Source organism: Chelonia mydas, chromosome 4 (genome assembly GCF_015237465.2).
Source record: "Chelonia mydas isolate rCheMyd1 chromosome 4, rCheMyd1.pri.v2, whole genome shotgun sequence".
Taxonomy (NCBI): Eukaryota; Metazoa; Chordata; order Testudines; family Cheloniidae; genus Chelonia; species Chelonia mydas.
In genome coordinates, this window is record NC_057852.1 from 84136692 (window position 1) to 84280870 (window position 144179).

A 144179-nucleotide genomic window follows, 5' to 3' on the forward strand; every position below is an offset into this window, starting at 1 on the left:
TAGGGGTCATTGCAGTAAAAACCCAAGAAGTGGTGGGTTAATTCAATGCTGTTGATCTGTAGAATATTCTCTTAAGGGAAGAAATACCTTCTGCCTCTTGGCTTAAATCTTTTAAAACTGAGCAGAGACCTTGAGCAGATATTGTCAGGAATAATCCTGCACCAACAGAATAGATTATATAATCCTCAGGAAATTCTGCGCCACTGCGCGTCCACATAATTAATGAGCTGTGCATACTTTTATTTTGCACAGAAAAAAGCTTCTGCTGGAATGTTGCTGCAGATCTGCCTTCTGCCCACCAGAGGGCACTGTGGTGCTAGAAGAGAGCAGCAGCCCCCAGTAGACAATAACTTCTTCAGTTCATCTTTTGCCCACCAGAGGGAACTGTGGCACTAGAACACAGCAGCTAGAACACAGCAGCCACTCCCAGCCAGCTACAGAAGAGAAAGAGCCTGCCTTCTTCACAGTGCCTCCCAGACAGACAGTGTGGGGCTCCTGGGGGATCAGACAGGGGCTCATAAGGGCTAGTAGGGAAGGACAGACTGGGGTAGGGGCTGAATGGGAGTGGAGGGGCAGGGCCATATGGGCAGAGGGGGAGGCAGGTGCAGAGCTCCAGGGGTAAGGGGGTTGGACTGAGTGGGGCATAGAGACACATGGGGATGGAGGAGGGGGTGCAGGGACACACAGGGATAGCGGAGTAGCTGAGTGGGAGCACAGAAACACATGGGATGGGGGAGAGGGTGAAGGCCCATATGGGGATGGGGGAGTGGGTGTCTGAATGAGAGTGGAGGGACACATGTGGACAAGGGATGCTAGGACACATGGGGGTGTATGGATATGTGGGGGTGCAGGGGCAGATATGCCTGACTGAATGGGAGAGACTAGGGGTCAGCCAGGGTCTGCATGGGGGAAGCTCCCTAACAGTCCCTCCCTGCCTCCCCAAAAAGCCTGTTCCATACTCCTCCCCCCCCTTGCCCATACCCAACAACCCTCCAAGTTTACACCAGGCTCCTTCCCAGCAATTATTTCCCTCTCCCTCAGCTCCCTCCATTATCCCTGACTCCCCCAAGCCTTTGCATCTGAGGGGTGCAGGAAATATGGTTCCATATTGTAGTTTAAATGTATTACTCACTATTAATATGCCTATTAAGGAATCTATTTGTCAACAAAAACTTTGTGAATCTTTTTTGTTGTCTGTATTTTGAAATAAAATGACCACAAATAATTGAAACTGGTGTGATTATATTATGTTATTTTGACAAATAAAATATGAAGAATTTTGCAGAATTTGAAAATATATAAATTTAATTTTTTGGTGCAGAATTCCCTGAGGAGTAATTATAAAATCCTCTCATCTCGAATTGCTATGATCACATGAAAGTCTAATGTGAAGTAATCAGAGATATTACATCTCATTTATATATTAAACTTCCTTAAAAACTTCTAAAATCATGTAAGATTATTTCAAAATGTTAAATTCACATAAAAATGAGTGGAAGGTAGTGCTTGAGATTAGAAACCAAGCAAGCTTGGTCTGCTACTAGGAACTTTTCAATAGAATGCTTCTCACCTCTGCTCTGCATCAGTAAGCAAAAACAATGAGCTAAAGCTGCCTGACACAGCTAACAGTATTTGTTAAACAAGTGATAAAGCATAACTCCAGCTCACTGCAAGAAATTTTATGTAGACTGATTCCTAGCAGCCACATCAAAAGCCTACAAGCTTGTGAAAGGAAGGTAGCCAGGTTTTTCTTGCCTGCAGCCATATCTCATTGGTAAGAAATCTGGAGAAGATGACTGAATGGAGACCCTGGTAAGAACCTTTCAAGTCTAAAGTAAAGGAACTGCACTGATCCCTTCTGATTTCTCCTTGCTGTGTGAACTTATGCAGAAACATGCAGATTTGGACTTTTATAATTCCCAGTACAATTAATATTATACTCAGGCTGCATTGAAAAAAATTGCCTTTGTATGACAATAAACTAATCTAATGCATCCGATGAAGTGAGCTATAGCTCACAAAAGCTTATGCTCAAATAAATTGGTTAGTCTCTAACAAGTACAAGTACTCCTTTTCTTTTTGCAAATACAGACTAACACGGCTGTTACTCTGAAACCTAATCTATTTTCCAGGCACTGTATAGTTAAACTTTATCCGATTTACAAAACCTTTACTATTTCCTCTTTTAAAACCACTGCAAGATTGAAAACTAACTTAATTATTTTTTTCTGTATGAGAACCTAACATTCACTGATGTATGTCTGCTAAAGATTTTTCTCTTTCACTGGACAGTTAGTGGAGGGTTTTTTTAATACTTCCCCACAGGTTCCAATCATAGCACTTTCTGTTGAATTACAGGACCCACTGAGGTCACTCTGTTTCTGTCTGGAGATTTACAGAACTTTCTAAATATAAACTAGTGTATCGGTACCTGTCAGATACACTTCAGTGTTTGCAGCACTGGAAAAGTAAAAGAGCAGAGGCATCTCCAGATATCCTCTGTTTGATACATAACTTGGGAAATCAGCTTTTCAGAACTGCTACTTTTGGGTTTGGAGGAAAGGAGTAGTAGGGGGATTCCATGGATTTCCATATCCATTTGGGTAGATACATCATTGATGTCACAGGACTTTCTGTGGCTGTGACTTCAATGTACTGAGGCTTTGGCAGCGACAGAAACGAAGAGATCATTTTCATGGTCTGCCCACTTGTTAAGAGTTTATTTACTGTCCTATGCACTCATTTCAGTAATGACTACATTCTGACTTCTCTAGTCACATGGTTCAAACAAAAACAACAAACAGTCCAAAAACAAGTTTAAAAAACATCACATGCTTATTGTTGCTAGCGTAAGCGGGGGAATAGTCCCACTATTGTGGGGAACTTTCCTGGCTTCTGCACTACCCCGGTGAAGTAGGCTGGTAAAAGGATCAGAGTCCTCGCTCCCACTTCCTTTACCCAGTGGCCTCCCTGCCCTTGTGGACTCCCCTTCCACTCTCCTGTCTGGCAAAGTCCTCGTAACCCCAACAAGACTGGGCCCAGGATTCCTGGGGGGCTCGACCCCCAACCTTACTGTGGTCACGTAGGACAGGGGCTAGGGTGTCCCCACTCCAGGGTACTCTCTCTGCACTTGGCACTTCTCTGACCCACTGATCATAACATACAATTTAAAGGAAATGCAAGTTATTTAATCAACAATTAATTTAAAAAAAGAGTAAGGAAAAATGGGAAAGGTTAAAGGAAACACAACACATGTCTCTGGAATGTCAGGGAAGTTCAGTCTGTTCCTTGTAAGTCCCAGGCCGCCTTCTCAGGCCCTGGCTGTGCTGCAGGGATGGTGTGGACTGGACACTCGCTCTGGTGGTGGCCACATTCTCAGGCTCTAGGTGGCAGGGCCCTTCTTCCCAGTGTCACCCCCCGCCCTGTCAGGGTTACCAATCCCCCTCTGAGTCTGGCCTGCAGAGCCCCCTGGCTGAGGCGTCTCCCTGTGCTGGGCCCACTGCCCACGGTCCCCCCTCGCTCTCCCCAGCTGCTCACGACACCCGGCCCCGGACTGCTCCAACCCCAGCCCCCACTCTGCCTCAGCATGGCTGCTGCTCTGCCTCCAGCTCCCTGGGCTGCTTCTCTGGCCCCTCTGGCTCTGCTCGCTGCAGCTCTGCTCCCAGGACAGGTCTGCTCTGCAGGCTGCTTCTGTGACTCTGCTCCCAGCACTGACCTGCTTCTGGCCCCTCTGGCTCTGGTTGCTGCAGCTCTGCTCCCAGAGCAAGTCTGCTCTCTCTGGGCTGGGCCTCTCGCTTTGGGGTGCAGCTCTGCTCCCAGGACAGAGTCTGCTCTCTCTGGACTGCTTTTCTGGTCCCTCTGGATCTGGCCCAGCTCTGCTCCCCAGCTCAGCTTGGGCCCCCTGCTCTGTCCTTAGCTCGGCCCCACTCTGTCTGACCCAGACAATTCCAGCTCACACAAAGGACAGGACCTCCCTGGCCTACTGACTCCCCGATTAGCCTGCCTGCCCTGTCATTCAGGCTGACCTGGAGCATTGGCCTCTCCCCCTTGCTCCTAGGGACTGGCAGTCTCAGGGTCCTGATTCCCCATTGAGCCTTCCCCCTTTTACTACTGGGAGCTAGCAACTAAAACACCCCCACTGAATGTTAGTAAGGGGCAACAGTCCCCTTATACTAGGGAAGTCATCATCTTGGTAGTAAACATTAGATATATTTGTGTCACAGTGCTTCTGCTTTTAGAGATACAGCCATAAGGATTTAGGATGAGTAAAAAATAAAGAAAAGCAATAAAAATTACAGAAACAAATAAAACAAAGTACAAGAAGGGGAAACATGTTCAGTAAGCTATGCAAAGACCATTTAAATGTACGCTCATTAAAGACTTAAAGAATTCTAACTAGCATTTGCACCCGTAGCTTCCTATCAGGATAGGAGTAACTTCCTCTCATGTCAACATTATATTCTTTTCCTATTACAGAAAATCATAGCTGTAGTAGTGCAATGATGCTGGGTCTGATAACTGTATTTACTTGATTTTATGTTCTGCTGCAATCTAAATGTAGCTGTACTTCATTGGCTGGGACACAGGACTCAGGACCCATGGATTCGGTTTCCAGTTCTGCCAGTGACTCATACTGTGACCTTGCATAAGTCACGTCTGCGTGCCTCAGCTTTCCTCATCTTTAAAATGTGGGGCCTGACACTCCATATTTGTAAAGAGCTTTGAAAGCAATGGATAGTAATGTATAGTATAATGCTCAGTGGAATTAGTGTTTTATGTATCTTCTAAAAGTTAAACCCAATATAAACAACCTTTTAAAATATCAATTGTGCAACTGTGGCTTGTTACTCTATGCAACACCATATTCTATTAAAAAACTGAAAACATCTTTGCACATCTGAGTGCAACTTATCTTTAATATGAACCAATGGGGGGGGGGGGCACGCACTGGTGACATCTGAAAGCAGGTAGGCAAAACTTACCCATAAAAAGTATTCTTCCAGCCAATTTACAGTTGCACGTAGCCAGCAGAGTCAATCTGACTCTATAGCAGGAGACTTCATGGTCACGTACCCTGTTAAAATAAAAAGCATTCTCTCAACCATGAGCAAAAGCCAAATTGTTTTACTGGAGGTTTTAGGAAATATAGCATTTGTATTCAAGGCTGTAATGGTTCAGACTCACCCCATAGTGCCTCCTGCTGGTATTTGGGAATTAGCTCTTTTCCAGCCTGGAGCACCTTCTGCAGGCCGGTGATCTGCTCAGCTCTGGCCCCCGTGTCCCTCACAGACCCCAGTGCCCCTTTCTCTGGGGTTCTGCTCCCTGGCCATACCCCCATACTCTGCCTCTGGGTCTCCCCTTCCTGGGGAACACCCAACCCATTATCCCCACCTTGCCTCAGTCTGGGCTACTGCCAGTCATCACCAAGCCCCCACTCTCTGGGGCAGACTGCAGTGTAAATGCCACTCATCATAGACAAGGGGGTTTGGACCTGCTGCCTTCCAGTACCTCTATGGGCCTTGGACCAGGCCTTACAGCTTGGGGAGTTGCCAGCCTGGAGCGCCCCTGCTCAGCCTGCTCCTTCCCAAGCACTGCACCACCCCACAGTACCCTGTCAGGCAGACAGGCAAGCCCTGCTCTCTCCCAGCCTAGAGAGAAATTCCTTGGGCCTCTGGCTCACAGCCTTTTTATACAGGCCAGCTGGGGCCTGATTGGGGCGTGCCCCAGCTGCAGCTGCTTCCCCAGTCAGCCATCCCCAGCCACAGCCCTCTCCAGGGCCACTTTTAACCCTTCTATTTTAGGAGCGGGGTAACTACCCCGCTACAAAGGCACTCACATTTCTGCAGCCTTGGAGCGTTTCTTCACCTGAAGCATATGAGTAATTTTTATTGGCATTGAATAATATGTATATTAAACATAAGGCACAAACAAAATAGTCAAGCAGACTTCAACTCTTACTTTTTAAAAAATTGAGACGTGTTCCAGGGCTGTTGGCTGGTTGGCTGCCTGGCTGGTTTTTAGAGTGAAATTTATAAGTATTGCTGCACTAAATGAAGCCTGAATAGGACTCCTCCAGGGCTAGGACAATATACAACATGAATAGTGAGTGACAGAATCGGGCCCAATAACAGCAATACTTAGCACATATGCAACCCATCTTCTATTGCTCTCAACGCTCTTTAAAAACATCATTAAGTTCTTTAAAAACACCATTTTACAGCTGGGAAAGCTGAGGCATAGAGAGGTAAAAGGTCAACTGAGTCAGTGGCAGAATCAGGAAAACCCATGTGTGCCGAGTCTTGTCTCCCAGCTGCCATTACATTACAATATAAGTAACAGAACGTAAAGTCAATAAAATACAAGTACCAGACTCTGCAATGTTGCATGGATACAAGTATGACTTTCAGTAATAGAAAAGAATTGTCATATAACAACCTTTGACAGAGTACTAATGATTTATTTCTCGATTAAAGATTTACTCGGTCTAGTGCTTTGAGCCCATGGCTGAGAATCAAGAATCTCCTGAGTTCTAAACTAATTGGAAGGCAAGTGACTGAGAAGTCAGTAGACCTGGTTTCTATACATTCTATTCATGGCGGTGCCCTTTAGACACAGCCCTGCATTGAGAGTGATGCAGTCATATCACCCCCAGGTGGTGCTCTGGAAGACTCCTCCCTTGGGCAACCCCTGAGCTGCAAACACAGTCTGGCCCTTCGTTTTTCTGTGCCTGAGTTCACTCATCTATAAACTATGACTAATACTTAACAATATCCAGTTTTGAAGAGCATTTTGGGTCTATGAACAAGAAATACAATGTGAGAGATAAATATTATTTGTAATCCCAAGCATTGACTCGCTCTTTGCCTTTGAGAGCAAGTTAAAACCTTTATGTCTGAGTTTCCCTCTGTATATAATTGGGGTGACACTTGCCTATTTCACAGGGCTGTTTTAAGGATAATGGGGCTGGATCTGCAGTACTCATTCCCATGAGTGGTCCCACTGACTTCAGCAGGACTACTGGAATGAACTTGAAGGGCTTGAAGATTGTGACTAATGGGCCAAATTTTGCTTTCCACTGCACTGCTGTGATCCTGGAGTATCTATACTGAAGTCAATAGAGTTACATGCACTGTAACTGAGCAGCATTTGACCCAATATTTGCAAAGCATCTGAAACACAAAAAAAGGCTAGGTGGGGGCTAAAATTTAACACTGTGTTCCACGTGAACCAAACTAAATATTGATTTAAGAAGGCACAACGCTTTTCAAGTCAGTGGAGTTACATCTTGTGTGCTCGTAGTAAATTTGGCTACAGCATATCAGATATATACCTCTGCATATAACTTGTGCTGGTAAATAAACCATTCAAATATTCAAGTTCTAATTCTTTATTTAAAACTCATTTCAGAATTTTTAAATGATCTCCAGCTTTGGTGAGCTACAGAAGGCCTGATAGTGATCTAACAATGGTTTAAAGTCAGGAATCATCCCTCTGAAGTCAGTGGAGTTTGTATAAAAACAGTGCAAGTCAGAGCGGAATCAGGGCCATAGAATTTTTGCTTTTGTTGAGACATATGACATCCTATCTGTGCTATTGTAGTCTAGCAACAGCTTAAGCATCATGCAGTGACATCACTTCCTCAGATTTATAGGTCTATTCAACCCTAAGCACAATCCTCGATTGAGCATTTGAGTGAGAAATCATAGTTTAGTGAAATAAAACTATAATGTATGCTCTGAGCCATCTTGTTGCTGAGAAATTGTAAATCACAATACTTAGGAGAAAAATGAATTCTTTAGCAGATGGTAATTTTTTCCTATAAGGCATGCCAATAAACTTGAGATTTTGAGAGTCTGTGCCTAAAAGTGAAAGGAGGTAAACCTCTTCATCAGTTCCTGCATCATAACAGGAAATATACATGTATAGCCAGCTTTGTATTGGTACACATTTATTTTTTATTTTCCCCAGCTGGACCAACACCTTTAATGCCGTAGTGTATGCACATCTATTACTTCAGGAGTGGGCTCCTCCAGCTTCCTAAGTTGCCTCCTTACAACCTTTAATAAATAGAGCCCCAGGGGCACACTAATTCCAACCAGAAGTCATGTCTGCGATTATTGCAATCACGAAACTTATTCTTGGATTCATTTTTTCATTAGCTAGGAGAATGGATCAACATCACCTTGGAGGCTTGAGTTAGAGATTTGTAATTTAAAATCAACATAGGGAACCGTTTGGATGACTGAAGACCCTGTGCAGAAGGCCCTGGAAAGTAAAGCTGTTAAGAATATGGGAGTTCTGTAATACTGGTACCATATAATGTTGTGTTTACTTGCATGTATTTAACCTTTATGCCTCAGCTACTTCTAAGAATGACTTAGGTATTCATGCAAAATAGACTTCGCTATTGACAAACAGTTTTTTCAAAAAATAATTTCTTATACTGTCAGATAAAAAAACTAGAAAGACAACCTGAAAGGACTATCCAGCAGCCCCCAAGAATATTAAGTTCCAGTTACAAAGCTACTAAAGTCAGTGAAAGCCATATGTTTTCCACATAGCGCCAGCAACTCCCTATCTCTTTTTTGTTCCCTCGTTCCAGTGAATAAATGGACACTAAGGGGGTAGGAAAAATAAACAATCCTTCCATTGAAATCAGTGGGAGACGATGCATCTTTATATATAATATTTATTCCAAAATGTTTCAGAGTTAGATGAGAACCATCAAAATGAAAAAATAATAGCAGAGGAAGAGAAAAATTAAACACTGTAGGCAATGAGGAAAAGTCACTTTCAGATGTGATCTATCAGATGGAGAATGCATGAGGTGGGCCACACATCGTCAGAGCTTCATCTCAAACACAACTACGTCTTGGCGCTTGAGTCCTCAACAGGTAAACTTTTACCCTTTCTCAAGTACATTGTCTCAATGACCCAAAAACACTAACTCACCCTTAGGGTTAGTCACCCTTCAGCCAGGTGGTTACATGAATTATATATAATCAGTCTCAGCCTGAGATTTGTCATCTAAACAAGACTGCTCAACCCACCATACATATATCTAAAGATTCACTGCCTTTAACACCAAATTTAACAGTGGCCATTAAGTAAAAGTAACCGAGACCCTAAAAGAAATGTTTCCCCTAGAATGCTGGGTAAAATTCTTCAGTCCTTAAGAAAAAACACCCAGAGAAGTCAAGTAAAGTCCACAGAATTTGGCCAATTGTTTTTCACATGGGTTTTGTTCCCCAGAATGAAAGTATAAGGCAGTGTAACTTAGCCAGGCAGGATACCAATCTGGACAGAATTTAAGGATAAAAAAATACAAAATGCGGCCTTTGCTTGTGCAAAAACAACTTTGTGTATCCACAAACACCTGCACACAAAGCTTTTGAGCAACTAATTTTCATAGTTGCATAGGCAGGTATTACAGACTATCAATAGAGCATTTAGGTGTAAGGACCTGATCCAGAATCTTTCTGTTGACTTCAGTGGAATTTGGGTCAAGCCATTAATGCTCAGAAGTATACATGCAGGGGTCTGCATGCAACATTGTCCATGCACAGGAGCCAGGCTGAAGCCCCTTTGAAAATCTAGCCCTATAGGTCTACACTGCAGTAAAAGACCTGCGGCACAGCCACGGCCGGCCTGGATCAGCTGAGTAGGGCTTGCCGGGCTTGGACTCCGGGGCTACAGAATTGCAGGGTAGACATTCAGGCTAGGGAGGGAGCCTGGACTCTGAGACCCTGTGAAAGGAGTGGAATGTCTGAGTCTGGCCTCTAGCCTGGGCACAAACATCTATACACTGCAATTTTATAGCCCTGCAGCCCAAGCCTCATGAGCCTGAGTCAGCTGACCTGGGCTCTGAAACTCAGTGTCACAGGGTTTTTCTATCACAGTATAGCCATATAGTTATACTTCTCTCTTAGATCTGGTATTTCTACAAGAGAATTTTCTTGATTAGGGACACCAGACAAGGTCATTGGCACCATGCTGTACATAGACAGAGAAAGGTTTCAGAGTAGCAGCCGTGTTGGTCTGTATTCGCAAAAAGAAAAGGAGTACTTGTGGCACCTTAGAGACTAATAAATTTGTTAGTCTCTAAGGTGCTACAAGTACTCCTTTTCTTTTCATAGACAGAGAAAGGAAGTGATTAAAATTAGGATGCGATAAATTATTCACATTTTCCATTCTAATGGCAATCTTCATATTTTGCTGTTTCAGCTCTCATTACAATCTTTGACACAGGCATGAGGTGCTGGAATTTTAATACCTAATAAATTTTGTGAAATGTAATAGTTTGCTGCAGTGTTTGAGCTTTAGACAGTCTATGTATTTAGATTGGCTGGCCAGTCCCAAGCATTTCCCACAGCTCTGTTAGACTGCATAGGGAGAGAAAAGGAATGCCAGGCCAATCAAAACAATATAAAAAGGTTCAAATCTTACAACACGCTTCTGTAATTCGCAGAATATTGGAGACATTCCGATTCTGATCATTCATTCTTGTGACAAATGAGAGCAGCAAATGGTGAGACTTGCCCCAAGGCAATCATTAAAACATGAAGACATTCTTATAACAAGAAGAATTATGTGAGATCCATAAGTATGATTGAACCCAGACCCATTTTAGCAGACTGTGATCTTCCTTGAACACCATGGCTGAAATTCTGTGCCAATTTACAACTGGTCCAATCCCATTGTCTTCAACAAGGTTGTTTGAGGTATAAATCAATGCAGAACTTGGCCCTCTGATAACAACCTTCATATTAAAAGAAAAGAAAAGAAAACAGTAATTTTAACTGAGCACACCGCAGCTCTTCAGGTAGCATAAGATATGCAGAATAATCACCTTATTTCTTTTAACAGAATTGATCTTAAATCTCTGTACTTCTATTTACAGACACTAGATTAATTTTTAACGTCTACTTTTAATCCAGGCAAAGCCGTCCCTTTGAGTCTAAGAATGCCCACAGAGGTTTTTACTATTCACTGAATCTTCAGTTTTCTTGCTAAAAGATGGATGCTACATGCTTCCATGTAAAGCAGCAGCAGCCAAAAACTGCAAAAATGCTCATTTAAGAGGAAAAAATAAGTTTTGATGCAGTTTCTAGCTTTGCCAATTTCCTCCGCAGTCTCCAATAGCATGACATGTGAAGCATTTTCTTGATTTTACCACAGATCTTTCCTCACATAAGCTCTTATCATCTGTCACTCGAGAAAGATGCACAAGCACAGAGAGATAATGCAAATACTGAAATGCTGTCAGTTAAAATGTTAGTGAGTCCTCAGTCCATGATGATCAAAAAGCCTCTTTTATATTGAAACTTAAGTGGTAACGTTCTAACTGGGACAAGAACAATATTTTAAATCCTCACTTGAAAGATCAAATTAAATCCGCAGCAGTCAGTCTTGCTACTGCTGTGTCTATCACAGGCATTTTTTTATGAGAACTCTAGAAGGTCCAAAGCTACTTGGATGACTTGTCATCCCTCTGGGTTTTGTTTTGTGTGTTTTGGGGGGGGCAGTTGGGTTTTTTTGCAGAAATTCAGGGAGCTAGGACTAGCTGTTCTTATTCAGAAAACAGCCCCAGGACTTAAGGGTGAGCAGGAAAAAAAAAAGACCTCTTGATGTACACGTCAAGATTGTCCTTCAGACAATCAGATTTTGACAACAGGATTTCAAAACATGACAGTCTCAGGCTTGATTTGCTTTTCTTTTTAGCATGATAATGTAGCCACACACTATCTCACACCTTTTCAGTTATAACTGCCTGGCAGCATCACTATAAAGTTCAGGGTCTGTGGCAGTTTCCATTAAAAATTCTATTTTACAGGAGTTAAAACTCAAGTGTTTCGAATCTCATCAACCTAAAACTTATCCTACAAGTTGTCAGCCCAAACACAATATATATATTTTTTCCTTAAAATTTAATTTAAATCAGTTCACAGAAGCTAGAGAGGAGTACAAAATGTACTTTAGACAGCTTCGGGGGGAAGGGGGGGAGTGTGTTCCTCCAGCTAAACAAACCTTACTATTTATTTCACAGGCTCTTAGTTCATAATGTTGACCTTAATCTCCTTTTAAATATATTGGAGAAAACATGTGAAAATAGACAAAATACATTGCCCAACAGTTACTAAGCATTCACATAGACAATGCTTAAAACTGTGTGGTTTCAGATACATTTTATGAAACTTGTTGCATATGGGATGATACGCAGCTTTGATTTCAACAGAAATTGAAATTTTAACATGTTTTATGTAGTTTCAAGTCATGTAAAATATCAATTGAGTGATATAGCTAATCCGCAAAATTCCACTGATTCAAAGGGTGGGTTGCTAATATCATGGAAATATGTAGTTCTGTACCACACATTCTGTTTGGGATTTTCAAAACTGGAGGGCGGTGAACAAATCCCATTGAACTTCAGTGACATTGGGCACTTAACTCCCTTAGGCCCAGATTTTTAAAGGCATTTAGGTATTGCTGAGCTCAGTGTTGCAATGCCGAACTGTTTTAAGAGCCTAAATCTCATTTTCAAAAGATATTTAGGCACATGGAGCCTAAACCCATTCCTAGTTGATAGCAGTGTCCTTTACAAATTGCAGTCTATAGTCATGTTCAAAATAATATTGAGCTAGATTACATCCTCATGTGGAAAGACATCCTGGGAGAGGATAGAGAAAAGGAAAACTTCCAATAGATCATTAATCAGATTGGGGAAACTAAAAAGGACCCCAAAAATCTGCAGATCCCCTGAGATCCAAACAGTTCAAGAGAGGAAAAAACAGTTCAAGATAGTTGGCAGTTTTTCAAAGAGATTATTAAGGGCACAAGAGCAAACTATCCCACTGTGAAGGGAAAATAGGAAGTATGGCAAGAGACCACCCTGGCTTAACCAGGAGATCTTTAATGATTTGAAACTCAAACAAAAAAAAGTTCAACAAAAAGTGGAAACTAGGTCAAATTACAAAGGATGAATATAAAAAAATAACACATGTATGCAGGGACAAAATTAGAAAGGCCAAGGTACAAAATGAGATTAAACTAGCTAGATGCATCAAAGGTAACAAGAAAACATTCTACAAATACATTAGAAGCAAAAGGAAGACCAAGGACAGGATGATCCTTGACAATCCCTCCAGAACATCTCAGATACAGGCCCCTGGCAGGCAGCATACCTTCTGGGATGCAATGTCAGGCTGATAGATGGGTGCCCCTGTCCCCCTCAGAAGAGTCTTCAACTACCACTACCCTACATTTCCTGGGAGTGGTGGCTGCAATCCTCCCAGCCTTCAGGGATAGATGGCTTCTCCTCCACCACTTTTCCAGGTGATTCCTCATCACTCTTTGCCAGGGCAGCATAACTGTTCTTCATTACTACGGTGGATGGGTTGGGAGTAATGTAGCAATGAAAATATACACCTTAGTCCTTAATTCTCTGCAATGTGAGTAGCATGTGTGGTTTGGGGTATTAAATAATGGGGCAAGTTGAACTTGAAAATAGTGTTAGTCATCCTTACCTCTGAATTTCCTGGCTATTTTCCCCAAATGCAGAAACTGTCCCTTCTCCCTATAATGGGTTTAAGTCTGCATCAAAATTCCCCTAAACTTTGAAGAGTTCCAAAATCCAGACCAGATATAGATCTAATATTCATTTGTTTGGCCCTGTCACTAATTCCAACACAACTAGCACCACCAAATGGTCATTAAAATGTGCAGACTCATGATGAAAGCAGCCAAATTACCCACATCCCAGGGTGGAGGAGGCAGATAAACTTGTAAATATTTCACCAAAGTAGTGTTATGTACTATCAAAACACAAAGCCACATTGAGCATCCTAGCTGTAGTGAACTCTCTGAGAATGCTGTATTTAATACAAATTAATAGAAAATGAACAGAACACTTTATTCCTAATTATGAACAATAGTTAGCTAGGACATCCTGATTTCAGTGAAGCAGCACCACAGGAAATTACTATCTCTACTACACTGCTACTCTTGGAAGATTTTTCCAGAGGCCAAATGCAATGTCCTGGTCCGTAATTAGAGGAGGAAAGGAGACAAGAAAAGGGACTGGTCTGCTTGGGCTATTAAATCATTCCTTAGTGACTGAGCAGTATTAGGTAAGGTTCAAAGCATGGGGATCTCATTATGTCATTCATATTGAACAAATGTTCTGTGTGATTTATGTGAAGCAATGGTTGCCATAGACGGGAGACATGCATGACTGAAAGTAGTGCCCAGGGACTCCAGCTGAGGAAGGTTCACCAAAGAGAGGCTGTAGCAGTGCAAAGTGATGAGGGCCCTGTAGGCGGACAAAGTAGGCTTTAAAGTAAGCAATGCTGTCTGAGCCGGGGGATGCTCTGATTTTGGTAAGTGACTCTTAGTCAGAGCTGTCCCTTGGGTACGGCAAAGCGGGGCAACCGCCCCAGGCCCCGCGCTTTGGGGAAGAGCGCGCTTCGCACGGGCAAGCAGGCGGCGAACGGGGAGGTGAGCAGCAGGCAGGCGGGGGGGGCAAGGAGGAGCCCCCCTACTAGAACCTCCCATTCCCCACATCGCCTCCTCCCCGCCGGCGGGCCCCACCGATCCGTGCCTCCCGCTCCTTCTCAGCGCCTACCGCCTGCCACAGATGAGATGTTTCACGGCGTCAGGAGGCTCTGGGGAGGGAGGGGAGAGGAGCAAAGGCCATCGTGCTTGTGGGAGAGGACTGAACTGGGTGGGGAAGAGGCAGGGCAGGGATGGGAAGAGGTGGGGTGGGGCCTTGGGGAAGGGGTGGAGTGGGGGAGGGGTCTGGACGGAGCTGGGGGGTGTCGGGGATGGAGCACCCTCCAGCAGATTAAAAACTCAGCACCTATGTCCCAGGCCCCACACCCCCTTAGGGATGGCCCTGCTCTTAGTATCCACAAAAAGAGAAGCAGAGTACTTTGTAAATAACAAAGAAACTTCTTGAAATATTCCTTATAAATATCCTTTTATAATATTGATATTTCATCCTTAAATCATGGTGTTCTAGGAACCTAACGCAAAGCCCATTGACATTCAGTGAAAGACTCCCACTGACTTCAGTGGGAAGTGAATCAAGCCGCAGAGTATAGTGATGAGGAGGAGTGTGCTCTCTCTTGGTGCACACAGAGTCATGGCTGCTTCTCTTTTTTTCAGGCCAAGACACATTAAAGTAGGGAAAGATGCCCAGCCCCCTTTGAACTTATTCAGCACCTTTCAAGCAAGGGTCTCAATGTGTGATATAGGTAGGTGTTAATACCTCCACTGCAGATGGAGGTACATTAATATCCACCTCTTCAGTTTATCCTTCTGTAGCAGAGGTATTAATTGTGTACTTTAATTTGCATAGTTATCCAGTAAATCAGAAATATAACCCATGAGTAATGTCTCATTTCCTGTTCTAGTCACGAGATGATGCTGGCTCCCTTGTGGTATGTAATGACAAATATATTTACTGTACATTTTCTGAAAATATAGGGCAATATATCTTCCAAGGGAGGATTGCCTCATGATTAGCACCTCAGCAAAGGAATCTAAAGACCTGAATTCTGGTTCTGCCACTGACTGTGTGAGAGTGATCAAATTACATACGCTTCTGTTTCCCCAGCTATAAGATGGGGATAATGATTCCTACCTCACAGGGGCATTGTACTGCTTAAATTAGAATTGTAAAATGCTTTGAGATCCTTGGAGGAAAGGCACTAGAGATGTAAAGTATCATTTATTATTCTTTTAATGCTTATTATTACTGTGAAACAAAATAGATATCTGGGAACCATATGGAGCAAGGAGAGAGAGAGAGAGAGCGCTTTGAGATTCTGTTTGGTTCCAATTTTAGAAGTCTTGGGGAGAGTGGGGGGTTATATCTTCTATTTCTAAGGCTATGCTTACCGGAAAATAGCAAGGGGACAAAATAAATGGTTTGTAATTATTATGGAGAAGGGGAAGGATTTATCTCCTCCCGATCATTTATGTCCAAGCAAGGAGGGCTAATGCAAAGAAAGGTTTCAGAGTAACAGCCGTGTTAGTCTGTATTCGCAAAAAGAAAAGGAGTACTTGTGGCACCTTAGAGACTAACCAATTTATTTGAGCATAAGCTTTCATGAGCTACAGCTCACTTCATTGGATGCATCCGATGAAGTGAGCTGTAGCTCACGAAAGCTTATGCTCAAATAAATTGGTTAGTCTCTAAGGTGCCACAAGTACTCCTTTTCTTAATGCAAAGAAAAGAAGTGAAGGAAAAGCAAGATTCCATGGCTATTCAGTTTTGTCTGTGTAAGGAGTTTCCTCTGCTGGGAAAGTTGATTCTCCTTGTTTAATTGAAGCTACCTCTCTCAAGTCCCTAAAAAAACGGGACAGAGTTAACAAAACAACAATTTAAATTTAGTCAAATATTTCCTTGGGTTTCTAAGTCAAAAGGTTGCTGAAGTTTATTTCTCTCTCTTTCACTAAAGTGAATTTAGAGTTCAGACATGCTGGCTGGAATGGAAGAGTAATCAGTCACAAAGAACAAATAAATTTTGTGTCTGCCTCTGGTAGGAGGGAAAATAATTGAAAGCATGAGTGCTTATGTGGTTCCTGTAAAACTTCAAAAGTGTATATAATCGCCGAAAAGGGAATGCCATCTGTTTGTTGTTAGGGCCATGTCTTTTATTTTCCTGCTTACACTCCTCCTAAAATCTATGAGACGTTTTCAGCTCTTTTTGAAAATCAAGTAACTTTATTTTTCCCCTATATTCGAGTCAGTGAGGACAAGACTAAATTTCTTCCTCTCCCCCTAGCTGAATGTGTTTGTGGCTTTGTTAATCGTTCTTTTTGAACATACACACTCTCTAGAATGCTAGAGTGGTTTGAATGGTCATGATTTCACAGCTGAAGGACTGTGACATTAAGGAAAAAGAGTAGACCTCCCTCAGGTCTCAACAGTTGAATTGAAGGGATTATTAAAAGCAAAGCCGCTGCAATTACACAAACTGTTCCCTTGCCATAATGAAGGCAAGATGTAACAATGTGTTGGTGAGGAGGGCGTCTTTGAAGCAGCTGCAGTCCAGTCTGTATAATATCCCAATGGAGATACACTAGTAATGGAAGTGTGCCTTGTCTAACTTCAACTATTCAGCTCAGCAGGTGATTTACAAGGCGATAAAAGGTTCCAAGCTGCAAAAGGTACTTTAGGCTGTTAAAAAGCATTTTTTTATGATCATTTCTTCTGTACAATACATGTTGTTTCATTAATCAAATACTTATTCTATTAGAAACCCCAAATCTTTTAGCTGGTGGGACAACAAATTTTACAACCATGAAATGGCATTAAAAGCCACAAACGTCCCAGCTAAGCCTCTGTAATGATTCTAACACAACCTGAGTGTGGCTATCCACAGTAAGATGCAAGAATGGTATCTCTGTTTAGCTTCGCCTCTTGGTGAACTCTGACAACTGTATTCCAATGCCTATGGCTCCATTACGTTCCTTAAACCATAACGCACGCAGGGGGAAAAGACATTTCCCAAAGCACTGCAAAACAGTCTGTTTGCATGAAATCTGAATTCACAGGGTAAACAGCATGCAGAAAATATGGCTTCAATGAGTGGGGAAGGTCCAAATCCAGAAAAAGCAATGTTCACTCAGATTCAGGAAAAAAACATCAGCATTTATGTCTCCTGGAGACCCAACACAAAATAGATCACTCATAACTTTCCAATCAGCCCAGCTATGAGAGAAACCCATTCTACTAAACAAAGACTTAGTGTGAAGCAACAGATAATATCAACTCACACATTTATAAAAACGGTGGAAGTGTAAAAAAGGAATAGACCTTGTTTATTTGTACAGAGCCCACAGTGAACAACAGACACATAAAAAGTCAAGGTCCCTGCTTTGAAGAGCTCATTTAATATAAATAGACAACATTGCTAACAACAGACAAAAGAAAAATGATGAAAGTCAGCCCAACTGAGCAGTGCAGTAAAATATGTGACTTTTATGATTGGGGGGGTTATGTAAATTATGTGGGATTTTAATGAGACTATTCACATGATTAAAGATAAGCATGTGCATAAATGTTTTCAAGGTTAGGGCCTGCTTGTGAATCTGTTGAATGTGATTGATTGCTTTTTAAAAACAAACAAACAAACAAAAAACAATGTTGTTGGATTTTTTCCATAAATATATATTTATATGATTTCCAGGGCCTGCCAAATAAATTGATCTGGTTGCCTCAAATAAATTGGAGAAAGGTGTGAGAACATTAGGGTTGATACAGGATAAAACACACAATGGATGAGTAATATTAATTAGCTGTTTACCCATCACAAGTTTCTCGGGTATTTATAGAATTGTAGGTTATCTAAAGTACAAACTCAACATTCTATATGTCTTTTATTAATCAAAAATAAAAAGTAAACATAAATAAGTTACAGAAAGTAGAAGGTTGATGTTTATATCATAACTGTTGTAAAATTTAATGAATTTAACATGAGATATTAAAACCTTTCAAGTAATAATAAATCAAACTCAAATAAATCAAAATCTTACCAGAAAGTGGTAAACATATTACTTTTCTGCTGTTCTGTGGGGAGGTGATTTGGGTACCAATATGGAAATATGGACCTTTTATAGGTTCAAATGTTATGGGATTGTAAATGGCATTTCAACGAGGAGTAATTCTACAGTAATACAACTGTATGGCACTGCTTCAGATAACCTTTTAAAGATAATTGATTATTATTCTAACACAGTCCTCTCTCTATAAATCAGGGGGTTGATACTGTTTTACCTTTGAGATCTAGTATTACTCAACATTTTGGTTAACTTTCTTAATCTCTTTTCTCAGGGAAATTTGTGTCACAACAGGAAATAAGTAATCACACATGTAGCTTAGAATTTAAGAGGCTTAACATTTTACATTCTGGAAATGGTGGTAATTGGAGATCTTAAAAAAATAAAAATAAAATTGCAAGGGCTCCATAGCCTTTGCACTACTTTATTTAGGGCTTTATGCTTTCCTTTTTGCATTGCACATCTTGTGCCAATAGGACATGACAATACAGAAAGCCAGCAATAGGGAACATAGCCAGTATACGGAACTCCCACTGGTACCAATGGGAGTTGCACTTGGAGATTGTGGGCACTTATAGATTCATAGATTTTGTAGATTCCAAGGCCAGGTGGGACCATTGTGATCATCTAGTCTGATCTACTATATAACACAGGCCATAGAACTTCCCAAAAAAATCTCCTAGAGCATAGCTCTTAGCCAGAAATGTTGTAACGTTACCATAAATCTAAAAAATAAAGGCTGAGCCAGATTTTCAAAGATGTGAGCATCCCCAACTCCAGTTGAAGTCAGTAGGATCTGTAGATGTTCGGACCTCTGAAAATCTGGCCCTAAGTATGTATTTTCAAAGGTGCTGAACACTTGCAGCTCCAACTAACTTCTGTGGGTGATGTTGTTGCTCAGCACCTCTGACAATCAGGCCACTTATATTTAGGTGCCTAAATATGGACTCAAGGTAGGATCTTCATAAGGTGCCTAAGAGGGTAATTTTCAGCATTGCTGTAGCCACATTGGTCACAGGATATTAAAGACACAAGGTGGGTGAGGTAATACCTTTTACTGAACCAAATTCTGTTGGTGAAGGAGACAAACCTTCAAGCTTATACAGAGCTCTTCTTCAGGTCCTCTGTGTAACCTTGAAAGTTTGTCTCTCTCACCAACAGAAGTTGGTCCAATAAAATCTCAGTTAGGTTCCTTTAACAATCCCAGCTTTAGATTTCTAAGGCTTTGTCTACACTGGCAAGTGAAACACAAAACTTTTGCCATTCAGAGGTGTTAAAAAAAAACACACACACACACACAGAGAGCCTGGAAGACAAAAGTTTTGCCAATGACAAACGCTGGTGTGAACAGTGCTTTGTTGGCATGAGCACTCTCCTGCTAACAAAGCTAACGCCGCTCGTTGGGGGGGGAAGTTTTTTGTCGGCGGGAGAGCGCTCTCCTGCCAACCAACAGCAGCTACACTGCGTGCCTTGGCTGTAGTGGCACAGCCCTGTCGCTAAAAGCTGTGTAGTGTAGACATAACCTAAATGTTGATCAAAATGTTTCAAATAGCATTCCTGTGACCCACCCAGGTTATTTTGGACAGAGTGTACTAGGTGGGGTATTCTCAGAACAATTATCTTAAATTATATGACAAGATTTCTTCTTTTCTTTATTTTTTTGTTCTTTTGCTCACCTTAGAACTCCTTTATAATAAAAACTTCCTTGTGAAGTTGTCTGTCTTGTTCCCCTCAGCCTATTATCATGAGAGGAGGCAGAGGCAAAAATTAGTATGTCCCCAGCCCTCTAGCCTTTACTCTCTGTGCCTTTGCCTTCACAGGGAGCAGCTGTAATTAGCTGGAAGGAGACAACTGTTTTTGTTCACGTTTTACTTCGGCATGAAACAGAGGAGATCATGCAAGGCAAATGTTTAGCAGGGTTAAAACAATCTTGTTTATCTACATTTCTCCAATTTGTTAATGACTGAACTAACATGTGAAAAAGCCTTCTATTTTTGCTGAGTCAGCTGTCTTTGCTTTCCCAGGAACACCTGGAGCCCCTAATTCCCAGACTTGTTTTTGCTCAGGCACACAAATTGAATTACAGGTACAGCTCAATCGATTAGTCACTCATCCTCACTCTCTGTTCCTCCGATTCTCCCACCTGTATACTGATTCTGTACTGCAGAGGAGTCATGTGACAAAGCTGAATTGGGTGAGCATTTTTGACACAAAAAGAAAAGGAGTACTTGTGGCACCTTAGAGACTAACCAATTTATTTGAGCATAAGCTTTTGTGAGCTACAGCTCACTTCATCGGATGCATACTGTGGAAAGTGTAGAAGATCTTTTTATACACACAAAGCATGAAAAAATACCTCCCCCCACCCCACTCTCCTGCTGGTAATAGCTTATCTAAAGTGATCACTCTCCTTACAATGTGTATGATTATCAAGTTGGGCCATTTCCAGCACAAATCCAGGTTTTCTCACACAACCCCCCCCCCCCCCCACACACACACACACAAACCCACTCTTCTGCTGGTAATAGCTTATCTAAAGTGACCACTCTCCTTATAATGTGCATGATAATCAAGGTGGGCCATTTTCAGCACAAATCCAGGGTTTAACAAGAACGTCTGGGGGGGGGGGGCAGGAAAAAACAAGGGGAAATAGGTTACCTTGCATAATGACCCAGCCACTCCCAATCTCTATTCAAGCCTAAGTTAATTGTATCCAATTTGCAAATGAATTCCAATTCAACAGTTTCTCGCTGGAGTCTGGATTTGAAGTTTTTTTGTTGTAATATCGCAACTTTCATGTCTGTAATCGCGTGACCAGAGAGATTGAAGTGTTCTCCGACTGGTTTATGAATGTTATAATTCTTGACATCTGATTTGAGTCCATTTATTCTTTTACGTAGAGACTGTCCAGTTTGACCAATGTACATGGCAGAGGGGCATTGCTGGCACATGATGGCATATATCACATTGGTGGATGTGCAGGTGAACGAGCCTCTGATAGTGTGGCTGATGTGATTAGGCCCTGTGATGGTGTCCCCTGAATAGATATGTGGGCACAGTTGGCAACGGGCTTTGTTGCAAGGATAGGTTCCTGGGTTAATGGTTCTGTTGTGTGGTATGTGGTTGCTGGTGAGTATTTGCATCAGGTTGGGGGGGCTGTCTGTAGGCAAGGACTGGCCTGTCTCCCAAGATTTGTGAGAGCGTTGGGTCATCCTTCAGGATAGGTTGTAGATCCTTAATAATGTGTTGGAGGGGTTTTAGTTGAGGGCTGAAGGTGACGGCTAGTGGCGTTCTGTTATTTTCTTTGTTAGGCCTGTCCTGTAGTAGGTGACTTCTGGGAACTCTTCTGGCTCTATCAATCTGTTTCTTCACTTCCACAGGTGGGTATTGTAGTTGTAAGAATGCTTGATAGAGATCTTGTAGGTGTTTGTCTCTGTCTGAGGGGTTTGCAGAGCTTGGCTGTAGACGATGGATCGTGTGGTGTAGTCAGGGTGAAAGCTGGAGGCATGTAGGTAGGAATAGCAGTCAGTAGGTTTCCGGTATAGGGTGGTGTTTATGTGACCATCGTTTATTAGCACTGTAGTGTCCAGGAAGTGGATCTCTTGTGTGGACTGGACCAGGCTGAGGTTGATGGTGGGATGGAAATTGTTGAAATCATGGTGGAATTCCTCAAGGGCTTCTTTTCCATGGGTCCAGATGATGAAGATGTCATCAATATAGCGCAAGTAGAGTAGGGGCGTTAGGGGACGAGAGCTGAGGAAGCGTTGTTCTAAGTCAGCCATAAAAATGTTGGCATACTGTGGAGCCATGTGGGTACCCATAGCAGTGCCACTGATCTGAAGGTATACATTGTCCCCAAATGTAAAATAGTTATGGGTAAGGACAAAGTCACAAAGTTCAGCCACCAAGTTAGCCGTGACATTATCGGGGATAGTGTTCTTGATGGCTTGTAGTCCATCTTTGTGTGGAATGTTGGTGTAGAGGGCTTCTACATCCATAGTGGCCAGGATGGTGTTATCAGGAAGATCACCGATGGATTTGTGCTGGAAATGGCCCAACTTGATTATCATACACATTGTAAGGAGAGTGATCACTTTAGAAAAGCTATTACCAGCAGGAGAGTGGGGTGGGGGGAGATATTTTTTCATGCTTTGTGTGTATAAAAGATCTTCTACACTTTTCACAGTATGCATCCGATGAAGTGAGCTGTAGCTCACGAAAGCTTATGCTCAAATAAATTGGTTAGTCTCTAAGGTGCCACAAGTACTCCTTTTCTTTTTGCGAATACAGACTAACACGGCTGTTACTCTGAAACCTTCATTTTTGACACAGCTCTTGTTCCAGTCCCTGAATATGACAACTTCTAAATGGATATGCAGAAAACTAATAAGTTAATTCAATTCAATTATTTTAAGACCAAAAGAATATGAAGGGGAAATGATAAATTCTGAGAGTTTCATACTTTTGACTTTTATTTGGCACCAGAAATAGAGATTTTATTGTGATCAGAAAAAGGAAGTGACCCCTTTTAAAAGGACAGGTAAAGTAGCAAAAGTAAAAAACAAAAATCATAACAGCATTAGGATCAAGTCAGGGCTGTGAGGGATATTCACAATCCATCTCAAATCCATTTATACTGAGCCTTGCATTCAAAGTTTGATACATTCATGACCCTCAGCCCAAATTGCAAAATTCAGCAAACGGGCTGAAGTTGTTTGCCCACCTGGGAAGCTGGCAGACTCCTTTCTCACCATCTGGGCCCTTCCATTACTATTCTTCAACTTGCACCAGCAGCCTCTTGAAGGTAACTTGTATGAGGAAAAAGAGGGTGCTCAAAATATTTGTATGATGTGGATGTTAACTCTACTTTATAGATGGGGAACAAACAGAGGCATAGCAAAGTTAAGTAACTTAGCTGAGGTCATATAGAAAGTCAGGAATAGAATTCAGGTTCCCCACTCTAATCACTCCTAGTGTATGCTGCCTCCATGTTCAAAAATAATTGATCTGAAAGAAGGAGAGAGAAAAATCCAGGAAAAAAGCAAGCAGAGTTATGAATTATGATTTAGTGGTTAAGTCAGTCCAGGAGAGAGAACTTGTCTCTTCTACCCTGATGGTACTTGGGATAAAATACAAGAGAATGCAGTGCCAGTCTCCTTGATAAATTGAGCACTAGAAAAGCCCTGAATGCAAAATTATCTAGCAGATGATAAATCTGCTATAATAAATAAAAAGGCAATAAAGCCAGAAAAAGTATTATCAGTGAAAAGTTAAACTTTCCTCCAAACTCTTTACACCTAAACTTTTCTTTTTTTTCCACTCTGGATCGCTAGGCATATGACTATTACGTAGTTATGTTTTTCAGTTCATAATCTGAGATTCTGTTATGCACAACATCTTTGCCAGGGAAGTGAAAGTCATTTGTTTACATATTAGAGTACGGGTGAGTTGCTTCTGAAAAATATCCTCAAGGAACTAACTGGCAGGCTGAATGTGCAGCTGATTTGGGGTCAGATGTTCTAAAGTTTAGCAGACTCTAAAATACAGATAGGCTGACCCAAGTCTGCACAAGACAATATCTGGGGGGTATCCACACATGCTCTCTCTCCAGTAAATAACTGGCTCACCAGCAAGGATTCCAGACTGCTGCCTTTTTTAAAAAAAAACAAAAAACAAAATCAAGCAAGAGGCCTATTTCAGCTAATTTGAATTGGCCAAAGCTGTGATCACATGCCTGAAAATACCACTTTCTGGGCTAGTACTGTGATGGATGGCTATACTTGGAAAGTATCATTGCTTCCACTTTAGTATCATCAGGAAATTTGCTAGAAGGTCATTGTAAGGAGGAACTATAGGATCTCTGTTCACGCACACTCCTCAAAGAATGGAAGCCAAGAATGAATGAGCTCAGACATGAGGAAAATGGATTGGAGATCATACACTGGAAGAACAACGCTACAGAAAACCATTAACGAATTATAGACTGCAAAACATAAGGCAGTCCCTGCTAAGAGATAGGACAGAGAGCTTTGGGGAAACACAAAAAGGTGTCACTTCCAAGAAGCAGTAATGAGCCAAGATACTACTAATATCAAATAAGAAGACTGCTATCAATCAGGCACTACCCTTTATAGAGCACAACTTTCTCAGTTGATTATACCACCACTCATCAGACATGCATCTACATGACAATAAATTATGTCAATTACCTTTTCAGCATTGGGGCAATGCAGAGCCGTAACATCTGGGGGACCTCTGAAAAGCCCAGTATCTCAGTGCAGTACAGTACCTCCCTCAGAACCATAATGCACAGGAGGAGTGTGTAGAACATACACTTCCTTTGAATTGTGCAGCAATCTCCTTTCCCTGTGCCTGGCCAGCCCTGCAGGGGTGAGAGAGATGATCTTTCCCACCTGCTCTCCATCCATGTTACAGTAGATCACACCACCAGGGATACAGAGAGCAGCCCCTACATTTCCCCAAGCAGCGTATCTGAGAGTCCTTAGCTCTTGTGTAGTGGGGTGGGAGGGAAGTACCCTTGTGGGAATCTGGGCCCATGTTGTTTTATTTATTGGGTATGCTTTTCCACACAATGCACATTTACAAGGTGGAATTCATTACCACAAGATTTCCTTGAAACTAAGAGCTTTGTAGGATTCAAAAAAGGATTAGACATTTATATGGATAGTAGGAACATCCAGAGTCACAATAGCATGAACTAAAAACAAAGTAACTAAAATAAAAACAAAAAACACATGAACCCTTATGCTTAGAACATAAACCAACCTCTAGAAATGGGGGGGAAAGAAGAAACTATCCTGATGAGCAGGTTATTCCATAACTGCCACTGCAGGGTTTCTGAACCTTCCTCTGAAGAAGTGGGTGCTGGCCACTATCAGAGACAGGATATTGGACTAGACAGACCATGGGTCTGATCCTGTATGGAGGTCTCTAGGTTTGTTTCTCTTCTTGCTTGTTCAAGTCTACACCTATGGATTGGATTTAGCTATTATTAATGGGAGAAACATGTTGTGACTGTCCACTCTGGGATTAGAGGTAGCCAGAAATTTTCTGGTGGAATACATTGCTGCCAGAAAGTGCCGATTTCTTTAAATCCAGATGTTCCACAAAGACAGTTTGTTTCAATCAGAGCTGGCAGAAAGCAGGCAGGTTTCCTGCCAGATTGCCCACTCAGCTCCTTGGCAGCCCACTGGGCAGGCTGATGAGGAGCCGAGAACCTGGAAACCCAAGCTCCCATGCTCCTAACTTCCCAGGCAGACTGCTCCAGAGTCAGGGAGCCCAGGGCTTTCCCTTTTATGGAAAAGTTTGAAATAGTTGGTTTTCATTCCAAATCAGAAGAAAGCTAAATTTCAAAATACTGAAATCCTTTGCAAAACAGAATTACTTTTCTCTGCATAGCTCTACTTGGGAAGCAAGAGCGGCTTTACTCAGAGAGAAGCAGCATGCAGGTGGAGTCCCATAGGGCACTCTAGGGTATAGGTTTTAGAGAAGACCCACCATGGCACTAAATTTTAAAGCAACATGATCAGCAATTCCAGCAAAGGGATTACAAATTTTCACTGAAATGGAGCAGGCTGGGTGCAAAGTAGATCTGAGGCAGAGAAGCAGACCTAGGCTTTGTGACCGGCATTCTCTGACAAAATTGCCAAATGCTTCAGGAAATAAGGAATATATATGGTATTCCTCTCAAGAATAGGCTCAATGATGGAGTGGGTATGGACTATCCAGCGGCCTCTTAAAAGAAATTTGCTGTTGGGGGGAGAACAGGCCACCCAGTTGTCTCACCCATCCCAACAAGTGGTTGAGTAGGTGGAATTTTTAACCAATTTTTTTAACTTTGGTCAAATAGGTCCATTTCAGGTATTGTACAAAGGTCCAATGAAGCTTTAGGCAGGGTCACATCCCTAGTAGCAAATTGCAGGAGCTCCCCACATGCTTCCATAGCACCCCTGTGTTCAGTAGTACTGTACCAGTTCAGAGCCGACCGATTCCTTTCATATGGTGTCTATCATATGTCAGTATGACATGCTGTCAAGGTTCCTTCCCCACTCTGAACTCTAGGGTACAGATGTGGGGACCTGCATGAAAACCTCCTAAGCTTACTTTTACCAGCTTAGGTTAAAACTTCCCCAAGGTACAAACTATTTTACCCTTGGACTTCCACTGCCACCACCAAACTTTATCTGAGTTCCTGAAAAAACGTAGTTTGGAAACGTCTTTCCCCCCAGAATCCTCCCAACCCTTGCACCCCACTTCCTGGGGAAGGTTTGGTAAAAATCCTCACCAATTTGCATAGGTGACCACAGACCCAAACCCTTGGATCTGAGAACAATGAAAAAGCATTCAGTTTCCTTACAAGAAAACTTTTAATAGAAGTAAAAAAGAATCACCTCTGTAAAATCAGGATGGTGAATACCTTACAGGGTAATTAGATTCAAAACATAGAGAATCCCTCTAGGCAAAACCTTAAGTTACAAAAAAAAGACACACAGACAGGAATAGTCATTCTATTCAGCACAGCTATTTTCTCAGCCAGTTAAAGAAATCATAATCTAACACATACCTAGATAGATTACTTACTAAGTTTTAAGACTCCATTCCTGTTCTGTCCCCGGCAAAAGCATCATACAGACAGACACAGACCCTTTGTTTTTCTCCCTTCTCCCAGCTTTTGAAAGTATCTCGTCTCCTCATTGGTCATTTTGGTCAGGTGCCAGCGAGGTTACCTTTAGCTTCTTAACCCTTTATAGGTGAGAGGATTTTTCTTCTGGCCAGGAGGGATTTTAAAGGGGTTTACCCTTCCCTTTATATTTATGACACATGCCCAAAGGGGAATAAAGTGTCAACAGCACTAAATAACTAGAGTGTATTCAGACCACCCATATTTAATGGTTGTTTGTTTGTTTTTCAACAGAGAATATTTGGGGTTTTAGCGTATTTCAGAACACTGGAAAAAACAATTTTCCAAGCACAGGAAATTACCACTGTATAAATAACAATCATATCAATATCACTTCCCCTGAAGTTTTTATCTTCATCCCTAAAGTGCACGTGCAGGTTTTATACTAAGTCTCACTTTAATGGACTTCCCCCCGCCCTCCACACAGATATTGAATGTTTTTCTAAAGAAAAGCAAACTTGGGGGGCGGGGAGAACAGACCAAACAAATAGAATTCTAGGAGTTTCATAATGAGTGTGTTGCTTAAATGATTAACCGGCCACTTTTGCCAATAGATCTCAGGCTTTTTTATTGAACTTACTACTTTATATTTGAAAAGGTTCGAAAAAAATGACTCTGCTTCCAGTCAAGCTGTTTTGATATAAGGGCCATAGTATTGATTAGTCTAAGAGAAAATAGCTTTGAATTTCTCCCTAAAAAATGGGGATAGAGTGAGGAAGGCAGAAGGCAAACACGGGATCATAGGAATTGCTACTCTGGGTCAGATTTAAGACCCATCTGATCCAGTATCCTGTCTCTGACAGTAGCCAGCATCACAAGCTTCAGAGGAAGGTGGAATAAATTGTGCAACAGGCAAATGAGGGGTAATCTGCCCTCTTTGAAGGTCTCGTCCCAACCCCCAATAGTTAGCATAGGTTTATGCCCTGAAACAGGAGATTTTACTCATGTTTACTCTTTTTCCTAACATTGACTTTTATAACTCTGGGAGTTCTATAATCCATATAAATGTCCAATCCCTCTGACAATCCTGATGGTTCTCTGAAAAGCCCATCGTTTTGTAGTTTCATCTAAAAAATAACCTTTTGTTTGTTTGTTTTCCCTTGAAACAGGAGTTATTGTTTTCACCACTTGAAGGCTTCTTTTACTGTCAAAATCAAAACATTTCACCCCAGGAAAATTTGTGAACATATTTTTCTCTTTCTTTGGGTGCAATTCTACCATTTTATGGCAAAAACCTGTGTTTGCTGACACAAATTCCTCTACTGCTCATGGGCACTGACTCTGTGCATGCTTCGCAGCTGGAGCACCCACAGGAAAAAAGTAGTGGATGCTCAGGACCGATCAGCTGTTTGGGGGGAGGGTGAAGAGCAGCCAGGGCCTCGGGGAAGAGGTTAGAACAGGGGAAGGAAAAAGTGGAGCGAGGGCGGGGTCTTGGGGGAAGGTCGGAGTGGGGGTGGGGTCTCGGGGCAGAGTGGAGGTGGAGCACACCTAGGGAAAAAATAAAAAGGTCAGCACCTATGCCACTGCTCACTCATTAAATTTTCAAACACGGACCTTCAAGCTTGGCCTCACACTCTTAGGAGGTACTCCCTGTAAACATCCAGAAAGCTACCTCATTATCCTCCTTCAAAGCTCTCCTCAACTCTCTCCTCTGCCATGATACATACAAAAAAGACTTGACAATGGTTAGGTTGTTGGTGTGCAGAGACCAGTTTATCACATTTAACAAAATTGTCTCATTGTTTCCTTGTACTCCCATATCTATCTATCCCCATCTGTTATCTCTTGTCTTAGATTGTAAGTTCCTTGGGGCAGGGACTGTCTTTTTCTTCAATGTTTGTACCGCACCTAGCACAGTGGGGGCCTGGTCCATGACTAGGGCTACTGGGTAATACAAATAATAAGTAATAAAATAATAATAAATGTGAAATTTTGCCCCAGAAGGAGTTTACAAATTCATATGGCAACAGATCATTTTCTCACCTCTGTTTGGGCTACATCTATCCGCATGTCAGCATGAAGCCCATTTGTTAAAGTGTAGTTCTTGTCTTTTGAAGAAAATGCCAGCAACAAGACCTTGAGTAAGATTCAGGACCCAGTCTGCTATGAAAACAAGTTATGAACACATCCCTCATGTACTGTGCAGCATGCGGTGCTAAGAGAGAAAAAAATCTCTACACGAATCAGCAATTATAGCAACACTTCAGAAAGGCTGTGAAAAGAATGCACATATATATGCCAAACAACTCGTAATCTGATGAGGTTCAAGTTATTTCCCAGCGACAAATTGAAGGCTAATAATATAGCACTGTATAATTTCACAGTCAGAATGAGCAATTGACTATATCCCGACAATGTTATGAGACACTTAGTCTAGTACCTGGAGGAAGCTTTAAGATAGTGAATCATGCTCTCATGTAGGAAACCTGAGGAGGGAGCTGTCAAACATCTCAGCATTTGCAGTCTTCTGCAAATGTTCAGTCAAATCAAATTCAACAGAAAGATGGCTCTGTGTCTTTCAAGAGGCATAGAAGTTGTCCAAAAGGATTTTGTTTTCTTTTGGGCAGTGCCATAGCAACACAACCTATGAACCCTGCAGTTGCAAGGGGGCCCCAGATCCAGTCCATAGTTTCAAGGTTATTTTGATTAATGTAGAGCAGACTAAATATAGTGCAATTGTGGGATATTTGGCATTTATATGGCCCATTGCACACTCAAAATCCTACTGCACATGTAAAGTCAAAAGAATGAGAGGATACACTGAACTGCTTAGACACACACACTGTGTTCCCTACTGAAATGGTACATTCCCTACCCATGACTGGTTGGCAAACCTCCCCTCTGCCCCCATACAAACTCTGTTCCTTAGAGATGATATATTCCCTGCTGGGGGTAAGCTTTCGCTTTTCTTCTTGATACTTGCAGGTATCTGTTACATGTTATGCTGCTGTTTAAAATTAGGTGCTCAATGCATATGAATGCCCTTTGATTGTAAAGACTAACAAACTCAATGAGGATTTTTATTTATGGGAGGGACTATAGTGCTCCAACGCCCCAGTCAAGATCACTAGAACAGGGAGGCCGATGGCCGCACAGCTTTGCCCCAGAGGGAGCCTAAAAAGTTGCCTTTCAATTTAGTATATGTTTTGCCTTTCAATTTAGTTGAATGTCCTCTTATCGTTGTATTATGATGAGAAAGAGTAAACAAGAGTGTGTGTGTGTGTGTGCACTCACGCGTGCACCCACGCATTACCTCACTCCCATTTTTGCCCTCTATCTAGCACTACATGTTTGCACAGCCAGGCCCTGTTGCACAAGATGTCAGGAGGTTTTAGAAAATTTACATCAGGTGCAGCAAAAAGGAAGGAAAAAAGAGAAAGAGAGGATTAAGAGACATAAAGGTGAACTTGAGAGGTTTTTGACTCCTGGCATGTCTTCAAATATGGAATCAGTCCAGGAAACTGATCAAGAAAAAAGCTTATAAGTGCATTAACAAAATAAGGATCAAGAAATGTTGTCTGACAGCTATGCCGCTATATAGCATCAAATGGTAGAGAAAAGCCACAACTGAGAAGACATTCAGCTAATGCTAGTATCCATTTTTAACGTCAAAGATCCTTCAACAGGGCCCAAATTCAGAGAAGACAAAACAAAAATAGCCATAGTGAAACGCGGACCATTGCAAGTTAAAGGTAAAAGTTTTCCGAGTCACAACAGAAGGAGGTTTTACAAAAGAAAACTGTAAGAAAATTGAAAAACAGAGAAAATATACAAGGACACTGGCTTATATATTCTGGAAAAGTGGATGCAGTGTTCAGTTTTTGTTGCAAATTATTTGGTGTTGGTAAGCTTAGTCTCATTAATTTTGGATTGCACATGTGATATCAGTAATGAGGAACAAATGTCTGTCATTTTTAGGTACATTAAGATCCAATAGATGGAAGTCAACGTTGAAGAGCACTTCAATCATTTCTGAATATGCAGGAAACTACCAGAAAGGACCTGTCAGATGAAATACTATAGGAGATATCCAGACATGTTAGGACATTTGATAATTGCAGGGGGCCATTTCTTAAATCCAGTGCTGAGTGACACAGAAAACTCCCCAAACTTGGTCAAAAACTCTTTTCAGTGTTCTTCAACAAATGTACACTACATTTGCTGCTTCAGCAAGTAGGTGGACAGTTTTGAAATCCTGTGAAAATAACATTAAAGCCTCTCTCCGACACAGATAAGAGAAAAAATGGAAAGTGTTAAAGCTCTGCAGTTTCAGACACAGAATATGCAATCAGCACTGTTGAAATTGAGAGAAATGACAAAAGATAGTGGGGTATATGCAGAAGCTGGATTGCTTGTGGATGAACACTCCTAATTTCAGAGTAGCGGCCGTGTTAGTCTGTATCCGCAAAAAGAAAAGGAGGACTTGTGGCACCTTAGAGACTAACAAATTTATTTGAGCATAAGCTTTCGTGAGCTACAGCTCACTTCATCGGATGCATGCAGTGGTAAATACAGTGGGGAGATTTTATATATACAGAGAACATGAAACAATGGGTGTTACCATACACACTGTAATGAGAGTGATCAGGTAAGGTGAGCTATTACCAGCGGGGGGAGGGGGGGGGAATAAAAACCTTTTATAGTGATAATCAAGGTGGGCCATTTCCAGCAGTTGACAAGAATGTGTGAAGAACAGTAAGGGAGGGGGGGAATAAACATGGGGAAATAGCTTTACTTTGTGTAATGACACATCCACTCCCAGTCTTTATTCAAGCCTAAATTAATTGTATCCAGTTTGCAAATTAATTCCAATTCAGCAGTCTCTCATTGGAGTCTGTTTTTGAAGTTTTTTTGTTGAAGAATTGCCACTTTTAGGTCTGTAATCGAGTGACCAGAGAGATTGAAGTGTTCTCTGACTTGTTTTTGAATGTTATAATTCTTGACGTCTGATTTGTGTCCATTTATTCTTTTACGTAGAGACTGTCCAGTTTGGCCAATGTACATTGCTGGCACATGATGGCATATATCACATTGGTAGATGTGCAGATGAACGAGCCTCTGATAGTGTGGCTCATGTGATTAGGCCAAAAGTTTTTTTTTCAGTCTCCTGCTGGTAATAGCTCATTACCTAATCACTCTTGTTACAGTGTGTATGGTAACACCCATTGTTTCATGTTCTCTGTATATACAAAATCTCCCCACTGTATTTTCCACTGCATGCATCCAATGAAGTGGGCGGCAGCTCACAAAAGCTTATGCTCAAATAAATTTGTTAGTCTCTAAGGTGCCACAAGTACTCCTTTTCTTTTTACTCCTAATTTCAGTTTATTGTCTCACTTGTGGTTGTGTACAGCTTCCTGTTTAAAATTAATTTTGTTAGCAAAAAATTGCAGAGCTCAATGCTTAGTCTTGATGTCAGCAAATTAATTGAAGTTACTCTGACAGAAATACTGAATTATTGTGAAAAAGGACTTGAAGAGACATTGTTAATTGCTAAACAGATAGCAGAAGACATATCACTGCCTGTGGAACTAGCTGAAACATGAGCCAGCAAAAAACAAACAAGTCATTTGCGCAATGCAGAAAAGAGATTTAAATTTGATTTCTTCAGGATTGCTATAGACACTGCTCTCATGAAGCTGTGAGAACATTTTTAATTATTGCAAGAGAACATGAATGTGTTTGCATTCCTGTGTAATGTAAAATTGGAAAAACTGATCAGTAACCTGGAATCAAATCTGATGGGTTGTGGTGGCAGTATTGTGGAAGTAGGCATGTACAACCTGGTACATGAACTCCAGAGTCTTTCTGGTGTTTTCCCAAAGCCTAAGGATGCATTAGACACTTCAATTAATTTCCAGGTGCGGTTTGTTCACGATGTATCCAAACACGTGTATTGCTCTACAAGTGTGTCTTACAGCTCCAATTTCTGTGGCACCTACAGAAAGAAGTTTCTCAAAGCTTAAGTTAATAAAAACTTATTTGAGGTCAGCCATGTCTCAAGAACATTTGGAAGGACTAACTATATTGTCCATAGAAAGTGACATTTGCAAGACACTATCCTTCAAGGATGTGATAGATTATGAAAGAATTTGTCAATAGAGCACTCCATTACTCAGCATAATCAAGGTAAGGAAAACATTCATTAAACTTTTTTCCCCGTAGTAATCCACTGACAAGAGTAAAATGCAACAGGGAATTTATTTGTTTAGCTTTGAAGGTATTTGCAGCCAATTACTAGTTGTGGATTTCTGTACGTCATTATCTGCACACTTTGATTAAACTGGTAATTGAATATTATGTTCACTCACTGGGGGCATCTAAACTTCTGTATACAACACTGTTTTTTGATAAAGAACTTGCACCTGCCAATAACTCACTGATCAACCCTTTTTTCATGTTAGCTTCCTGTATGACTCAGCCGGCTAGAGATGTACAGGAAAATGGCACCAAATCATGCCCTGACCAGTGCTAGAAGGGTCAACAGGAGCACTGCTGAGTAAGGCCACAGCAAGATGGGCTGGCAGGTTTCCATAGAGACAGGCAGTGATGAGCAAGAGGAATTTGCAGAACTAATTGGCACTTGCTGCAGACTGAAGCATATCACTACCTGGCTAGGGAGCTAGGTACACACCTGCCAATCATGCTTACCTGTGGATATGGTTCCTTAGCCAGGATCCTCATATGTACCTATGTTTCAAGTTTTGTGGAGTTAAGTGATTTGTTGGGATGGCTACAGGGAGAAACAGAAATGTTATTCAATTTGAAAATTTTAAAAATTAAAGGCTTTTAATCTCAAAAAAGTGCCTCAAAATTCTCTATATTTTTTTCAGAACTGACACTAATGATGAATGAGACTGAGCACTAGGCATTTAACAGCATGAGGTAATTTTGTTTTTGTAAAAGTCAGCCGCAGCTGCTAAGGAATCAGAATTCAAATAAAATAAAAGAAAGCAAAACAAAGGGAGCACAGTTGCTTTTTGATTCTGTAGAGGTGGAATATTTATTTGAGAGTCTGCAGGGCTGATTTGCTTGGCCTCCTTGATACTTGTTTTTCAGTAACATATTTTGGACTCTAGAATTTTTATTTTTTGAAATGGCAAACCTCTATCCAGAGTTTAATAATCATCTTCATACCAAATGTTCTCCCTGAGTATATTCACAGACTTAGGTGACATAGCCATAATAAGTGTCTAACACTTGAATGACACATTTACTTGTGAGGTTATTATTGTGCAACCTGTCACCCTGCATTCTCTGGATAGTAACCTAGCTATCTACAGTAGGCACAATCTTATTTAATGGATTGGTTCTCACAGCTCCCCTGTGAGGCAGAGAACTGCTATTACCACTATTTTACAGATGGGAAACTAAGGCATAAAGAGTCTCACTGATTTGCCCAAGGTTGCACAGGAAGTCTGTGGCAAGGCAGGGAATTGAATCTAGTCCTAAGCTAGTGCCCTAATCATGGCCCACCCTTTCTGTCTGTCCAAAAGATATAGTTTAGCTATAGTTTGAGTATAAACCACTTAATCAACCAGAAATTCCATAGGCGAATGTGGAGAAAAGATAATACCCAAACTAAATTGACTGTTTCATTGCATTGTTTCTCCCAGTAAATAATTAAAGTTCTTTTTCAAATAGGTACTTTTGGAAATGACATTATTGCCTGGCAGGTAAAGCAGGGAATCTATGGGTAGGAGCACATAAGAAATATTTCAGCTCCTGTCTAATATCATTATACTAAATTGCTAAAGAAATATATTGTTTTAGAATATTATCATCATTATCTGAACATGACACTGTTGTTTTTTCTTGTTGATTTTACAGTCTTTAAAGGTGAGCGGTGTTGCCATTTTAGAAGATAAGCACTCCTAAGTGCATAGAGCTATGCAAACTGGTTATCTCAAAGGGTCTAAGATGGAGCTGCATAGCAGAGTGAGTACACAGAGCTAGGTAGCAAGGAGCACTGAGACCAGGCTTTCCCAGCTGAAATGCTGACTAGTTCACAAGTGAGAATGGTTTCAGTTGTTTCATTATGGTCTATTGCGGATGCTTTGTGTCACACAATCAGACACTGTTGGCAGTTTATGCTTAAGAGATAAAAACTGCAGGGCCATTGTTGGTCACACTTAAAGAGAGCTGGTAAAGCTGTGCGGGGAAAACTTTCACAGCATATGCCAAGTACCATTGCTATTCATGGCCAAAGCCAGTGTCATTCGAAACTCACTTCCAGGAGCCGTAAATCCAGCCCCAACCCTTAATAAAGCAAAAAGATAATTACAGCACCCTGTAACATTTTGCAACATCAGTTCTTCAAGTGAAAATGTCAAATTTAGGAGTTGTCTTATGATTGCAATTTGGGGTTGCCAGCCATTACATTGATTTTCAAGAGTGAAATAATACAATAGCAAACCACAATTGCCTTTCTCACCTTCACATGGGGAAGCAACAACTTCCATGACTTCAGGAATTTCCAACCTTGTCCATCTCCATGGCAGTGCATTCTCCAGAGAGTTGTACACAGACAGAAAAAAAGGAGTACTTGTGGCACCTTAGAGACTAATCAATTTATTTGAGCATTAGCTTTCGTGAGCTACAGCTCACTTCATCGGATGCATACTGTGGAAAATACATAAGATGTTTTTATACACACAAACCATGAAAAAATGGGTGTTTATCACTACAAAAGGTTTTCTCTCCCCCCACCCCACTCTCCTGCTGGTAATAGCTTATGTAAAGTGATCACTCTCCTTACAATGTGTATGATAATCAAGGTGGGCCATTTCCAGCACAAATCCAGGTTTTCTCCCCACCCCTCCCCACACAAACCCACTCTCCTGTTGGTAATACCTTATGTAAAGTGATCACTCTCCTTACAGTGTGTATGATAATCAAGGTGGGCCGTTTCCAGCACAAATCCAGGGTTTAACAAGAACGTCTGAGGAATGTGGGGGGGGGGGAGGAAAAAACAAGGGGAAATAGGTTACCGTGCATAATGACTTAGCCACTCCCAGTCTCTATTCGAGCCTAAGTTAATTGTATCCAATTTGCAAATGAATTCCAATTCAGCAGTCTCCCGCTGGAGTCTGGTTTTGAAGTTTTTCTGTTGTAATATCGCAACTTTCATGTCTGTAATCGCGTGACCAGAGAGACTGAAGTGTTCTCCGACTGGTTTATTTTTTTTTATTTTATTTTTTATTTTTTTTATTTATTTTTGCGAATACAGACTAACACGGCTGTTACTCTGAAACAGACAGAAGAGAACCTTTCTAGTCCATTGCCTAGACGGAAAGACCACTGAATAGTCCATGCAAAGACCATTGTAGAAACCTTTAAGCAGGCCATGAAGGATTCCGGGTGCATTTTTGACCTCATCATATCATTGTCCCATTAAAACCAGGTGAGTTTGCCGCCCCTTATGAAGGATCATTCCTACAAAGTTTAGTTGTAATCGTTGCATACGCCTTGGAAGGAAATTATCAAAGTTAGGTTATTAGAGAAAACAAAGTGCTAGTCTACACTACAAAGGTTTTGCCAGTAAAGTTATACTGGTATAGTTGTAGCAACAGAGCCCCCAACAGAGACGCAACTTACACCAGCAAAAAAAGTTATTTTGCTGTGTAATTAAACCACCTCCCCAAACAACATAAGCTATATCAGCATACAGACTCTTTTTTTCAGTCAGAGCGGCATCTACACCATGGGTTTTACCAGCTTAGCTATGCCAGGTTGGTGAGAGGTTATTTCAGAACCGTGACTAACATAGCTATGCCCAGAAAACTTTGTAGTGTAGATCTGGTTCCAATCTCCTCTGACAAGGTAGCATCTCCACTTGCAGGAATGTGCTTGACTCAAGATAAGGTATGACAGATATGGCAATATCCTGCAATATCCTTGGGAGTCCTTACTGAATTAAGTTTAAATATCTTTGGGGTCCATTGCAATAAATGAATGGTATTAATGTGGGCAGGGATTATATGTAACCTCTCTGGGGGAGAGAGATGATGTAAGCCCTGGATGATTGAAGGAGTCTATTGAACAATGTGCCACACAAGAGTGGATTTTTCAGGACAATAGTATGGAGTGGATTTCCTGGGAAATACTGAAAGATAGAGGCTAATGCAAATTCCCCACCTGTGGTTATGCAAAAATCCTGCCTTGTGAAGCTATGCCTTGAGGAGCTGGTCTTTGTCCGCTGCCCAAAATTGTGACATAAAGTACTTCACTTTAAGCATCCTGTCAGAAACAACAATGCAGCATGTTATAGGGCTTCTAGAACACTCAACATAACTAAATTAAACTAACACTCCCTTGTAGTTATCCATATTTTTAAATTAAAAGTGTCATAAGCAGAAAAAAGATCAAAGCCCTTTAAGGCCTTTACAAACACATGTAAACAAAGTAACATGTTTATCCCTATTTTATCATGACTCTTGTTGCAACAGCCTAAAATATTAATACTGTTGATATATCAAACACCAAGGAGCCTATGGGCTTAGTGAATCCAGACATATGAGATATCAAAATGATTTCAGTTCCCTATGTGATTTTAGAAAGTCTTTAATTAAAGTCAGTATGACCATTTCAGGGTTACCGAAGGGGTACAGGGTGAATCGCTACTGCTTGCTTTTAGCGTGGGGGGAGACTTGTCTGTGCCCCCTGGGGGAAACCCACCCACAACTACCAATTGCTAGAAATACAGGAGCCCCATTCAGTGCTCCACAAGCCCCTCCCTTTCTCTCTGCAGGCTAGTTATTTGAACCCCCCTAGCCCTTCGGCTCCCTAAATGAGTCATTGGAGCAGAGCAGAAAGAACCCGTGGCTAAATCTATGGAGATACTTAGCCCCTAGAGTTCTGCTCTGGCTCAGAAGCAGACGTCCCTCTAACCTATCTGTACAATCCACTTCACTGAACTCGAGTGCCCAGTCTCTTGACTTCTGGACTCCTGCAATACACACAGATTCACTGTCTCCATGGAAGCAGTGCCCCCAGTTCAGTAGGCTCATTCTGAAGACGGTGATCACAGGGGAAAAGTGTCTGTCTGGACATGTCTGGGCAAGTCCCCAGGTATAGACTCATACCTTTGTACCCACATCTGTTGCTAACTTGGGGCACTGGGATCACAGTAAGATAATTAAAATAAGTCAACTGGTCTTTTCCACTGCCTTAATTGATATCACAAATAAGAATCCACTAGTGCAAATAAGAAAAGAGTTTACAAACAGCTGGTAGGTTTTAGCATTTCACTTAAAATAACTTCATATAAAACAAATTAATGAGTAATGTAGAAAGAGTCATAATAAATTAATATATCTAATTAGAGCCAACCTCAATGAGATTACATTAAAATCTCATTTTGTTCTATTAAAAATTCAATAAAACTGTGCCAATTAAATTAAGCAATCAGTAAGAGCATGTAGATTTACTTGAAGTTTCATCTATTCTATCTGGTTATTAGAAGTCATTTTTAACAGCCTGTTGACAATGCTCCTCTCCACAGTGCTGCAGTGAGTATCAGGTGTCAGCTTTCAAATCTACATGGACAAATCATCCTCGCATTGCCATTTAGCACATCTGCTTCTGCAGGTAATTGAGTTCTCATAGGAAGCACACTGCTTGTAACAGTGTGGGAGAGAACATTTTGTGGGGGGATAATTGAATTTCAAGATAAACTGAAATACAGCATAAAGCCATAAAAATGTAATTAGAAAGATACATGTGCTCTCAGCTTGTAGATTAACCCAACAGAACAAACTGATTCATATTTCTATTTTCATTTTATAGTCTGCTAGTAAAGGGGTGGTTCACATTCTGGAACTACTACTCTTAAGTGTCCTCCCTTCAGCAGTGTTTTCCCATGGAACATCACTGAAAATGGATCAGGGCACCTTTATGGCTCAGAGTCCACCTCACACTTTTCAGCTGTTCTTGCTCGTTATAAAACATCATTAGAATATGGTATCTGAGGTACAAGCATAAAATAACATGGCTTTAGACATCTTTTCTGTAGAATAGCGGAAACATGAAACTGTCATGGCAGTTGTCTCGTTGCTCTCGGTCAATATCTTTACATTATCTTGGGATCTATGACAACTGAGAACAGAATTTGGTTCAGGGTAAGTGACTGGTCTCCATCCAAGAGTCCTCCTCATGGCCTTCATTTATGATACTGAATGTCAGAGGCTGGTGGATCAGGTTACATTTAGAAGATGTCCTTCATGGGGTTGATTGTCAGGGGTGGCTTCTCTCTGCCCATTTGCTGGTGAAGTCTTCAGGTGGCAACTGGTGACCTGTCCTTCCTTCACTAATGAAGCACTTAGGTGCAAGTAGCATCTAATAATCATTCCACTAGGCACTGCTTGTGATTAGAGCAGGTCGAAAAAACTTTGAACCATTTCCCTTCAGAGAATGCAATTAGTTGAAGTTTCAACTCGATGTGAAATTATGCCCATTTTGCTAAATATTTGTTTAGGAGAAAAAACAGGAAAAAAGTTATGACAAAGTCAAAATGTTGCGTTTCAACATTTTCCAAATGAAACATTTCAATTTTTGTTTTGAAATGACTGTTTAGAATATTTTTATTTTGTATTATTGGCAATATAAATTTTAAAAGAGTCTGAACTGAAACAAGTCATTTGTTAAAATGAAGCATTTTGATTTTTTTCTGATTTTTCTCACTGCAACTTTCAAAATGTATATATTTTCCCCGAATCAGAACAAAGACAAATATTTAAATCTCAAAATCCTTTTTGAAATGGAATTTCCATCCTCCATACAACTCTACTTGTGATATGTATAGCTGTGGATTGAAGGGAGGCATTGTCATTGTGCTTTCTATGTACTGCTACTTTTAAATGTAAAGGAGACTCCCTGAAGAGGCAACTCTCAGTTTGTATTGGTGTTCAGATGTGGAATATTATACACTGAATCGCTGTGATCTCTGTCACACATGCTGTCGCATGGAGACTCCTTACTTCTCTGTTGTTTTCTTCAATCTGAAATCTATCCAGATATACAGGGTTTGGCTTTGTAGTATGGGAAAACATAAATTTTGAAATACTGTTCAGAAGTGTTAACAGCACGTTGGGACTTCCCTTCAACTTATGCAGTATGCCACATGATTCTTAAATCCCAGACCTCAGGAATCCCCTCCTTGCTTCCCTGCCCATGAGATTAAAAGCTCTCAAGAAAGCAAGAGAAATAGGACCTGTTTTATAAACATATATTTGAACAGCTTTTATAAACACAATATTTAACAAAGAAATAGGCATTCCAGGTCTATCTGAAGTTTCATCTATTTCATCTATGTCTATCTGCCATTTTAGTGCAGTGCATATACTACATGTTATTAATTTGGGGCCACTGGGCCAATCATATAAATCTATGTGAAATCGTTTTTTAGAAGGTGGATTTGTGATCCAGTATGCCATAGTGCCTCCTTTGGATCTTTTAAGCACATAATACCTCATAAACATATTGTAACAACCTGTAGCATAAAGCCACTGCTGCGGTAGCTGACATTCAAAACATTAATACCCCAGCTGGTTTACATTTTTAAAATGTATTAAAAGGGCTTTGTCTGCATTAGAGACTGAAAAAAAATCTCTCTTTTTTTAAAAAAAAAACATAAAGGTTGAATTATAGGAGCACAAAAATAAATTTGAAACTAGCAGAGATTAGTTTAATGGGGATTAGATCTGGATTCTTAAAACATGGAACCAAAGAGTTTCTTAGCTCAGACTCATCACTGAGATACTAGTAGAAAAAAATTTAATTAAAAAAAATATATACGCAGGAATTTATTAATAAAAGGTATTGAAAGGCTGACATTCACATGTTAGGGTACAGCTTAGACTAAATTTCTATGGTTATATTGCATAGAGATTTAAAATGCAAACTTGACAGCTCCTTGAGTCTAGAAAAAACTACACAATACCACACTAACGTTGAGAGCATTTGGGAAGGAGTAACCCAGGCATTGGGATAAATAGTTCCTCTCTCTCTTTTCTTGGCATTTTGGATTAATTTCTCTTTACATTCTCCTTGCTGTGACAAATTATATTAAGTTATATCACTTTAAGACAATCCCACCAAAAACCGTCTAGAGTAATTTAGGGTGTGCTGTGTAGATGAGGGCAGGATTCTAAATTGAAAACATTGGTATCCTTAAAATCAGTAGCCCAGTCCAGCATTTATGGGATTTTTCATGCTTTACATTAGTGGGGATTTTGATGCTCAAGGATGCAGGATCAGGCCCAAGTGAAGTAAATTTGGTTAAAAAAAAAAAGAAAGGGATGGTATCAAGTTTAGCATTCCATTTCAAGGACAAATACTAGTGTAATGTCACTACCATATCACATTGCAAAGAAGAGAGTAAACAATTAAAAACCTGTCAAATAAATTAAAAACTAATAATCATAAAAGGAAGCTGACACTTTGGTATGCTATTGCTTGGCCAACTGCTAGACACTGTTAAATTAGCCAAAACATTTTTTAAAACATAGATCTCACCTTAAAATGACCATGAGCTTCTTTGCTTTCCTAGGTGCAAGTGCTTTCCCCTGAGACCTACTCTTCATCATCATTTGTATTATCATTAAATGGATTTTACACACCATTGACATCTGGAGAGATAATGCAATGATCACAGGGATTCTGAACACTGTTTTGAAATATCATTTTTCAATACACGCAATATTTTAGACAATATTTAATCACTATTTTTTTCTGTTAGGGAAAAGATATTCTCTGTTTTTCATTCCTACCATCCTAAGGAAGTGAATTACTATGAGACTAAGGTAAGTCAAATACATATTTGTCCTTGATTTATACAAAGTGGTATATAGACAATCAATAATTTACACCATTTACTACATTATTTAGCTTATACCTTGCTCCCCATATTGTAGCTACAAATATGGTAACCCTGCTACAGCCTATTGCCTGATGGATCACCCATAGCAAGCTCATATCTTCATGACATTTAGAGGATTTAGAATACCACCTAGGAATACTGCATTAATTACCTGAGATATATGTGGAAAGATAGAAGAGTTTGGGTTCAATAAAAATCCTGACCCATGTAAGTGTAATTCAAAACATATATTGCCAGAACCACTTTCTGATCTGCAAAAGAAGAAGAAAAGGCTGAATAAACCGATCAACATAGCATGTGATTTTAGCATTCAATTATACTTTGAAAATCCAAATCTATCATGTACTCCTAAGTGTGATAAAACTTTGATTGTTCTAACAGATGCTGCTGATATTAGATTTGAGGTAGTGCTGTCTCACATAATGAAGGGATAAAAACATCTACTGGTCTATATAAGCAATAAACTTATCTTACTATAGGGAAAGAGTGTGCTCAGCCTTTAAAAAGAAAGGTATATTTAAATTCTTTCCATTAGCAGATTTTTTTCGAAGTTTTCCTTTAGACTCCTCTTCCACCCCATCAAACTGAAAAGGTCATTTTAATATAGTCATTTATTCTGCCTCTCTTTCTGGTCCCTTTCACTGAATTCAATGGAGATACACCAGTATAAAAGTCAATGTAGCAGAAAAGAGAAACAGATTCAATTCACAAATTTTAAGGCCAGAAGGGACCATAATGATCATTTAGTCTAACCTCTTGCATAGCACAAGCCATAAGACTACCACAAATTAATTCCTGTTTCAAGTCCACTAGCTGTGGTTGGGCTAGAGGATATCTTTTAGGAAAAAAATCCCGTCTTGATTTTAAAATTGCCAGCGATAGAGAAAAGGAGTACTTGTGGCACCTTAGAGACTAACCAATTTATTTGAGCATAAGCTTTCATGAGCTACTTCGAAGTGAGCTGTAGCTCACGAAAGCTTATGCTCAAATAAATTGGTTAGTCTCTAAGGTGCCACAAGTACTCCTTTTCTTTTTGCGAATACAGCCTAACACAGCTGTTACTCTGAAACCAGCGATAGAGAATCCACCACAACCCTAGATAAATTGTTCTAGTGGTTAATTACGCTCACTGTTAAAAATGTGTCTTATTTCTAGTCTGAATTTCATAGAATCATAGAAATGTAGGTCTGGAAAGGAACTCGAGAAGTCATCAAATCCAGCTCCCTGCACTGTTGTAGGACCAAGGAAACCTAGACTACTCCGACAGGTGTTTGTCCAACTTGTTCTTAAAAGCTTCCAGTGATGGGGACTCTACAACCTTTCAGCTGTAGAGTCCTTTCAGTTAGAAAGTTTTTCTTAATATCTAACCTAAATCTCCCTTGCTGCAGATTAAGCCCATTACTTCTTGTCCTACTTTCAGTGGACATGGAGAACAATTGAGCATCCTCTTTATAACAGCCTTTAACATATTTGAAGCCTGTTATCAGATCCCTCCTCAGTCTTCTTTTCTCAAGACTAAGCATGCCAAGTTTTTTTAATCTTTTCTCATAAGGTCAGGTTTTCTAAACCTCTAATAATTTTTGTTGTTCTCCTCTGGATTCTTTCCAATTTGTCCACATCTTTCCTAAATTGTGGTGCCCAGAATTGATTTTGTCTAGCTTCAACTGCCTGCCACTGGATCTTGTTATAGATTTGTCTGCTAGATCAAAGAACTGTTATCAAATTTTTGTTCCCCATGTAAATAATTATAGACTGATCGAATCACCCATTAACCTTCTCTTTAATAAGCTACATAGATTGAGCTCCTTGAGTCTTTCATTATAAGACGTTTTCCAATCTTTTTATCATTCTTGTAGCTCTTCTCTGAAGCTCTCTCCAGTTTTTCAGCATCCTTCTTGAAGTGTGAACGCCAAAACTGGGCACAGTATTCCAGTAGTGGTCTCACCAGTGCCAAATTCAGAGGTAACATAACCTCCCACCCTACACCTCCTCAATATTCCCGTGCTTATAGACTCAAGGATTCAATGACTGTAGGGGCTTACTTCTGTGAATTAAGGATTCCTTATGGGGTGGAATGAAGTGTCTTATATTCTCACTTTATTGACCCTATGGGTTCCACCTACATTGATAACTAAAAGGAAAGGTGTTTTGACCAAAGTAACATTTATGCAATCAAAAATAAAGGCTGTCTGATCAGCTTCTTACCCTTTAAATCTCCCTTTATTCAAAAGACAAATAAAAAAATTTCAATTTCAAATAATGTTACAAGCAATCTTTCATTTATTTAGCTTCCAAAATTCTAATTTCATTCCCAAAGTCTCAAGATCGGCTATAAAAGAGGCTGCACAATTTTCCACATTCTTCCTCTCATTTGTCTTCTCCTTTCCTCCAAGTACTTTTTTTTTTTTTTTTTTTGTAAGAACATGTCAGATCTGCTTTATGGCTTAGACAGGGTGAACAAAGGGCAAGAAACATCATTAAGTATCAACCTTTCTAGTTTTAACAGCCTGGGTGCGGAGATCTTAGACTCCAGAATTCAAAAACATGATCTAATCTAACAGTTATGACTTCCCTTTTAATTTTTTTAATGGGGGTCTGAGATATATATATTTGGGGAGAGGGAGGTGAAAGTTAACCCAGTTTACCATGTCACTCTACAAATCAAAAGAAAGCAATCCATTATAGATACTTTTGAGGGCAACAGTGTTACAGCGGTATTCCTGATGGGTTTAGAAATTATGGCCTGTGGAACCTCACAGGCATTAAGCCTGAAAATAAAACCATTAGATCTTCTAAACAAATGGAGCCACTATTGGGGGATATATTTTTCTGCTCACAGTTGGGTTTTTACTTTTCAAAATTGGAAACACACCACACTGAGGAAGTAATAACATTGCAGTAAAATACTCCAAGCCCAATTTTTATTCACATTGATTATTTTTTTACATTTTGAAGTATTGCCTTTGTACATCCATCTGCAAATGTTTATCAGACCGGAATTCAAAATCTTTTGTTCATTAAACCATTTTGTGAGAACACTATTTCCCTTTAGTTATATCTTTGGGCAAAGTGGAAGAGAAATGTGACATGCATGTTTTTTCATTCACCTGCCAAATTCATAATCCACATTCCTTTCTTGAGCCCCACTGGTCAGAAAATATGAAATTACACTTCTGGTCTGCCTTTTACCACTATAATATCAAGCGTGCACACAAGGAATGTTCCTTCCAACCAGAATTTGAATGGTCTCATGAGTATTTACCCTGCCTTTCTCCACTTTAATTCTTTTTTAACTATTTGCATGTGCTCAAAAAGTGAAATATATATTTTAGAAGGGTGGAGAGGGCTATTGAAAGAGGAGTGCTGCAATAAGATTTCAAACCTTCCAACTCCAGGTTACTTAGTTTTTGATTTGTATCAATGCCCATCAATACTGCCAGCCTCATCAAACCGAAAAATTTTTGATGAAGAAGTGGAAAGGATGACACACATGGTCAGCTGCTTCTTAAGAGCGAAACATGTTATCTTAATGGCATTCACTCCAAATCTAGAGAGTATGTCATGGTCCTTTGATCATAAGTACTCTTTGATGGAGCTCAGAATGTCATTGGGCAAACTTCCGTGAACTTTTGCTGTTCGCTAAGCCACAATCTAAGTGTTGTTATAACACACAGCAAAAGGCATTCTGAGAACGTGTCAGCTTATGTACGTTTTAACTTTCGAGAACTGTTATGTGAAAGAAAGCTCTTTATGCCATCATGTCGCAAAACTGGCAGATAAATGCCCAACTTCTGCTGTCACAGGCTGTAAAATAAAATTTAAAAATTGTCTTCCACAATGCAGAGGCTTCGCAACCTAGTGGCTGGATGTGGTTTTTCCTAGGTCAGTCACTCAGAGCATAGGTTTTCCCTCGAAGTTTCTCTCTTTCATTACCTTTTCCTCAACATGTTCCAGAGTGCCAGATCAGTGGTGGCAGGACCCTACACAGACAGTTATACAAAGGATCCATATCTGTAGCATACTACGAAAAAGTGATTACCTGGTGTACCAGTTCAAAAGCTGGAGGTCACAGTTTATGGTTATAGACCAATTTGCTATTTCCATGAAGCAAACAGTCAAGTGTTCTCTCAGTTGTTCTCAAGATGGAAAAACAGGGATCCTTATGCAGAAAATTAATGGTAGGTAATCTTTTGCAGTTGATCCCAGATACATTTTTGGGGCCCAGTCATACAAGCACACTCAGCTCTTATTAGCTCCAAGAGACAGAAGCACCAGAGTGAAGTAGGCACACTGCTATTGGAAGTAGCAGGCCCTCTGCACATAAGTGAATTTCACCCAACTTGAGGAAGTATCACACATGGGAAGAGGCTGTTGGTCTCTCAGACAGTCAAGTCCCAAACCATTTAAGGCCACTCGTGTCCCATAGAGCCAGATTCATTCCTGGTGTAGCTGCACTGCAGTCAGTGGAATTACTGCAGGGATGAATTTTGCCTATTAGCTTCAATAAGACTAAAGGTTGCAGGATCAGGCCCTATATTTTTATTCATTTTAATTCATTTTCATGCATAATCATTGAAATATCAAAATGATTTACTCCTAAGTAATAATTACACTAGTAAAGAAAAACTTGTCCAAACCTAACTCTCATTCTGGATCTGGTAGGTATCTTCCCCAGAAAAACAAAACTTCCATGCCTATAATTTAGTGATGGAAGTGGTATCAGTTTAGCAAAGCAGCTGATGGTAGATATGGGAATGATTACTCTGAAAGAGAAAAACCAGGAAAAAAGCCTAAGATTCATTACAGTAATATTTGTTTAATAATTCATATAACTAAATATTAAAATATAATATAAAATAATCTCTAAAAGGGAAGTATTGCTGGAAAAATCATGAAACAATTAATATAGTCAAATACTGCAATCATTAGAAGACAATTAATGCCTAATAAAACATAGAAGGCAACTTTTTAGAACTTTAAAAAAAAAAAAAGCAGCGCTGAACTTTGTCCCACCAAATAAAACTCCTACTGCCACTTTGTCTCATTTCTGAGGAGTGGATTGCTTAAAATTAAAAATAATATAAAACAGTTTTAATATGGGAATGTTTTGGTGAAGAGAAAGCCTCAGGAAAAAACAAATTTGTTGTTTACCTTGCTTTTGTAGGTACATCTTTATAAATTTGTTAGATTAATCTTTCCCTCATGTCTTGCTTTGAAAATCTCATACATTATTTCCTTCTTGACCTTTATATCTTCCTGTGTTTTTATTAGGGTTTTATTGTTGTTGTTGTTTTTAATTAGGTGGCTCATTTTAAATCTTGTTGTGAAGTTCTGACATTTTAAGTAATTTATTTATTTACTTTCCTGATTAAAAATGAATTTAAAAAATTATTGCCAAAAGAGTTGTTTTAATTATGCATGTATCTAAAAATATGAGTTTCTTGTGGTACTTATTTGAGGTAGGTGTTTGTACTGTGTGTGTGGGTAGGTGTGTGTGCACATGTGTGTGCATGAAGATGAATACCTGAATAAAACTTTCTTAATTGCTCCTTTAATTGTTTTTCCCCTGTGCATTATACTAGAAAGTCTAAAATAATGGAGTGTCTGTTACTTTAGGAATCTCATTGCCAATTACATTGGAGTAGCCTTTGAAAATTCATTTTCTAACAGTAAACTGATTCTTCTCTGTGATCAATGAAGAAAAATTAGATGGAGGAAGTGTGTTTTCTTCTGATTTTCAGAGTTCACACCATCTTTTCACTCAGTGCTTATTTCTGGATATTTCTTACTGTCTGCCACTTCATGGTAAAATAGTTACTTTTTGTCAGGGTCACAGAAAGTTCAGGATTATTAAGAATCTGTTCCTCTCTGCAATGGTGTTAACTACTGGATAACTCTGTCAAAGTCTTTTATTAAAAGGGACAAGATTATAGTCTCCAGAAGATATACTGTAAAAGGGTTTTCTTTTAATTATCTCTCTAGTACATTAAGATTGATGCTTACCTAAATAGAGGACAAACTACCAGATCAGACAGTTATGAACAGGATTGTCCGTCAATCCTACCCTGCTGCTACCCATTTCAAAATAAAATCAAACACTTGCTGGATCTTTTATAGACAACATATGACGCCCATGTAGCTTTATAATCTATCACGCAATTTGGCAGAATGCAAGACATCACAGAGAGATAGCACATAAATGATAGTGATATCCATGTGATAAATTGTATTTACCACGCACCTTTGACTGTCACTTGCACTCCGCCTACTAACCCACCAAATATATAAAACATCACATCTACTGCAGAAGAGATGGGAAATCCTGGCTCCATCATAGTTAATGGCAAAACTCCGATTGACTTAATTCAGTATCGCCAGGATTTCACTCCTGGTCTTTGCCATTCGATTGTTTTCATGTGGGGCAGGGAAAAACAAATGTATTTTTCTCATGATTAAAAGCAGTTTTCACAAACTTAAGGACCTGATCTTGTTCTCTTTGGAGCCAATGGGCTTTGCCACCAACTTCAACTGAAGCAGCAGAAGGTCTTTATATTTGTATCTCAAATACTTTTTATACATACTCATGCATATGTATTATTAATTATTATTATTAGTAGTAGTATTACAGTAGTACCTACTGGCCCCAGGCACAGATCAGGTCTCCCCACTGTGCTAGGTGCTGTACAAACACAGAACAAAGAGACACTCCCTGCCCCAAAGAGCCCATAATCTAAACACAGGAGAAAACCAACAGGTGGATACAACAAACAATGAGGCATTGCTAACACCATCATAAGCAATGGCTAAGTACAATGGCTAAGTACAGCTGCCGAAGAATTAATTCAAATGGTAAAAAAAAAGTGTCATAATTTTAAAGGAAATGCTGGGGAGGATCTAAGTTTTTTCATAAAAACCACAAAAGTTAAAAATAATTTTTTCCAAAAGCCTTTTTCAAACACACCCCCAAAATAATTAATTTTGATAAAGTTCAGTTTTGCAAACCAAAAATCAAACCAAATGCTGTTTTATTGAAACCCTCTCCCCAAAAAACACTATTTTTTCCTGTTTCCATTTGTTTCAACCAAAAAGAAAATTTTCTACAAAAAAAAAAAATTCATTTTGGTTGAAAAAGCATTTTGCGTACAAAAAAGTCTTGACAAAAAAATTATTTCTCAGGTCTACCCCTTGTATGTATATATGGATGTAGGCAGTACTTCATTTTTGCCAGGGCTGAAACCCAGCACCTCTAGACTTGGCAGTTCATAGCCCCAGTATCTATGGGCTTGCCGCATCAGTTTTGAAAGTTTAAAAAAAATGGTTGTTCTTTATTAGAATTCATTAGAAATTAAGCACTGGGTGTATGCATGTGTCACTTTAAAGGTCAAGGCAAATGTTAACAAATGAAGTATAGTTACATCAATTTCCATATCACTCATGTGATCACTAAAGCGCACTGTAACACTGGAGAAGTTACCTTGTGGGTGTCAAGAGTATAATACAGAGGAAAAAAGTGCTAAGTGTAATTTGGCAGCAGAAATAAAGGCCAAATACTCTGCTGGTATAAATAGCTGCAGCTCCACTGAAGTCAATAAAGCTGGGTCAGTTTATACTGTAATAGAATTTGAGAGCGGGAGGAAGAGTCAACATTGCTTCTTTTTTCAGTTAGCTCACAAGAATTGAAAACTAGCGGGAAAAAATATTTTTTTTGGCAAATTCATTCAATACCTCCACTCTTCCCACCTGCATCTGAAATCCATGCAATGAGCAGTTCTGCTGCACTTTCTCCTACTTCTTTAATTTTCTTACTTACCTGTACTACATACCATACATTGCAAACACTATTGCATTGTTTTTTCATAAGGCCTTCTCTACTTGGATGAGAACATTTATCTGGATGTGAACATATGCCCAGATTTGCAGCATTTCCATTATCACATTGAAAACTCCTATAGAATCCTGCATTATGGTATTACATTATTAGTTGTATGAGTCATTTCCCACCCTAGCCATAATTTGTATTCAGTAAAGATTGTGTGGGTTGATATAAAAATTGCATAAATTTGTAATTAAAGAAAAAATGCTCGGCTGTTTGGCCACAGTTTTGTTTGCTACATACAGTGGTTGCCCTTAAAGACTTTACAGTTTTGTCCTAGATAACCTGCAGCGGCTGGTGCTGGCTCAGGGGCTGCCTAAGCCGGGCAGCCCCAGGGCCAGCAGCAGCAGTATGGGTGTGTGGGAGGGGACTCAGGGCTAGAGGCAGGGGATTGGAGGTTATGGGGTGTGCTTACCTCAGGGTGGAGTGCTCCCACTGGCATGACCCTGCAGCTCCTAGACAGCGGAGGGACCAGGGTGGGGGGCTCCATGCCACACACTGCCCAGGCCCGCAGGCCCCACCCCCACAGGTTTCCAGCCAATGGGAGCTGTGGCAGCCAGCGCTGGTGCTCCTCCACCACCTAGGAGCTGCAGGGACGTGGAGCCAGGTAGGGAGACCCTGCCAGCCCCGCCAACCCTCCCCCACCAGCACCAGCAGGGGTCCCGGGCCACCTCCCCCAGCACCCACAGCACCCCCAGGCATTCCCCAGAGCACCCACAGTCCCCCATCCAAGTTTTAGTCACAGGTATTTTTAGTAAAAGTCATGGGTAGGTCATGGGCCATGAATTTTTGTTTAGTGCCTGAGACCCATCCATGACTTTTACTAAAAATAACCATGACTAAAACATAGCCTAAGTTATAATGGATCACAAATTGAATGAGTCAACAATATGATGCAGTTTCAGAAAAGGCTAATATAATTCTGGTGTGTATTAACAAGGGTGTTGTATATATCACAAGGGGAAAATTATCCCACTCTACTTGGCACTGGTGAGGCCTCAGTTGGAGTACTGTGTCCAATTCTGGATGGAAAGATTGGACAAATTGGAGAAAGTCAAGAAGAAAGCAACAAAAAAATGGCAAAAGTTTTAGAAAACCTGATCTATGATGAAAGATTTAAAAACTGGGCATGTTTAGCCTTGAGAAAAGAAAACTAAAGGGGGACCTGATAACAGTCTTCAAATATGTTAAGAGGTGTTATAAGAGGACTGTGATCAATTGTTCTCCCTGTCCACTGAAGTTAGGACAAGAGGTAATAGGCTTAATCTGCAGCAATGGAGATTTAGGTTAAATTTTAAGAAAAACTTTCTAACTATAAAGATAGCTAAGCTCTGGACTAGGCTTCCAAGGAAGGTTGTAGAATCCACATCATTGGAGGTTTTTAAGAACAGGTTGGACAAATATCTGTCAGGGATGGTCTAGGTTTACTCAGTCCTGCCTCAGTGCAGGGGGCTGAACTTCATGAGTTCGAGGTTCCTTCCATCCCTGAATTTCTGATTCTAAGATTCTAAACCAGATTCCTAAAAGGCGTCAATCATACAGCACTATTCTCTAATAGAGGAACTTAGTAATGAGGAAAAAGATAAGTTCTATAATTGCCTCTGAAGCTTGGCTGATAGACTACTAAAACCTGATTTACTCCTTGTGATGGGTGAATTTAACACTAAAGTAGGAAGCGATAACCAAGGAATGGAAAGAGCAATGGGGATGTATGGGCTGGGAATCATTAACCAAAATGTGGAGAGATTCATTGTGCTTGGTGGCCGACCTTGTTCTTACAAGCACCCTGTTCCCTCATGACATACGAAAAGAAACTCAGAATTCACCAGATGGCAAAACATTAAAAAAACACAGACTGATCACATCTGCACCAGCTTGAGATACAGTTCGTCTGCCCAAGACAGAAGGGCATATTGAGCAGCAGATGTTAGCAGCAACAACTACTTTTGCATTGCCAAACTGAAATTAAGACTGAGAAAGATCAACCTTAAACAGAAAGTGGCAAAGAAAATCAACTGTACAGAACTGAAAACAGAGTACTGTGAGAAATTCCAGCTTGAACGAAGGAACAAGTTTGAGGCACTGCCAGAGGCAGAGGAAGGTGAGACACAGACTGGACCTGGAAGAAAATGGGCAGTGCTCAGAGATAATGCGATTCAAGCTGCAGCAGTTACAGTGGGACATCAGCATAGACAGCGAAATAATTGGATACGCCCAAGAGATGTGGTATCTTATTGAGGAAACAAAAGTACAGACAAGGAACCTGCTGAATGCTCAGACCAATGAAATATTGGAAAAACCAATGGAGGAGTACAAGAAAGACGACAAAGCAGTGAAAAGCAACGCAAGGAAAAATAAATGGGGACATGTTGAAGACCTAGCAGTTGAAGCTGAAGCTGCTGCTATGATAGGAAATCACAGAGTTGTTAACAAAGTGACTAAATCCTGTGTAAAAAAAATTCAAAACAGAAAATGGACCAATACAAAGTAATGATGGAAAGATGCTTGCAACTGAGATAAAACAGAACAACAGATGAAAGATATACGGCACCAAAACAAAACTGAGAATTTTCAATTCAAACATAATTGCAGTGCTAACATATGGCTGCGAGAGCTAAAGCTCTATTAAAATATTAGAAAACTAGATGCCTTTGAAAATAACTGCCTACAAAAGATTCTGAGCATTGAATAGAGAGACTTTATCACCGATGACGAGATCTGAGAAATTACCAACCAGCAACTCATCTCTATTACAATTAGAAGGAAGTAATGAACATGCCAACACACAGATACCCACATGGAGCTATCAAGTGGAAACCAACTTGTGTGAGGAAACAAGAGTACTGAAGAAAATCCTTTAAAAGAACCCTTAGCAGGAAGGTCAGAACAGCAGATCTCAACACCGTAGAGCAGATGGAAGCAGGGTGATGGAAGAGACTAGTTTCTGCCACATGCACCAACATTGGCATGAGAAAGATGTAATAATAAATAATAATGTGGGTCATTAAAAACATTGCAAGAAACTCGGGAAGCAGGAACGGTGTGATTTGAGACTGAATTTGTCAAAAAGCCCTGAAAATGCATCCTGCAAATTTTGTGCAGATCAATGCATTCCTTCTTTGTATCAGTTTTGTTTGTTGTGTGATGTGAGCAGCATAACTGTAGTTTTTATATATATATATAGCAACCATCTGCCATCTGTGTTCTAGGCACCACACATACAATGAAGCATTAGAACAATTAAAATCAATATAGACAAAGTTCGTGGTACAAAAATCTCTTATCCACTCAGAAGGCAGATATTGTAAGGGTTATAAAGGTCAGATATATGCTAGAGACCAAGTTTAGTTAGGTCTTTAAAGGTAAAAATCACAAAAATGTTTAAACTCCGCCAATATGCCTAAAGGTGGTGAGCACAGAGGACAAATCAACAGGAGATAACATTTCATTCTCTCCCTATCTCAAATAATAAAAAAGCAGCTATCATCAGATAAGATTCATAGGTAGCACAATATGGATAACAAAGACATGCACCATTGTCCTTAGATTAGTATGAAAGAGAAAGATCCACAAGCTACTGATGTTCTTAAAGCCTGTCCTCACACCATGGTTGAGAATCATCTGGCTTTCTAATGCAGCAACTCATTGAATATTGGGAAGGCCTTGGAATATGCTGCTCTCTTCAGCACTACAGTAATCAAAATAATACCAGTACATTCTGTTTTGTTAATATTTAATGTCGCCTAGTTTAGTGTTCACTAAGGTAACACACGTCTTCAGACAGTACCTACAGATGCTTGTATCGTGTGTGTGTGTGTGTGTGTGGAGGGGTGTCACACACACACACACACACACACAATGTTCCCATTGAGGAAGAACATAGAAATGCAATTCATTCAGCTCTTCTCCAGTCCCGGGGCCTCAACAGGAAGAGAGAGCTCCTCCTGCTTTGGGGCTGCAGCATGGGGGAAAAAATCCCAAATTTTAACTGTCATGTATCCACCAGCATCACCAAAAGATCATCGGTCTTTTTAAAGGGATTTCTATAGTTGAGGCATCCTTTTAAGTTCAAATCATGGAATTTCTGAGAGTCATTTATAATGGGCCAGCCAATGAGTACAAAAAGGAAAATCATTTTGGGCCAGATTAATTGGCATGCTCCAACAGTTATGTGCTGCTCTGATGGCACAAAGCAGCTATAAATCCAATTTAAATTGTTATGCAGGGTTTTCAGAACCCAAAGCAGTGGTAGCTTAACTGTTTCTCTCCCAGCAGTGTCAGGAATAAATGAATATGGATGGGTACAGCTCCTCCATATGATAAATGGTTGGTACAAACAAGAGTGCTTTTACCTAAAACTACTCATTCATTAGGTCTTAAACACACACACACACACACACACACACACACGTATATACCGTAGACTATAACGCCCTTTGCTATAGCGAGATTTTGGCTATACTGAACGTGATCCCTGGATCCCCACCCGCTGTGGTGAGGGGGCTGATAGCTCTTCTGGCCCTGGGGCCACCGCTGGCACAGAGTGCTCCCCTGGCCCTGGGGACTCCGCCGGCACAGAGAGGAGCACTCTGTCCCGGCCACAGCCACAGGGCTGGCGGAGCGCTGTCAGGTCCTGCTGCAGCCCCAGGGCTGGAGGAGCTCTCTCTTCCCATTGCAGCCCTGGGGCTGGAGAAGCACTGTCACCTCCTACTGTGGCCCTGGGGCCAAAGGAGCTTTCTCTCCCCAACCCACAATGAGTTCAGTGGGTTAATAATGAGGCCCAGCATGGGCTCATGGCTCTTAACCGAGACCAAGCAATAATCTTCTCACCGGCACTCTCAGTTTTCACCCCTGATTCTGCCCCTCATGTAAGTTCCCTAGGGGAGTACCCATGGTTTGCAAAAGCAGGGGTTCTGCAACCAATCCATTTCTTTACTACCCAGCACATCAGTGCCAAGAATAAAATAACTGACATAATTTCTCACTTGACCAGGCTACCAGCCTGAGCCTTGAGTCCCAGTAACAGAATGCATCCATAAATTGACTAATGAACTACACTACCCCGCCATTCTCCCCTCTTGCACAGTAAACCATTTGTACCAATCATACCCTTCTCTCCATCACTCCTGGCTAGTTCACCAAATCTGTTACCCGGGGTTTTCAGAACCCAGAGCAGTGGTAACTTAACTGTTTCTCTCCAGGAGGTGTCAGGAATAAATCAATAGGGACTCACCTCCTCCATCTGATAAATGATTGGTACAAACAAGAGTGCTTTTATCTAAAACTACTCTTTTATTAGGTCTCAAGCGTGCGCACACACACACACACACATACATATATGCTGTAGCAGTAGGTTCTGAGCACCCCAAACATTATAGTTACCCAAAGTCTGAGACAGTTTCAAGTTATCAGCAGCCAGGCTTCTAGGGGCCTCCTTACATCCATCTGCTGGGGAGTTTAGGAGTCAGCTCCTTGCTCAAAGAAAAGCTACCTTGGACTACTCCAAAGTGTTTTTTGTTTTTGTTTTTTTGCTTAATCTTTTATAGCTAGTTTAAAAAAGAACATAATTCAGAGTGACTCCTAGTGGGTCACCATACTAATCCCTAGCAGGTCACCAATTCTCCTAATTTCAGCAAACTGCTCATTATCTCTTATCATCGAAGTATTTCTGGTATTTCTAGTCATAACAATAACATTTGGAGAAATTAAGGTCAAACTTTAGACAAGGAAACTGTTGAAACTGAGCAAGTGTACTGCAAGCACCAATGTTTCTAGTCACACCTACACAGAGGGTGGGCAGTTATCAGTTAGTACTGTATATCCTCCCCAAAATCCAGGGAATCATGTGGAGTCACTGGGCATCATCTGCGTAACAGTAGCCAATGAAATATTTTGCAAATGTCTGTCCATGAGGTGGAAGGTAAATACTGAAGAGCAGCCAAAGTAGACCACACAGGGGAACATCACAAACAATTCCAATATACTCTGACAGAAGTTGGCCCAACATAATTGAGAAGAATCCTTTTGTCAGGTTTATCTGGAATCAGTTAACTATTTTCCTATTTTCCAAGCATCACAGCAGAGATTGATGAAGGATTTGTAGTAACATATAATGAGATGCTAATTACTAACCAGCATATCCTCAAAGATTCCTAATCACATACCCCAAGTGAAGAAAGGTTAAACTAATATGAATGTTATTCTAGTTATGCAGTTTATGAAGTATATCCAGTATTTAATGTAAAAAAGAGTATTAAACTGTGCCTTAAGGCACTGATTGAAATTCACTTTTTTGTTACCACAGGTGCTTTGTTGTGTTTTGTGCATTCACTGAATCTGTGGACATGAATTTGTCTTGCTAATTTCTTTTCAGACTAACTAAACTCTGAGGGAAAATGCAGAATCACTGATTTCTGGAAAGTAATTGAGTTTTCATCCTTATAAACTAAAGTCAGATTTTCTTTAGTTAGTCCACTTTTCTTGTAATACAGCAGTCATCATCTTCATATAATCTGCAGTGACAAATATATATCTTGTAGATTTTCAGCATAATAATTTGAAACGAAGCTTTGTCTTTACCTCTATTTTGTCAGTTTTCATTTTCAATTCAATTGCAGCTAAGTTCAGTAAAGATCCACATGTACATACATTAAATCTACTTGAATAATGCAAGATACAATGTCATTTCCATGCAAAGTGAACCATCAGTGAACTACATGTTGCATGTTAATTATCTACCATCTTCTTTGAGAAAATTATGACCAGACTTTGTAAACATGATGGATAGCACAGGGCTATATGTCAAATATAATGATTTATAAAACCAAAAAAACTATGTTAAAACATATGTATCTGTCTGTGTTATTGCGTCTGACATGAATCCATAAAAGCCAAGAAAAAATAAAAATGTATTCTGAAAGTCTGACCCAGCAATCCATCTATATAGACCCTTGTTGTGCCTACAAATTGCAGTCCCTATATTACATACTATAATTTCAGCCACTGTTTGGAGAGCTCTAGCTATATTTTGGCATAGAGGGTGAGTTAAGTTTGAGAGCCAAATTCAGAGTGGTATGTATTGTCACTGGTTTTAACTGCACCTCTGCCCCACTTTGTGGCGTTGGTATGGGAACCCATGTTCCTCTCCATCCAGAAGAGAGTTTTAGGGCTGTAGTCCCTTTGCATTTTACTGTGCTTATCCCAGCAGGTCTGATCTTGGTTCAGCACCTGCAGTTCTGCTTTCTCTTTGGAACAATGACAGAGTAAACCACTGACAAGCCAGCTTTCACAAAGAGTACAGTACATTTATTTAGGACAAAAGTGTTACAAGAAAACAATACACAGTTTACACACATACTAAGCTTACTGGATATTACTATCATCTACATGGGATCCTAATAGGTCTGTATTCAAGTCTGTCAATACTTTCTTCCAGAGCGAGTCTCTTCCTGAGCCAGATCAGGCTGACTCTATACAGTTTGGGGCCTTAGACCAAGGTAAAACCAGTAAATGTCTTTTCCCCAAGGGGCAAAGTTTCAAATAGCTGTGCAGCTCCATAACCAGAATCGGTAATTTGCACTAATTACCCCCTTCTCAGCGATGCCCTTTTCTACAGGAAACCCACCTAGCAAGTCAAGAACACAAAGATACATACACTGCTAATTGATACAGTAGTCTAGGAATAGCCCATGCACCCATAACATTTGGCAAATCTCAACATAATACTTGAAGTTTCCTTCTCATATCTGTCACATGAATGTTTGGGTATAAATTGGTAAGAAACGGGTGTAAGCGGCAAAGCCGTTTAACTTGCACAGACAACTTGGCATTGCAAAGTGAATGTAACTTTCACCAATGCAGTGTTCTTTGGGGAACTTATTATCTTCCTAGCACTCCTCCTAAAGTAAGTGCCATTGAAGTAAATGGGAGTTTTTCCATTTATGCGAGGTCTGAATTTGATCATGGGGATGTTAGGATGGTGCAAGTATAACAAAATAGCGGGAGGGGGCAGTTTAATCTTTCATCCTCTTGAAAATTGCTTTCCCTACTACTCCCTCCCTCCACTCCCTTGAAGCCCAAGTCACCCATTTTGCACACTGAGGGTCCAGTCCTGCAAGGTGCTGAGAGCCTGCAATTCCTACTGTAGTCATTGAGAATTGAGGGTCTTCAGCACTTTGCAGGATCAGATCTCAGATGCTAAACTGCTGCCATTTACATTACTTTACCACTTACACCTGATGTGTAATTTACAACTGTTTGTATCACTGTTAAGTTTGGCCAATAGATTTCCATGAGTGGTGCTACCTTATATACAAGGCTGCGTTTTGGCTGAATATGGTTCCGAGCATCAGAAGAGATTTAACACCTCTTACTGTGCAACTGATTTAGTTAATTGTCAATCCTGAGTCACTAGACTCTAGTCTTCTTTCTTTTACCACCTGGAGAAGAATGGATTCTGGCAATATCCTTTGTATTATTTTAGAACAGGAGTTTGTGTTTTCTTTCTAGAAAAATATTGTTCAAATGTTTTACCCTCTCCATAGGTATGTATTCACTTCATTAACAATAATGGCTCCAGGTTCTTCCAAAAGGTGCTTTAAGCCCAGATCAAGAATAGTGCTTCCTTTCAGAGGGTAATTTGACATGCTTCTTACTTGCTAAGCTTTGGTAGCAAACACTGTGGCCTGATTCTGATCTAATTTACAATACTTTTACACCATTGACTTTGTTCATGTGAGATCAGAATCAGGTCTCTGATCTATAGCTATGCTGGTTCAAGTATCAAAATACCTGCTTTATTTGGAGCTCTCAGGCCTCATCAACAAAAGAAAATTTTACTCATTTTAACTAATTGGTTTAGAAACAATTTACTCTACACTAGAGACTCTTATCGCTACAGCTACATCACTCAGGGGTATGAAAAATCCACACCCCTGAGCAACATAGTTATACTGACCTAACCCTTGGTGTAGACAGTGCTATTTCGGTGGGAAAGCTTCTCCTGTCGACATAGCTATTGGTTCTCACAGGGATGGATAAACTACGCCGATGGGAGAAGCTCTCCCAGTGATGTAGGAGCATCTTCACGTTTTAAGTGTAGACTTGCCCTTAGTTAAACTGGTGCAGGCAGCCCTATTCACTGGACTTTCTTATTTGGTTTGAATGAGGTGTATACCGATTTAGCTTAAGTCAGTAGGGAGTGCAAAGTAGGTGTAAAATGCTACTGTACGGTTTTACAGCCATTTTACACCGGTGTAAATGAATACCCAAAGTGTAAGACTGTGGAGAAGCAGGCTTTTCGATCAAATCCTCAACTGGTGTAGATTGATGTACCTCACTAAAATCAATGTAGCTACACCAGTTTACACCAGTTGAGGAACTAGCCCTTTTGTTTATATTATAGTAAAGAAAATAGTGCAGTCAATTGGCCTGATTCAGCATAAAACTGGTCTGACCATGTGGAGATTGAAGCCGAGTGATGGTAATTATCTCACCCTCTAGCAGCTGAAGGCTAGGAAAGAGGGTAAGCGCTACTATTGCTAATAGATCATGAAAATTCTCTTCACTGCAGTTCAAGTGGTGAAGCAGCTGTTTTTACCTCAGCTAACCACCGGCTGTTTTTTGACTAGAGAGCCAGTAATAAAGAGCTGACATTTAATCTTATATTTTACTGAGTAACGTTATTTCTCAAATGTTCACTCCTTATGAATTCATTTCATATTCACTTGTACTAGCATTTGATCATTATGAACATGACTATGAGGAAATATTAGAAGGTGATAATTAAGCAATATGTTCGGTCAAGAACATTACCATCCCATAATGTCCATCATCCCACTTATATAGTTAATGATTTCAGTAATAAGTTACCAAGATATTGCAGTTAGATTTTTTTTTTTTTTAACAGCCTACACCTCCTTCAACAAACAGGCACTGCCAGCTTCAGTGCTGATATATCAAAGGAGTGTTAAATATCTTTCTGTTTGCTGTTCCATTTATTTCTTCCGGCCACTTTCATGAAAAGGAGTGTCCAGACAGAGGTCAGAGACCAATTACTTACTTGTTGTCTGTCTAGTCATTTAGATTGTAAATTCTTCAGGGAAGGGATTGTCTGCATTCTGTGTTTCTACAGTGCCTAGCATAGTGAGTCAATTCTCCTGAGCAGAGCTCCTAGGCATTACTGGAATGAAAATAATTAACAAATTAATAAATAACAATAATGATAATATACCTTATGGTGATCAAATCTGATTGCTTGTGAACAAATTTCTGTCTACTTGGCAAGTGACTACAAATACACATGCCATTAACAGAAAAATGCCAGTTTTGTCAATGATTCACAAACAGAAAGGATGGTTGAATTTACAATGAATGTTATTTGCAACAAGCAATTTGACTAGCTCTCATCAGCAGTAACTCAACTGAAGTTTTTGAAGTTGCACTGAACCAGATTAAATGGTTTAAGAAAGCAAAAGAAGTTTCAGCCCCAAATTATCCTGGGGGAGATTTCAAATCGCACTAGAAAAAGGAACACATATCTCACATACAAAAAATATAGCTCTTGTTCACTGATTTACCTTAAAAACAGAAAAGATCATGTTGAGTGCAAATGGAGCATGTGCAGGCAACTTTTCTGAGGCTTCCTAGTTGCAGGAATGATTCTGCAAAACACCCAGGACACCTAATCTTAGAAAATCACTATGGTAGTAGTCTATCAAGAGAATTACAGAAAAGATATTGTAACAGAACACCATCTCTCATGGGAACTGTGAAAAATGCACAGTTTTCACCTATTATAATATAGTTCACAGTGAAAAGATTTCCATAGAACACGGAGAAACAAATATTAACTCTGAAATTCTGGAGAAAAAAAAAGCTTTATTCCTCTGAGAACTATTCATGGCAGAAATATGCAATGGCACAGCACTGGGTATTAACCAGTTGTTAATTGTGTGCTGTATGGGCATGAATTGTGTGTTCACTAACCAGGCATAACCAGTTAGTGGCACAGTAACATTCACTGTGTGGACAAGGCCTTAAATTACCAATTAAAATCCCGTTTAGCCAGATGGTGACTATGGGTCATGTTTTAGCCTCATTCTGCAGATTAAAGTTTCATTGACATTAACAGAAGTTCTTTATGAACATCATAGGAAGGATACAGCCTTTCACTGGCCTATGTGAAATGAGTTAGTGGTTTCCACCTATCTCCTACCTCAGAGGTCTTCATATCACTACATCAATAATGGCTTTTATATGCAAGGGTAATTGGTATTTTATAGCTACATGAACTCATAGAATCATAGAATGAATGAATCCCATCAACCATCCCACTATACATCATCCCATATCTTTTTCACTTTTTAATACCTCCTGTATCATTATTCTTACTCTCTTTTTATTGCTATTATTTTCTGATTCTTATATTTAAAAAGTGATTTACCAAGAAATAAAAATTGGGGTGAAGCCCATTTTAATTTATTATACTGTGTAACAAAAAGAGAGAGGATGAGGGTACATTTTTTTTCAGTGGAGGTGATTAACATTTTTTTTCTCTGCTGGTTTTTTAGCAAGATCCAAAAAACTTCCTTTTGCTAGAAGTCTCTTTGGAGGACTCAGAAGAGTGGACTGGGAGCTTTCTCAGCCCTTACCTGAGTTAAATAGAGATTAATAGAAGCAAACAAACAGTAAATCCCCCTACTTTTAAACAGTCTGAATAAATATATTTTCCCATCTCATTCATTTAAGTTTATTGGCTAAAATGATGTCATAAGACTACCAGTTCTCCCATCATTCATAAAGTCTACGAGGAAAAACAGGGCATTCAAAACTTGAATGTCTAATGTAAAAAAATGCAGGAAAAACAAACAAACAAAATAAGAACACACACACACACACACAAAAACCCTGTCAGGTGTCTTTATGCATTAGGAAGCTAATAAAAACACAGGACTAATGTTTTTTTCCTCAGCAGATCTTCTTTGATTCTTAATCAGCTTTCCATCATTTCAGTTTCTCACATATTCTGAGGATTAAATAGAAAAAGAACTACTTAAAAATGACCTTTGAAAGTGAAAACAGGTTGGTCAAGGGTTAGAAAATGTGCAGCCAAGCTCTCCAATATTTATTTGCTCAGTGTGAAATGCTTCCCATAAGTAATCTCTTGATCACTTGGTAGAAAGTAAAATTAAAATCACGCCCTCCATCTAAATGCCCTAGCATAAAGAGCCCTAGAACCTAATCCTAGAAAGGTGGTAAACAGTCTCAGCTGGCCACTGGATCAAGGGCTTATTTAGGTGGTTAATCCTTTGTTCGTGACCCATTGAAGGGGTAGTAGTGCTACAGTAGCATTTGATAACATGCAAAAGGAGGGAGGGACTCTTACCAGTGCTCAAAAAAAGCAACAGGAAGGAAGTAATTAGTGAACATTTTCTAAAACCACTCACTCTTTCCGTTTCTGTTTTCCCTTCTATCTGACATGTCTAAACCCTCCAACATGGTGAAACAGAGGATGAGTTCTTTAAGCTTTAGCCATAAATACCAAATGAAATATCTTCACAAACAATACAGTGTTAGTTGTCTAATCTTTAGTACTTCAAATGTTTCCCATTCTCTTTCAGATGTTTCTTGGCTTTTGGGGTTGGCTTTTTCCCCCTTCCTACTGTGCTTTATTAATGTATGGTTCTTCCTTTTTCTTTCTTTCTTTACCTTTAGCTAGAAATGCAACAGTGAATTTACTTATCACAGCTCTTTGTCACATTATTTATAAAATCGTGAACAGCCAACACAAAGACTACTCTTCAAGAAGAAACAAAAAAGATGTGAAAAATTAGAAGTTAGCAGCATAGAACGTCTAGCAAGTATGGCAAAGTGCTGATATGTGAGACATAGGGTCATGAATAACCCTTTGATTCACCACAGTAATAGGAATTGGAAGGATCTAAAAGTATTATACCCCATTCTCCACCACCTTGTGTTCTAATTTATACCTGTGTATAATTGGCCAGATTCTCCCTGGTGTAAATTGGCATAGCTCCATTGCAGTCAATGGAGTTGAGGATTTGAGTCAGTTAGTGCCCCGTGGGTGTAAAATTCTACCAGATCTGAAATGTTCTGATCCGGTAGCATTTTATATACTCTTTCTACAGGTGTAGTTCTTTGGCATTGTCCAAAGAGCCCTCCAGCCAAAAAAAAGTGCTTGATATTCCCAGTATTTCTAAAGTGAAAAACAAAACAAAACCAAAAAGCCTTGTCAGATCTTTTTTGAGGGAGGAGACCTTCCATATCACCTTTATACACCATAAAGCAGCATGAATGGACACTTCCAAGTTGCTTTATGTAGGATGATATTATACTGTTATAGTACATAAAGTAATTTTGGCTACTTGCAAGAATACTAATAGCTGCTTCTAGTTAAAGATGATTTTTCACAAGTATACTATTGTGAAGACTAGTGGTTAGCACGAGAGATTCTCTAGTAGCAGCAAGAAACACACAGCTGAGACAGTCTGCACATCCCCAAAACACTGACTGACCCAAAGTCTGCAGCCAAAATTTCCAACCTGGATGCCTAAAGTTAGGTTCCTACATCCAAAATATAGGGGAAGGGAAATCAAAACTTCAATTCAGGTAAAAGCCTAAATGTTTAGATGCTGATCTTAAAGTTTTTTTAAAAAGCTGGGTTTGAAATCACTCAGCGTACTGTTTCATGAGATTACCACTTATTCCTGCTTTCAGCTAAACTGGAAATGTCATTTAGAAGACTATTGGGATAACCTACTGCCTGTACTTTGGGTTCTGACTTGAACTAAAAAGTGCAGAGGAATACAAAAACGAAAAATAATGTGTGAAATCCTAGTTCCATTGAAAGCAGTGGGAATTTTGCTATTGACGTCAATGGAGCCAGGACTTCACCGAAAGTTTTTTAAACCATGTAAGCAAACTCATTCATAGATCACCCAGAATTGTTCCAGTCAGGTTTTGTTTGAGTTTGAAGCAAAGGTTGAGGATGGTTGTTTTACCTGAACAGCTTGTCCATACTCTTACATGACCCCTGAAGTTGTTCCCCTCAAGAGAAGCAGCAGTCATTTTCCGGAACAGAGTCCTGCAGAACCAGGCACAATCTGTGACCTGCATTTGAAAATCAAATTTTCATCACATGGTTTATTTCTGCATTCTCATCTGGCAGCATTTCTTAGAGGGGAAAGACGGGAAATCTTTCCAGAAAAAAAATGGAGCTGTAAGAAAAAAGCATTATTTTTGTAAGTGATCAAATACAAAGGTCTTGCTGAAGGTTAATCCCTTCACTATTGTTCACCACCTACTGTTTATACCCAGAACCACACTGTCATCTCTTTGTTATGGAGTCAATGTAGATGGGCAGCTCATGATAAGTCTCATAATTAAGAAACTATCCTAAATGGCAATTAATGGTGATTCCAGGGCAGGTACCATTTTTTATTGATCTCATAATGTAGTTTCCAAATTGTTAATTTGTTAATCAAATACTCAGTTTGATGTGCAGGATCTGTATATTTGTGTGTGTTCTTGATTATGGATGAAACAATAGAAATTGCTTATTGTGACAGCAAGCTGTGGTTACTACCTAATGGTGGGGGACTGATCAGAGACCTTAACTGTCCACTTCTAGGCTTTCAAATGTTTTGGGGGCTACAAGGAGTGGCGTGTGCCACAAATAGGTTTAAAAATATACGGCTGAGCCTTCACACTCACTATAGCTAACACCCACTCCACTTTCTTTTAACAAAGTACCTTGTGTGGCTGTGCAGAAATAACAGGCTGTGTCTCTTGCTCTTTACGCAATGGAAATAATAATACGAAGGAACCACATGGGCACAGTGAGGTCCATATAACTATGGGTATTTGTTAACTATGTACATAACATGTTAAGACCTAGCGACCTGTTCAAATTACTGCTCTGCAAGATTTCTAAACATAGAGCCAAAGAGTGCCACTAGAGAGTTCACAACCATTTAAAGAGACACTACCCAGTTCCCATACACTACAATATACACACATACCAAACACAACACACACACACACACACGCGCGCGCACACACACGCACACACACACACACACACACGCACACACCAATTGGTTTCTATAGTATGTTGTTATTTCTAGTTGCTAAAGTAAGTCTTCAGAAAATTTAATACTTATAGGCTACGTAGTCAAATACTACTATATGCTCAAATACATTTTTTATAAAAATATGGAAGCAGTCAAAAATCCAGTTTCACAAAGATCCACACAAATTTCTCCACTCAAAACTCATAATCAGATACATGGGTCTGACACATTTACATTCCTTTTAAAAGCTACTAATGACCTAGCAAGAAAAATGGCCAGAAGATGGTTAGAGAGACAAGGTGGATGAGGTAATAGCTTTTATTGGACCAACTTCTGTTAGTGAGAGAGACAAGCTTTCAATCTCACACAGAGCTGTTCACCAGGAGAAGAATTAGAATTAGACATCTTCATATACTATCAGCCTATCTCTATGGATATAAGTTGCAATGTCAGATGAGTTTCTCTGAACCCTGCCCTACTTCCCAATTTTCCTTTCATGAGAAAGCAACAGAATTATCTAAGCAGCAGCAGCAAAGCCAGTGCTTAAATTCAAAGCAAATTGCTCTAAGGATACAAGGTGTTCTGTTGTGGTCATGAGAGTGAACAATATGAGCATACAGGATTTCTCTGGGGAAATCACAAAGATTTGTCTGAGCCAGTTACAGGAGCATAAAAGAATCCCAGGCTACGTACTTATTCTTCAGCATCTAAACAGCAAGCTATTTACAACCGCTATGTAAGTGCTTTAATAACAGTCAGGCTGGCTCTGGTGCTGCTTTTACAAATTGCAAAACAAAACAGTTCCAGCTGCCTAAGTATCCTATCTACCAGTGTTAGAACATCATGTCAGACTCATGCTCTGGTACAACATCTTATAAATTAGAAGAACATCAGTGCCCTATGGTAAGTGCTTTGAAAGGCATACAAGGCAAGATTCAGTTCCCAAATCCAGTCTCTCATGCCCTAAGTCAGCAGAGCACTGTAGAGGTTTGGGGTGAAATCGGGCCCCACTGAAGTGAAAAGGGGTTTTGCCTTTGACTTCAATAGGGCCAGGATTTTACCCTTCATGTTTAACCTTTGGAGCCAGTATCTTGCACAGCTCTGCAGTGACCATTCTGTGGCCCAAATAGGAGCAGTGTTGAGCGGATGTCACCTTTAGAACTCTTCAGCCATGGCAGTTTATTACAACCTAGGCCACAGTTTGAGGGGCGGATGGTTTCTGGAGGCTGGGCAGACCAAGACTTTTGCATGAAGTGAATCCTGAGATGACCCACCTCCATTTATTAACAATCTTCTTTCATCCTTGGCATCATTCACCCTCAACCTACCTCCCTGTTGCTTGTTCTTGGCTCACTTGGGAACAGGCAGGGGAAAGTGGTCAGCCAGAAGCATAATGTTTCTGCAGACTGAAGAGGAAACCAGGTAGGTCTGAGCAAGAAGATGGGTTAACCTGGGAGAGAGATGGGTAGGAAGAGAGGAAAAATTGGTTGTGAGGATAGAAAGCCTGCAGGAGACATGATGGCTGGTGAGGTAGAAAGGGATAAACCTCTTGAGGATACTGAAAAAAACAGGATTGAGAATAGTGGAAAAAGCAGGACTGAGAACTGATGCATTTCATTTTAGTCAGAAAGTCCCCTCAGCACAGTTCACAGGAGGAGGATGTCTAATGAATAGACTGATTCCCAGTGCTGTAATGGTTAAGATTATATTGATAGTGGGTGCTCCCTGTCCTTTAGGACACAATCCATCCATTTCTTCCCTGCCTCCTGCAGAGCACCATAAGTGGGCTGACTAAATTATCTGTCATAAATGCAAGCAATGATCTTTAATATAACTTGTGAGCATCATTTTGGAATGAGTCAACCAATGCTCCACTAAAGATTGTAATTGTATGGAAACTGTTCATATCACCAGTAAGTAGCGAGAGACTGAAAATGCAACTTGGAGGAGGGTTTTAGAGAGGCCCTGTAGGTGGCAGAAAGCTCTAGAAAAACCAGTCTTCACTGAGTTAGGTAACCAGTGCTAATTAACAAGTTCTGATGCATTGGTGTATTGTGTGTATCAAAAAGACAAGCAGCATAGTTGGGGCTATTTTTGCAGTAAGGATACTCAGCTTTAGAAAAGGCAGCAAATAAAGAATTCCAGTAATTTAATCTGAAAGACATAAACCATGAGTAAAAAGTTCTCATCAGTAATGGAGAGAAATATCCACAATCTAGGAAGGTTTCAATGACAAAAAGGCAGTTTTTCATACATATAAAACTACAAGAAAAAATACTCAATCAAGATACCTGTTTGAAATAGAACTGAAGGTCAAAGGCCAGAAGAAAATGATTGGCATTTCTCAGTAAATTTAAGGAGACAATCACCAGGAGCTTCATCTTGGCAACATTCAGCGACCTGTGATTTTGAAACATTAATGATTTAATGCCTGCCAGACAAGAAAAGACCCAGAGATGTTGGATTTCAAAGACAGTCATAACTGTTTCACTGGCATAAAAATGAAATCTGACATTATAACAATGAAAAATTGTTCTGGGGCAAGCTAGAAAACAATGGTCAAAGTAAAGAGTCTCATGGCAATTCTGAGGAAAATAGAACAACTCACCCTATTGCAGTGAGACATAACTTTTACAATACCTGGAGACATGAAAAATACATGTGAAAACTACAATGTTCTGCAAGTACTCTCAATACATCAGCAAAATTCTGTGCCCTGCCTGGGTTATAACTTGAATTATTTTTAGCGTTCATGAAAGGTACCAAATTGACAAACCTGTCCAGCCTGACTTTGAAGGATAAGTACAAAACTAGAGAAATGCACCATTGCTAATCAAATCAGTGGATTTCCCTAGTGGAAAGAGCAATGGTGCAGTGCAGTCACACAAAATATCCTGTTTCAGTCCTGCCCTGCAGCCACACACACACAGCACTCTACTCTGGTAGCTGTGGTAGTTGCACTGCCCTCTGGACACCTATCCCACAGTTCCTGACTCCGCTCCTTGAAGCATCAATGTATGCAGAGTCTGCAATAGGATTCTGAGTGACAAAAGATATTGTCTTGTCCCTTGAGATCCTGTGTCTGCACTGCTCATGGTACCCAGCTTGAGCATCTGTATAGACACCTGCTCATAAATCATACTTTTGATAATTCAGTATAGCTAGAACTATATCTCCTCAATGTCCTATATATGTTCCTTGGGCCAGTCTAAAGCAATCTTTTTTCGGAGAGATGATCCCCAAGCTGCCGGGGTGGGCGGGGGGGGGGAGCTTAACACTGGAAGAGCAATCACACAGAAGTGGATGCTGGTGAAAAAAAGTAAACACAGTGAGATCTAAGATGTGCGCACAGCCCAAATTGTACAGGCGAGGAGCTGCCAGAAAATTTGATCCTGCACTGCAAGAATAAATAAATAAAGACCAGGCAGCCCACTTAGTAACTAGTGCATTGTGAAACAATGGTGTGAGAACCAATTAAACTGCTGCAGTACCACTCCAGGTACTATCTACACTAGCATTACATCAATACATGTTAATATGGAGGTGGGGAACAGTTGTTATTCCTGTTCAGCGTAAATGCAATCCCAACGATGATAAGACCTCCTATGCACTAGTAATTGCAATTTTGTGTATATGCATGGAGGATTACAGGCATGCTGCGTCATGTTGTAATGCCAATAGTCTATAGTGCAGGGAAGGCCCAGATGTGAGAGAGTAGTTTAAGTTCAGTGGTCAATTCAGCACTTGAGTTTTTGCTGAGACTGCCAACAAGATTATCATCTTATTGCTAATTATTACAGTGTTTTTCTGTGATGTGACTATTTTGGTGTATCAGGTAAATGACACTTTAGTCAATATCAAAATTGTTAATAACTGTATGTTTTCTGTAGAGATTATCAGAAACTATTTGATAAACTTCTGGTACCTCCACGCCTGGGAATAATTCTGCCTCATTTAACCTTTGTTCCTGAAGTTGGAGGGAATAATTGTTAATAGTAGTCATTATTTATATGATGGCAGCACCTAGAAGCTTCATTCGAGGGTCAGGGCCCCATCATATTAGGAATTGTACAGAAGAAATAACCAAGACGACAGAGAAAACACAATACACATGACAGGTTGCAACAGGTGAATAAAACAGACCTATTGAGTGGGGTTGGGGTGGGAGGCTGAGGTAAACAAACAGAGTTTAGCAAAAGAGCAGAAACCACAGTTTGTTATTTTCTGAGCCACTGCCAGATGGGGGTGATTTATAGATATCACAGAAGAGGGTGGTTTCACTGGAATAATTTCTTGCAATGCATATCCAAACATGGCAAAACACAGATAAATCAAAAGAAGAGACTTTTAAACCACAGTGTTTACAGTTAGAAAGTTCTTTGTTGACATTTAGACACTAGCTTGGTATGCACTGCAAATGGAAAAACAACATTGTACACTAGTATTTATTTTATGTAGTGTTTTTCCTCTCTCTAGATCACATCAACAGACTCTTTTGTTCTTCTCTGGGGAAGGCAATCTGCCATTGCTTTCCTGTTAAAATGCTTACAATATGGAGAAACATCAGGAACAATTAGCAAAAATCGCTGAGGTGAACTTGGTAGAAAGCATACATCAAATCTCCTAGGAAATCTTAAGAACTGCATAAAACAGAAATCTGTCTTTTCATTTTTCAGAAAGACTAACAGCATATAGTAACTTACAGGAGAACTATGAGTATGTTGCACGGAGGGTATATAAAAAGCTTCACTTATGTATTTTATTTTTCACATCATTTTCACTGTTTACATAAGCTTCTACCACATTGCCTCAGAATCTCCTGTGATGGGCTACAGCTGTTGCAGCATCATGTGGCTTCCCCTCCTTCTTCCTCCCCACAGCCCCAAGAATTACAAGACTACAGTCCCTATCATATCCTCAGCCTTCTGCTTACCAGACAGCTTTGATCAGAATGGTCCCTGAAGGAACCAGATGATGTAGCTATGGTCTGTTCTTGCACAAATGTACACAAGACTGCAGGAGGTGGGATGATGATATGTCATGTGATACAGTATACTTACTGATACAATCCATGGTAAGACAACTGTATACATTGCAAAGAAGCATCAAGGCAGCAGGGGATGTTCCCAGGAAGAAGACATTTCTTTTTAACAATTAGAAGCAACACCAATCCTTCATGTCATTTGCTTTCCTTTTATTGCTTTGATTTTTGTTAATGGCAGACAAAATTTTGACTTGAGGAGGCCTATGTAAATATATATTTAGATAACTCACTAAGGTTTTGTAATCTTTTCTTTCCACACATTCCAAGATCTTTTAGTGAATCTGTAAATGTTTATTCAATTGGAACAAAATTTTATTAAATATCTTGAAAATAAAATGTCAGTGGAAGCCTAAAAACATTTTGAGACAGATTTGAATACTTTTATTCATAGGAAGTAAAATGTGACTCAATGTGTGGCCCATTGATTACAGTTTGCTGAGTAAAGTATTACCCCATGTGAATAATATCAAAATATAGCCCTTGTGAGCCCAAAGATGTGAGTAAGGCTGGAAGAATCAGGTCCAAATTAAAGAACAAATTTTCAGTTTTGTATGGGGATTCTTTATTTTGGACCTGACTCTTCCATCCTTACTCACAGTAGTATTTCACTTTGAGTAGTCCGAATTAAATCAATAAGACTACCAGCCAAGTAAACTAATAATCAGTGTGAAGTAGACTTTGTCTACACCAGCATTTTTATAGATAAAGCTTTTATCAGTCAGAGGTGTGAAAAAACACCCCCTGACCAACAGAAGTTTCTCTGATGGAAGCACTGGTGTGGACAGTGTGGGAAAGTCTGACATTTCAAAATTTCCCACAAATCAGAAATTCCAAAGAAATTTTGTTTCGTAAGCGTTGACACACAGTATTTCTGAATGAAATCTGCTTCCCAGAACCCAATCAGCACTTGACTAAAAGTGACATGATTCTTGTCAGATTCACACTGCTCTGCAGTCATGAAACTGACAAGAATCATGTCAGTTTCAGTTGGGCAACCAGGGTCCACATGGAAGGGACAGTCCTACTATGTGGACTGGCCCCAGGGCTGGGGACCCCAGCAGTTCCAGTCTTCTGGGTCAGCAGACTCCTCATGATGCCTGACTCTCAAGGCAGCTGGCTCACCAGGCTGCGCAAGTGTAATTACACTGTAGTTATGCTCCAGTTGCAGTGTAATTGTAATTATATAATATTAATTCGTATAACCAGAAAGTTTATTACATGATAGTATAATTATAGGATAAATGCTATGTGATTAACATACCCATATTATAAACAAACATTTCGCCAGTGTGAAATAAAGAGAGGTAATAAGTAATTCAGTCATGTAGTAATCTGCAGTTAAATGAATTAGTGATAATTACAGGTATCCAAAAGCATAACTAGTGTAATTAGACTCACTGTATAATTTCTTTACATTCAGGAGGAAGAAGACTGTACAAATCTGAAACTCCAGAAATCAAATTTTTGATTTTTGTTGTTGTTTTTTTCTACTTCACTATAGGGTGAAAATTTCTGAGGATATGTCAGCAATTCTAGTATGTTGTGCAAGTAGAACTGGCAAAAAATATTAAAAGTTTCACAGTGCATGTGAACATTTTGCATTAATCTTGAGGAAACTGAGCTACGTGCAATAGTCAGGTACTGACTGCTTTCTGTGGCTTTCATAACTCAGTCAAGGCACACTAGCATGACAATCAGAGTATTTTCAGAAGCAAGGAAATAGGGCATGACTGGAATTTTGTTTAGTTGGAGTGCTTACCTGATGGAAACTCAACCCTAGAATGTGCTCTCCGAATGAGATGTCCATACTAACACATTTTAGAAACCAATAATGGGAAGTGGATCAACTATATGGGTCCATAAACATGGTCACCAGCTAAACTCTACACATGTGGCATTGGGGTAGTATTCAGGACTATCCGCTGCAAAACATAGGCCCATATCACTTGAGCTAAAGGACCATCTCAGATAACTGTTGTGGTATTAAGATTTCTCTCTGCTGTGTGGGCTAGACACTAAAGGGAGACAGTCACATATATTCAGGTCCCACTACTTTACATTTGTAAACCACACCCACGCAGTGTAGTGCTCCACCCTGATTCCAGCCACATATAGAGGTTAATGAGCCTGCTTAAAGCCTTGGCTAACAGAGATGGCTCTTTAAAGCAGTCAATAGAGGCTCAGGTGTTTCGATACAGAGACCTTTGTTTTGATCCCTACTGCAGATGACACACACAGCACACGATGTAAAACATTGACTAAACTCTTCAAGTCTTTGGGTTCACAGAAGTTTAAATTAGTCAGGCACTAGTCTGTAAGCCACCATCTGCATAGTTTGGTTTTGTGTTGTTGACTTCACTGTTCTGTTGCTAACTGTGTGAGAAGAGGACACTCAATGAATGAGGCATTGTCTACACTACAAAGTTTTGTCGGCAAAAGCTGCCTTTTGCTGACAACACAGGGAAGGCGTACACACTACAAAGCTACTTTTGGCGGCAAAACTCTGTTGTTTTGCTGACAAAATAAAACCATCTCAAAGAGAGGCACAGAGGTTTTTGCAGCAAAGTTAAAGCGACAAACTTCAGCGTAGACTATGCTGTTTGTTTTGTCAAAGTAACTGGCTTCCACCAAAAAAAAAAAAAAAAAGAGTACTTGTGGCACCTTACAGCTCACTTCATCGGATGCATTCACGAAAGCTTATGCTCAAATAAATTGGTTAGTCTCTTAGATGCCACAAGTACTCCTTTTCTTTTTGCGAATACAGACTAACATGGCTGCTACTCTGAAACCTGGCTTCCACCAGTATCCCATAATGCCTGCCAGGACTGCTCGGCTCACTGTTTTGATCTCTGCTGCCCTGCAGGCATGCCCCCCTCCCCTTTCAAAGCTCCCAGAAGTATCTGACAGCTGAGCGTGATGCTCCCTTGGGGGGACAAAAAGCAAAACGTTAACATGGAATGCACCTGCTCTGCCCTTCACTAGGACCACAGCAGCAGGCACACTATTGCTGCAGGGAATGGAGGGTGGGGATTACTGTGCTGCTTTGACATTCCTCAGCACAGAGAGCTCACAGAGCTGCTCAGGATACCGCTCCCGCCAGCTGAAGAAGCTGTGGGAGAACTCAGAGGGAATCGCAGAACCGCAGGCAGGCAGGCAGAGTGGGCTGCTTCGGGAAAGACTGCTGTGCTGAGCAGAGCTGGGGGCTGACATGAGGGGGATGTCCCCCTCCCCCTGCCTCAGGATAAGTTGGTCAGACTGCTGTCTCCCCTGCACCAGACACACCACTCTCCTCTCCCTCCCCGCACACACTTCAGTTGAAAAAGCAGCTGGCAATCTACTAGGATGCCCCTGGAACAATGGGACTGAGAAACCTGCATCATGTGACACTGTACCTGCCCCATGAAGCATTGCAAAACCTTCCCAGAGCACCCTGCAGCCAGCTGCACAGTGGGATAGCTACCCACAGTACACTGGTCTCTGTGTTGATGCAAGAGCTGTTAGTGTGGATGTGCTCCGCCGACACAAGGAGCTAGTGTGGACATGCAACAATGGTTTTAATTGAAGCGGCATAACTTTTCCAGACAAAACTTTGTAGTATAGACAAGGCCAGAGACTGTGGTTCTCTGATTATCTTACATTCTAAAATGATATAATTAGAAACTCTTCAGAACAAGGATAGTGCCTTCTCAGAGTCTAGCAAGTGTCTAGCACATGGTGGTCTCTACCAGAAACAAATAAAATAATAGTAATCATATTATATACCATCCTGGTTTGTTGTTTTAGATATTTTATTCCTGCCTGTATTTTATATTTGTAAGACTAAAAAATACCACTCATACAAAGTCAGTGTATGGTTCCGAAGATATTAACATTTCAATATCTATGTGGTATACAAAAGTTATTTCTAAATAGTAATTAAGACTTTGAAAAGTATCCAATGAGTCTGAAAAAAGTACTTTGAATTAATGTGGAGCGCTCTGTCTAAACTGAATTGATATAACAGGGTTAAAGATTTTAATTTCATAAGTTTTGCCACCTGAATAAACACTTCTTTTCTTGAACAGTTTATACTGTCTGCACTAGCTTTTATAATTATCAGAAGGTGAGCATATGGGCCACTTCAGGCTACTTGAGGAGAAGGAGGAAACACAGGTAATTAGTCAACAATAAGTGGCATGATCAAGTCATGACTTCTATCAGATGGCAAATAGAAAGAACTTATTGCTGAACTCAGTCCAGACTTGAGTGATCCTTTGAAATGGACATTGGATGGCTTGTTCCAACACACTCAGGACCTTCCCAAGTACAATTCATAATGAGATCTCTTTTGGCCACCATGTTTACACCCAAGAACATTAAGAGAGACAAGATACTAATTAAGCCAGGGATGGTACTAATGAAGACTTTCTATTATTATACACTGCAGTGTTGCAGTATAGTTAATGTAGATTTAAACCTCAATTAACCCAGGTGTCTACCTTTTCTTTCTAAGCAACATTCACCTTGATGCCTTGAGCCAAATCCTTTCAAATTTAGAGCCAGATAATGAACACCTTATTCATATTGGTGAGCAATTACTCACAGGAGCAGCCCCCTGAAGTCAATGGGATAACTCCAGCGAGTAACTGCTCACCACTCTGAGCAAAAGACTCACAAATTTGCCCTTAGTATACTACTGGCATCGGAAATTCAAGGACCATACCAGGACTCAAGCTCATGTTTATACTTTCATTGCAATATGGTACTCAAGGGCGCTACCCTGGTAGAGTTGCGACCATTCAGATGGGATGTTAAAAAGAGGTCTCTTCTGGGGACTCTGTAGGTGGAAGTAGAAATAACCCAGTACCGTGCTGTATATCACCTATATCACTAACACAAGTTCTGTCAGCAATGTATGTGAACACAACAGTTTCTGAATTTCCTCTACTATTAGTTTGTAACTCATTGTACTGAAATATCTCAAGGCATTTTATACTAAAATGGATTATTCTCCTCTGTGTTCATTCAGAATTGGACAGCAGCAGGCAATCACACACAGATGCCTACTATACCTTCTCTGCTTATGACAATATGTTAGGAATAGAGGGAAAATAATATCTAAGAAATTACTCTGGGATCTTTGTGTGGGAGTCACTTTTTAGTAAATGTATAAATAAACGAAGATGTGTGAGCTATTAAAAACTCCATTCATTATAGGTCTTTTAGATTTACATCAGTATCCACCACACGACTCCAACAGTAACAGATGCAAGAGAAACAATAATAGTCTACAAACTGATGATCACCAGTAAAATTAATGACTTCCATCAGAACTTTAATGGCCCATAATTTTGCCTCTGGACATTAACTACCTAATCAGTTGTTAAGTGCTACTAATGTCTAAGTTGTCAGGTGTTATTGTGTTAATAATAGCATTCCCTTATTAAGTATAATGGTAGCACACTAAAATATTTAAGAAAGTCCAGATAGAGACATTTTTATAAATGACTTTTGATCAGTGTCTGTGCAGTCTGATGCAATGTTTCAAGCAGCTAATATCTGTTTTTAGCCTTGTCTATCAGGTATCACAAAGTATATGAGAGATGATAGGTTATCACGTTCTTCCACCTAACCAACATGCTGTAATGTAATGCCAAAGGATCAGGTCTCTTGGTGGCTCATCACCTGCAAAATCAGCACTGCCTATAGGTGTAGGACATTTCCATGGTAGTACTAGGAATGGCATCCTGGCAGCAGCCTGAATAGGCATTTATTATAGCTGATGTGCTAGTGACAGTTAAAACAGTGGGAGTGTTTCCACGATAGCCCCCTTCATTCCAGTTGCTCATAGTATTCCAATCTTTCACTTAGGAGGTTAAAATTTGGAGCCACAGTAATGGTACATATTCTATCTTTACCTGTTGCAGCAGGCAGGGCTGTGGAAAAGGAGCCATGGCTGGGGCAACCCTACACACTAGTGGACCTAATTTTTCAAGAAGGCCTCTTGGGGCTGTTCTAAAATAGAAAAGTCTGGAAGATGCTCTAACTTATGCTAGGGACTGGATCAAACCTAGCTGGTTCCATCAAGAGAACATAAGAGTGGCTTAAAGCCACCTTTGCTCCAACCACTGTCCCCTCTATTGAACTGAGTGCAGCTTGGCTAGACCAGTGGATCTGTACTAATATATATTTGACCAAGCTAAATGACACTAAACCTGATGATATTTCTCTTTTTATCTGTCTGCAATGTGTTAACTTTTGAAGATCACAGCGAGCAATGCCAAAATTTGAGAGAACATTCTACGTATCAGTGAGAGGAACCTTAATTATTTTAGTGACAATTGGAAAGCCAGAAAACTCTGATTCCCACACAGTGCCCATTTGATGTGACAGGCAGATGAGCATTCTGACATCAGACACAATTCAGCCAGTCATCACTCCCTCCCTCCAAACTTCAATCCCATTGGTTGAAATGAGTCAGCAAATGAAACTGCACTTTGTGAGTGAGGCGCTATGACAGAGTCGGGGGGTTAGGGACTCGAATAGTGGGGAGCTGCTTCAAATCATGTGCTATATTGGCTGAATAGGAATGAGGCTGGAAATTTGCACTGTGGCTCTCTCCACACTGTGCTTAGCTCAGGAAAGATCATTTACCTTTGCCTAGTCAAACCTATTTTAGTTCATCTAAACAGTGCTCATTTGGTGCTGCAGGCACAGAGCTTACTCTGCCTGCAGTACCAAGTGGGCACTGTCAAGAGGAGAGATGACCAATGCATGCAGCGGAGTTAGGGTGAGGGTCACTGGCAGGAGCAATTGATGACTGGCTGAGTTACCTCTGATATCACAATGCTAGAGTCAGATCCTCTGCTTGCAGCACATGGGCACTGTCAAGGGGAAGTTGTTGATATGAAATTGATAAAACAACCAAGAGAACAAGAGGAGCAGTTTCAATGAGTTAACAAAATGTCGGTTCGGTGGCAGTATCCTGTGAAAATGCCACAGGTTCAGGGTAGAAACTGCGTTCCTGCCCTTCGCATCACCTGCTCGCTTGACCTACATAAGCAATGAAGTGTGCAACCCTCTAGTTGGTATATATTCTTACACATAATAAAGGACAATACATTCTTTAACCATGGAATAGGTTAGGGACAATGCATGGCCACCCCCTCCCAGGAGATCATATGGAAGGATTGTGCCTTAGGCAGCACAATATCTCCTCAAAATAGGCCAGTGCACAGGTTGCACCATTGGGGGTTGCGGGGAGCATGGGAAATGGAAACAGGTCCTTTCAGTGGGAATTAGGTGCCTAGCTGCCATGTGTGCCTTTGAAAATCTCACCCCCTTTCATTTAAACAGTACCAAAAGGAGTTTGTCATCTAAATAGCAATGAATAATGACAACAGTCATGGTGGCGAATGAAGAAGGACAACAGATAACAACAGAAAGGGAATATTCCTCTTAGAAGAGCCCTTTTTATCACAAAAGAAGATTGTATCATTCATTTTCTTTTAGACTTGTTTTTTGTAGACATTTGGAGATTTTTTGTTTTTGTTGTGTGTTTCAATTGTCACGCTCAAGAGTAATAAAAAACAGTGCTGGAATACAGATTACTGGTGAAAACCTAGGCAAAAGTAGCAGATTGTAATAACAGTGAGAGTTACCTTGGCACACAGGAAGAGAAGATGTGCCACAGAAGAGAAGGCATGAAACAAAGCACAAGGGAGCAGATAAATGCAACAGATGAATAGACAAATATGTCAACAACAATCACTTAAGGTGATTGATCATGGAATAAAAAGAATTTTGAGCTAATTAAAAAAAAAAAAAAAAGAGAGAGAGAGCTTGATTTACACCGTCAGGAGAAACCAGTCCCATCAATAACACTCTCAGATCCACAGTAACAAAGAGGATGAACTGTAATATGCCTGCATGTTCAACATCATCATCATGTATTTGCTGCATCCCACTGCCATTTAAGGAGTAAAATACTTCTCCCATTGAAGTTAATGGGCAGTGGAGGTGCATGACCTCTAGCAAGAGACTCTCAGCACCAGACAGGATCAGCCCTCTAAAGGAGGAGTTTCTCCATGATGATATGTTCATCCCTTATAAGTATTTTACAGCTATTCTTCTCACAAGGGAAAAAGTGGCTGCTTTCTCTATCTGATAGTTTTCTTCGCATAACTCTCAACATAAAACTAGCCAGGGCAGGCTGTGCTTAAAAGAACAAAAATAAATTAAGTAAAACTGAACTTCAGTAACTAACCAGACTGTAGTGAGGTGGTGTGCCCTCCCTCTGACCCATAGGGGGAGGAACCACCCTCTGTGCCTAGGTGGGCAGAGCCAGACCTGCCTCACCTTCCCACCGGAAGTAGGTAAGCAGTTTAAAAGACTATGGGACTATAGACTGTTGGCTGCTCTGTCCCAGGCTAAGGGCCAGAGCATACGGACTCCTGGGAGGCCCTGTCCCTGCCTAAGGGCCGGAGCCCATTGACTATAGCACTGTTGGACCGGCTAGGATGCTAACGCCTATTCGCTAGCCCCCCCAGATACTAGGTGGCGATCCAAACGGCATAGTGAGGTGGGGTGGCCTCCCTCTGACCCAGAGGGGGTGGGAAGACCTCCATACCACTGCACAGACCTATGAAATATTGATCAAAATGTCTGAGGCAGGGCATGCAGTACTTCTCAACTCACACAGTGTAAAGGAAATAGACAATTCCAGGGTTTAGATGAACACTAACTCATCCAATAAAAATGTGATACTTCCATGACATAAGTGCTATAATGCTGCTGTACATCACATGTATCATCTAATAATATCCCTGCTTCACACACCTTCAGATGTTGCTCAGAGACTGACAACTGCACAAGGCACACATTCTGCTGATCCTGCTTTCTCCACATACTGTCAGTGTGCTGCTTCTATATTTATTTTTATCCTGCAAGCTTATGATCTAGTGTTTTCTCACTTGCTGAGGTTAATACATAAATATTCATTTTAATCAGTGGCACACTAGTAGAAAAAATAGCCCATTTGAGTCTTTTGGTATGAAAGATATGATGCTGTGATTTGAATGTTGATTAAAATCAATACCTCTACAGTAAATAAGTTGCAAAATACATTGTTGTACAGGATAGAGTGATATGAATGCTTTCTCTTGGTGGCAATTGATAAAGAAAGGCTTAACCCTTGTTTTTAAAATTGCAAAAATGCTAATGAGAGAGTGAATCTGTTCAAATAGTATTAAAACAAAAATGAAATCCTTGATTGCTTAATGCTTGAAATTTAAAAGCTAGTTATGTTTGTAGCTTCCATAATAATAAATGTTTCAGTGTAAGAACTGAAATAGTATAAATCTAATTGTTTGAAAAAAATTGGTCTCCATGAAGTGTCTAAGAAACATGTTTAGTAAATTCTAAAATAAAAGGGATGAGCTCAGGCCAAAACCTCCAAAGCTCAGGAGGAGTTTGGTACCAGATCTTGGACTTGGCAATTTGAAGCCATATTTGTGTGACAGAATACCACCTAATTCAGCGTTTACACAATCAATGGACATTTGAGAAAGGTCATTTTCAACTAATAAAAAATGATCGTGTTTATTCAAATATTTCCCTTTCTTGGGAAACTAACAAGGAACAAAGAGGTCGTGGGGCTGTACTTTCGGAAAGGGTTGATGAATGATTCTGGAGCAGATCTGCTTCAGCGGTTCTAGTAAAAGGTACCTCTTATCAGCTGGACTCCCCACCATCTAATGAGATCCTGATCCCCCAGTACTAATAGGAAGATATGTCTATTCCTCTGCACCCATGGAAAGGCCAATAGCAGACAATGACCATAACTTCAACTTATGCTGATTAATGCACAGTCACTAAAATAATCAGTGGTTGAGATGACCAGTCATGCTTGTCTCACCAAGACCTGAATGGATGGTTCAGTTGGCATTGTGCTAGAACAGATTTCTTCACTACAACATGAGACTAGATTAAAGGGAAAGGGAGACTTTGGCAACCCCAGGCACCATTACTTCAACTAGTAAGGAGTGCAGCTGCCCAGCTTTTAAGTAGGTTAAACAAAGGAGAGCACATTACTCCTGCAAAGAGCCAGGTGACATTTTTCAGATGAGAGATTTATTTGCCAAAAAAATGTAGTTCCAATTGACCTGAAATTATGCACATATTTGACTGAATAATTTCAACCAATACTTTTTTTTTTTTCAGAATCAGGATTTAGGTACCATTCACAAAAGGGTCGCTATGTTTCTCTTATAACGGTTAGCTGAGTGGTTAGGGCACTCAGCTCAGATGTGGAAGGCTCAGGTTCAGTTCCCCACCTCATGTGGAGAAAAGATTTGAACCTGGGTCTCCCCTGTTGCAGGAGAATGCCTAGCCATTGGGCTATTCGAGTCTTTAATGGACCCTGCCCCAAGTTTTTACACTCTAAGAACCTGAGCAACATGCCAAGGGTAGAGGAAAGAAATACAATCAACTATATAAAAATGCAGGTTGTTGTGGTTATCAATATTTAAATAGTCATCTATCTCCACGAATGTAGTTGTCATGAAATGACAGATTTCTTACAGGCATTGCAGCAAGGGTGATGTCTTGTTGGAGAGGTTGGAACAATGTACATAGTACCCTGGGCTCTGCCCCCATACAAAACCGACACCTATCCACACATGGATCCTCCATTGAATCCATGAGTTTAGCAGGTACAATGTCACAGAGGAAGCCAAACTCCTTTTTTACACTCCCTGGCCAGGAGTTCACCATTTTTCATCCCCTCTGCCTACAGAGGAGTTATTGGGCCATGGGGTTATATCTTTTATCTTTAAAATAATAATGATATACAATAATAATCACTGTAACTGAAGATTGTAGTATACAGATTCACAGACTTTAAGACCAGGACCATCATGATAATCTAGTCTGACCTCCTGCACATTGCAGGCCATAGAACCTCACCTACTCACTCCTGTAATAGACCCCTAACCTCTGGCTGAGTTGCTGAAGTCTTCAAATCATGATTTAAAGACTTCAGGTTACAGAGACTCCACCATTTACACATGCACTATCCAAGACAGTTACCCTATATTTCTACTCTTGCTATTAAAATCTCTGGCTGCTGTTCAGCATCCCAAAAAGGAATCAGCAGCATTTATTCTCCAAGGCATGAAGTAGAAAGTAGAACCTCTGTGCTAAGAGAAATAAATCAAAGAGCCAAAACAAGGAACGTTACAAATAAGCACACAGGAAGCACAAACAGCACAGACTGCACTTACAGAATGTTAAGATCCCTCTAAACAGAGGCAAATGTTCTAATAAGAACCTTAGCAATTCTTTGATAAACAGCAGAAAATATTTTCTTCGAGATGGGATGTAAAAGAGATGCATAATGTATGAGACAAAGGCAAAATATCTTCAGTACCTGAGGGAATGGCTTTTGTCTTACATGTAGGTCATTTCTGCATTCACAAGATATTTTCTGTATCCTTTTTAAAGACATTCAAGCATTATGGATTATTATGTCAAGCCTTCTTTGCTGGCAGGCTGGGATTTTTTATTGCAACTAATGTGTTGTAATGAGCTTTGTAAAATTTTGAACTCAACCATCACTAAAAGAAATTAAAACAAGCAGAGATGTGAAAAGAGCATTCAGTTTAGCTGGGAGGAAGGAGTGGTGCTACTTACTTTTAGACACTGAGAAAAGGGACAGAAAATTCACAGAAAAACATTGCAGAAATCAAGAAGGTATGAATTCAGAAGAGAACTGAAACAGAGGGGATAATAAAAACCATTCACTGGGAAGAACAAACACACGACTCAGAGACAAACTTGCTTAAATTTAAGCTTAGTTTAAGCTGGCCAATACAATTAAGAAGAAAAAGATTTTGATAACAGAGGCTAAAAGTTTGAAGTAGGTGCCCACTCCCTTAGACTCTTTTGAAAATCCCACCCAAAGTCCTTATTTAGGCCATTCAATATAGAGGCTGTGACAGGGTCAGGCCAGATGGCTATAGGAGAGTAATTTTTTTTTTTTTTTTTTTTTTTTTTTTTTTTTTTACAGGAGAGTGATTTTTTTTTATTTGCATAACACACTTACAGAGTAAAAACAGCAGCATATGCAATGTGTAACACAGCAACCAACCACAATTGTTTTCTCATTAGCTTCAGGGGAGGGAAGTGTTCAAGCTTGCCTGGGCCCAGAGCAGGGGACTTCCTCGACTCTTGTGGTCTTCCACCCTTCCGAGTTACCTGGTGGCCCAGAGCGAGGGGGCTTCATCGACTCTCAAGGTCTGCCACCCCCTCAAGTTACCTGGCGCCATGCCCAGTGTCACCAACAATTCCCTCCTCTGAAAGCACCCAACAAGAGGGGCAGGCTGTGGGGTGGACAATTGGGGGGGGGGGCACCTGCACCAACGTGTGAAAGGACCCCTCTAAGGTGGTGGTGTCTGCAGCAGCAATGGCTGGGGCTGGGGTCCCTTACTGTCTCCCCCAATTAAAGGGTCAGACAAAGGGACCCGGACGGGGACACCGAGCAGAGAAACTCAGGCAGCGCCCACCGCTCCTCAAAAGCATCAAGGGAGTCGGTGGACGCCGCCCAGAGGAACTCCTCCCGGATACATGAACAGATGAGGATCGGAAAACCGCCCTACAGTTACAGGAAACTCCATCGGCCAACCTCCTCTCTCTGGTTTTATAGATGGCTGTTTTAGCCAGGGCCAGGAGAAGGTTAACTAGGCGACTTTGTGAGGCCATGGATGGGGAGTGCATAAATAAAAAGGTGAGGGGAAAAATGCAACCAAAAACATAATAGGAGATTTGTGAGGAGCTGGAACAGGGGCTGCAGCCTGGCGCACTCCAAATATACATGCGCCAGGGTTTCCCTCACACCACAAAAGGGACAAGTATCTGGGACGGGGGTGAACCGCGCCAAGTACGTGCCCATGCTCACAGCTCCGTGAAGGAGCCGCCAACTGATGTCCCCAACGGGCCTCGGAACCAAGGTGGAATATAGGCTGGCCCACTGGGGCTGCTCAACTTCCAAAGGTGGCAGAAGGTCTCACAACTTTGTGTCGGAGCGGGACAGTAGGGTGAGGGCATGAAGGGTGTGAAGCACGAGCGTGTATAGATGTTTCCTTGGCACGGTTTGGAAGTATACTGGCTGCAGTTCATGCAGCCGGCTTGCAGTGAAGGGGTGCGAGGGTCGATTGGGTCTGCGGGGCAGGGGTCCAATTAAAAGGTCCGGCGGGCCTGGGGTAGAGGGTGGGCGGGGTGTGCCCTCGAGCAGGACCCGGTCGAGGTAAGCTCGAGCAGTGGGTGGCAAAGCAGCCTTCACCTCCTGAAGTACGCGCCGGGGGGTACAAGGTCTGGAGAGCCCCATGCGCCGAGCGAGCATCAGGGGATCCAGCCAGTCTCCCCGGTCGTAGTCCAGGAGGTCTGCAACTCTCGTGACTTCTGCCAAGATCGAGCTCTGGCGCACCGAGCGGGACTCCGCCACCTGCACATGGAGCTGGGGGTTGTGTAGCAGGGGCTCCTGTGAGGAGATCTACCCCCTCGGTGGCCACCATGGACCTGGTCATTAAAAACAGTTTCCAAATCCGGAGGAGGTCCTAGTAGAAGACGGGCAGCCTGGAGAGGTCTCGCGGAAGACGTCCCGGACAGAGATAAAAGAGCTGCCGGTCATATCAGAGCCCTCAGATGCAGCGCAGAATGGCATCTGCCTGCACCATAGAGGAGCCTCTGTAGGGCCTGGAGGCGGAAGACATGGACCTGAGTGTGTAGACACTTCAGGCCCTGTCCTCCTTCCTTCAGGGGTAGATGAAGAACCCCTACAGGGGCCCAGTGCGTTCCTAACCAAAGGAACCCCAGAATCAATGTCCAGAGGTTGGTCAGGAAACCCGGGGCCGGGACCAGGGTGTTGAGCCGGTACCAGAGCATGGACAGGACTAGTTGATTAAGCACCAGCGCTCTTCCTCAGAGGGAGAGACATCGGAGTAGTCCCGTCCATTTCCGGAGCCACTATCACCCCGCCCTCTAAATTTTCCCAGTTCTCCGGCGGAGAGGGATGCTTGGCAGAAAGGTAAACGCTGAGGTAGAGCAGCAGACCCGCGCTCCACCGGATGGTCTGAAGCGCGGGTGGGAGGGAGCTCGCCTGCCACCAGTCTCCTACCGCCAAGCCAGAGCTCTTGACCCAGTTGACCCGGGCGGAGGAGGCTGCTGAATAGATGGCCTGGCAAGCCTCCACCTGCGCCAAGTCACCGGGGTCCTGGATCACGAGGAGCATGTCATCAGCATACGCCAACAGGATCAGCTGCAGCTCCGCCTCCCGCAGCACCAACCCTGTCAACCTCCTGCGGAGCAGACAGAGGAAGGGCTCGATCGCCAGAGCGTACAGCTGGCCTGAGAGGGGGCACCCCTGCCGTACTCCTCGCCCGAAGCTGACCGGTTCGGTCAGGGTCCAGTTGAGCTTAACCAGACACTCTGCAGAAGCATACAGCACCCGGAGAAAACCCACAAACTGGGGTCTGAAGCCAAATGCCTGCAGAGTGCTCAGGAGGTACCCGTCATCCACCCTATTGAACGCCTTCTCCTGATTTAGGGACAGGAGGGCAAACGACAGACTGTCTCTACGCCCGAGTTCCAAAAGGTCCCGAACCAGAAATAGGTTATCAAAGATACTGCGGTCCGGGACGGTGTAGGTCTGGTCTGGGTGGATCACGTCCGCCAGCACAGACCCTAGCCACAGCGAGATTGCTTTCGCTACGATTTTGTAGTCTGTGCTGAGGAGTGAGACGGGACGCCAATTTCGTAAATCGCGGAGGTCCCCCTTCTTCGGCAACAAGGTGCGCACAGCTGGCCTACACAAAAGAGGGAGGACCCCGCTCTGCAGAGACTCGGCCCAGACTGTGACTAGGTCTGGGCCGAGGACGTCCCAAAACACACGGTAGAACTCCACGGTCAGCCCGTCCATGCCTGGAGACTTATTAGTGGGCATACGATGGAGAGCTTCCGAGAACTCGGCCAGAGTGAGAGGCAACTCTAGCCGGTCTCGGTCACTTGCACTGACCGTAGGGAGCTCCTCCCAGAGCACTCTGTAAGCGCTAGGGTCAGTCGGATCCGGGGAGAAAAGACTTGCGTAGAAGGCTCGGGCCCTCCCACACATCTCCGCCAGTTCCGTGAGGGGGGTGCCGTCTTCTGCCAGGAGGCAGGTGACGTGTTTCTTGGCCCCCCTCGTTTTCTCCAGGGCATAGAAGAAGCGGGAGCCACAATCCATCTCCCGAAGGAGGCGGATGCAGGATTGAACAAAGGCGCCCCGGGCCCAATGGTCCTCAAGGGCCCGGAGCTCCTCCCGCTTCTCCCAGCACACTCCGCAGAGGAGCGAGTCTTCGGGGCTGGCAACCAAACGCCTCCCCAGCTCTAAGACCTCCCGTTCCAACTGCTCTATCACCGCATTTCTCCGTCGGCTGGTGCCTCGGGTGTAGTCGCGGCAGAAAAGCCTGGTGCGCACCTTCCCCAGGTCCCACCATCGCCACACCGAGGGAAAGGCACGCCGCTGCCCTCGCCAGGCCAGCCAGAATTCCCGGAAGGATGTCACGAAGCCCTCATCCTCCAACAGGCTGTTGTTAAAATGCCAATAGGCTGGCCCCGGCCTCTCCGCACAGAGGGAGGCTGTCACGGTGGCTAGGTGATGGTCAGAAAATGGGGCCAGCCGAATGCTGGAGGAGCGGACTCATGAGAGATGGAAGCGTGATAAATAAATGCGGTCCAACCGGGAGTGGCTCGACCGATGGGCTTCCACCCAGACAAAGGTGAATGTGGAAGTGTCATCCGGGTGGTGGTCATGCCAGATGTCCACTAGGGAGTGATGTTCAACTATCTTCCAGAGGGTGTCCGCGGCGGCCGGGCTCTGCTCGGTCCCCGAGCGGTCGCACTCCTCGAGGGTGGTATTAAAATTCCCTCCCAGGACTAGGCACTCATGAGAATCTAAGGTGCCGAGGAAGGCGGACGCCTGCTGATAGAATTGCAGCCGCTCCGGGCCTGATGTCAGGGCATAGACATTAATGAGGTTAACCACGAGCCCCTCTATACGGACCCGGAGATGCAGCAGGCGACCCGGCACAGCCTCAGCGACCCCTAGCACCTCGGGCCATAGGTCGGGGGAGAACAGGGTCACCACTCCAGCCTGCCGAATCGTGGAATGGCTAAAGTAGACCCTGTCCCCCCACTCCAGCCACCAACTGTCTTCGGCGGTCAGATCCGTATGGGTCTCCTGCAGGAAAATCACAGAGTACCCTCTCTCCCGAAGGAAGGAGAGCACCTGGGACCTGCGGCGAGCCATCCTACAACCCTGGGTGTTCAACATTGCGATGGTGAGAGGTGTCATGGGGGGGGGCCGGGGGGATCCTCACTATCAGGGATGCTCGCATCCCCCAGCGGGCCGCGCAACAGTCCTTGACCCATCCCGTAGGTGAGTAATTTTTCACGGAAGACGCGGACCCGCCAGTAGGCCGCGGCATCCTGCTTCCCCATCCCTTTACCTTCCCCCGTGAGGGCCCTTGTGGCCTGGAGGATTTGAAAAAAATCCCCCAAATCGCTGGAGAGCAAGCTGTACCTTGTTGCGGGAGCCACGGACATCCTCTAAAAACTTCTGCAGCTCTCCTCGCAGCTCATGGGGGGGGTGGGGTTACGGTTTCCCAGTTGTTCCCCGGCGGGGCCCTTGGTGCAGCCCCGTGGCCCACTAAAACAGGCAAGCAGGGTGTGGACCCCCAATGGGGTGCCTGATGGGCTGGAGCTACTAGACCCGCCTCAAGCCCTGGGGCGGTAGGGGGCGGTGGAGGGAAAATAGCAGCACCTAATGGGTCGGGACAGGAGAATGCAAAGGCCGCTCCCTGGGGGTCATCAGTTGGAAAAGGGAAGGAGACAGTCCCGGGGGTGGCGATAACATCGCAGGAGGTAGACTGGATAGGGGTAGGGGCAGGGGCGGAGGCGAGGTTCTGGGTTTCGGGAGGCAAGCAGCTGGACGGTGGCGCCTCCCGATCAGACTCGAGGGTTAAGGGGGTGGGGAGGGAGCTCTCAGTGATACCGGGCACGGGCTCTATGGTGGATTCAGCAGCCACAGCATCAGGAGGTGGATTATCTTCTGTTGGGCCCCTGCCCGGGAAGGAAATCAATTGCTCTGCACCAATGGGGAGTGCCCCTGGTGACTCGTGTCCCGGCCGCGTGGCACCGGCTGTCACCTGAGCAAGCTCGGTGGTCATCAGCGGGGTGCCATCAGCGGCCGGATCGATGGAGGAGTCCAGGGGCTCCTTGGAGGTGGAAGCAGAAGCAGCAGTTAGGGGGAGGGAGCATGGGGAAAAGAGGGGTGGAGTGAGGTCGCCCAAATTGAGGTTTGCTAGCAAAAAGTCATCCTCCCCTGGGTGACCGGGGTCAGATCTAGGACCTCGATCTCCTCGAACATGGAGGAGAGGACACTTTCCGTCGCCCCGGAGTTCTCCCCACTGGCACCCACCACGATGGTTGCCTTGGAGTTCACGGGGGCTTTGGGTAGTGTCAGGACAGAAGGGGCTTCCTCGAGGGTCTCGGAGGGGAGGGTCTCCCGTGGAGGGGAGACACTACCTTCCGGTGCTACCACGTCTTTCCCAGCTGACACGGTGGATGGGATGCACTCGTGGGCAAAGCGGAAGGTTCGGCATCGGTGCCCCCATTCCTGGTCTTCCTGGGGGCCTCCGCATCAGGTACATGAGGCGGAGCTCGAGCCTTCCACTTGCCTCGTTTCTCCTGGACTAGGGCCCAGCCCTCCATGGCATCATCTGGGGGCTGGTTAGCAGGGGTCGTGTCACGGGGTAAAGGTGATGGCTCAGGGACTTGGGGGGGGACGGTGGGGCGGCATAAGGGAGGGAGGATTCTCCCTGGGGCAGGCTCTCTCCCATGCCTGATGAAGTGTAACAGTGTAACACTAATATTAGATCCATGTTTCAAATTAGAAGAGAACCCCTGCGTAGTATGTAATGTTTTTACATGCTTTTATACATTACCAAAATCAGGATTTGGACATCAAGCAGTTGAATAGTGAATTTCTAGGGCTTTGCAAAAGAAAGCAGGACTCGTCCTCTTAATTACTGTTAACTCATTTTGGCAAGCAGGTTCTAAGCAATATTTTGCTAGGCCCAGGGCAAACTCATAACATGGGTCCCCCTTCCATCCCACACTGGCACACTAAGTTAAATAAATTATATTTTATTTCTGAAATGGCATAGATAGGCTTTATCACTTTACAGCTTTACTTTTCTGGTCCTTTACATTTCAAAATCATGAATTACTTCATGAAAAAGTTAAGTCAATTTTTCTTGAAAGTTCACACTCAGTAGACAAAACAGCAAGATGACTTAATTCACTATGGCACAGGAATGCTTGTTTACAGTTTTTGATGAGTGTCAGCTTGCTGAAACTTTTCCACTTTTGACATAGTCACTGGCAATGTGCAAGAAATTCACAGGACTATGTGCACGTCACTGAAAATTAGTTGTTTTTTGATGTAAATCTCATTAAATAAGATAGTGGTGGCGGATCCAATTCTTTTCCAAAAGTAGACTTGAAGATTCTTTTTCAGATGGAAATAGAAAAGGAGTACTTGTGGCACCTTAGAGACTAACAAATTTATTTGAGCATAAGCTTTCGTGAGCTACAGCTCACTTCATCGGATGCATGCAGTGGAAAATACAGTGGGGAGATTTATATACACAGAGAACATGAAACAATGGGTGTTACCATACACACTGTAACAAGAGTGATCAGGTAAGGTGAGCTATTACCAGCAGGAGAGCTGGGGTGGGAGGGGGGAAACCTTTTGTAGTGATAATCAAGGTGGGCCATTTCCAGCAGTTGACAAGAACGTCTGAGGAACAGCTGGGGGTGGGAGAATAAAAATGGGGAAATAGTTTTACTTTGTGTAATGACACATCTACTCCCAGTCTTTGTTCAAGCCTAAGTTAATTGTATCCAGTTTGCAAATTAATTCCAATTCAGCAGTCTCTCGCTGGTGTCTGTTTTTGAAGTTTTTTTGTTGAAGAATTGCCACTTTTAGGTCTGTAATCGAGTGACCAAAGAGATTGAAGTGTTCTCCGACTGGTTTTTGAATGTTATAATTCTTGATGTCTGATTTGTGTCCATTTATTCTTTTACGTAGAGACTGTCCAGTTTGGCTAATGTACATGGCAGAGCAGCATTGCTGGCATATATCACATTGGTAGATGCGCAGGTGAACGAGCCTCTGATACTGTGGCTGATGTGATTAGACCCTATGATGGTGTCCCCTGAATAGATATGTGGACACAGTTGGCAACGGGCTTTGTTGCAAGGATAGGTTCCTGGATTAGTGGTTCTGTTGTGTGGTGTGTGGTTCTTGGTGAGTATTTGCTTCAGGTTAGGGGGCTGTCTGTAGGCAAGGACTGGCCTGTCTCCCAAGACCTGTGAGAGTGATGGGTAATTCTTCAGGATAGGTTGTAGATCTTTGATGATGCATTGGAGAGGTTTTAGTTGGGGGCTGAAGGTGATGGCTAGTGGCGTTCTGTTATTTTCTTTGTTGGGCCTGTCCTGTAGTAGGTGACTTCTGGGTACTCTTCTGGCTCTGTCCATCTGTTTCTTCACTTCAGCAGGTGGGTATTGTAGTTGTAAGAATTCTTGATAGAGATCTTGTAGGTGTTTGTCTTGGCAAACCTGGTGGCTAAACTTTGTGACTTTGTCCTCACCCATAACTATTTCACGTTTGGGGACAATGTATACCTTCAAATCTGCAGCACTGGTATGGGTACCCGCATGGCCCCACAGTATGCCAACATTTTTATGGCTGACTTAGAACAATGCTTCCTCAGCTCTCATCCCCTAATGTCCCTACTCTACTCGCGCTACATTGATGACATCTTCATCATCTGGACCCATGGAAAAAAAGCCCTTGAGGAATTCCACCAGGATTTCAACAATTTCCATCCCACCATCAACCTCAGCCTGGACCAGTCCACACAAGAGATCCACTTCCTGGACACTACAGTGCTAATAAGCGATGGTCACATAAACACCACCCTATAACGGAAACCTACTGACCGCTATGCCTACCTACATGCCTCCAGCTTTCATCCAGACCACACCACATGATCCATTGTCTACAGCCAAGCTCTGCGATACAACCGCATTTGCTCTAACCCCTCAGACAGAAGTGGAGTACTTGTGGCACCTTAGAGACTAACACATTTATTTGAGCATAAGCTTTCGTGAGCTACAGCTCACTTCATCGGATGCAAAGCTTATGCTCAAATAAATGTGTTAGTCTCTAAGGTGCCACAAGTACTCCTTTTCTTTTTACGAATACAGACTAACACGGCTGCTACTCTGAAACCTGAAACTACATAGCCATCAAGGTCCAGGTTTTAAATTGGCCAAAATGTCCTGCCATGGGCAAGACATGGCATAACTTCAGCACCTGATGCCAGGAGCTATCGTCAGAAATGTAGAGATGATCCCCAAAGAAAAAGTTTCATCTACAACAAGATCTCCTAAGACCCATCAGTGCTTCCCCAGATTCAGAGTTTGGCATATTGGGGCCACAAACATGTCACTTGGAAGCAAGGAATGAATAGTGGCCATCAGGACTGGTGATGGTCCCGCAGACAAAGTGGGAAGGTTTAAGAACAGTGGTAAGAGCTTCCTGCTCCACTTCACAGTACTCGTCCTTGTGGGACAAGGTGTCAGCCTTCCCATTCTTAGTCCCTGAATGGAACAAAACAATGAAAGTTAAATTGGAAGAGGAAAAGGGCCTATCAAATCTGATGTTGTTTTAGTAGTCGCACCATCTGCAGATGCTCCAAATTCTTGTGATTGGTCCAGACTTGAACAGGTACACAGGCTCCCTCGAGGAGAGGCCTCCATTCCTCAAAGGTGGCCCTGATGGCCAGGAGTTTTGTTTCAACTCATAGTTTCTCTCAGCAGAAGTCAGTTTGAGAGAAAAGGGCACAGGGATGAAGCAACTGATAAGGGCCAGTAAATTGTGAGAGAACCATGCATATCACAGTCTGGGGCATCAGTCTCAAATATGAAGGCCTTTATAGTGTCCTGATAGGTTAAAATGAGGGCAGAAATAAATTCCTTTTTCAAGTGGTCAAAAGCTACCTGCATGTCAGTGGACCAGATGAACTTAACTTTCTTCCCGAGAAGGCACATTATGGGAGCTACCAGGTTCGAGAATCCTTGGATGAATCACTAGTAAAATTTCACAAACCCAAGGAACCACTGCACCCCGCGTATGTTCAAAGGCACCTTCCACTTGGTGATGGCTGTAACCTTGCAAGGATCTGTAACCACAGCAAGTCCAACTGGGGAGATATCACAGCCCAGAAGCTCTACAATATCCTTGTCAAATACGCAAAACTTGAAAAATGCAAAAACTTGATTTGATGAAGCTGATCAAACACAGTGCACGCATGGTCGTCATGGTGTTCTTTATCCTCTCTCTCAAAAAAAAAAGAGAATATCATCTAAATGGAAGGTCAGAGACATGCACAACCAATAAGTGAAGACATCATACATGAAATGCTAGAAGGCAGCAGGGACATTACGTTGACCAAACAGCAGGACCAAATATTTGAAATGGCCAAAATTCCATCTTCTATTCATCCCCCTTCCAGATTCTGATCAGGTTGCATGCAGGTCTAGTTTTGTGATGATCCAAACCAAATGGAGTCTTTCCAGGAGTTTGATTATGACAGGAAGAGAGTATCAATTGGGGAGGGTGATCTTGTTAAGGGCTCAATAATCAACACAAAGACAGAGGGAGCCACCCTTTCTTCCACTGGGGAAGTTAAGGGATGGATGAACCCATTCCTCAGATTTTCCTCAAGGTACTCCCAGAAGGCCTCCATCTCGGTTTTGAATAGGGTGTAAAACACATCCACAAGGGACCTCCATTCCTGGCTGAAGGTCAGTTGGGCAATCATAACTGCAGTGAAGAGGTAGAAGATCTGCCTTCTGTTTGGCAAGTGTGTTGGCACATTCTAGATACTTGTCAGGAATTCTAGGCACTGCTGACCAAAAAAAGTGATTTGTGACTAGATCCTTTGAGGGCTGGCACGTGCCACAGAATGTGATCCGCTGTAGGCTAGATCTGGGAAGATATGCTCGTCAGCACTGCAGGGAACAAAAGAGTAGCGATTATGACTCAGGAGTAAAATGGATCTTGGCTAAGCACCGTGCTACTATGTGCCCGGGCATCCTACAATGCAGACACAACCCCAGTGCCCAATGATTGTTCTTGTTCTTTTCAACAGTGAAGAGGTGGGGCTGCACTCTGTCGCCTTGCATATGTTCAGGTCTGGGAGGATAACTGGGACCACAGGAGATGGAAGAGTTCTGGCTGGTGGGGATTGGGTGGCATGCTGCTTTTCTTGGGCTCACTCAGTTAGTCGAACATCAACCAGGATGCAAATATTCATTAAATCTCCCCATCTAAGTGGAGGTTCCTCCTGGCCTAGTTAATCTTTGATTGAGTCCCTGACTAAAATGATGTTGCTGCACAGCCTCATTCCAGGAGGTGTCTGCAACCAGAGATCAAAATTCCATTGCATATTTGGCAACAGACCTGGCACCCTGCCGGAAGGTGAGGAGAGCAGTTTCTGTGATAGGTTCTCGATTAGGGTCAAAGAAGTCCACCATTGCCCATTCAAAGTATTCAGGGAGAGGACTGGACCCTTTCAGGAGCAGGGACGCCCACTTCTGGGTCTCTCCAGTGAGCAGGCTAAGTACTAATCCCATTCAGGACTGATCTGTGGGGTAGAACTGTGGCTGCAACATGAACAGGAAAGGACATTTATTAAGGAACCCACACAATTTGGCATGATCCCCATCATTTTATCAGGTAGAGGCAGCTTGGGCTCACAGACAGTGGATGCAAGAGTTGAGGAGACAATAGATGCTGCCTGGGCTTGTATCTGGGCCTGGAGGGACACATTCTGATCATCTAGTGCTCTACCTGAGACTGCAGTTCCTGCAGAACTGCAACAGTGTCTGAGAAGGTGGGTGGAGCTTTTGCTAGGGCCATTCCAGTGGGGACCTCCATTCTGTGGGGAAAAGTCCCATCTCCTCTTCCAATTGGCTGTTCAAACTGTCACACTGAGGTGTAGGCAGTGTGACCTAGCTGTCAGAGCAGAATCAGACGGCAGAGCTGGAGTTGTAGTCAGGAGGTAAGCCCATGGTCAGAGCCAGGAGTTAGGAATCAAGAGTTCAGAAGCAGGCAGGGACTTGGGCTGGAGTGGAGCAATGGCTGTGCAAGAAGCAGGTCTGGACAGCTGTGGGCCTGGAATGCATTGAGCAACTATGCTGCTGAGCTTAAATGGTGCTCTGTTGGCTCTTCTGACCACTCAGGGAGCACAGTAACTTATCTCGGGTTTACTGGGCCCAGTTGAGCTTGTTGAGTTGCTAGGCAACTGAGCCCATAGGCAGCTGAATTCCTGAAAGTGGGAAACCCAAAGTTCAAATTCGTTCTCCATATCAGGCAGCAAGAGGAGCTGAACCTGGGTTTCCCACATCCCAGGCAAGTGACCTAACCCCTGGGCTAAAGGCTGTAGAGGCAATGTCTTCCTGTCCCCAAACCCTGCCAGCCAGTTTGTGTGAATTTAGGCATGCTCCAAGCACACCTACTGGATTGGGCCCTTCAGGTTAGATTTGGTGGGGGGAGAGTATAACGCTTAGTTTGAGGATCCTTCTGAGTGGAGGACAGCATCTGGGCACCTATATCGAGGTGGATGTGTGCAGGCTCACCTGCAGAAACTTGAGTGCCTAGGGGACTTTAATGGTGGCAATTTAGGCAACTAGGGATTTTTACGCTACCTAATTGCTTATGCTCCACTAGGTTCATTTAAAATGCCTAGGGCAGAGATGGGCAACTGGCAGCCCAAGAGTACATCCAACCCACCAGATCACGTTATGTGACCTCCCAGCAGAGGATTTATTCTACCATGACATTCTCTTCCCTGCCCCCCCCATGATAAACAATCTGCAACTACAAAGTGATGTATTAACGTAAAAGAGCAATCACTCAGGGGAGTGGTTGTGTGCTTCTTTGGGTAGCATGTATACCAGCGGTTCTCAAACTATGGGTCGGGACCCCAAAGTGGGTCATGAACCCATTTTAATGGGGTCGCCAGGGCTGGCTTAGACTTGCTGGGGCCCGGTGCTAGAGCCAAAGCCCGAAACCCACCACCTGGGGGCTGAAGCTGAAGCCCATGCCCCACCGCCCTGGGCAGTGGGGCTCAGGTTACAAGCGCCCTGCTGGGACTGAAGCCCTGGGCTTTGTCCTCCCCACCCAGGGCAATGGGGCTTTGGCTTTGGCCACCCCACCTGGGGCAGTGGGGATCGGGCTTTGGCTCAGGCTTCAGTCCTCCCTCCTGGGGTCATGTAGTAATTTTTGTTCTCAGAAAGGGGTCCTGGTGCAATAAAGTTTGAGAACTCCTAATTACTGAACACAAAGAAATTCAATACCCTGAAACATCAGGTCTAAATCCATTGTGCAATGAATCAAAGCAGCACTTTGATAAACCATTGGCTGGCTCTTCTGCTTTTACAGTTTTATCATGAGTAAATGAAAGACAGAAAAATGAATCTTCATGCAGAGTGGGAGCTTGAATATCTTTTCACTGAACATAGAGGTAAGCTCCAACGCTCTTATGTTTTCAAGAAAAGGCAGTGACAAAAGGAATGAAACTTGGTCACTATAGTACCAGTCAATGCCACAAAGCAAAATATGACAAATGTCTTGGCGCTGCCAGGGATCCCAGTGTTGCTGATCTAAAAGGAGAAGTTTTAAGTTAGTAGAGGTGTTTTGCAAGAGCTACCACAGCACAGAGTCTTACTGCATCATGCCTTCTAACTGTGGAACTGGCACAGGCTAAAAAACCACTCAGGGACAGCAAAATGATGGTCAATGCAAGTGGCAAAGGCATTTGGTAAGGACAAATTGTTTTAAAAAAAAATGAATGGCATCTTTCTAAGACGGAGTTTCACAAAGTTTCAGATATTAACAATCACATGGAAGAAAATGCAAAGGAAATTATGCACTACTTTTTATTTTCCTTTGGCACAAGGTAAGAATACAAATGTGTCAGCTATTGATATACAGACAGACAATTGACAGTAATTTTAATATGCATGAACAGCTTATGAAGTTAGCCTCATTACATGGATAAGCAAAGGGCCCAGATACTTTTGGTGCTGTTCAGGAGGCTATTGCAGACTTTGAAGGTTTCAGAAAAGTTACCCACTGTTGCAACAGATGGAGTGCCTTCCGTGCGTAGATCAAAGGTGGGTTTGCAGGTTTATTGAAGCATGCAAGGCTGGACTGCTCAACACAGCCCTGCATTATTCATCAAGAGTCACTGTGTAATCCGGTCAATGTGGTCAGGAAAGTTACAAACTCATCCAAGGTGGCCACAGATCACTGAGCCATCACAGATTTGTGGCTTTTTCTTGATGAAATGGATGCAGCGTACGGAGACTTGGCCCTCTACACTAAAGTGTGATGGATGAGTTGTAAATGCCTTGAGAGATTCTTTGCACTTTGAAAGGAGATAGTCACCTTTCTAAAATACACTGAGTTCTGATGCTAAGGAGTTTCAGGGAAAACTGAACTGCAGCCTGATCCTATCTTTGTTGGAAAGAAGAAAAGGGGCATTCTGTTTTGGAAACTGCTTCCTGAATCTTGTTTCCCCAAATATGAGCAAGTGGTCACTGAAATTGTGTTCTGTGTTTGGAAGCCCTCATATTAGTGAAAGATTTCAGAGTAACAGCCGTGTTAGTCTGTATTCGCAAAAAGAAAAGGAGTACTTGTGGCACCTTAGAGACTAACCAATTTATCTGAGCATAAGCTTTCGTGAGCTACAGCTCACTTCATCGGATGCATACTGTGGAAAGTACAGAAGATCTTTTTATACACACAAACCATGAAAAAATGGGTGTTTACCACTACAAAAGGTTTTCTCTCCCCCCACCCCACTCTCCTGTTGGTAATAGCTTATCTAAAGTGATCACTCTCCTTGCAATGTGTATGATAATCAAGGTGGGCCATTTCCAGCACAAATCCAGGGTTTAACAAGAAATTCGGGGGGGGGGGGGGGAATTGGAAAAAACAAGGGGAAATAGGTTACCTTGCATAATGACTTAGCCACTCCCAGTCTCTAGTCAAGCCTAAGTTAATTGTATCCAATTTGCAAATGAATTCCAATTCAACAGTCTCTCGCTGGAGTCTGGTTTTGAAGTTTTTCTGTTGTAATATCACAACTTTCATGTCTGTAATCGCGTGACCAGAGAGATTGAAGTGTTGTCCGACTGGTTTATGAATGTTATAATTCTTGACATCTGATTTGTGTCCATTTATTCTTTTATGTAGAGACTGTCCAGTTTGACCAATGTACATGGCAGATGGGCATTGCTGGCACATGATGGCATATATCACATTGGTGGATGTGCAGGTGAACGAGCCTCTGATAGTGTGGCTGATGTGATTAGGCCCTGTGATGGTGTCCCCTGAATAGATATGTGGGCACAGTTGGCAACGGGCTTTGTTGCAAGGATAGGTTCCTGGGTTAGTGGTTCTGTTGTGTGGTGTGAGGTTGCTGGTGAGTATTTGCTTCAGGTTGGGGGGGCTGTCTGTAGGCAAGGACTGGCCTATCTCCCAAGATTTGTGAGAGTGTTGGGTCATCCTTCAGGACAGGTTGTAGATCCTTAATAATGCGTTGGAGGGATTTTAGTTGGAGGCTGAAGGAGACAGCTAGTGGCATTCTGTTATTTTCTTTGTTAGGCCTGTCCTGTAGTAGGTGACTTCTGGTGACAGTAACTTTTCCACACTGACTCATTTGAAATCAGTCGAAAGGAAATGACTGACAGCTGAAACCATCTTATGCAAGCTGGATGCTCCAGAAGTGATATAGATATATATATATGCCTTTCTTAGTGCACAAGTCAAGTTTCACATTGACTGGCAAGATACTGTAAGCAGTGGAGGGAAAACGTTAATAAAAACTTCTATTTTCATTTCTTAATCCCCTGCTCTTCTGTGCGCTGAAAAAAGATAAATGAAAAGGGTAAACACAAATCTTTCACTAATTTAGGAAGGCTGTATTATAAGGAGATTTTTTAATGAAGAACACTTCAGTTTTACAGTTAATTGTATGTTATCATGCTGTATTGTAGCAAAACTTTCTGAGTTCTGCCATATGGGGTCTCTAATTATATATAGGAACCTTAATGGATTCTCTGGCCCTACCACCTTAAGTTGCATATCCCTGGCCTAGAGTATGGAACACACATAAGTAGTTAACACATTCCATTTAAAAAAAATTGTGCTTTAATAAGACATTTGTTGAAAGTAGACAAAAGCAAACCAAGTACTGCACTATTAATTTAATTTTACAGGACTCAAAACAGCACCAGACTCCTCACAATTCAAATAAATAGCACATGCTCCCTGCCCTAAAAAAGTTTACAATCTAAAATTATATGTGATGCTATATAAAATCCCATCCTCTCCGCTTAGATCAGAGGTGGGCAAACTATGGCCCACGGGCCACATCTGGCCCATGGGCCCCTCCTGCCCAGCCCCTGAGCTCCTGGCCCAAGATGCTAGCCCTTTCCCCACTTCTCCCCCTCCCCCACAGCCTCAGATCACTGTGCCACCGGCGCAATGCTCTGGGTGGCGGGGCTGCGAGCTCTTGCCAGGCAGGGCAGCTGCAGAGCCATGGCCTGACCCAGTGCTCTATGCTGTGCAGTGGTGTGGCTGGCTCCAGCCGGGCAGCACGGCTGCCTGTCCTGGTGCTCTGGGCAGCGCCACCAGCCACTGGTGCTCCAGGCAGCGCGGTAAGGAGGCAGGGATGGTTGGATAGAGGGCAGAGGATTTTGGGGTGGTGATCAGGGGTGTTGATAGGGGTTGGGGCAGTCAGAAGGTGGGGAACAGGGGGGTTGGATGGGGCAGGGATCCCAGGGGGGCAGTCAGGAATGAGAGGAGAGGTTGTCTGGGGTGGCGGGGGCAGTCAGGGTCTGGGGTAGTCAGGGGACAAGGGGGTTGGATGGGGCAGGAGTCCCAGGGGGACCGTCAGGAGGCAAGAAGCGGGAGGGGGGTCAGATACAGGGTGGGGACTGGGCCACTCCTGGCTGTTTGGGGAGGCACAGCCTCCCCTAACCGACCCTCCATACAATTTCAGAAACTTGATGTCGCCCTCAGGCCAAAAAGTTTGCCTGCTCCTGCCTTAGATGCTTAGCACCTTTCTATTTCCTACACTGCTAACTGAGGAGAACTTGCTTCATCGGTGAGGACAAAAGCTCAAGGGAAAAACTCCACAAGCCAGATTCTGATCTCACAGCAGTATGACAGATGAGACTTTCTTCCCCATGTGAGTTCTCCTGAATGGAGTTCTATTTTTCTGGTCCTGGTCTGTGGTTCTGGCTTCCTTGGGTTCCATTTTTTGTTGTTGTTGCTGCTGCTGTTGTTGTTGTTAAGCACTTTTGGTGTGTCACTTCTGGTGTGTGAAGGATAGCCCCATTCATTCAGTTAACAAATACCCAATATGAACAGCATATTCCCTACCATCCTAATTAGCATGGCACGATACTCTTCAGGAGACAAGAGTACTTTACAACATTCTAGAACTCAAAGACGCTAAATAGCTGGTGAGGACTTGTGGATATTTATACAAATTGCATGGCATTCAGGACTCAAATTTGACCACGCGGAACAGATGGGAAGAAAATAGGGGCACCTATTTTAGTGCCACTGAAATAAATAGGACTGATGTTTCCAAATGACAGAATCGGAAAATGTTTCTCTCTTGAGAGAAACAGGTTTTGGATTCATGCTTTTGTATTGCTTGATGGTTGACTTCATTGTGGAAGGGGACAGAAAATACTGTTAAATAATTCTGGTGCTTAGGAAAGTTAAAAGCACATGTAAATAATGTACTGGCTAGAAGACACTGTGGGAGCCGGAGGAATGCAAAGACCCCTCTTCTCTGCTGATGTATTTGAATGACATGCACCAAAACCTTTGCTATTCCAGACCTGCAGCTCTCTCCTAATTAGAGACAGCAAATCGTACTGTCCATTACCAAATTGTTCATTTGTGATCTGGCTTTGTGGATACATGCCCACTAATATGCCAACTTATTTGGATATTGATTAAATCCAGATTTAAATAGAGATGGCGAAGTTCAGGTCTAGATTCTAGCTTCTTTAATGTCAAGGGATTTTCAGACCCAGGATTTTGGTTCAGCCCATTATCCAGATGGAAAGTTCAGTTCTGAACAGGATCCAAATGGGGAGGAGGGGAGCACAGGGGGACAGGGATAGGAGAGGGAGGGCTGGATCCAGGGTTTGGGGTTCAGGCCATTGCTAATTTAAACCGGTGAATGGTAAGTGGTTAGAATGTTAATGCACTACATTTTTTAGCCTGTTTTTGAATGGTTTTATTTAAAATGTATGCTTTAAAGTGTGTTTCAGGTGTGGTGGTGGTGGTGATGGAAATGGACCCAAGGTTCTTAAAATAGCCTGTGAGAAAATGCAACCTTCAAAATACATTATTTTTCCTGTCTCAGTCTTACTGCTGTACTGTTTAAAACCAAAATTACTGAACCTCTAAACACCATGAAGTCTCATTAAGTCACTTTTGTATCTTCGGGGCATTCAAATATCCTCATTACTGTTTAAAGGCCACATTCAAATAAATATGGATTTTTAAAGAGGTGCTTACCTACTTCCATTTTACTCACTTCTGCAAGGCTGTTTAAGTTAAAAATGAACTAATTAGAAAGCAAAATTAGACGTCAATGATTGTAGGTGGCAATTATACCCCATTACCCTGCTAAATGCTAAGGTGAAACCAATTAAATTAAGGGTGACTTAATTCCTTTTTATCACTATTCATTTTATGTGTTTTGTGTTGTTTTAATTAATGCTTACAAACTGTGTAGAGGATGAAAGGAAGGTAGTCTCAACACATTCACAAAATGTAAAATTTCGTTTTAGGGCCTGATATGCTAATTGTGTACTGCTGTTTTTAAAAAAAAACTTTTAACCCTGTAATTACTTACACTCACGGACTGAAAAAAGACTATCTGCAAGAAGTCAAACCCTTTGCAATGCCACAGCTGGACATCAGAGATATGAGGGTAACTGGAGTCCAGATTCTCAGAGGTACTTAGGCTCCTACATTCAATGGCCTACAATGTACAGACCATACTGTTGTTCTCACATATATTATAAAATGAAGTATGGAAGGGCAAGCACCTCTTGGATAAATTTTATAAATTTCTGTAAGGCTTTTGGCAGTGTACACAGAGACAGTCTTTGGGAAATCATGGCATGTTATGGAATACTAGAAAAAAATAAATTAGAGTCATCGGAGATGTGATCATGCTGAATGTGCAGTCAGACAGTGACACACAATGGTCTGCAGTGACAACTGGAGTAAGGTAAGAGCATATTATGTCCCCACAGTTGTTTGGATTGGTCTTTGACTATGTCACAAGGAAAAGTAACTGCAGAAGGCATTTTATGGACAAATGACAAAGCATACTTGGATGACCTTGTTTTTGTTGTTGACATTGGCCTCCTTAGTTCCACTAAGTGAGGTGTTAAAGAAGAAACCCAGCTTTTGGCAGACACAGCAAAACAAGTTGGTTTGTTTATCCACAAAGGGAAGACAAAATATATGGCTATCAATGTCCCCAAAACAAGTCAAATAACACCAGAAGTCACTTTACCACTCCAGGGAGCGTGATGTGTAATGATGACACCCTACTAGAGGTCAAGCAACAAGTATCAAAAGCAGCAAACAACTTTCATAAACTCGAAAAGGTTTGGAAGAGTAGCATGATAAAAATTTGTATTTTTGTGTCAGTATCTAACACCCACATCATGTCTATCCTCCTTTATGGAGCAGAGTCATGGAAATCTACAACAGAAATCGATAAGTTCAGCTCATTCCAAAGTAAATATCTGCAGAAGATCTTCTGAGTTCATTAGAAAAAAAAAGTGTTTCTTGCAAGACCAGAAATTCTAAAGAAAGTAAAGACATCTAATGTATCCAACATGGTAAGATGATGACCACGAACATATGTAGGACACACTATAGGGATGCCACCAACACTACTTCCACATCAAATGAGAATACGGACACTTGCTAGGAAAAGAAAGAAAGGGTGACCTCAAGAAACATTACACAGAACAGAGAAAGAAGCCAGATCCATCAGCAAACCACTCAGGAGACTAAACAGACCAGCACAAGACCAAAAGAAAATGGCAGAAACTGATAGTTGCCCCTGTGGACCTGTAACTGGGAATTGCCCCTGTGGGCCAGTAACTGGGGTCCAGATCCTCAGAGATACTTAAACTTCTAATTTCAATGACCTACAATGTTCAGACCATGCTATTGTTCTCACATATATTATAGAATGAAATGTGGAGAAATAAATTTTACTTGTTGGCATATTTCATGCTGCTTCCGTGTTCTATTATGGCTACTAAATATGTTGGGTCAAACACATCCCTTAACATTAGTCAATGGAGTTACCCTGGAAATTTTAACCCTTTTACCTCATTTTGTAATAGTGATGAGAATGGTTTCATGCTTTGTGTTCTGCTTATTTTTAAAACACAACATAAAATAAGTGTGACCGTATCCCAGAATTGTCCTTATAAGTAGGTCCCTACCAAATTCACAGCCATGAAAAATCTGGTCTTGTGTGCTTTTACCCTATATTGTATAGATTTCATGGGGAGACCAGCATTTTTCAAATTGGGGGTCCTGACCTAGAAGGAAATTGCAGGGGGATTGCAAGGTTATTTGGGGAGGGGCAGGTTATAGTATTGCCACCCTTACTTCTGCACTGCCTTCATAGCTGGGCGGCCAGAGAGTGGCAGCTGTTGGCCCGGCGCCCAGCTCTGAAGGCAGCACCCCACCAGCAGCAGCGCAGAAGTAAGGGTGGCAATGCCACACCATGTCATCCTTACTTCCGTGCTGCTGCTAACAGCAGCTCTGCCTCGAGTTGGGCTCCCAGCCAGCAGCTGCCACTCCCCAGCTCGGAAGGCGGCACAGCCCCCAGCAGCAGTACAGAATTCAGGGTAGCAGTACCACAACCCCCACCTCCTACAATAACCTTGTGATCCCCTTGCGACCTCCCACAACTCCTTTTTGGGTCAGGACCCCTACAATTACAACACTGAAGTTTTAGATTTAAATAGCTGAAATCATGAAATTTACGATTTTTAAAAATCCTATCACTGTGAAATTGACCAAAATGGACCGTGAATTTGGCAGGGCCCTACTTACAAGACTCTGATAATTGGGACAACTGCTGTAATTGTCACATTTCTGTTTCTACTTGTGTATCACATTATCTATCTAATGTATATTTTGCTCAAGAACAAATATGGCAACCACCAGTTTCTGCATACTGAAAAATACTCTTACCAAACAAACAAAAAAGAATATTAGGATATGAGAGAGAAAGCTAGAAGATTGCATGAGCTATTGTAATTAATTTTGACAGCTACAAAATACACCTAAAGCATATTCCCAAACTAGGTCCACTCTGCTAATCACGGAATAAAAAAATAGAAACCGGATCCTGCAGCCCTTACTTACGTTGGGCAGCATTTGTTGTACAAATAGTTCCATTCAGGTGAAGTACTACTCAACAAAGTAAGAGTTGCAGAATCTAGCCCATAATAATTTATACATTTCAGGCGACAAGAGCACCATTCAGTGAGCATTCTAGATAGCAGGCAAACCTATATTCATGAAATATACCCTAAAGTCAAAGTCAAGGCTATTAATTTGTGCAATGGACAGTCCTATTGGAGCATTACAAAGCTCACACTTTAGAGGATTACTACAGGATTAGCTGTTTTTTCAAAAGTCAGTCTTTAGGCCATGAAGGCACTAAGGCTGTAAATCTGACAAGGTACATAGCACACTTACAGTCAGTTAATTCTCAGCTGAGAGACCGAGTCAGCTATCAATTTAGCATGTTATATCAGAGAGAAATGTGTAATCATGCTTTTCGTTATTTCCTTCTGGAAGCCCTCCTCAAAAAAAGATAATTCTTGCATCTAGAACGTTTCTTTATTAGCCCTGATCCAACCCACTAGAACTGCCGCATTGATGTGCAATGTAATTCAAAGCACCCAGGTTAACACTCTGGGCTTTGGAACAATAGAGGTCTGGCTGTACTGGAAAGGCAGCGTACTCATTCTAGAGAGAACATTCATTAGCTGGCAGAGTTAATGAATGACTAAAACAACATTGGCAGCAGCTCACAAGACAATTTATCTGCAGGATCATGGTGGTGCAGATGAAGAGGGGAAGGAAAGACTACATAGTGCCCATCCGGAACTATTCTCTATTCCTAAACAGCTACGACAAAATATAAACAGGAGCATTCAAGCTGTGCAGTACTAACATGGTTTGCTTTTTAGTACAAACATGCCAAACAATAACTCCACATGGTGGAAGAAGAGAATTCATCTATAATAAAGCAAGACTGGGATTTAAAACAGTAGAATCTCTTGCAGGAAAGCATAGGTTCCAGGAACTTGCTATGGAGCAGTTTCCAGTTATGTAAAAGTACACCCAAACATTCAATGCCGGAGGATGTCAAGGAAAACTATAATGTTGAATTTGTGTGTCAGATTTCTTAACATATCAGTTAGGGAGGCTGTATGACCTTGACATGGGAACAACAAAAATATCTGTGAAATCTATAGACACGCTGAAAAGACCGCCTCAGAGAAATATGTCAATCACGTAGTCAAGGTTGCTCTAAGACACCCAAAAAAACTAATTTTTAAAAAAGGTCATCCTGAAAGGGTGATTAAATATGGATGTCTTTTCTCAGCTGCTCGTTAGCACTTCAGAAAGTTTGCAAAAGATACATTTTACTTTGAGTCTAAAAAAGTTACCAATAAACATTATTAAAATACTTTGCACTTCTATAGCACTTTGAGGATCTCAGAGCACTTACAGCAACTAATCAACTTTAGCCTAGCAACATCCCTGTGAAGTAGGCAAGCATGATTATGTCCCTCTTATAGATGGAGGCCGAAGGTTCTGAGATTCAGAAATTTAACAAGCTCACACAAGTGTGGAAGAGCTTCAAGTAGAATCCAAGACTGACTCATAAGGCCACCCCTCTCAGAGGGCCTCGCCATTTCCTGTGAGTGGTCCCTTCCAGGGGCAGCTTTAATTACAGTCCATGAGTTAAATTGTATCCACAGAACTCAGGCCAAATTTGAGTGGTCTTGTGACCTGGCACTACTCAGATTTCATGGTGAACTATCATAGAATCATAGAATCATAGAATATCAGGGTTGGAAGGGACCTCAGGAGGTCATCTAGTCCAACCCCCTGCTCAAAGCAGGACCAATCCCCAGTCAAATCATCCCAGCCAGGGCTTTGTCAAGCCTGACCTTAAAAACTTCCAAGGAAGGAGATTCTACCACCTCCCTAGGTAACGCATTCCAGTGTTTCACCACCCTCATAGTGAAAAAGTTTTTCCTAATATCCAACCTAAACCTCCCCCACTGCAACTTGAGACCATTACTCCTTGTCCTGTCCTCTTCTACCACTGAAAATAGTCTAGAACCATCCTCTCTGGAACCACCTCTCAGGTAGTTGAAAGCAGCTATCAAATCCCCCCTCATTCTTCTCTTCTGCAGACTAAACAACCCCAGTTCCCTCAGCCTCTCCTCATAAGTCATGTGTTCCAGACCCCTAATCATTTTTGTTGCCCTTCGCTGGACTCTCTCCAATTTTTCCACATCCTTCTTGTAGTGTGGGGCCCAAAACTGGACACAGTACTCCAGATGAGGCCTCACCAATGTCGAATGGAATCACAAATGGAAGGGATAAAAAATTAGCAGGGTCACATAATATAAGTAACAGATTCTATCTACTTCATTTTTCAATATTTAAAATGAGCCCATAATTCCCACTGGGTGCATGTGCAAATATTTCAGTTAGAGTCACAAAATCCAAAAGTTCCTGGAATAATTTAAAGGAATAGATCATAAGTAACTGGAGATGAAAAACCTCTTTGTTCAATAAAGCAGTGTCCCCTTCATTCCTAAATAAAATTTGGACATACACTGGGAAGGGGTATGTTGGCGTCAAAATTCATTGAATCATCTATGCTGGATTAGCAGTCACCAGATAATAGCGTTCATACTTAGACTTCAAACGAACTGGGAGTATAAGTGACAGACCCTTAGGAGGAAGGGATTGGAAAAAAAAGTCTCACCGACAGTTATGACCTCAGGCACTGGGATATAAGGATAAGGAGTAGTTTCTTATTTACCAGCGTTGTAACTATGAGGTTTACTTTACCTACCTTGGCTGTTGCCTAAGCTATGTACTAGATACAATGTTATAGAAACTTTAAGGTATCTATCTTGGCCCATGTCCAACTATGCTGGGACAGTCACCAGGGACCATTCTTGAACACACAATTCTAATCTCTGGTAAAATAAGAGCAGGTTAAGAGGTACCTGACCTGCAGCATTCACACCAAGGCAAACAGCAAAAGACCATCGCATCCCCAAGAAGCTGTGCAGACAGACTCTGACTGCAGTCAGTAAGGAGCAAGGGGAAAGACTAATGATAAAGTGGAGCAGGGAAGTGACAGTTACATAGTGTACATATGAAGCAAGATTTTTCCCCCCCTCAAAGATTTTGGATTCTTTTCCTGGCAGAGGAAATTGGCCACCATACTTTGCAATATCATCATGGCTTCCAAATGGTCAAGAAGATGTGGACTCCAAGTGTGAACTATTTACTTGTTTGGGGAGAAATCAGTGATAGTAAGTAAAGACGAGGCTAGATTTCAATATTAGATTACAACTCAAAATCATGTCCAAGATTATATTGGATTCCTTTTGGAAGCAAAAAGTTCTTGAGGATGTTCTACAAACTGTTAACCATCCTAAGAACAGTTTAACACAATGAACAAGCATGAGAAGGAAACATTCCAGAGACACTGACTGCTTCAATTCCTTCAATCACTTTACAAGCTTCAACTCTCTTTCTGTGTGACCTATCTGCTGGTAAGGATGAGAATACTACATCAACTGATACTTCAGAATAGATCATAAGATGACCAGTAAAGTGAAATATTTTAATCCAGCAATGTACAAAAATTTCCCTTTCATTGAATATTCAGTCCAGGCTGGTGCTATCTTCTGTTTGTTGGGGGCACTTCACTCTGTACACAATAAATAAGGTACCTGGTAGAAATTACAACTGGAATTGATAAATTCAAAAAAAGCATACAGATATATGCAAAGGCATGATCTTTCTCCTGCTCATAAAGAGCCTTTTCAGCAGGGGATGGACTGTCTCTCATGGAAAAGCAGAGACAGTGTTACCAACCATAACAAATCAGGGTGGAAAGCACAAATTGTACAAAACGGATTCTTCTTCCAGCACATTGCTGACTGCACCCTCACTGCAAAAGGACCTCTGTGTGACTCGAAAGCTTGTCTCTCTCAACAACAGAAGCTGTCGCAGGCAGAGATATTACCTCCCCCACCTGGTCTCTCTAGTGCTCACAATAGACTGTTAAACTTATGGAAAATGACATTCTGTAGGAGGACAAAGGAGGAGTGGCCTGTCTCCATACCTCCCCTCTCAGAAGGCTATGGGGAAGAAGTTTTCTTTAACAGGAGTCCAAGTTTCTGGCACCTTTGGAGGTGAGGGGGCATGTTCCAATAACAAACAAAAACAAACTTCCCCAAGTCATTCACAGAATTCCAAACACCTGAATAAAGGCCTCTCTCTTACCTCAGAGCCTGGGTGAGCAAAAGGGTTCCTTCAGAGTCCTTTTATTAGTTCCTATGAGTTGACCTGCTTTGGGGTTTAGCTTGCAGCTGCCCTGGACAGAACTGGCTCCCTTACAGACTTTCCAGAGTCAGCCACCCCCAGAACTACTTCCAGCTCTTTATATCAAGAATCAGCTGCTTAAGGCACCTACCACTTCCCTTTGCCAGGTGTCTCTGGCTGGCTCATTTAGGAAGCCTACATCAGGCTTCAAGACTCCTGCAAGGCAGCTTCCTCACTCCCTCTCATTTGCTTGCTCTCCCACGCAGAAAAAAAAAGCCATGAAAATGGAGTATTCATTGCATTATTATGCATCATAATTGTTACTATAAGCAGAGTATCATAAGATTAAGTTTGTTGAAATATGAAATGATCATGCTCTTTGTATTTATTTTTGGTTTTCATACCACAATTACACTAGAGCAGTGTTTCCCAAACTTGGGACGCCGCTTGTTCAGGGAAAGCCCCTGGCGGGCCGGTCCAATTTGTTTACCTGCCGCGTCCGCAGCTTTGGCCGCAGCAGGTAAACAAACCGGCCTGGCCCGGCCCACCAGGGGCTTTCCCTGAACAAACGGCGTCTCAAGTTTGGGAAACACTGCACTAGAGTTTGGTATAGTGCACGCATTGAATTAGGAGGCTGTATCCACTCCTGATCACTTCTACTTCACACCATGGAAACCCCTTTACAGGGTTCAAGCTCCACCTGAAAGGAAAAGAGGAAGCTAGAAATAGCAACAGTTGTTCCAGCCCCACCTCTTCTATCTACACCATCATACATTACCCATACCACAGAACTTCTACATGTAAATTCAAGCTTATCAGCACTGATTTACCTGGGCTCCTTCTCAACACACTGCTATTCATGGGACAGAAGGAGCTGGTAGGCACCATGCTGACAGAGGGTCATAGGCAGGGCTGGGAGACAGTGCAGAAAGACAGAGCCTCTGCATGGATGCTTCTGGCCTGTACTGAATTCTACTGGTTTGAGGCACTGAACTACCTGAGCCACTACTTCTGGTGGGCTACCCTTCACACTGACAGAAAAATGCATTGGAAACTTCAAATCCAACTCATAGGGCTGTCCTGCATTGGGAAAAATTCCTCTTCAATTCAGCTGGCTTTAAATCCAAGCCTGTTCAATTCAGTAGATTTTAAACCGGTTTAGACCTAGGGTCCATTGCATTCCAAGCATCACAAACCAATTTTACTGAGTACGTTTCAGAACGACCATCATCAGGTTTTGAAACTCATTCAGGCTGCCTGGAGCCTGGGCTACATGATGACTCTCCCGGTTTTGACATTGGTTTAGCTGAACGAGTTTTAAAACTGGGTAGAATTTGGATCATTAATTTCTCCTGAGTAGTAGAAGCCATAAAGTTTCCTGTCATCTACATTGTTGTATCCAGTATAGAGAATTATATGGCCCAGAGCGTTGAGAAAAACTAATGTAGATTCCTCAGCACAAGGATTCATAGAGGTGGCAGCTTTAAAATGTCATCCATATTTTGCAATATATATCAGGAGCTCGACTTGCTAATATCTTGTGCTCATCAATTGCCACTACTGCATTATCACCACACGTTTGGGAATGATGGTAGGCCAGAAATAAGTTCATAAAATATCAAGGCTATAAAATGTTCAGAGTATCTCCCTGCATGCATCAGGAAGAATAGATCAGAGTAGCGCTTTGACTGTTTAGTTGAATGTATTCACATTTGCTTCCAAGCTCTTACTAATTGCAAATGAAGAAAGCTGACAGACTGATCCTAATTTTTCAGTATTCAGATCCCAAAAGGGCATTGTTAAATTAAAAATTGCATTTCTGCCTGAAAATTTTGCACCAACAATAATTAGATGACTATAATTCTAAAAATGTAACTAACAATGTATTTCCCAGCTCCCCGCCTCCCATAGGGTTTGATCCAACTCCCATTAAAGCTAATAGGAATCTTTCCACTGAGTTCAACAGCCATTGGATTGGGCCCTTTGCATATTGTTATTCAAGCCCAGATCCTCAAAGGTATTTAGCCTCCTAACACCCATTGAACATCAATGAAAGTTAGGAGCCTACATACCTTTGAGGATCTGGGCCCCAGGGCTAGATTTTCAGAGGTATTTCTGTGCCTAAAGATGGAGAAAAAGCACTAGGTGCCTAACAGCTTAAGCACCAAAGTTCTGTTGAAGTCAGTGGGAGTGAGGTGCCTCCCCTGTTTAGGCACTTCTGAAAAAATCCCATTAGGCACCTATCTGAATGTTTAGGCACCTAAATTTGGCCTTCTTTGGGGTAGTCAGGCCCTAATCCTGCATGATGATCCACAATGAAGGGATCCTGCACAGGCATGTAGCCCCTTTGGCTTCCATGAGCTCCACAATGGGCCAGCCTTGCATGATCACCGTGTAGGACTGAGGTCTTAGTTTTTCCATTCCTTATAAACAGACAAGGAAAGAAGGGAAAAAAAGCTATATAAACTTTTTTCAATTACTTCTTTTTATTTACACACAAATTCACTACATGCTATTTAAAGGGTGCTCGATTACAAACTGGATTTCTTATGTAAATATACAACAAAAAAATCAAATTGACAGTGTCCTTTTCAAATTAAAAAGTTTAGAGGCTTGGATGATAGTGTCAGTGTAAAACTATCCTCAATTCCCATTCCCAGACTGTATGCAGATACAAGGAGCTTTGGTCGGGTGACATGGTTTTCTCATGGGACTTTAGGAGCATGCCCTGCAGGTTGATTTCATGGAGAAGTTGTAAAATGCAATGGCAAATTATCTATCAGAGTCTTCCTGTAACTGTTCAATTTAGTAATGCAATTTCCCATTTGCTGGCAAAGTTTATGCTTTTAAAAAAAGATGAGCCACTTCACCTTATCACTTAATTGTGTACAGGTATTGCAGTGAAAATGTACATTTTTTTAATGCTAAGTATAAAGTATTAAAATGCATTTGACTTACATTATTACATCGGGCAACTCTTCCACCTATCCAATATGCTATATGTACATTTCATGACATTATTCTCTACTGGTCACTGTTAACGATCATTTCATTCAATATATTTTATTACAGTAAGTATATTTTGGGTTTTAATTGATTTTTGTTCAGATTTTCATTAATTTATAATATGTTTCCATTTTTGTTTAATCTAATAACTGTCTGATTCACTGTAGCTGCCTTCAATAATTCAATTACTTTAAAAAAGATTTTGTTCCCTTTTACCTCAAATTAATATCCATCAAAGTTAGTCCTGAATAGTAATAAGTTATAGTAAAACAAATAGTTTTCTGTAGAAAGAACAGGAGGACTTGTGGCACTTTAGAGACTAACAAATTTATTAGAGCATAAGCTTACAGTAGGATTCAGTAGGTTTCCATTCAATAACTGGACACTCCCATTCAAATCAGTAAGGCTAACATGACACTGGTCATAGTTCAGTAGCTACAGTACCTCCCAGTAGTTGGTATTAATATCAATCAACTTTATATTAATGAACGCTTTTGTCCACGGTAAAAGAGCCGTTCAGTGGTGAAGCTAGAAACAGAACCCTCCTCTCCTGACTCACAGCCCAATGCTCTATTTGTTAGATTATTCAGGGACATATTCTGGCCTCAGTTACATAATTATAACATGAGTTGACATCAAGAGGGCTGATCAGTTGTAAATGAGAAGCAAATTCAGTCCAGTACCATGGCGCGGGGCCCAAATTAACAATGATATGATTCCACTGATTTTGATTGGTTTGCACCAGAGATGAATTTGGAATTTTATGTTTGTATTGAAAATTGCAGGCCAGATTGTGGCTTTAAAACAGAGCCTGCTGGTAGGGAGGAGTGCAAAAGCACAGCATGACAGTGAGTGTTTCAGGGAAGAGAGCTTCAATTCACCCCAGTGCCCATGCAGAGCCTTGCATGTTAAACAAGGGGAGGCAACTTGCATTGTTCCTATACTGGTACTACAGAGGACTAGTTCAGTTTCCAACAAAGGTTTGCCCTGGCCAGTGTCATCTCCTCTTTCCTTGGGACACCCCTTTCTAGTTGGTCAATAGCTGAAACTAGGGCAAAGTTAGGCAGCCTTCATCGCTCTCAATAGAAGGCACAGATTAGTTCAAGTGGGTCTGGGCATCAGCCTTCCTTTCGTTCTGCTTCCCTAAATTATTCCTATTATTGTAACATCAAAGAGACTCCTCTGACTGATTCAGCTGGAACCACTGTCTACTGGAGCTAGCTTCCTTGCAAGTCTCCAGACAAGAAAGTGTGTGTGTGTAACACACACACACACGCCCCTTGTTAATGACTATCCAGGTACAAATGCTATCACTGTAAATAGCCCTTATGGGACCCTTATGATAGCTTTTTTGTTTAACCCTTTCTATGGCGAGTTTACAATCAAGTATTTGCATATCAATAATTCATATCATGCATTTTCCATAACCAACATGACCCTGCAGATCATGGTGCACAGAACTCGGCATTGCTGTCCACAAAAATATTCACAAATTAGTTGTTCTTCCTATGTGATCAGCTGTCCTGAAAATACATTCAGTGTTCCAAACAACTCGATGTTTGTTTTAAATGAACTTATGCATATTCAGAATCTGTCTTGAATTCCAACTTGCCACTGTAAAACAAGAGGAATGTTCAGCTATAAACCCTAAGGCAATATATGATTAATCATACTGCAGTCTTATTGGGCACTGAATGTCACCATGGCTTTACACAAATATTGTGCCACTGAGAGTGCAATTATCAGGCTGCAGATAAAGCAAGACATAAAAAGAGAAATCTCACATTCGGCAGCACGTTGTCAAACATGCCCTATTAGGGGAAGGAAATAAAATGTTTATGAACTAATTTATTCAGAACCTGTTTGCAAGTTTCTATCGTTAGCATTGTTCGATCCCAGTAAAGGTTAGATTGATTTGAATAAGAAAGACACAAAGCCTCAAAGACTACATCAAAAATATTACCTGCAGTCAAATCAAATAAATTCATTGTTTTCTAGTGGCCATAAGAAACTCACTGTTTCTCTGCTGATATCATTCAAATAACTGGTGTGTGTACTACCTCCCTGTCTTTCTTGGTGTCAAATAATAGTACTGCCAGATAATCCATTGGGTTTGGTTTGTTTATTTAAATCAGTGTTTATGCTTATGATCACAATGTTATCAACCTAAACCTAAAGACCTTGCAAAGCTGCACAACATAGGAATGAAAAACTAGGATGACTATAAATAATATTCCCTGCTGAATGGTATTACTGCCCATATTTGACAGAAGCTGTTGGAAGACATCAGACTTAGTAACATCAAGTAATAAAAAAAAAAAGTGCCTAAAACAGCTGCTGAAGTTTAAAGTCATAATGTCGACAGCCACAGAGATGCAAGTCTGGATAATAATAGGGGTAATATACATCTGAACATCTTCTATAAACTGCATCTGACCTCTTTATGAAAAATAAAATGGAGAAGCTAATACTCCCAGTTTAAGTGACAGTCCATTACTTTTGAAAAAGCAATCATGCCTCCCTCACGGTAATTAAAGTTTCTTTCATCTCCCTGAGTCTGCACAGCTGCCACTATGTACATCTGATGCTAAGGAGACAGAGCAGGTTTTAAACCATAAGGGCTGCAGGACTAGAGCTACCCAGCAGCTCCAGAAAATATCTTGATTTTACAGGTTATTAAATTAATTATATTCCAGGAAGGATAAGGACACTTTGAGGCTGATCCTGCTCTCACTTGTGCTGGTTTTACACAAGCATAACTCCACTGGAGTCAATGGAGATAAACAAGTGTAAAACCAGTGCAAGTGAGATCTGAAAGAAGTGCACTTCTGATCACAGAGGTGCAGGAACACGTGGCAATAGAATGGGGTATGGTGTCTGGGATGGGCATTTAAAACAATAGACGTTTAGGGCTAAAGTCTGCTCTCAGTTACTGCAATGTAAGTTGGCTTCCATGGCATTACTCAGCATTTACACTGGTGTAAACCAGAACAGAATTACACTAGCATATGAAGGAGCAATAAAACGTTTTACCAGTATGCTGAGTGAGAAGCAAGCCAAATTAGTAGGGAAGATATCCCTACTAAACCAAAAGCCTTCAATACATTTGAGTAGGGATGTATCTCCCAATTTCTCTTTGCAAGTATTTGCATAAGAAAATAGTTTACACAAGAATTTCTGAACTTGATGCGGGGTTAAAATTTCACCATTTCTACCAATGAACAGCCATTTGGGGCAAAACTGGAGCATTTCCATTCTGGGAAAACTCCATAATCTGATCTAGAGAGATTTGCCACCATTTTCTGCCTTTCTTCAGAAAAATAGCTGCTCTGGTGGCAAAAACTACCTTTTATTGTTCTGCCAATTTGCAAAATATTTGAATTGAGACCAGAACACAGATTCTTACCATGAAATAATTGTTTTTCTTGTATGCAATGAAGCTGTGGCATGTTGGTTCCAGAATATTAGAAAGACAAGGTGTGTGAGGTAATATCTTTTATTGGACCAACTTCTGTTGATGAGAGAAACAACGGGAGTTGGTCCAATAAAAGATATTACCTCACTACCTTGTCTCTCTATTTCTTTTCTTGGTGATTAACTTTTTCCTCTGAAGGGGCAGCTCATTATATTTTTGAGGTCTCCCATTCTTCACTTTCAAAATGTTGATATCGCATATGAAAAAATATTAACAGTTTAATTTAGCCCAAATGGAACCACCAGACACATCCAATTTTATTTCCAGAGGGTTCAGGCTCACTTGTACAGGCCATTGTAGCATTCAAGTTTCTTTTATAGGAACTTGCTCATTCTTTCACAGCAGATTAAACACAGAACATCATGGTGGCACAGTAATCACTGCTAGATCATTTAAAAGTATATTTCAAATACTGAAAAATACTATCTTTTTAGATACCCTGTTCTAATTGCAACAGGCTGCTTTTATTCTAGGCTCCAGCACCCATAGCTATTGAGTTATAAGCCAGATATGTGCGATTACATTCCACTCAGATCACACAACTCCCATTGCAGTGAGTTATCAGGTGGAAAAGAGCCCTCAGCGGTGGGGAATATTGCTTAAACAGGACATACATTATCTCCAAAGCAGAAATGATTTCCCAGGATACCTAGTGAAAATTGACGAACTGCATTATCTTCTAGCTCAGTGACATGCTCCTCCACTCAAAAGAGTAGTAAATGGATATGGTCAGGAAGTTTGGCATTGGAAATGAAGTTCCAAAAGCAATTGAGACTAAAGAGAAAAATCAGGAGCCTGAGGAAGAGAGAATTATATAGGAGGAGAGAGACTGTGTGATTAGGGAAAGATATTGGGATCTGCAGATAAGAAATTAGAACTAAATAAAGATATGAGAAAGCATACTGCTTCTAACAGAAGGATATTTTTTACAGAAAGTAGGCTTGAGGGGGGAAGAGGAGAAAAATCTTAAGTATTTTCTGCTGTAATACTCCCGTTTGAGACCAAAACAGCAACATTTTTATTGGCATGCTACTATAGAATCTCTCACTGGACATTTTATGTGGCCTTTGATTATTTGACAGCTTGCGTTTTCAGCAAATGTGATGGCTTTCCCTTATTTCCTGAGTGATTGGCATACTAAGCCTTCCTTTGCAGAATACCCGTCCCTGTATTACCTGTTCTTCATATACAAAGGGGTTTGAGCTCACCTAACATTCTACACAGAGTTTGGCTATTTATTCTGGGCCTGCGCCTGCAAGAACTCTCTTCCTGAAATTCCCACAATCTTGAAATGTGAGTAAGCCATTTGTTGAAGAATTGGGACTTTTGTTGGAAGATCTTCCACACAGCAAGGCAAAATGATGCTTAGAAAGATGGTCATAGTCAATTATTTATACACTATGATTAATGAAAGTACATGGGTAAAACTTTAAGCAGGTGAGTAATCCTGTTGACTTCAATGAACTACTCAAGCACTTAAAATTACATAAAAGTTTAGGTACCTGCTGAATCAAGACCTTTACAACTAGTGCTTATCTGCACTTAAACATACGTGCTGGACAAAGTCAGGTTCAACTACTGCAAAATGTAAACAGAGGAAAGTGAAAGTGTGTGTGTGTGTAAGAACACAGGCCCCATCCTGAAAGCTCTCCACTTGTGGAACTTCAGCTGTACTCAGTGCAAGTTCTTCACACAGACAGCTTGCAAGATTAGTATAAATAATGGCAGCAAGCTATAAGCCACATCAATAAAACTCACTGTGGAATGTTAGAAGAGATGGAATTCTATTATTAATCAGGATAAGCCAAATGGGTTAAAGCTCATTTATGCCATTTCCATATTCTCTGTTAAAATGCTGTTTTACAAAAAAAAAGTGAAAGAAAATCTTTCACACTGTATACCCTTTTCTTTTCTGCTGGTACGAAGATTGCAAGAGAGAATTAGGTCACAAATTAAATGTCATTTTTAAAAAAACTGTGCCTAAAATTAATGGTTTGAAACAATCTACCCAGTTTCATTGAAATTAAGTTCTTTTTGGATGGTTTGTGAATTACTAATGTATAATACAGAATTCACCTCATAATGCTTAACATCAGAATCACCCCTCTTTCTTTTAAGCTCTTCTCATACTTAGTTATGATATATAAAAGAAAAATGACTTTCCATTTACTATTCCCACACTTTAAAATGTAGGGACATAGACACAGCACATTAACTACTAATTGTCAGCTTTTAAACTCAGACATAAGGTGCACATGTACACATTTTGAAAATTCCACTAATGCAATGGTGAATATAACTATGGTAAGAAATGTGGAGTTGATAAATGTACAAAAAGAAGTTAGTTACACCTTAGTGAGACAAAGGCAACAATTCTCATTGACTTCAGTAGCAGCAAGATCAGACCCATCTGAGCTGGCTAGATTCAGCCCTTCTGCACATGAGCACAACTGTTGACATCACTGGAAGTTGCACCCACTTTAGCTGGGTCTCAGTTTGGTCTCCACTCTATACTCACTCTCTAGTCTCTCCCCATCTTTCTGATCTCCTCCTGCTGCTGCTAGACCATGAGCAGTATAATATTATGTGAACAAAGGGCTTGATTCTCCTCTCAGTGATTTTACTGTGTAACTCTTGAGTTAAACTGGTATACATGGGAGGAGAATCGGGTCCAAGAGTTTTTATACTAATAATAAAAGACACATACTGTGTAGCCTGTTAACATACTTGGTGAAGGTGAGCCCACCAATTCCAACAGCACTATTGTAGTTCTGCGCTATAAGTCTCTGATCCTGTAAGCTGATCTGCCCAGACAGACCCTTCGATAGGGCTCCACATATGCATAGGGGTCTACCTAACACAGATCGAGGACTAAATATCTTACAACTGTGGATGTCATTTTAGATTAAAAAAAATGTAAATACAATTGAGGTAATAATTAAATTAAATATTTATTGGCTTCTCTGAGTGGGCACAGTCCTGTGGACAGAACTAAGTATTAGCAGCAAAGGCAAGCTGGGATATTTTGTTCATGGGCACTGTGGCAGAAAACATGGCAACAAAGAGGAATTGAGGACACTTGCCTTTTTGGTAGCTTTCCTAACTCAATGTCTAGGGGCCAGTAAAGATTTTGTTTGTTTTTAATGTGGTAGTAGAAATCACTGCAGATGGGACCTAACAAATATATCATGATGTCAAAATGAATTTAGTCATTCCTATAGCTGCTGAATCTCCGTAAACAGCATGTAATGCATTAATGTCATTTTATCTTTCCAAAAGATCCATCTGGCATTGACTCTTTAATAAAGACATTTAGAAGTACATTTATATATATTTTGTAGGATGCTAGCTCCCTTTTTATGGGACCAAATTTTCCAGATACCTTCAAGATATAGAGCACCTACCTTTTCATGACAAGGAGCCTCAAGATACCCGACAGAAGATATACAAAAATAAGTTGTAATCAGCAATGCCAAGCTAACAATTAACAGCAAAAGGGAAAAATAGAAGTGTTATTGGATTTGATTTTAAAAGAGTTGCAGCAAATGTAAGGAGGAGAGCAGATATTGGGATTCATCCAATTTAAAATAATCCTTGTTTAGGACTTCATCTGCAGACAACTATGCACAGACATACAGGCTCCAATTTCAACGAAGCACCTACATACGTAAAATCAACGCAACCTAAGCACATGCTTAAGTGCTTTGCTGAATCAAGACCATGATTACTTCCACACAGGGCTGGATTAACTCTCCTGTGGGCCTGGGGCTATTAGATTTTATGGGGCCCCTGTATACAAGTCTTTTTCCTGGGAGGGAGTTTGATGCAGGGACGGTGCTGGGGGCAGGGGCAGCGCATGGAGCTGCCTCCCCCCTACCAGGGGCCGCAGAGACGTGCTAGCAGACAGCTGATTCCAGGAGCGGCGTGGGGCCACATCATGTAGGCAGCCTGCCTGAGCGCCCTGCTGTGCTGCAGGACTTTTAGGGGCCTGGAGTTGGAGATTGCTGCCTGTGATTTATTTTTGTGGGGTCCCCCTTGAGCCGGGGCCCTGGGCTGCAGCCCCTAAAGCCCCTACCTTAATCCGTCCCTGCTTCTGGAGGGGAGGTCTTTACAGAACACCTAATATCATGACAAATAAAATAAAAGACACATATATATTCCTGACCAGGACCTGGGAAAAACTGTAGAAGATACCACTCGAAAGGAAGCTAAGCCAAATTTTACAATAAATCCAGTGCATGCTAGAACAGAGCTTTGGGCTAAATCCTGGTTACTATACAAAGGCCAGCTAAAATTGGAGAATGTCTTTGTTCTTAGCCCAAGGCTGGAGCAAATGGAATTCTCTCCCTGAGGCTGCTCGGCAGTAGTGGAGCCACACAGCAGTCGTTGTAGAAACCCTGGGACTGCAGTAGACAGTCTGCAGACAAAATCATTCAAACTCACCATTCAACAAGACTGATTTTGAGTACTTTTTGTATTCTGTGAATCTGATCAGTTTATACAGGACTCATGGGTACAAGGCATACGATTAAACAAAGTTCTACATAGTACAATTTAAAGTAAAGGCATACTATGTTTGGGGAAGCCCTGTTTGACCACCATCTCTAGGACGGTCCTCCACTGTCAGGAGAGAAGGAGAAGTCCAGTGTCTTACTGTACATAAGTGATGTGTCAGACAATGAATCCTACTTAGTCTATGTTGTCAACAAGACACAAAGGGCCAGGTCCTCAGCTGAGGTAAGTCAGTGTATCTCTACTGGCTTCAATGAAGCTCTGGCGAGTTTTAACCAGATCCTTGGCTGTTGTAAAAGAGCAGTATTGATACTCTGTTCTGTGCTGATTGGCTGTTTGCTCCAACACTCCTCCTCCCTCATAATCTCTTCCCCTCTGCTTCACTCCACACCTGTCCCTTCTACTCCCCCCCATCTATCTTCCCTTCCATTTTTATTTCGCTTTAGCTGATCCCTTCCTAAGTAGCCCTTCCTCCAAAATGAAATAAATCATGGAACTAACATGCCATTTGCTGCCATCACATTGTTCACACTGCTTGTCTGTTCTATCTCTTCTCTTATAATCTAAATAGACAAGTCAGACACAGGGTAATTTCTTCAGGGCAGGGACTGTCTGCTACTCTGTTTATAAAGTGCCTAGCACAATGGATCCCATTCTTGCTTGGTCCTTAAGTACTAACACAATATAATCATGATTAATAAACTATTATATTCACAAAGAGCCCGTCATTTAAGAGCAAAGCACTATATAAACATTTATCCATATAAGAATCATTTACTCATCAGTGAAATTAAGCAAGAGGCAGCATTCCTCATAGGGGATAATGGAAAATTAGTGTTCAACAGTGTAGCTCAACTATCTTCAGGAGCCATGTTGTGATCACTTAGCTTCTGCATTCTGCTTATAAAGTGTACTGGTGATCTCTGAAGTTTCCACGTTTGAGCAAAATCTTTTAAAATGTTCTCTTTGTTTTATACTTTTGAGTAACAAACAGAGCTCCTTTCAGGTAAGGCCACATCTCCATCATTTTTCTAATTAGGTTTTGAGTCACTGTGAATCACAACTTTCCCATGAAATTCTTGCAACATTTTGATATCAACTGTTTATGTAATTTAACTAAACTTTAATACTTAACTATGTTCCTATAGGACAAAATGTGAGTGCATATCTAACCGTATCTCCAGTACCGCTTTTCTCAGCCCCTGCACAGAATGGACAAAATACCAGTTGTAATTGTGGGACTATAAAACATTGACAGAGTTCACTAGCTTGTTAGTAATTTTACCTAGCTAATGATAGAGTTGGGAGAAGTGGGTGTGAACTGGCATAGCTCCACTGCCAGTTTAGACCAGATAAGGAGGTGGCCCAACAATTGTGAGTTTACCAGAAAAATCTAACTTTCTATATTATTGAAAGATAATGGGTTTTTTTCCTGCAATATTAATATGGTTGATCATGCTTTTCTGTTTTAACACAGAGATATAAAAGTAATATTTGCAATGACAAGAGTAAGTTACTGTAGAACAGAGCTATTGGCATAAATAAGCAGTCTAATAAGTCTAATAAATGAGTCTAATAAGACTAATTTTTCCCATAGCAAGCAAAATAATTTGTGTATTGCACTCTGACACATCTTCTTATCAACCCCACCCCCAACTACCAGCCCCTGTTGCAACAGATTGGAGAAGCATTTAACCTGCAAGAAAGAAATTAATCTTCTGACCCCGCAGCTCAATTTTCTCTCAGATGAGAGGAAAGGATGGTAGTGCTCTCAGGTGAGGAAGTGCTACATTCTGCCCAATCCTTCTAGTAAGATGCCAGTTATTGGTAATGACTGTATTATTACCACTTTCACATCACATCCCTGAGGTAAAATAAGTGATGACTGTATGGATTGAACTATCTCAGTAGTCCTGGGGAGTTGAATTGATAGACTCTCCTCCATGACCACTTACTTAATTCACAGGGTCTAATCATCTTCTCACTTACATCAATTTAAAATCAGGAATTAAATCCACTAAATCAAAGGAGAATTGGGCCCTCAGACTGCAGTTCAGATTTCAAGATTGTATGCTGCCAAAAATCCACAGCAAGCAACATTCTGTGACTTTTTTTTATTTTGAAAGAGGACTATAGAACATGTTGTATCCATACTAGGTTTCATTTGTTACTCAAATTTATATGGATCCATAGCTGAAATTCTCCCATTAATCTCTCCAGCACTTAATGCCTCTTTCGGCAGGTGACATTCAATTTGTCTCTTGTGAAGTTCTTTCCAACATTGCTGCATTTTCTCCTATCCAATAATTCAACAGTTTCCCCAACTTCTATTACTTGGAATGTTCTGTGAAGTGGCAGGAGACAGTCTATCTAAATCCAATACAGCCTGAAACGGGAAAAGCTGAAGGGAGAGGAATCATTTTATGTCTCTTACACCACCAATTCTTCCTTGTGTATGGCAGTAGGAGAAGTTCCACCTAAAGGGAAAGCTCAGGTTGCCAGATAACAATTTTGATGCTTAAGTGGTTTTGTTTTGAAACATACAGAACTGCAAGAATACAAAGTTACCAACACACACAGTTTGTCTTTCAGAGATAAACTATATTAGAAACTCTAATTTGAGAGATATGATTGACCTGAAAATACTTCTGTTATTTGTGTATTTGACAACTTTTTGTATTTAATCACTTTCACTATCTCCCTACATGTTCAGTCAGTTTGTCCCTTGCTTATCCCTTATAAAATACTGAAGGGAACAGAAAAAATGTAACACATTTTTGAAATTTCAGGACATTTTCATAAAGCACCCTTTTAACCACATTGACTAAATTCAGAAAACTAGTCAAAAGAAAAGGAAAGAAGCTGACATCTTTAAAGGTTTCAGCCTACTTCCCTTCAGAATAAGAATAGTTTTGATACACATGTTGGCTGGAGTCACTGCTTAGGATCCACTGGTAATAGCCCACAGGACCCATGCAATGAGTCCCATGTAATATTAGTGGATACAGTCCAGAGGGTGGGCAAAGTAGTACAATCCATCCACAACCCCATTCCACCATGGACTTCAGTACTAGATGGTACAATCCAAGAAGTGAGTAGGTGTATACAGGTCAGTCATCACCAACATCTGTCTTATAAACTCTTAAAGCAGTTCACTTGATAGAACCCCCCCAACAAAGAATAGTGGTTATTCTACCTTCCTTGCTCTGGAATCCTTCCTCAGGTGCAGCAGACTCCTTCTGTCCAAAAGAGCCTAGTCAAGTCCATTGCTGAGAGCACTATGTTCACAGAGAGACAGTGGCTAGGCATGTAAAGGAGAGTCTCAACTTTAATTTTTAGAAAGTAAAGGCAAAGTTAGACATCCAAAAGAATGATCTGATTTTTAAAAGCTACTGAGCAATGACAATTTCTCTGAGTTCAGTGAAGTTTGGGTGTGTTTAGTGCCTCTTCAAAACTGTTTAATTACTGCACCTTCATTGTGGCAGTTATGGCTAATTAGACTCTGCCCCATATACACAGGAGGTAGGAGCAGCTCTCTGCAGAGGGAGATAGGACTTGGGACAGTTATTTTCGTAGGGAAGGAACCGTAGGAGCAACCAGGGCTGGAATTCATGTGTTGTTTAAAAATTAGTTTTTTGCTAATAAAAACAGAACCTATCTGACTTCACAAGTGTATGGCTTTTTGATTGGACCAGTTTACAGAGTCCCACAAATAGTAAAACTGTGACCCTGATGGAGTCTGCCATCTTCTTCCTCCATCAGTCACTATACAAAGAGTGGAAACATTCACTATACACTGCAGAACCAACCGACTGAATTCCGCAAGAGCGATAAGAAAACTTTCTGCAGAACTACTTGCAGAAATAAAATTTTATGTTTTACTATAAATAAAGTGCAACCATATACTTTGCGTCAAGTTATTAAACAAGAAACAAAAAGTAAAGAGTCTCTATGAAAGAGCACAGTGCGGCATGCCAAAAGGAAAGGCATCTCAGTTGTATACTCTATGCACCTCAGATTCAGATGGAAAGAAGTTACAAAACAGGGTGTTATAAATTATTAATTCAATACAGCACTTTGCAGGAGGACAAAATTGACTTGCAAAAATATATATAATGGAAAGCAAATCTAATGAGAATAGGAAATTAGAAACCAGTGATTCAAGAGACAGGTAGCGAGGAATTGATCATCTGGGAAACAAAAACCACATTTTTGCAGTTCAGTTTATAAAAGGCATTGTTTTGACATCACAGGAGAAAACACAGATATTTCTACAATTTTCATAAAGTGGACTTCTGGACAAGAGGAATAATTTTACAGTAATGTAGCCATTGTCTCATTGCTGCATAACAGACAACTACCTTACAGTTTGGAGAATATGCCCATAAAATTGTATTACAAATACTTTTTACAGGAGGAAGGGATTTAAATGTCTGAAAAATTAGTACTTTACCTGAAACTTAAAGTTCGTGTTTTACCTGGATTTGAACAGCCTCATGGAACCACCTGATCTGCATCTTTCTCCACATAGGGTGAGAAAGTTGGAACGACATATTTAATTAACCTTGTTTGGTCAAAATAATTGTAACAGAGAACATTGAGTTGCTACCCTGGTCAGATGATTATTACTGGAATTGGATGCATCAGCACTGAAACAAAATCAGCACAGAGCAAGCTGCAAGAAAGGCCATTAGAAATTTGTCTCAGCTGATGAAAAAAAGCCAATGGCCAATTAGCTTAGGGTGCTTTCCGCACCTTTTGAGCTACAGCTGTTAGATTGTACATTCCTTATCATGTGAGCTGGTCTACAGAATAGTAGTTTCATATTCTGCAGGCTGGTATTCCTCATTCGCTGATACACTGAGTTTGACAGAGATCAAGCACAGACATGTATTAAACTAGAATTGGCATAGATAAGCTAACGAGCTCTATCCTACTTTTTTCTGAAAAATCAATCAGAATCTTGTCAGAATATAATTGCATTTTCGTTTGATTCCAGCTGTGTACAGAAGGTGAATGTGCAGGTGCTAGGACTAGACACATCTCTGATTATGCTGGTAAGCACATTAACGGATACTTGACAGCAGCACCCACCACATTATCTCCTGCTGCTGCTCCTGTCACACACCCCATTAGGACCAAATCCTAAAGGGACAGAGTGCTGACTGTGATGTGAGTTGTGACTCATGGTGAACATGAAATGGTTCTCCCAGGAGTCACCAGATGCTACTATATAGTGTCTGACATTTGTGTCTCATTTTAGTGAGTCAGCCAGAGAACCTCTTAATACAAAAGCAGTGCATTTTAAACTCTGAACACATTTTCCAAGTGCTTCAGAGGACACTCAGACATTGACTACTGAGAAAGAACAGTGCCCAACATACACACCTTTGCAATTCACAAGTAGTCTCCTCTTACAGAAACTATTCTATGGCATATTTTTTTATAAAAGTATTCGTTGGAAGGCTGATGCCTTTGAGTGCTCTAATACATATACTGTGTAATTTATAGATCCAAAATTGATTGTTTTTCTCTTGGAAAGTAGGTCTGTTGCCTTCACTTTCTTTATTTCAGCAAAGTTCTAACAGATACATGTTGCCTTGGAATCAATATTCTACTCTTTTAATGTTGGGAGTAATTAATATTAACTCCTTCTGCACCTCACAATGTGCATCTGTCATCAAGGAATTCATTTCTTCTTGTGACAAGCACGGTATTTCTGCCACTCTGCTCTGCTACATCTCCACAGAAAAAGAATAGCTTACTTTTAAAAGGTCTGGCACAGGCATTGGGACAATGTGGAGCTATGGTCCAGAACAAAACCATTTTGTTACTTTGGTTAAAAGATATTGTTTTAGGTGTACAAGAATGGTCTTAAATTTGAGCTGGTTGAACAACATTTGTGAATAATTTGACTAATTTTCCCATCACTGTTGAACAAATTGCTTTCATTGGAACTCCATAGCATGAAAATATTGCTCAAGTTATTCCATTATCTTAAAGATGCTGGTGAAAAGATAAATTAACTATCACTTTAATTTTTCCCCCTCAGAGAGAGAGAGTTGCACTACAGATTTCCCTTCTCAGCTGATGCTCATAATGCAAGTATTTTATTTGCAGACTCCTCAAAGAATATGATTATTTTTCAGCTGTACAGGATACAACTACAGTGCAATTATTGTACTGAATTCTACAAATGCTTTCTGAAAGATCTACTATATATTAACAAAAGGTGTTACTAGTAACACTTCCTTGCTATTCACTGCATTATACATTTAACTCTTCTACACAAAAGTATGGCCATTCCAAAGATATTTAATTCCCAATCTAAAATATTGTAACAAATCCATGGCCTTTTAACACTTCGTGGTTATCATTATTCTGAGCACCACAGAGGACTTCATAGCCAAATAGTAAGGATAGAACTCAACTCATGTGCCAGAAGCAGATACCTTGACCTACTTGAGCTAAAAGAGAATCTTTATTAGCTATCATAGTTCAATGACTATGACACAAAGTTGAGCAGTTTAGATTACATCCAACTGAGGTAGTAGTACATGCGTGTGTACACACACATTACATATGGATGAAACTTGGCTCAATGAGAGTCAATGGAAGTTTTGCCAATTATTTCAGTGGGCCAGCATTTCATGTATACTTTTCTAGCAGGGCAAAGCTCATCCGGGTTGACAGGAGTTTAAATTTTGCACCTAACACCAATGTAATAAATCCCTGGACATCTAGGATTCTATTTTAAACTATGCTGTAAGTCATAGCCACTCAGAATGCAAGGGCTAGCAGGGTTTTGGGAGGGAGCACATTTCTACCACTTTAGCTAAAAGAGAATCTCTGTTAGCAGTATTAGGCCTATGACACACAATTGAGCAGTTCTGATTCCATCTACTAGAGAGCAATGGTATGTGCCCACATTAATATATACAGAGAGAGAATACTCAGTTAATTGTATTACATAAATAATTCCAATTTTCAGAAAACAAATGGTATTCCTTAAGGACGTAAATCAAAAATACTTCATTATGAGAGCAGGACAGCCCTCATGATTAATTTGAGCATAACAAATCCAGGCCATTTAATTAAGTCACAGATGCACCCTCCCTAGGTAAACATGGAAAAAAGCAGCAGAAGAAATATAAGTGAGAAGTCAGTGATCATAGAATTTTCAAAGCTATTAACTTTTTCAACTAGCGCGCTCAGGAGATTTGTTTATATTTTAGATATTTTTCTTATCAGCTAACATTTGAAAACATATGTATCCTGATGAATCAATTCATTGCATTAGTCTATGGCCAGACATTTTGCCAACAGACTCTGACCTAGCCTTCCATAATTTGCTAAATTCATAAACTCTACACATTCTTTTACTGATCATAAGTTTGTGTCCTGGCATACTGTGTACTGACGTACAGCTGGCTGTGGCCCTACATCTGGGTGTACTGACATACAGCTGGGTGTGGCCCTACGTGCGTGTGCATGCGCTGCAAGAGGCCAGAGAGCTTACTTCAACAAAACAGGGAGTGAGAACCCAGGCTGATGGAGCAGGAGAGGCTCAGTGAAATCCCAGTACATCAGGTGGCATCCCAGAAGGGGGATCCAAACTGTCACACTAAGTTGTAGGGTTTAACTTGAAATATAATTTGGCTCACGGGCACTTATGTCAGCATAAACCAAATTCCAATGAAGTCAATAGATTTACAGTCATAAAACTGGTGTGAGCAAGACGAGAATTAAGTTCTATGTATCTATATGAACATGTAGATATATAATATATGCCAGGTTGTGCTGATTGGGGGGTATCTAAAATTTATGAATTATGAACTCTCTTTATATCTCTTTATCAATCTGCAAACTCCAGTTTGTTTGTAAGGATGGTCTTTGCCTTTCCACTGTCCTTTTATTTCCATCTTGAACTAAAATTCCTAGGGTTTGTGGCACAGGACTAACAACAAGGAATAAGTAAACTTAATGACAGCTCTGACTGAATTGGTATGCTAAAGAGGGTTGCCTGGGAGGGAAACCAGTTCCACCAAGTTATCTACAGGGGCTGGGTTTAGAGAGTGGACAATCCCCAAACAGAACAAAGAAACCAGGTATTATAAACTCAAGGGATCTCAGAATACTCAGACAAAAGCAGCTTGGGAAAATAGGGGCATGCTTTTGCAGAAGAGAGGTCTTGTTCAACTGCAGGACCAAAGTTGACATGGAGGAGAAACTCTGAATTCTCACTGTCTGAGCTTTTGAAAGCCCTTCTGAGTCCTCAGTCCTGAGTCCCCCTCTTGAGTCCTCCCCGTGGCCTGCTCTAGTTGCAAATTTCTACTTCTGTACCGCCGGGCGCTCAGTCTTTCCCGTTGATTTTCCTGCACTTCCTTGGATATCAGCACTCTTTTCTTTCATAAATTTGTGCTTCCCAGCGACCTGAGTGTGTGGTTTTTTTCCCCTTCAGAATCACCTCACCACTTTCCAATTTGCCTTTTCTTTCTCAAAGATCCACTGTCTCTCTTTCACTATCATGGAAGCTCTGTATCAGCATTCCTTTCTTAGTCTTACTAGAAGGGCATCATATCCAGAAAAGGTTTCCAGCACTTTAAATGCATGTTTTCTAAGATTAGGTTGGTTTAAAGCGGGGACAACAGCATAGAAGTAGACAGAAATCAACAGCAAGAAACCTAAATGCAGAGGTTTACCCAACCAAGAGGGGGCTGTGCTAATCACAAGTTTTTATTTTTGTGCCAGAAGATAAGATGTTTTCTTAGAGAAACATGGGAGGTTTTACTGCATCATGAATAGACAATGTTCCCCCCCCAAAAATATTTTTTTTGTGAATCCTCCTGCAAATATTTCTAAAGACTCCACAAAATCCTTAGTCTTCCCTAGGCTCTTCTATCCCTAATAAAACTCTGGTGATCCCATTTATGAATCATGCACCATTCAGATGGTTTTGGCTTCTAATCCCATGAAATCTGAATTTTAATCTGCAAACAACTTTGTAATAGACACACATTTTGTACTTCAGTCACTAGAAGGGATGTTGCCCCATTAATCTCAAAGGATCGGCATAGCAATTTTATCACATTTACTAAAAAATCCATACAGATTTAAGGTTGAGTTCTGGATTTAATTGAAGTAACCTTTTGTACAATCTAGCTTTTAATGAAGTGCAATGAAGTTCAACTCCATGGGGGCCATTAATCTGAAACACTCCATTAAAAACAACTACAAGGGGAGTTTTTAATAAACAGTGTGAACTAATGCCCATGTGGAAAGGTAATTGAGAGGGAACTGGTGTCTGGGCCAGATTGTTATTAAATCCTGATCACAGGTAAAGCTGAAACCCCAAATGGCAAGCTGCCGTGTGATTTATAGAGCCCTTCTCTTCCCAGCCTTAAAGAAAAGACTAAGTTTAATAATAAAAAAAAATCTTGTGACTAAGCTATAAAATAACTGAGCAATTACTTAGAATAATTTATACAGCGCAATACACTGACCTTGCTCTAAGCATAAAATCTACAAAATAACTTCTGTAATAAAACTGCGAACTACTAAAAGGACTAAAGGTTTTAACCCTTTTTATTGCGCAGAGCCTGAGGGAACTATAAATACACATTACACTCTAATAGGCGGGATTAAGAAAATTCATAATTTTTTTATCTTTAAAAAAAAAGTCTCTCCGAAGTCTGATAGAGCTGGTCAAATTACAAAGCAGCAGTTCACATTGTCATATTTTAAAAGCTCTTAAAATGATACAAAGCTCCACGCTTTCTAAGATGATTTGTATTTAATGTCTGAACCCCTCTTGCCTCTGGTCTTATTCTTCCAGGGAACAATTAAAAATGGACAGAAAATTCTAATGTCAAAATCCATGACCAGTCTGGCTTGTATTTTTATAGATTATACTTTTAGGAATGAAGAAAATGGTACAATTAAGCTCTTGAAAGGTACAGTGGTGAAAGAGCATTAACTTAAGTTATCTAAGCAATTTCAGCTGGGCTAAGAATGGTTACATGTTATGTTTTTTGCTATAGCTGTAGCTTGTTGGCAAACTAGTACAACTATACAATGGTCATTTCACTATCTCTCAGACACCTGTCGTCAACTGTTAATGGTACATGGATCAGGGAGAAATAGATATGAGAGGGCTGGAAGTAGTAGGAGCTAGAAATCATGGGGTTGTTTCAATGCCTGTTGAAGTCAATAGGAGTTTTTCCATTGTTTTCAATGGATAATGAATCAGTCCCTAGGTCAGTGTCAGTTTGTCTCTGAATGTGTATCGATGGTTTTGTCTAAAATAGATTTTAAAGCCTTCCAACATCTACTATTATTTACATGACCCGTCAATGTGTATAATGATGTACAAATGGGAAGGAAAAAGTCTCTGCCCTAAAGATCCTAAATGACATGCTGAATAAGATGATTAACATAATAAATTATGAACGACAGTGAAGGGGAGGAGAATGGGAAGGAAAAGAGAGGAGACAACAGAAAAAGAAGAGGTAATCTGCTCCAGGGAGAATGTTATCACAAAGATGTCAGATTATTTCATTTGTTTTGCTTTCAGGCTTATCTTGACTCTAAGTTTATTAGGGTTTTTTTTGTTTTGGGTTTTTTAATATTATAACCAGCCACGGGAAAGAGAGAAGATGGTGCTAAACTGAGATTAGTGGCAGGATGCTGGTCAAAGGACATATATTTTGGGAATGGATTTGGAGGAGGATAGGTAGGTCATTTGATACACAAGAAGAGGAAGCCTGTTCCATATCTTGGGAGTAATATTAAGAAATAAAGGCTTTGAGTCAACAATGAGAGAAGAAAAAAAGTGTTCAGGTCAGAGGGTGGGCAGAGCACAGAAAAGGGCTGGGGGTGGGGCATTGCTTGCACTGTTCCAGGAGAAATGATCTTTGGATTCTAAACCCACAATTATGTTCTAAAAATGCTTCCAAACCATGACTTCCTGTGGAAATGGCGGTTTGAGATTACCTCAAATTGACATGACGAAGTGCATAACATTATACAGACAACAGTGCTTGCCAGGAGTAGAATCCAGGACCTCACTGACGGTGGGCATACATCGCTTCTATGCTATGGATTTATAAACTATGTTCTAAACTAAAGGCAGTATTTTTGGAGTGTTCTGTGACTTGGCACACAGGAAGTAGAAGTTTGGAAAGGAGTGCAGCAATGGTGACCTTTTGTGAAAGCTTGCTCGAGTTAACCCTACCAAAAGGAGGGCAGTATAGCTCAGCAAAAAAAGAAAAGTAAACTCCTTTATTATCAATGTGGTGATAATTCAGTTTTACAGCAGATGCCATCCAGAAGGCTCTAGTCTGTATGCAGCATAAATGAAAGTCAGAAATGATCAATCATTTTGCATTCAACAGAAGGACTGTATCTTGATACACACTAACTTGGAAGGGTGACCCTCTGCTTGCATATCAACAACACTCTCCCTACCACTGTCGCCAGTCACTGCTTTTATAATCATACAGATGTGATGCCAAAAGAAAGAATTGTAATATGTCTGGTTACTATTTCAAAAAGGAAATATCATCCCAAAATAGGCTAATTATAGTATACCGACTAAGCTACTCAGAAAACCTATGCATGTCAGCACATTCGTAAGCACCAGTCATTTCAACTGCATACTTTTTAGTTTTCCCCCATATGTACACCTTCGGCTGTACACCATTATCATAAAAATGAAGGGCTGGAAGGGCCCTTGAAAAGTCATCCAGTCCAGCCCCTTGCATTAAGGCAGGACCAAGTAAATCTAAACTAACCTGTTCTTTCAAAACCTCCAGTGACAGGGATTCCACAACCTCCCTTGAAAGCCTATTCCAAAGCTTAACTATCCCTTATAGTTAACAAGTTTTTCCTAATATTGAACCTAAATCTCCCTTGCTGCAAATTAAGCCCATTACTTTTTGTCCTACCTTCAATGGACATGGAGAAAAATTGATCAACAGTTCTCTTTATAACAGCCTTTAACATATTTGGAGACTGTCCCCCCTCACGTCTTCTTTTCTCATGCCCAGTTTTTTTAAAACTTTCCTTATAGGTCAGGTTTTCTAAACTTTTTGTCTTTTTTTACTAAATGGAGGTGGGGGGATGGTATCCTATAAGAAATAATTAATAGAAATAGAGGAACATTCTAAGACATCAGTAAACTATCCCAGAGTCCAAAGGAGAGCATTGTGAGGAATAGCACTCATTTCACTCAAATTTACCTTGTTACTATTGTATTGTACACACGTATATTCAAAACAATGTATGTAAATTTATGCAAACCTGTTCTCATTCTTTACTACAGGGATTTGTTGGCAACTGAAATATTCAGTCTTAAAACTGGAGTTTACTGGAAGTTTTATTCATTTTTAAAAAGTGAGCTCTCATTGTTTTATGCAGTAAAAAAAAAATCTGTAAAAAGGGATAAACAATAAAGTGGCAAAGTTTGCAGATTATACAAAATTACTCAAGATAGTCTAAAGCAGACTGAAGAGATTCAAAGGGATCTTACAAAACTGGGTGACTGGGCAAGAAAATGGCAGATGAAATTTAAAAAGTTGATACATGCAAACTAATGGCCCTGCAAGTGTGGCTCGGTGGGGCCACTTGGGCCGACAGCTACTCCTTAACCCCTTGCTCACCACTGTGGGGTTTGTATACCCCATCACAAATTCACTATACGTACAAAGTGATGGTGTCCAAATTAGCTGTTACTACTCAGGAAAGAGATCTTGGAGTCATTGTGGATAGTTCACTGAAAACATCTGTTCAATGTGAAAATCTCATGCCACTATAGAAATCCATGGTATGTCCACACCTTGAATACTGAGAGAAGTTCTTGCTACCCCACCTCAAAAAAGACACATTAGAATTGAAAAATACAGAGAAGGGCACCAAAAACTTTTAGGGGTATGAAACAGCTTCCATATGAGGAGAGAAAAAAGATTAGGACTGTTCAGCTTGGAAAAGAGACAACTGAGTGAGGATATGATAGAGGACTATAAAAATCATGAATGATGTGGAGGAAACAACACATCACAGAACACAAGAACCAGGGGTTGCCCACTGAAATTAATAGGAAGCAAGTTTAAAACAAACAAAATGAAGCATTTCTTCATATCATGCACAGTCAACCTGTGGAACTCACTGCCAGGGGATGCTGTGAAGGCCAAAAGTATAGCAGGTTCAAAAAATAATTACCTAAGTTGATGGAGTATAAGTCCATCAATGGCTATTAGCCAAAATGGTCTGGGATGCAATCCCATTCTCTTTTTGTCCCTAAATCTCAGACTGCTAGAAACTGATGGTGGAAAACAGGGGATGGATCGCTTGGTAAATTACTCTGTTCGGTTCTCTCACTCTGAAGCATTGGGAACCGACCACCGTCAGACGACAGGATACTGCGCTAGATGGACCATTGGTCTGGCCCAGTATGGTCATTCTTGTGTTTTGTTTGTCCTTCATTTATAGTGCTTTGTCATTCATTTTTAAGATAGGATGTATATTGTACTTTTTGCTCTTAGCAGGACTGTCACTGTGTCATTCTAATAATAAACATATAACTAAGTCAAGAAAGTCCATTCCTGTTCAACAAAGCACTTAAGCATGTGCCTAAAGTTAAACATATGCTTAAGTACTTTGTTGTATAGGGATGGACCAAAACATAAATGCTTTGCTGAATTGTTTTTTCAGGTTCTGCCACATGACTTTTCCTTATGCTAAATTTTTCATGCAATGTAGCCATTCCATAAAGATTAACTGTGGTTCGCTGTATTGGCGCAGTTTCTCAGCTAATGGGTAGTGGTGTAACCTATTGACATTAATGGAACTATGCAAGTTTACATCAGCTATATGTATGGAAAGTACATATATGGAAAGTACACTTGCTCTGTAAAGTCTATAGCAAAGGAGCTGATGATCCACTGATGTCTTTGAAAATGCATCTGTTGCTATTATTTCCTTAGGAAGAATCCTATAGGATACCATTCCCCGCCAAAAAAACCATTTGCCATCCCTACTTCCCCACAATGATTTTCACAGGCTGTGTGTAACACTGTCCCAGCTTCAATCTATAAGAGACAAATGGGGCTTTCAGCAGGGCCCATCAACAAATCTTCAAGTTGTTGCCGAAAGAAATTGGTTGAGAACACCATGAGCCACTTCTTTCTCACAGGTCCAGTGAGACCTGGTCTGCTACTGCCAGAAATGAAGTCAGACTCCTGAACTCACATTGCCTGCACAGGCAACGCATTGGTCTGCCACTGGAGCATCAGGTTAGCCCTTCTGCATCATTTTATAGATGAAAAGGCATTGATTTAAGATGGTCTTCTTGCCAGATGTTACAATCAAAGTCAAGTTAGTATCCTGTCTTGGCCCGGATTTAGAAAAAAACCCTTATCTTTCATTGTAATTTATATTTCAGGTTTACAAAGCTAAGCTAATTTGCAGAGTTAATTAAGTACTAGCCCATTGAGGAAATTCATACGAGATCTATACTCAGAAATGAACACAGAGTGTACATACAGTAAGAGGCATTTAGACATCAGCTATTCTATAAGTGCAATTCTCCCTTTTTCCTTCCTTTATATAAGATTCATTGCCCCTTAGCACAAAGAAAATTATCTAAGTTTTCCATTTAAACCTAACTGCCAGGCAACCCTCAAGAAAAATGAATGGAAAAAGTATAAACCTCTTTCAGTCTTTTAAAATCCCCTTGGCCTTTTTCTGAAAGGAACTTGGCCTCTCTGGAATGGTTAAGACAAAGTATGAAAATAACATATTTCATTCCTTGGCAATCTACAAAATTATTACTTTAATCCATTTGCAGAACTAAATGTTGTTCTTATCTGATGCAGATAACCCAGCTGAAGCAAGGCTGGCTTGTGAGATTCATTGTCCACAAGAAGAAAAGGAGTACTTGTGGCACCTTAGAGACTAACAAATTTATTTGAGCATAAGCTTTCGTGAGCTACAGCTCACTTCATCAGATGCATTCAGTGGAAAATACAGTGGGGAGATTTATATACACAGAGAACATGAAACAATGGGTGTTACCATACACACTGTAATGAGAGTGATCAGTTAAGGTGAGCTATTACCATCAGGAGAGCCGGGGGGGTGGGGAGGGGAAACCTTTTGTAGTGATAATCAAGGTGGGCCATTTCCAGCAGTTGACAAGAACATGTGAGGAACAGTAGCGGGGTGGGTGGGAATAAATATGGGGAAATAGTTTTGCTTTGTGTAATGACACATCCACTCCCAGTCTTTATTCAAGCCTAAGTTAATTGTATCCAGTTTGCAAATTAATTCCAATTCAGCAGTCTCTCGTTGGAGTCCGTTTTTGAAGTTTTTTTGTTGAAGAATTGCCACTTTTAGGTCTGTAATCGAGTGACCAAAGAGACTGAAGTGTTCTCCGACTGGTTTTTGAATGTTATAATTCTTGATGTCTGATTTGGGTCCATTTATTCTTTTACATAGAGACTGTCTAGTTTGACCAATGTACATGGCAGAGGGGCATTGCTGGCACATGATGGCATATATCACATTAGTAGATGTGCAGGTGAATGAGCCTCTGATAGTGTGGCTGATGTGATTAGGCCCTATGATGGTGTCCCTTGAATAGATATGTGGACACAGTTGGCAACCGGCTTTGTTGCAAGGATAGGTTCCTGGGTTAGTGGTTCTGTTGTGTGGTGTGTGGCTGCTGGTGAGTATTTGCTTCAGGTTGGGGGGCTGTCTGTAGGCAAGGACTGGCCTGTCTCCCAAGATCTGTGAGAGTGATGGGTCATCCTTCAGGATAGGTTGTAGATCCTTGATGATGCGTTGGAGAGGTTTTAGTTGGGGGCTGAAGGTGATGGCTTAGTGGCATTCTGTTATTTTCTTTGTTGGGCCTGCCCTGTAGTAGGTAACTTCTGGGTACTCTTCTGGCTCTGTCCATCTGTTTCTTCACTTCAGCAGGTGGGTATTGTAGTTGTAAGAATGCTTGATAGAGATCTTGTAGGTGTTTGTCTCTGTCTGAGGGGTTGGAGCAAATGTGGTTTTATCGTAGAGCTTGGCTGTAGACAATGGATCCTGTGGTGTGGTCTGGATGAAAGCTGGAGGCATGTAGGTAGGCATAGCGGTCAGTAGGTTTCCGGTATAGGGTGGTGTTTATGTGACCATTGCTTATTAGCACCGTAGTGTCCAGGAAGTGGATCTCTTGTGTGGACTGGTTCAGGCTGAGGTTGATGGTGGGATGGAAATTGTTGAAATCATGGTGGAATTCCTCCAGGGCTTCTTTTCCATGGGTCCAGATGATGAAGATGTCATCAATATATCTCAAGTAGAGTAGGGGCATTAGGGGACGAGAGCTGAGGAAGCACTGTTCTAAGTCAGCCATAAAAATGTTGGCATACTGTGGGGCCATGCGGGTACCCATAGCAGTACCGCTGATTTGAAGGTATACATTGTCCCCAAATGTGAAATAGTTATGGATGAGGACAAAGTCACAAAGTTCAGCCACCAGGTTTGCCGTGACATTATCGGGGATACTGTTCCTGATGGCTTGTAGTCCATCTTTGTGTGGAATGTTAGTGTAGAGGGCTTCTACATCCATAGTAGCCAGGATGGTGTTTTCAGGAAGATCACTGATGGACTGTAGTTTCCTCAGGAAGTCAGTGGTGTCTCGAAGATAGCTGGGAGTGCTGGTAGAGTAGGGCCTGAGAAGGGAATCTACATAGCCAGACAATCCTGCTGTCAGGGTGCAATGCCTGAGATGATGGGGCGTCCAGGATTTCCAGGTTTACGGATCGTGGGTAGCAGATAGAAGACCCCTGGTCGGGGTTCCAGGTGTGTGTCTGTGCGGATTTGTTCTTATGCTTTTTCAGGGAGTTTCTTAAGGAAATGGTGTCGTTTCTTTTGGTAACTCTCAGTGGGATCAGAGGGTAATGGCTTGTAGAAAGTGGTGTTGGAGAGCTGCCTAGCAGCCTCTTGTTCATATTCAGACCTATTCAGGATGACGACAGCACCTCCTTTGTCAGCCTTTTTGATTATGATGTCAGAGTTGTTTCTGAGGCTGTGGATGGCATTGTCTTCTGCACAGCTGAGGTTATGGGGCAAATGATGCTGTTTTAATGCATCCGATGAAGTGAGCTGTAGCTCACGAAAGCTTATGCTCAAATAAATTTGTTAGTCTCTAAGGTGCCCCAAGTACTCCTTTTCTTTTTGCAGATACAGACTAACACGGCTGCTACTCTGAAACCTGTCATTATCCACAAGCTACTTTAAGTAAATGGGTGATAGACATGCCTTCCAATTCTCACCATCATGTGAAGGAGTTAGATCTGTGGATAAATCTCAACAAAGGCTTTCATTGACCTGACAATACATTCTGTGTGGCATAGTTCCAGAAATGTTTAATGCCTGTAAATATGTGCTGGCCGGTATTGCACTTTCAGAGAACAATGTACAATGAAGACAGTGAAAATGTAATAAAAAGAAAATCTTATCTTTACTGCCCCCTGCAGGCTATAGTGACTTTAGTTTTATGCAGCTGAACATACTCTATACTGCAATAATTTCTGACAGTCTTTGAGGTAAAACTTTTCTTTAAATTGTCCTTAATTTACGACAACTTCCTTTAAACAAAATTTATAAAGGAGCATGAATCTATTGTGTGTGAAATTCAGGTTGTAGTTTTGATGGCTTGATTAGTGAAATGCACAAATCACAGTTGCAAGTAACTGAAAGATACATAGTGAAACTATCTGCTAAGCATTATAGAATCACAAACTGTCCTATTCATATTAAACAGCTCTTTCATAATTTACAAAGCATTGTTTCTCATTTTGCAAAAGAGCCAAAATCTATCACTTAGTTATTGTGTCATTTTTCACCTCCCATTAAGTTAGTGTTTTATATTACTTTTGTCCAGTTAGTGTAATTTCATTTTTCCAAGCTAAATCTCATATTATTTTTGCCCATGTTTCTTACCCCTTATTTTTGTCTTTGTTTTGTATTTGCAATTCTTTACAATTTAGTATCATCTTCATATTTCTTAATGTGTTACTCCCTCTTCTATAGCTTGTATAAATGGTTAATTAACCTGGGCTTAGAACAGTCTCCAACGTGCCCACCAGACAATTCTCCCCGTTTAATACACAGTCATTTATCATCTTCCTTTGTTTATATTCCTTCAGCCAGTTTTCACTTTGAATGACTATTCCTATCCAAGCAAATCTGAATTAATGTCTCGAGTAAGTGTTAATATGGTATAATATCACCTGATTTATTAAAATTCAAATATCTACTGTGTTCTCTTCATCCACTAATATTCTACTTCTATCAGATCAAGTTTGTCTGGCAAGATTTAGTCTTTATAATCTCACCATATTTATTACTCATTGTTCTATTAATTACTATCATTTTGGCGAGGACCCTAAGTCTGATAGCACCTGCCTTTAAAATTTGGGACAAAAACACCCAGCAACAAAATCTGTAGAAGATCTTGAAACAAACAGATGTCCAGTGACTTAAGGGATGGTAATTTCCAGAATACTTTTTTTTCCTTGAAAACCCCCTAGGCACTTAAGTTTTCTCTAGTTTTTCAGAATTCCACATTAAAAAACATGGCAAAGACCAACATTAACCATATAAACATAAAAGCAAAGCAGGTTGTATCTATCCTGTGTGTAAGAATGCTATTTACATCGTGCATACAAAAACATGGGGTGAAATCTTCATGTTTGCTATTAACCTCATTAAGGCAATGATTACATTCCTGGTCCCTAAATTCTGACTGCCACAGCTGTGAACCCTCACATCCAATTCAAATTCTGAACTATATTCTATTGTTCTATTCTGGAACCAGATTTTAAATTTTATTTTACTTTTATGCTTCCCAAGTTCTCTGTTCTTTCCTTAATTCACTTCAGTTTTTTCCTGGATTTTGCCCAGCCTTTCAAGAGCTCAGCTTCAGTTTCCCCTATAATTTATTTTTCCCCCCACCTTCCTCAGTCTAAGATCTTGTCCACATAGATGCAATGAGCACTACAGTGGCATGATTTCCAAAGTGCACTAATGTGGTGCATATTAATTGGTCCATATAGACCCACCTGGTGTGCACTAAAAGTTCCCTACTGCACTTTAACTTAGTGCTGTTTAAACAGTACCATATTAAAGCATACTAGAGTACTTTATTGCACACCACATGGTCTACAGGGACCACTTAATGAGCAACTTTAGAATTCACAGTCCTGTAGCACACATTACCCTACCATGTAGACAAGCTCTAAATCTCTCCTCTGTCCCTTCCATTCTCCTCCTCTTTCAGTGCTCCCTCTGTCATATTCCCTTTCATTCTTCTTCTCTGTCCTGCAATATATTTTGGATATCTCGCCCTGATTGTCACTTATGCAGGGTTTGATCCTGCTCTTTATCTCATTGAAGAATGTTGTATGACTTGTTTGTTGTGCATATAAATTACACATCATGTATTTTACTAATGTAGACATAATATTGAAATATGACAAGTGGGAGAGACAGAGAAACACAGTATGGTAGCCAAAAAACACAAAACTACTATTGGGCTAAGTTTTGGACAGCTGCATTCATTACTAGTGGTAATCTCAAACAAGTCCAAATAAAACCTTTATAGCACTATGAACTATCATGTATTTTGCTTACGGCACGGTATAGAGAAAATTCATTATTTACGTTCTAAAATTGTTTGCATTATATTTTAATCCCTCCACCTCAAAAGACAAGTTATCCTAGAGCCTGATCCAGCAAAACATGTGCTTAACTTTAAGCATGTGAGCAGTTCCAGTTAAATGGGACTTAAAATTAGGCCCAGGCTTAAGTGTTTTGCTGGACAAAGGCCTTAGTTACCACTCATAGCCCTTGGACTGATGGAAATATTAGAACAATTACACTTCAAGGGAAGTACAATGTAACTGTATATGATTAGGCTTCCTGAGTCAAATAATTTGGAAAGCTAAACATAGTAACTTCAGAAATAGATTTGTAGGTGAAGGTAAAGCAGTTAAACTGCATTTATTCTGCCCCTTTATCATGTTTGCTCAGCTTATGACATGGTTACAGAAAGAAAGGAATGTATCACACGCATGGATATTACCACATATGCCAGAAAATTAGGTCTGATTTTATAAATATTTCATAGATCTGGATATTGCATTTTTTCCCCACTGTTCTGATCCAGTTTTTAAGATGTGCCAGACAGAAAGATACAAATAGAACCTTGTTTGATCTGATTAGGCTGGAATGGAAAGTTTGATTCCTCTCCAAAGTATTCTAATGGGTAACTAGAAATGTGTCAAAAGAGTTTCCATCTCTTTTGTTTCTATCGAGCTGTCTCAATTTTCAGATTTCAATGGGCCCCCTAATTACCCTGTCTTTGAAGCTTGTTTGTTTGTTGTTTTGAATGATTACTTGAATGATTAGCAGATTTCCAGCCTCAAGAGTGGTTTCCCATTTGGGTATGAACTGGTAGGGCTGATTGATATACATGTCCATGCAGGAGCAGAAGCATTAGGCTACAATATAAGCACAGAGAAAATCACTGGGGTTACAGCTTTAGCATTTTACATTACAGCAAATCTATAACCACAGCCTTAATTAATATTCTGGCAACTCTACTGGTCACTATGTCTATGCATTTAGTACAATTAGAAACTTAATAAGGAGGTATTTATAACAGGAATTATTTTTCAGTATAGTTTCATCAAGGCGTAGTCAGCACTCTCATAGTAAAAGATTGCACCGAACTGATTATAGCATACTGGGGATTAGAAAGTAGCGAACAGCACAGCAGCTAACAGAAGGAGTTTGCTTGGGATCTGCCTGAGAGGAGGTACGCTAAGGGCTGCATTAAGGAGGCTGTGTTGGTGAGTATCTGAGTGTTTGTTTGTTGTGAGTATCTGAGTGTTTGTTGTGAGGACAGTTTGACCGTGTGCTTGATTGGTTGTTTGAAAAGGGCGGGAACTGGGAGTGCTTTGTTCCAGGTGAGCCTTAACTGGGCCTGACTGTATAAAAAGCCAGTCAGCTATGAACCAGCTGAGCAGCAAACAGCACAGCAGCTAACGGAAGGAGTTTGCCTGGGAGTTCGCCTGGGGAGAGCCCACTGAGGCTTACATCTTGTCGAAGTCTCTGAGTAATTACTACAACTCCTGAGGAAGCTCGTAGAAGGAAGGGAATATGGATGGGGGGTGTTCAGCTGTTGTGACCTGCATTGGATGTGCTATGTTAGTCTTTCTTCCACAGGACAGAAGCGACTTTGTCTGTACAAAGTGCAAGCTGGTCGCCATATTGGAAGAGAAGGTTCAAAGTCTGGAGCAACAGGTATCGACCCTGCGTTGCATAAGAGAAACTGAAGATTTCCTGGACAGACGTCAGGATATGCTTCTACGGGCATAAGGTTCTGAAGATTCAGAGCAGGCTGCACATAGGGGACAGGAGGATGGGGAAGAAATTTGGCAGCATGTGACCTCCAGAAGGAAAAAGGGGAACATCCATGTACCAGCAACACAGATACAGGTAAGTAACCGTTTTCATGTTCTCTCCACAGGTACTAATGCGGAGAGTGAACCAGATGATACGTCTGAGGGAAGGAAGCAGGAGACTCCGCCAGTTGGAAGGCATGAGATGCACTCTCCTAGGGTTGGGGGTTCCACGACCACCACTCCCAAGAGAAGGAGGCGGGTCGTGGTGGTCGGGGACTCTCTCCTCAGGGGGACTGAGTCATCTATCTGCCGCCCCGACCGGGAAAATCGAGAAGTCTGCTGCTTGCCAGGAGCTAAGATTCACGATGTGACGGAGAGACTGCCGAGACTCATCAAGCCCTCGGATCGCTACCCCTTCCTGCTTCTCCATGTGGGCACCAATGATACTGTCAAGAATGACCTTGAATGGATCACTGCAGACTACATGGCTCTGGGAAGAAGGATAAAGGAGTTTGAGGCACAAGTGGTGTTCTCGTCCATCCTCTCCGTGGAAGGAAAAGGCCTGGGTAGAGACCGTCGAATCGTGGAAGTCAACGAATGGCTACGCAGCTGGTGTCGGAGAGAAGGCTTTGGATTCTTTGACCATAGGATGGTGTTCCAAGAAGGAGGAGTGCTAGGCAGAGACGGGCTCCACCTAACGAAGAGAGGGAAGAGCATCTTCGCAAGCAGGCTGGCTAACCTAGTGAGGAGGGCTTTAAACTAGGTTCACCGGGGGAAGGAGACCAAAGCCCTGAGGTAAGTGGGGAAGTGGGATACCAGGAGGAAGCACGAGCAGGAACACGTGAGAGGGGAGGGCTCCTGCCTCATACTGAGAAAGAGGGGCGATCAGCAGGTTATCTCAGGTGCCTATACACAAATGCAAGAAGCCTGGGAAACAAGCAGGGAGAACTGGAAGTCCTGGCACAGTCAAGAAATTTTGATGTGATTGGAATAACAGAGACTTGGTGGGATAACTCACATGACTGGAGTACTGTCATGGATGGATATAAGCTGTTCAGGAAGGACAGGCATGGCAGAAAAGGTGAGGAAGTTGCACTGTATGTAAGAGATCAGTAAGATTGCTCAGAGCTCAAGTATGAAACTGCAGAAAAACCTGAGTGTCTCTGGATTAAGTTTAGAAGTGTGAGCAACAAGGGTGATGTCATGGTGGGAGTCTACTATAGACCACTGGACCAGGGGGATGAGGTGGATAAGGCTTTCTTCCGGCAACTCGCAGAAGTTACTAGATCACACGCCCTGGTTCTCATGGGAGACTTCAATCACCCTGATATCTGCTGGGAGAGCAATACAGCAGTGCACAGACAATCCAGGAAGTTTTTGGAAAATGTAGGGGATAATTTCTTGCTGCAAGTGCTGGAGGAACCAACTAGGGGCAGAGCTCTTCTTGACCTGCTGCTCACAAACCGGGAAGAATTACTAGGGGAAGCTAAAGTGGATGGGAACCTGGGAGGCAGTGACCATGAGATGGTCAAGTTCAGGATCCTGATACAAGGAAGAAAGGAAAGCAGAAGAATACAGACCCTGGACTTCAGAAAAGCAGACTTTGACTCCCTCAGGGAACTGATGGGCAAGATCCTCTGGGAGAATAACAAGAGGGGGAAAGGAGTCCAGGAGAGCTGGCTGTATTTTAAAGAATCCTTATTGAGGTTACAGGGACAAACCATCCCAGTGTGTAGAAAGAATAGTAAATATGGCAGGCGACCAGCTTGGCTTAACAGTGAAATCCTTGCTGATCTTAAATACAAAAAAGAAGCTCACAAGAAGTGGAAGATTGGACAAATGACCAGGGATGAGTATAAAAATATTGCTCGGGCATGCAGGAGTGATATCAGGAAGGCCAAATCACACCTGGAGTTGCAGCTAGCAAGAGATGTTAAGAGTAACAAGAAGGGTTTCTTCAGGTATGTTAGCAGCAAGAAGAAAGTCAAGGAAAGTGTGGGCCCCTTACTGAATGAGGAAAGCAACCTAGTGACAGAGGATGTGGAAAAAGCTAATGTACTCAATGCTTTTTTTGCCTCTGTCTTCATGAACAAGGTCAGCTCCTAGACTACTGCACTGGGCAGCACAGCATGGGGAGGAGGTGACCAGCCCTCTGTGGAGAAAGAAGTGGTTTGGGGCTATTTAGAAAAGCTGGACGTGCACAAGTCCATGGGGCCGGATGCATTGCATCCGAGAATGCTAAAGGAGTTGGTGGATGTGATTGCAGAGCCATTGGCCATTATCTTTGAAAACTCATGGCGATCGGAGGAAGTCCCGGATGACTGGAAAAAGGCTAATGTAGTGTCCATCTTTAAAAAAGGGAAGAAGGAGGATCCTGGGAACTACCGGCCAGTCAGCCTCACCTCAGTCCCTGGAAAAATCATGGAGCAGGTCCTCAAGGAATCAATTCTGAAGCACTTAGAGGAGAGGAAAGTGATCAGGAGCAGTCAGCATGGATTCACCAAGAGCAAGTCATGCCTGACTAGTCTAATTGCCTTCTATGACGAGATAACTGGCTCTGTGGATGAGGGGAAAGCAGTGGACGTGTTGTTCCTTGACTTTAGCAAAGCTTTTGACACTGTCTCCCACAGTATTCTTGCCAGCAAGTTAAAGAAGTATGGGCTGGATGAATGCACTATAAGGTGGATAGAAAGCTGACTAGATTGTCGGGCTCAGTGGGTAATGATCAATGGCTCCCTCCATGTCTAGTTGGCAGCCGGTATCAAGTGGAGTGCCCCAAGGGTCGGTCCTGGGGTCGTTTTTTTTCAATATCTTCATAAATGATCTGGAGGATGGTGTGGATTGCACCCTCAGCAAGTTTGCAGATGACACTAAACTGGGAGGAGAGGTAGATACACTGGAGGGTAGGGATAGGATACAGAGGGACCTAGACAAATTGGAGGATTGGGCCAAAAGAAATCTGATGAGGTTCAACAAGGACAAGTGCAGAGTCCTGCACTTAGGATGGAAGAATCCCATGCACCGGTACAGACTAGGGACCAAATGGCTTGGCAGCAGTTCTGCAGAAAAGGACCTAGGGGTTACAGTGGATGAGAAGCTGGATATGAGTCAACAGTGTGCCCTTGTTGCCAAGAAAGCCAATGGCATTTTGGGCTGTATAAGTAGGGGATTGCCAGCAGATCGAGGGACGTGATCGTTCCCCTCTATTCGACACTGGTGAGGCCTCATCTGGAGTACTGTGTCCAGTTTTGGGCCCCACACTACAAGAAGGATGTGGAAAAATTGGAGAGAGTCCAGCGGAGGGCAACAAAAATGATTAGGGGACTGGAACACATAAGTTATGAGGAGAGGCTGAGGGAACTGGGGATGTTTAGTCTACGAAGAGAAGAATGAGGGGGGATTTGATAGCTGCTTTCAACTACCTGAAAGGGGGTTCCAAAGAGAATGGCTCTAGACTGTTCTCAGTGGTAGCAGATGACAGAACAAGGAGTAATGGTCTCAAGTTGCATTGGGGGAGATTTAGGTTGGATATTAGGAAAAACTTTTTCACTTGGAGGGTGGTGAAACACTGGAATGCGTTACCTAGGGAGGTGGCGGAATATCCTTCCTTAGAAGTTTTTACGGTCAGGCTTGACAAGGCCCTGGCTGGGATGATTTAATTGGGGTCGGTCCTGTTTTGAGCAGGGGGTTGGACTAGATGACCTCCTGAGGTCCCTTCCAACCCTGATATTCTATGATTCTATGAAAGTTTACCATAACATTCAGAGGACAGCCACATGTGTTGTTAAATCTTGACCTATTCTTCCTCTTTTTTTAAAGAAATATGTAATTTACAACTGGTACCACTTTATCTTCCTTATTGTTCGGAGAGACTTATTGATGTTCACTTTAAACAGCAACAAGCAAAAAAAACCAAAAATCACACACACACACTCACCTTAGTCCCTCTCCCCATTATACTCACTCAGTCATCAGTCTTGGCTCACAGAGACATGTCTGAATAGAAGATGTAAAATGTGTTTTCAAAACCCAAAACTGATTTTAAACTTTTCTAGGGAGATGTGAGGGGGGCACAAGTTTTTTATCATATCAGCCAGTAACAATGTGGTTTATGACCAAAACAAGGGGTTTGAACTTTGAGAAGGTGCCCTGTGGAACAGGACATAGCACACGACTTATGCCAGGCCACACCGTAATTCATTTAAAGGCAAGTCCCATCTTTCACACCAAGCCTGAGTATCATAGGCTGAGCAGGTGGTCTGAGAGGATGGAATTTTCTCTCAGGACAATTCACAATGGCTACTGCAGTCTCAGTGCTGCGGTAACATCTGCTAGAGTTTGTCCCCCTTTGTGGGACAGATGGCCAGTGAATCTGTGTGGCTCCTACCTCTATCTGCCTCAATATCTTTTTGCATTAGGGGGTGTAAAAAACCCACAGAACTGGATTCTATGATACACCGAAGCTTCCAGACCCCACTCCCCTTCCTCTTCTCTCTCTCTATAAATAGATTGACAGAAGGAGTTTTGATGATGGCACATAGCTCCAGAATGACACAAATGTAAACATGCCACACATTCTATTGAGATTGTTTTCAAATTAGGAAGCTTGACATACACCATATATAAAGTCTGAATTTTTCAGTTAATCCTATATCCCCTCACTCTATATCTACACTTGGATGGTTAGATTTTT

The 144179-nt window shown here is 41.4% G+C and overlaps 1 long non-coding RNA gene across 2 annotated transcripts; it reads right to left on the reverse strand.

Moving 5' to 3' along the window:
- Positions 1-60085: 60085 nt before the first annotated feature.
- Positions 60086-107117, reverse strand: LOC119566091. 2 transcript variants are annotated; one of them, XR_005225116.2, is made up of 4 exons: positions 107000-107117; positions 64038-64146; positions 60594-60677; positions 60086-60196 (listed from the first exon to the last, which is right to left on the reverse strand). It is a non-coding gene; the product is annotated as an uncharacterized LOC119566091 (long non-coding RNA). The 2 variants fall into 2 exon arrangements; XR_006290769.1 differs by lacking the exons at positions 60086-60196; positions 60594-60677 and adding an exon at positions 61560-62041.
- Positions 107118-144179: the final 37062 nt, after the last annotated feature.